The 116078-nt window shown below is 38.5% G+C and overlaps 2 protein-coding genes across 4 annotated transcripts; both read left to right on the forward strand.

The window, feature by feature from the left end:
- The first annotated feature begins 24980 nt into the window (after nt 1–24980).
- NDUFV2 (NADH:ubiquinone oxidoreductase core subunit V2) lies at nt 24981–39713 on the forward strand. Its single transcript, XM_072852737.1, has 8 exons — nt 24981–25084; nt 27140–27205; nt 33212–33274; nt 33360–33476; nt 35114–35282; nt 37538–37647; nt 38553–38629; nt 39558–39713. The coding sequence occupies exons 1-8, from the start codon at nt 25043–25045 to the stop codon at nt 39649–39651; spliced, it is 738 nt and encodes a 245-aa protein (XP_072708838.1). The 5' UTR covers nt 24981–25042; the 3' UTR covers nt 39652–39713.
- Nucleotides 39714–44546: 4833 nt separating this feature from the next.
- ANKRD12 (ankyrin repeat domain 12) lies at nt 44547–113866 on the forward strand. Of its 3 annotated transcripts, XM_072852733.1 has the most exons (12): nt 44547–44747; nt 65133–65270; nt 73520–73667; nt 83531–83677; nt 85414–85614; nt 89837–89979; nt 91655–91802; nt 95469–100168; nt 107392–107490; nt 109127–109270; nt 112191–112286; nt 112605–113866. In XM_072852733.1, the coding sequence occupies exons 2-12, from the start codon at nt 65184–65186 to the stop codon at nt 112788–112790; spliced, it is 6099 nt and encodes a 2032-aa protein (XP_072708834.1). In that variant the 5' UTR covers nt 44547–44747; nt 65133–65183; the 3' UTR covers nt 112791–113866. The 3 variants fall into 3 exon arrangements, with proteins under 3 accessions (XP_072708834.1, XP_072708836.1, XP_072708837.1); XM_072852735.1 differs by lacking the exon at nt 83531–83677; XM_072852736.1 differs by lacking the exons at nt 44547–44747; nt 73520–73667 and having other exon boundaries at nt 65137–65270.
- Nucleotides 113867–116078: the final 2212 nt, after the last annotated feature.

The following is a 116078-nucleotide window of genomic DNA, read 5'->3' on the forward strand; positions in this document are numbered from 1 at the left end:
TTACCGTCATAGCAGAAGAAATAGGTGGCTAATACAACATCTCCTGTCTGAGATTATCATACTTGACCAAGGGATTAGCTGGGCATCTACCCTGTGGGTTAATAACTCAAGGGGAAGGAACTATTATAGCTCCTAGCCTTGCTTTAGGATGGCACTTCACCTCTTGCCTTGCACGTCAGTCTTAATTGTCCAGGCAGAAGGAATAATCAGTTCTTATGTTCCCTGCAAGCTGGCAGCCTGAATTGTAATCTGCAGCCCAAGGGCAAAGATCTCATCCGAGTCACCTTTATTCAAGATGAAAATCTAAGAAATTTTGCTTTAAAATCTTCTAGGTGAATTAAGCTAATACCTAACAGGACAGTATGCTTGTTCAACCACTTTTGCTAATTTCTCAGCACTAACAACTACATCAAATACATGTTCCACACATAAAACCCCTTGAGGAGAAAAGCAGTGAAGTGGGGGGGAAGGATTAGGATCCTGTTTTTATCCCCAAACAAGGACAACACCTGCCTTCTTCCTCCTCTGCCAGGTCTCTCATTCCCAATCCTGTCTCATATTGTGGTTATTCAGGCTGCAGGACCATAAACTCTGCACTGCAGCAGCATGTCACAGCTACATTTGCTAGCCACTCAGGGGCCAGTTCTGTCCTTGCTTCAAACTGTGCAGAAGGCAGGCTTCTCTCTTTCTGGCTTGCAGGTGATAAACAGGTATGGCCACTTCTTCTCCAGGGAACTCAGGATATTTCTGCTTGTGTCTGCATGTGCTCTCACTCTGCAGGAAGAATAAAACATCTATGGAGTGATGAGTTCTTGAATGCATTTTAAAAAAAACACTGATGACTTTTTGAAAAAAAAAAACAAACCAGATTTAATTAATAGTTGTTATAATCAACAGTGTTACGTAGGGGCTTCAAAATGTCGATGACAGCCTAAGTAGTGACTAAAACCAACAGATTTATGTTCTACATTAGCTACTCTTCAATAAGTTCTACATTTACTCTGATTTACAAAGCAAAATAAGATTACTCTCCCTCCCTTTCCCCAAGTGTCAGTTATTAAGCTCAATATTTCAGAGGTTATTAAAGCAGGTAGGTTAGCAGCCTTTACAAAGTATTCCTCATTTATTGATACCACTCACAGTTATATGAGCAGAACAAAAATTAAAAGGGCTACCGATCCTCCTCTCCAGGCCATCAGCCTCTCGCCGTGCATTTCCTACATCTTCTAAGCTAAGCAACTGTAGAATGTGACAGTCAGATGAAAATTGTCCCAGTGGTTATAATTCTTACCTGACCAGCCTGCAGTTCCTTACCATAAACTCCCGCTACGACCTTCCACAAATGCCAGGCCAGAACCTTGGGGTATTCATTGGATGCTAGCACTTTAGGAGGTTGTGGCTGCACCCATAAGCATGGTGCCTGGCTCTGGGAGCAGGCTCCACAGTCTGAATGCGGGGGTTTCCCTCTTTCTCCTTCCCCTGGACATGTGTACATCCCAACCATAAGTCTAATTCCCTAGACCAGGGCTGAGGAAAATGAAGGAGCACCGGTTCTGAGATGTGACTTGGAAGAAGGAAGGCAGTGGGCTGGACAAAACCTCCACAAGCCAGGAGTTGCAAATGAGATTGAAAATAATGAATAAGATTCAGAATGCGGAATCACTTGTAGTGAGGTGAAATAAGATGGGGAAGGAGTGGAAGGAACAAATAAGGTCAAGAACAGATGTTTGAGATGGGAAAGAGTAAAACCACGATTCTGCTGCAAGAGAGGAAAGCCAGACTGAACCAAAAAGTAGGGAGAAGAGTAAGAAAGCCTGAGTTCAGGTGGAAAGCAGAGCTATCTGCTTTTCACTTACATATAAGAAAAATACCCTGTGAAAAGGATCATTCTGGAGTCCTAATGTATATACTGCACATGATAGATTAATCCTACTCTAAGCATTGTTCTCTTTTGCTTTCATTTGCTGAAGCTAATTTGGTCTTTAAGTCTTTAACAAATCTGTGACTTCCCTCAGTTTTACCCCAAAACAAGGAAAGTGCTTGCTGTTTTTAAACTGAATTCTTTCCCTTCAGAGGAAGCCAAATACCTGCTGCTGACTCAAATGCCAGATGGTGCATTTGGATTTATTTAGACATGACCCACTTCACAGGAGGGAGTGTTGCCCATATAAGATGATACCTGTACCCCGTGGGTTTGCATGAGGGACCGAACTTCAGCAGGCTGATAAGGCTGAATGCAAAGCGATGCTGAGCCCAGCACTGTATACTGCAGGTGATTCATCGCATTAGCAGCTCAGCTGGATGCATCAGGCATCTAAATGCCTTCAAACGGGCAGCTTTTTTCCACATTAGGAACTAATAGTTCTTGCAAATGAATAAACTGCAAAAGTATCTTTCTGGACTGGATTAGGGAAGAAAAGAGTGCAGAGCCAGAGTGGAAGAAAGAAGCCTGTATTTCTTTTCATCCACATTTCTAGTTTCAGCCTTTCAGAGTGATATTTTGCACTCCATTTTGCTCTCCAGCAGTATAAAAACATCTGCTATGAGTCTCTAAAAGGCGACTGTTGCTAATCTGCCTAAAAAAGACACTGTAGAGACTGACTTTAAAATTTCCTGGCGTCATTTCTTAGCCGAAGGAGTGGTGAATGAGCCAGTCTTCTCCTGAAAGAAGATTAGGATGGTATGTAGTGTTTCATGCAGACAACAAAACAAAAATAAGAATCCATCCGTCTCATACGTAGTTGTGTGGAAAGATGTCTTTGCAGCATTGAGCTGAGCAAGAGGCATGTATTGCAATAAAACACAAATAATGACTCATAATGTTCATAAGGGCATTCACATTTCTCAAGCAATGCCATTCTCTGGAGTCTGCTCACTTATAGGTGTTCACTAGGGTGACGGTGTCTTACTGCAGTTGTTTTTCACCTACAACACTTAAAAGATCTCCTTGGGAAACAATTACTGGATTAATATGTCACATTTAGATCAAAATTACTGACTACCAGGACATAAATGTTAGAGGTAAAATCCTCAACTTACAATGTCTTCAAAGTCATTAATTACCTGCTTCATTTTGCAGCCACCTGATTTAGGATGTCGTGAGCTGGAGGGTCTCCAATGAGTGTTTCTAAATCCTCTTTGAAGACCCTTATACTTTGGACTCAATGGCATTGAGTTTAATGATTTAATCATGCACCCTATGGAAAGAGAACTTGCTTTTGTTTGCTCTTAAACCTGATACCAAATAATTTCACTGAGTATTCTGTAGCTTTTATACTGTGAGTAATAATGAACTGCCACTCCTTAATCACCTTCTCTGTACCACTCACGGTATTATAAAATTTATCACATCCCCCCTTTCCTTCCTACTGTTTGTTTTCCAAGTTGAAGGGCTCTAGATTCCTTACTCTTTTTCTGTGAAAGTTGTTCTATTTTGCAGATCAATGTTGCCATTCTTCTCAGCATCCTTCCCGCTCAAGTACAACCCTTTCGAGACGAATGGCAAGAATGTCATTAAATGTGAAATATATTTGTGAAAACAGAACATTAACTCCTACCATTTGTTTTCTATTTTTCAACACAATGTTAATCCCTGAGAGATCTTCTCTTTTAGATCATGATAGCTTTACATGCTTTTGGTAAGAAATGTTTCTGAAAGATTTTTGAAAATCCATATGTATGAACAACTGTAATTATCTGCTCATTGACACCTTCAAAAGACTGTAATAAACTTGCAAACAAAAAGAAACCTGAGCTGATTTTTCCCCTATATCTCACGTTTACACTTCACCCACTGACTGATTTTATTCTCAAAGTTTCTTCAAATTTGCTTGGTACAAAAGTCAGATTTACTGCCCTCAGAACAAACTCTGTAGCTCTTTGTAAGACTGATGCAGCATCTGCTTTTATTTTTAATGTCAAAAAGGCCTTCAGTATTCTGTCTGCAACTGTCTCAACCTTTGTATTCGTTTAAATAAGTGTCTAGATTTAAGGATATAAATAATGAATTAACCAGTGAGAGACTATGTACTTCATGACTGGAAAAAAGTTTCAAATAGACACTTTCCAAGCAATAATTTTCAGTCACCCATCGGTTCTTCTCCCACTTTCACTTACTTCCCTTTCTCTTAGTTCTCACACCTTGTACTTGATAGAAAAATACTATCTCCAGAGCAATAACTCAATAAAGTCTGCATATGGAGATTTCTTTTCACTTTAGCTTGAGTAATTCCAGCCTTGGAGGGAGGGTTGTAAGCTGTCCTTTCCACCAGAACCCGAAGGTAAATGCCATTTTTCTCTTATGGAAATTGACAGGAATAAAGTGCGGTGCAGTCTTAATATGAACATACTGAGGTGCCCATGTCTTCATCACTGCATTTACAAAGACCTGCCAAGTCCTGGCAACAAAATTCATTATAAAAAGAAAAAAACCAAACATATGCTAAAATCTGATTCTAAAAGTAAAGGATCTGGTGACTTATTGATTGAGGAATTAAGAGATGCTTCCAGGCTACTCCTAAGTATGTACAAATTATTTATTGCTACCCCGTAGTCCTTATTCAGAGAAAAACATACACAGGAGTCTCTAAGCTTGAGAGATCTCCTCACAGAATTTTCTATACATTATTTTGAAAGTCTCTTCACCCACATTGTGCAATGCTTTGCCTCCAGCCCAAGCTCTCAAGTATTTCAGACAATATCTTGAGAAATCGGTCAAAAGTGAGAGGTTTTCAGGCGGAATCCCTCTGATTTTGTACTTGGGTGGGTACAGGAAAGCCTAGAGCTCGCAGTGGTAACATTCAGTCCACGAAGCAAAACAAGTCAACCCGCTGCAAATGGTTTTCTGAAGTTGCAGGGAGTTCAGCATGGCAAGACAGTGATAGAGCTCCGGCCATTTCCTTGTCAAGTGGAAGAACAGCGCAGCAGCACCCAGCTGCAGTCTTTGAACAGAGCAGCCTTGTGTTATGGCACTAAACGGGAAACTGAGAAACCAGGGAACAATTTTACCGCTTGCAGGCCTCCGTGACCATGTAAAAATCTCTTTTAATCTCCATCTGTGAGTTCCCTGATGCAGGAAACGGGTTAATAGTGTGGCAATCTGAAAAGAGAAGGGCTCTTTTTCTCAGCTAAGCCAACATGTGTCACAGGTATCAATGCCACACTTGGCAGAAATATTTCAAATGTTGGCAAGCAAGATCCACAGGTTTAAAGAGCTTTTAATTAACATTGTCCTGCCTCACAGGGACAGTGAGAGGATGAATACACTGAAGATGTAAGGTGCTCCTCTAGTAATAGGACTCACATGAGTATAAATAAAACCCAGTTCCATTTTTATAGAATATTCTACCATCTGACTGATTGAAATGAACATATCATATAGTCCCTGAGATCATCACCTGCAGACCTATGTAACAGTAGAAACTGCTTTTCAGGAAAAATATTAATTGCATCCTATTATTAGCCATGAAAACATCCTTCAGTGTTATGACTCATGGTTCTTGTCATCAAGCTAAATGCTGTGCAATGTATTTCCTAAAAGCAATACCCTTAACTTTATTCAATGCAGTGGTTGTGTTAGCATGGTTAAATGCTGGCTCTCCAAGGTTTTATTATGAAATAAAATGGGCACATTTGAAAGGACTTGAATGGTATCACATGTATTTGGACTTCTGCAGTGGAGGGCTGATGCTGCCATAGCAACAAAGTCTCTGGATTGTTTGAATTTGAAACCACCGCAGTTAAACTCCCTGTTGTCACAGAGAACAGCTGTATCACTAGCCTGCGGTCACCATAATTTTTGCAACTACAGTTGTCTGCAGTATGGTCCATATTTATGTTATTAGGGGCTGTATTTCCCTAGGCTTTTACATTCAGACTGATGCTTCTGTAGTCCTTCCTCCCACCTGACCGAGAATTTTGTCAACACCAGATTTTCAGAAGATAGAGCTGCATGTACATGTCTGTATTTATACACCTGGATACCAAAGCTGTGACTGAAGTTGGATATTTCAATAGTAATATTGTCTTGGTGTTGCTATTATTTGATTGTAAAGTATAATCACTGGACTTATAAATAAACGTATACACATTTTTGCATCTTATTTTATATATTTGTATGTATATATTGCAGCCCCAATCACAAACTAGGGGCAGTAAAATAAGCCTTTTGCCAGACACATGCTTCTGATACTTCTATTCTTTTCTTCTTGGGCTTAGCAGAGGTCTGGTTTAGGAGATTGCCTCTCTGCTTAGAAACTGTAATGTTTGAAAGCTTATAGATGAGATATTTTACATTTCTGCCTTTCCCAGCATTAAATTAGTTTTTGCAATATCACGCTTCAGATGCTCAGGCTTTATCACACTTCTTAAAGCACTAATTATCTTTTTCAAACACTGATCTTTTTCATATGCTCAACCTTTATAACAATTGCATTTACCAATTTTGTGAACAAATACTATTACAACAATATGAAGAATAGATATCAATTTTGAATCCTTTTAATGTACTGGGTTTACATCTTTTCATTTCTCAACTGGGAGTACTTTCCTAAGTAATACCATATTTTCTCTATTTATCTACAGGCATTGCTACTCTAAACTTGTCTCTTCCTGCTCTCAGGCTGTTTATGCCACTCTGGTGGAGTAAAAGCTCTCTTTAAACGTAGATTATATTTTCATCTATTTTGAGGTCTTTTTATGTACAGTAATTGGGGTTAGGTATCTTCAAGTTGAAAGAGAATCAGGTGCTCTAGAGTATTTTCCAGCCCCTCTGTAATTTGCAATTTTTCACAATCAGAAATGGTGTATTACAAAAGAGCTGTTACCTATTAAAATATTTCTGGTGGGAATTCATTAGTGAAAATTTACGTTCCATTAGTGAAATTTCCATTAGTGAAATTAGTTATGTAGCCAACATAACTATCTACTAAGTGTGGGACCAACATTCCTGTCCTGCCTGCCTCGTAACTGGCTCACAAGTCATAGCAGAACTTCCGACCACCGCTACCCCAGGGAAATAAAATGGTAGTATTTTTGGATATAGAGTCTCTGCTACAAAGCAGAAACTTGCCTGTGAGGGGAAATTATCCATACAGCTATAGGAATATAGTTACACTGCTACTACTGAGATGGTGTGACAACTTCTGTAGGCAGTTTCTCCCAGGATTTGGAATGTCTCTTTTTAGTTTAATTTATGTCTCTCCAAAAGCACTTTAAGCCAAAATGAAAACAGGCTTAAAATCACATAGAGGTTCACAAGGGGACTAAAATTAACACACTCTTAATGATATAACTAAACCAATAGAGATTATAAACTTCCCCAGAGAAACACATCCTTAAATAAGTTCTTCAGTTCTGCATTAGAGGTTCTTTCTCCCCCATTAATAAAAGAAGTGTGTAAAACACAAACTCACTCTCACATAAGCTGTTATATCTCATGGTACCCCACAGAATGGGATGGCTAGACAGTGGGTGTTGCATCTATATGCGTTATCACAACAATCCTGAATACAGGCGTTTCAGAGCAACAGGTACCCCCTAGCTCTCCTTACTGGGGATTTGTATTTCAGTTCTGACACTGAGACCCTGTTGGTGTTCGGGGAGCACTGGGCATCCAGGCTGCTGCGTTTTCCCTGTCTAGCACCAAAGGTTCTTTGACCTCAGTGCAATAGTGTGGAAAATAGATTGTGAAGCTCAACCCTCACTCAGGTTTTTAAAAATAAACACCTTTTTATCTTGTGGCCAGAGGCTAGCACAGGCTGTTCTATTGCTCTCAATAAATTTCCATCGCCTCTAAAGATTAACCAGCTTGGGAGCTTTTAATATATCATCATCATTACATTTGCCTTTGGTAAATTTACCTAAAATGTCTTTCCAGAGGACTAAATTGCAGCATAGCAAGGGAGATGAGAAATTGCTACTCACAAGCTACTGCCTTGCAAAGGTTAGCTTATAAAAATGTGTGCTGACTTAGGCAGTATTATTCATTGCCGTTTTGGGGGATGAAGATTTGGTTATATTAAGATTTCTTACACATCCAGGAGTGTCCTCACACATACATAAATAAGAGAAACTGCTGAGCTCTGAAAATAAATCACTTAGTTTTGCTTGGAGATTTTTAGGGAACTCTAAGGACTGTGAAGAGAGAAAAATTGCTTAAAATACTTCCATTTGTCTTAAGAAAAGTCAGTTTTCAGTGGGCAGTGGGATACACAGACAGTACTTCATCAGAGGCACCTTCCAAGGATAGTCAGGACACAGCACTGAAGAAATGAGTCCAGTGCCAGTTCTTGGTTGACAAACTCAAGGTATTTTGGAAAAATCAGGTACCCAACATCTATGTAGAGAGCTTGGCCTGTCGATGACTGTTCTTCCTTGGACTAAGTGTGATAAAGGATTGTGGTAGCAGGGAACCAGTTTCATGAGCCTGGCAAGTAAAAGCAGTGCTGGAGCTCAGTACTCAGCCTCCAACGTTATGCATCCATTTGCTCACCTACAGAATAGAAGGAGGAAAAGCAAGCTGAGGAAACCTAATGTTGAGGTCTTCACTCAGCCAGGTTTTACAGTTTTCTGACAACACTTTAGTTTTCAAAACATAAAAACCATGTAGAAAAGAACATTTATACATTATCAAATGGTCTGAAGTCTTATGGATGCATTCAGATGTTATAGGAGTCATTAACATGTCACAATGGTAAAGAAAATGTCTAAGTTCTTCTGGTGATATGGGACTTAAAAATGATGGCAATATGTTCCTATTATTTAGTTTGCTTCAAAATTTTATTATGTGGAGCTGCACATCCCTAGAATTTTACATGCAAATTAGTGCCTCTTAATTCTTCCTCCCATATGAACCAAAGCATTAACTGGGCCACATTTTCAATAAGTGGAGCTCCATATGCGTACATCTGTGCTTACATGTGCAAATCCCAAAGCTGCGCTTGCAGCTGAATGTTTTGATATCTGTTATTTGCATGAAAAATGTTGTCACTAAGGGTAAAAACATAAGTATGTTTTGTATCAAATTATAGGCCTCAGTTTCCTGGAAAGATTTGAGCATATCAATTAATATAAATATGAATAATATATCGCCTGATAAGTTATCTCCTTTTGGGTTCATTCAAGTGGGAGAAATCGGCTCCATAGTTGGGAAACTACTTATCATTTGGATGGTAAGACACCCAAACATTATATGCTGGTCCAAAACATTGCAGTGTCATTGCGCTCCCTGAATCACGAAAGGCATGTTGGATTGTTTCAGGCAGCTTTTGTTGCAGGGACCCTCCAGCTAAAGTGGAATTGTCCCATAAAATCTCAGATAGCCACTTTCTTGGCAAAGCTGTGTAAAGAAGTGCACGCTGTTCTCAAAGAACTGCTGTAAATTATCTTCCTGGTCACAAGGGGGCAATAGGAAAAGAATATGCTTTGGAAATAGGCATACATTTGAAGCACAGCACTTCTTTAAGCGGACAAGTTTGTAGACCAGCTTACACTTTGCTCAAAGTTCTTCCTGAGCATAAAATGTCTTGCCAGAGCTTTGCAGGGTCAGAGCAATTTGCACACATTTTTCTTTAAACTTATGAAGTCTGGTCATAGTAGTCAGTGATATTCTGAGCTCTTTCCTAGGGCACTCATTTCCCAGAGCTTCCTTTATAGTCAGTTCCTTTACACAATATTTCAGCTGTTCTGGATTGTAGAAAAAGTTATTTAATCCATTGGCTATAGGATAAGAAAAAGGACATTAATTTCCCTGGCTAAATTTAATCTGTGGGAATGGCCCTTAATTTTTACAGTAGTTTTTTCTAACAGTTTTCATTAAAGGAACCATTCAAAATAACGCAAATTTTTCTGACAAAGAAGGGAGCCACAGGATCAGGTGAACAGTATCTGGTGCCTGCTCCATTTTATCTTGCATAGTGTCATCAGAGGATAATTTTATAAACAAAGATTTTCCAGGATGTATTTCAGATTTGTGAAAGACAACGTTATCTCCCTAGTCACCATCCTTCTTCTGTGTCATATGTCCTGTAGCTTGGAAATACTGTACATTGTCTACTGCAGGCATGTGTTTTGCATATCATGACATGGTCTAAAATTTATAGAAGTGAATTTGTGCATTGGGACAATTCCCACTTTTACCAATCTTTCCTAAGTGCAGAGGAATCGCCATTCTTAACCAGCTGAAAGGAGGCCCTCTCAGAGCACCTCTCTGAGTAGGAGAGAGCAGTGCCATCTATTGATTGGGTGGTAAAATAAGGTCTCATTTCGGACATTGAAAATGCTTTGGGAGTTTGGGAGTTTAAGTGCCTTCTTCAGAACGACAGCATTGTTCACAAGTTTTTGTTTTGGTAAGTGTCATGCTTCAGTGATACATTCTTGAGAAGGAAAAGACCTAACCCCCGCAGCTCAAAAGTGTGATTCTTTTAGCTATTAAGCATTGCAATCTAGAACATGGCACAGTTTAGAAAAAAAGGCTGTACAGTGCTTTCTTCCTAACATTTGACTTAGGTTCTTTCTAGTATTTAACTTAGTAGCTATCTATTGAAAATGGACATGTATATAATAAATGGCATACTACGCAACAGAATTACCTACTCCACCACGCTTTATTTATTAAGAATATACAAACAGTATCTCATATATGTCTGGAGACTTTATGCTAACATGCTTAAAGTGGAAATACTTTACTACCAATAGTTTAAAATGGGTGTATGCAAGGCCATGATGAACCCAAAAGTAGAAATCACTGAAGAAAATCATAGATGAATGCAAACAGAATTTTTGCATAGTACCAGCTACCAGACACTCTACTCAATATATTTCAGATTAAAATAAGTAGTCCTCAGTTGTTTAAGTAGGACATTTACAGATTTATAGAAAGTGGATTTTCTTCTTATAGTATATATATAGCACATACAAGACAGAATACCATGCAACATACCATGACATTCATTTAGGATGATGGGCATAATTCACACACTTACTGTGAGTAAAGTAGTCTTCTCAAATTCACGCTGATGGACCCTTTGAGTAGTACTTCATGCTGCCATTTATTTCCTAAAATTTTGCACGCATGCTTATATAACAAACCTGATTGCCAACCTCATGAAAAATGCACCTGTCCAAATATCACTGAAGTCGGCTCTGCCAACCCAATATGTTTTGATTCTATAGGTATTTCTATAGGGCTGGTTCTTTCTCTACACCTCTGAAGTGTAAAGGCTCGCATTTACTTAGAACACAGCAGGAGCTGGAGAAGTTCTTACCCCACCGCTAAATAAAACCGGTGCTCGTTCCGCACCTTCAGGACACAGCGCAATAGCTCCGGTTAAACTAATGCTGAAGATGGGTTTCCTCTAAAGCACCAGCTCAGGTCTTGCCTGGTCTGTTCAAACGTGGCATCTTGTCCAGACCGCCACAGACCTGAGCAATGGACACAAAAGCCCACTGGGTGGCACTAAATAACAAGCCTGTGGAGCGGTACCTCCGTCTACCCGACACCGGCAATGCGACCAGCCGCGTTCATCTGAAAGGTTACAGGATGCTCCTAGCATACCTCTGCGTAGTCCTCGGAATATTCTGAATTTTAGCTGTATGTTTTCTATCAGGTTGGCCCTTAAAATTCACAAGCGCACCACTGTACTTCTTTTGTTGCAATGCAAAAGAATCACGGGATGGAGACAGAAGCTGTGGCAAAACAAGGTATTGCCTCTAACAGACATTAGCAGTTTGCTCAGAGTGACTATCCATCTCCTAGATTAAAGCCTGCCCTTCACTTCATCCTTTTGTTTCATGGTAACGAGTCAGACTAAACTGATCAGCCAAACCTTCACAAAGAAGCTCTAACATAGCTGTTGATTAAACTTTGTTTTAAATACAGTGTTCACCATAAAGGAACAAGGAAAGGCAAGGCTTGTAAGAAGAGTAAAATCCATTAGCAGATAACACTGCAGTCTCACAAATGCCAACCTTTCAAGCAGATGCACATTCTTCAAGACTTATATCTAGTCTTTTAATGAACACTAACCTTAAAGCTTTAAAACGTTTCCCTGTTGTGCTGTTTGAAGTGAACTGAACATCTGAAAAAAAACCTCACTGGGACTTACTGTTTATGATTTTGCCTCCTAAAACATGGTAGCAGCATAGGCCTCTGTTTTGCACTTGTATGTTAAAAACTGTAATATATGAAAAGGGGAATGGCTGCAGGTCACACTGGAGATCCATCCAGTCCAGCAGTGGCCAATAGTAGAGCACAGGGCACATTGTAACAGGGCAAACAAATACTGATGGCAAATTCTTCCAGTTCCTAACAGCCTGAAGCTCAGGCACTTGCCAGCCCAGAGGTGATATTTGTGCTTAATAGCCTTTGGTGTTGGTTTTGGTTTGGGGGTTTTTTTAACTGTTTTGTCTTATTTACATTTTCTCAACACCTGCACAGTTTGGCATTGATCACTCTGCATAGTAGTAAGTTCCACATTTAAGTATGCATTGCTTGAAAAGGTATCTCTTTTTGTTTGTTTTGAACCAAAAGAGTATTGCTGGGTGTTTGTTTTGAACCAAAAGAGTATTGCTGGATGCAAGTATGATGCTGCAGTATTACACACAAGGAGAGAAGTTTTACACTTTTAAATCAAATAGGAGGGCTGCCTAACCAGACTTACATATGCTATTTGCACCATGTATGATAAATGGAGCTGAAATTATATTTTATATCTTCCCTGAAGTCAGGTGATTACAGGAGCTATAAGGCTTAGCTATAAAGGCTAAGACCTTTAGAACCAAACTAGCATAATATTTATCCAGGCATAAAAATCCTGTGAGGATAAAGCTCGTTATCTCAGACCTTTCCAGATTGAGGGAGAAGTGTTATATTCACAATGACATATGGGAAGTACAGTGATATAAAGCACTGAGGTGAGATTCTGTGCTGTGCTCGAATCATCTTACAAGATCTTTAGATGTTAAGATAGTTTGACACCTACCCAGTTCTGAGGGTGTCTGTGACTGAGGAGCTCTGCCTGTAACTTAGGCTGTTTAAATCTCTCTGGGGCACTCAAAGGGTCATAACACTGCTTTGTATCACCCCCTTCTGCTAAAACCTTTTCTATGACACAAAAGACATGTTGTGTATTTAAAGACAGCAAAAGGTTCAGTCTCTTTAAACTGACTGTAGATTAAATCCATCAAGAAGGTCTGTGGTTCCTCCTTTCAACGGTTTAGATCTTAGTGTATTGCTTCCTCTAGAAGTCAAACCAGTGTAATTATGGGGAAATCTGCTCTCTTAAAAGGATGGGAAAAAGAACTTTTCCTTGGAAAACAGTCTAAAAATTGGTGCTTGAAAGATTTTTTTACAGAAAATACAATAAAAATCTCAAGATAAGGAGCTGGAAGTTTCTTACATTTATTCATAAGTGGCATTTTTCACAAGTGAAAAATGGGCCTTGGCATTTTCCAGTCCTAAGGTCAGCCAGAAAGTTAGGTGCAGACCTAGAGCTTAAAAGCATTTCCTAATTTTGAATAAATCTGTAAACAAAACTAACTGGACCAAATTCCTTCCAGCTAAACCTAAGTGAAGCCTGTTGAATTATGTCAACAGGAAAAAATTTGACCTATCTTGTTTGTAAAATGTTGCGCAAATGTAACAAATAAATTGAGTAAACGGTTCCAGAAAGAGTGCAGCATCATCATTAAAAATATGTTCTAGGAGACATAAGGGTAGATAGTGAGCTGAAGACTTGCATCATGGAAAAAAAGCTAAATAAGGATTCAAATCTGCTCTAACACATTTATCCTTGCTGCTCCTACTTCTTTCTCTAGTTTATTTAGGACAGAAGCAAAATCTACTTACCAATCAGACAGGGCCAAATTCACCTCTGGTGTAATTTAGCTGGATTTTAGACCAAGACTGAATCAGTATTTTGATTGCCAGAGGATGACAGACAGTGGGCATGGGTAAAGTGCAGGATACAATTCTATCTATGTACATTGAATATCCAAAACCAATGAGAATACTTAGTGTCCAATGCATGGATTAAAAGCACTGCAGTATCTACCTGCACAGGAGATGTCGTCCATTGGATTCACAGATATCCTGTTCCTCTCCTCATCTTCTGTGCAGTATTATTCCTCCCGGCAGGAGTTTCTTTTCAGGCCCTGCAAAGCCTGGTAAACTGGTGTGGGTAGCAGAAACTGCTTTTTGCCAACTGTTATGGCTGGGACCTGGGGACCAGCATAATGGGAGAGTTCTGAGAGAATGAGCCAGTCAATGGTTCAAGCAGGCATCTATTTATGCTCAGCTTTTAGGTAATCCATCTGTTACCAACCAAAAATCAAGCATTAATTAAACACACAGACCTAAACATGAAGCCTTACGTCTACAATACTGTGAGACTGATGCTGCCTTGTGGTTTCTGATGGCTACATCAATTGACAATTCTTAGCCTCCAAGGCTGCGTTGCCTGAGTTTGAGAGCTCTCTGGCAGCGGAAGCCACAACCAAAGGGGCCATATTCTTCCTTCCCCAAGGTCCACTGTGTATTACTTGTGTTTACATACAGCTTTCACGTGGATTAAGACCAGTCTGGCCCAAAGGTTTACTGCCCCTTTCCCTAGGTCAGAACCAGTCTGTTCTGGATTGTCAGACAGATTTTACACTCTTCTGCGTGCAGGTCCAGTCCAGCCTTTTCAGGTGGGTGTTACCCGTTTGCAGACTGCATGCTGGCCATCTGATTCCTTCAAGTTTTTGCAGACTGGGTACAGTTATCTTAGCTCTACTATTTTTGTGCAACTATGCCAAGCAAACAGATATTACACAATATTTCACTTCCTACCCTAAATCAAACAGTCTTGTGGTATGTCTGGGTGCAAGGCAAACAGGATGCCTCATGCTTCTGCTTTAACTTAAGCAAGCTTGTAGTATATCTGGGTACAATGCAAACAAAATATATTTCACAAATAGGTCTTCTCACTGCACGCCTATCCCTGCTGACTCTTGCTTCCTGCCATTCTGGATGCAAACTAGCTGATCCCACAACTGAGTGCAGCATGATTTTCCTTCTTTTGTCAAATCACCTTTTACTCAGCATGGAGTTAGAGTCACTGACTCACCTGAGAACAGTCTCCACTCCTCCTCTACCTGAGCCACTAAAAGCTGCCTTCTCACCATCAGGTGGAAGCAAAAGATAAATGTGTATTTAAATGTTTTGGGTTTTTTTTAAAAAAAGGGAATGGGTCATTCACATACTTAAATGTAAGATTATAATTGTACACTTCTCTGACTTACAACTTGGTAGCAGTAATGATTACTTGCTTAATGAGGGCTGGATATAAATACTAGATAGAATTTAAAATCTCTTGTTCTTCAACTGTGAACCACAGCAGATGGTTTCAGTCTATGCAGATTAAGAGCAAAGTAACACATTTTGTGTTTCCAGAATAAATAGGAATAACTTAACACCAATTACAGTTAGATCATGCAAAATAGGAAAGACAGCATTCTAAGCACTGAACATCTACTGATTTGAGCAGATTTTGAGATTATAAATATTACATTTGGCAGTTTAGAATCGTCCACACCACAAATGGATGAGAAACTGTGAAAGAGAAGAATGAATCTGCAATAGGACTGGGATTTGGTTTCCCTTTCCTTTACACCACTCTTCCACTCAAGCCTTTACAGTAATTTCAATAGAGCTCTTCTTCTGCAAGGACCCATGTTAGAACTAATTTTGTCACTGGAACAGTTCCGCTGAGTAAAGCCCCTCTTACATCCTATCCTTGTCCCCAGGAGGTTAAATCAAAGCATTAAACAGGAGAGCACAGAAGTACTTAGGGGACAGATGGGGAAGCACAAGGCCATGACACAACAGTATTCATCAGCGTGAGTGGTATCAGTTCCAGCACTCTTAACTGTTGTCATGGGTTTTTTAGATATCAGAGCAAAGAAGAACTTTAACAAGGAATTGAAAGGTTATTTTAGATATTCATACATATAGGAAGTTTCTCCCCAGTGGGCAGCACAGGGAAAGCGTGAAACAAGTGAGCAATGCGGACTGGCATCATAGTGTAATAGGAGATTTTCCATAGAACCACCACCTTGATGGCACCAGACCTGCACATGGGCCTGCCCAGGAGCTCCCACGTGTTTGGTTTTGGTGCATAGCTCACCATCCTGCAGCCCAGATGGCTGAATTCATGCCAAACATGAGGTGGCAATTCCAAGCCAAGCAATCTCTTGTCACTCTGTATGAGGACAACATACAGGATGGAGAGAGCATTCTTCTGTACGACAGCACCTGCAGTGGAGACAAGCATTTCTGTTGATGAGTTAGTGCCAAAGTATGTCCTTGTTTACCTTTGGGGAGTGAAAGTTAATAGCGTAGTGCAGACTGGACCATAGATTTTGTCAAGCAAGGTCTACACTGCAAGACAATACCCGGTGTGTTCGTTGGTCCCATAGTTCCTGTTGTCACCCAGCTTCTGACACAGAAATAGCTGTTGTACAGTTGAATCAAAATAATTATGGAGATTGAATAGACGAAATAAAAATTATTACTAATGCAGCTTTATGAGGGGGGGGGAGGCCTTGAAAGTGAAAACAAGCCTTTGGAGAATAAAGGAAAGTGAGAACTTTCCCTTATTTTGTGGCCAAATTTGGGGAAACAGTATTTGCAGCAATATTCTGAATGGCTGTGAATGGGGAAAGATTGCAATCACTAGGACATTTACTCAGGAGAGCGAAAAGAATGTGGCAGTTACTGAAATAAATAATAGATTTAGGTGTCAGCAAAGTACAAGGGCAGAAGCTGCATTAAAGTGGGTTTTTTGATGAAACCCCAGATAGCAATTGTAAACTGTTTGTTAAGTACGCTGAGAGATGAAAAGAGAAAGCATGATGAGGCAATAAGCAGGAAAGGCAGATGAGTTCAAGGGCACTATTTTGATTAAGATGGGAGAGGTTAAATCATGCATGGATCTGTGAAGAGGATAAACCAAAGAAGAGTGAGGAGAAGCCTGAAGATGATTAAAGATAGTGTGATGAGTGGGCATCAGAAACTAAAAAAGAGGATGAGATTAAGTCCTTAGGAACATGGTCAGAAGAGAAAAACAACTGAGAAATTTGAAACCTCAGCATCTACCATGGCAGAAATAGCAAGTTGCAGATGGGTAAGAGCATATATGTTTTTGGGTCTGGTACACAGGTCCTCTGTCTCCTGTTCCAGTGTGGCAATCGTGAATCATTGTGTCAGCTTTGGTGGTGTGAAAGACGGCCCAGACTCTGGCACGGTCACACTGCTGGCACCCAGGCTTGGTGCTAGGTCCTGGAAAGGTGTGAGTGTGCAGGGGACACACCCATGGGAGGCTCTCGTGTTGTAAGCAGGACCTGTGCACCAGAATGGTCCTGTCAACTTGGCAGCAATTTGTTTCACCACGGGTTTCAAAGTGTGGAACAGCTGGATCCTAATAACCCACAAAGGTATCAAATCGGCTTGTCTGTTCCCAACAGACTTAATTACTCTCAAAGCTTTGGATATAAGACAAATGTAATTCCTGTGCTTGTAATTATTATCCATAGAGCTGTGGAGGAAGCTCTGACTAGGTCTGCATGTTCTGATTTACATTAGGTAAAACAGGCTCCTTCCCTGGGGACCCACTTTGATGCAAGGGAAAGGCTGATATCACCTGGTGTTAGCGAGAGCTATGCCAACAGACGTATTAAGTCCTGGAAGGACCATCTCAGGTGAACAGATCAAAGATTAACAGACAAATAAAAATAGCTTCTCGTCATGCAGGATGGTATTTAAGTAAGGGGCAGGGGGGGAAGTTACTGAAATACAGTATAACTGTTAGATTAAACAGGATAATAGACAAGGATGGTGGAAACTTATTTGTGCCCTAGGATACCTGACAGGGTGAGAAGCATTTGTTTTCAGACAAGATACTAACACATTAGAAAGTCAGCACCCTAGAAGTCTTACTAGGCAAAGTAAAAATATCCCTTTAAACTGCATAATAATAACAACTGCATTATAATAATTTGACCAGAAGTCAAATTCTTTCGTGTAGAATTTTATTACCTCTAGGGAAGAAATGAAGATGTTGTCTCCTTTCATGCACACATTCATTGTGTTGTGGGTTTTTTTGTTGGGGTTTTTTTTTTTTTGGTAACCACAACCCCAAGAGGTTCAATGCATTTTAATTTCTTTTTAAGTAGGTCACTGGTTTTTCTCTTCTGCACTGCCCTCCTTCTAAAACAACTTGTAGTCTAAACCCTTATTTATTCTCTTTAGACTAGAACAAAAAAAGCTCTGAAGAAATTTCAAATCTACTTTAGCAATTCTACTGTATTCCACTTTAACCTCACCCACTCAATACCTACTGGGCTGTTCTCAAGTTCTTGCCTTTCCATCTGCTAGTCCTTCACAGATAAGGATTTGGGGAGGAAGGCATCCCAGAAAGATGAAAGCTGCATACTGCAGAAAAAAGGAAACTTGTTCTTAAAGACTATGACAAGGCAACGCAAATTGTTACTAAAGCTGTCACCATTTTGGTCATGCATGATCTTTGTAAAAAGCCAGTAAGATACTGACTGTCAGGAGGCAAAAAGAAAACAGCCTAAAACTCCATCCAATTATGTCCTTCCTGCATTTATCACCCTTGAAATTTATGGTTGCCTCTCTTACAACCCCCCAGAAGACCTGCAGAACTTGGTAATACAATAACCCACAACATGTCAAAAAAATAATTTACCCAGCATGAGGTGGGGAGAGACTGTGGTGAGGGAGTGACAACAATTACAGTACATTCAGGTAGTAACTGTGTAGAGGGGGGTTCATTCCTGATTGCTTGCCTGAAAGGTAGAGAGAGTGCATTGGTAAATTTTTTGCTTGGGATGCTAGAGTTGGTTGCATTTGCTCAGCACCCTGAAGCCCAGCTTTATGAATCAAGGGCCATGCCACAGGGACTGCTGTGTTACTTGGAGCTTGTGAAAGCAAGTAGAACAACATTCAGACTCCCGTCTCTGCCAGCATAAGATGTGAGGTTCACAGGCACTGTGGGAGGAAGACATAAATAATAAATGAGCTAAATAATGAAGACTAGCTGTACCTAATTATAGTTCTAGCTGCCCTTTTGAATAAAGAAAGTTCAAAGCTGCTGCAAAAAGACGCTGATCCTTTTCTTGAACGGTGTTTGAACTTCACAGATGATTAACATGGGAAAGTCAGGAGATGCCAATGGAAGTCACACCAGCCTTTCATAGCCTTGTTGAAGAGAGAAGCAGTGTCTCTTACAGCATCAAAACATTTATTTACACATCAAAACATTCTTAAGCTTAAATTAATATTTAGCCTGAATACAGAAGCAATGTAAGAAGTAAAATTAAATAGTGTAGACTATTTGGAAGCTGTTCTTCTTATAGCTTTTGGTACCTGACTTGGGAGACTAACTTAGGAAAGTAGCTCTTCGGGCTCTGTACATAGTCAGGAGAGAGTCAGTTAACCACAGAAGGAGTGCAAGTTCCTATCCTAGGCATTTAAGTGTCTAATGCTAAGTGTGTGAATGCATTTACCTCCTCATCCCACTCTATTAATGGTTTAATTGAAAAGAATTTGTTCCTAGTGCCCTTCCCATGCTGCAAACCAGGGATTATGAATGCCTGATCACTTGGAACTGAATTTGTCTCAGACCAGGGGAAAAGCATGGTCCGTGGAATAGGAGGCCAGGTTATAGGTCAGTGGACTTGTGTTCTTTTCCAGCTCTCGGTGATTTCTTGTGACTGACAGGTGGTCAGTACACATTTGCCTCACATTTTCCTACCTATAAAATAAATATAATATTGCCTGATCACATTCTAAAAGAGGTCTTCATCTTTGGATAACAAAGCCTTAGTTATATACCAACTACGATTATTTCATTCCCAGCACAAATATCTATCCGTATGGGCACATTTAAGTTATTATTACATATTCCTAAATAATGTGAGTAGTAGAAATAAAGGACAGTTTAAATTAATATTCTTTCTAAACTTTAAGTACATTTCCACTTTCATACATAATCTGAAATGCACTTCCACATAAAGGGGAAATTTAAACTGCTACAGCATATTGAAACAACTGCATTTGTAGAAAGTACAAATCTAATCAAGGGACTTAGAAAATTGTACAATGCCTTTGTGCAAATAGTAAACACCATTAGGATGTTTTTCATCATGCCTTATTCTGTCAGTGGAAGAATGTTTCATATTACTGTATAGGCTTGCTCATTAGACCTCAGTAACACTAAAGCAACATCTAGGAACATAAGCAACGTGTGGGCATGTTGAATAAAGTGCAGTGTGTCGTAAAAGAAGTACATTGTAAAGAAAAAACATATCATGTGTTGCTAATCTGTAATGCCATCTGTATACAGAACAGACTACATCATGAAGGAATGCCAACAAGTCATCTTTGAATTTAAGCACAGATTACTTCTATATTTAAATATATATCAGCCTTCATGATATAAAACAAAATAACTGGCTAAACCATGTATCAATATTTTACTGAGTTCATGTCTCCACAGCTAATGCAAAACTTCCTCCTATTCATTCAGTGGCTGTTGTACAAAGGATGCTCAGGTTACAAGCATTTTATCTGCATTAGGTACACAATACTGCTTGAGCCTATTTTCATTGTTATTCTTCATCATTTACTGGTACTGCTACCACTTGCTTCACGCAACTGTAGAACAGAGATGCAAATTTATCGTCTCTAGTACTCAAGCCATTGGAGGCAAAGTGATCATCAACAAAAGAACTGAAATATATTTGTTGTATACAGTGGGCTGTGAGAGGTCATATTTCACAAACCAGTAGGCCTGGTTCTTGGATGAGGAAACCCAGTTCAGTTCTCTCTCCTTCGGCAGAGCTATACCACTTTCCACCAGCACAGAAGATATGGCCAGTTAGCTGTGGCAGCGTCACACTCCTTCTTTAGAAGTATCTTTTCAGATGCTATAACAGCTACTACACCTTCCAGGTTTCTCTGGTATAGTAAAGATTGTTATCATCCCAGCCAGCCTCCCCCTACAGCAGTATTCCCTGGTGTTCGCTTCCAGTTTGGTTCTTAATTGTTATTCAGCGCTGTAGCTAAGTAATCGTGGGTTGGTTTTTTTCCCATGTTCCATGTGCCTTCTCATTTTCTGTCCAGTCTCTATCCTTCTGCAGTTATTTCTCTGAAGAAAAACGTTCTGCAGAAGTGGTTCCACGTACAACCTCAACACTACCCATACAGTCGTCTTTTGTTGGAAGAGTTCCTTCTATGATGCTAGTGAATATCCATTCTAATATTTACAGTTCTCAGGTGAGTGTGTTTTACGAGCAGGCAGTTCATTGCCTGCTTTGTCTCTACTTTGCTTACAGAAATGGGTCTCAGATCATACTTTACACTAATTCTGCTCTGTAGTAAATACAATTTTTTATTAATTAAATCTAATGTATCACAAGGATAGCAACACTTTTTCATCTGAAACACTCCTGGGTATATAAGCCATTTTTTTGTACAGTGTTGCAATGTGAAGATTGCAACTGAGAATGTTTTGTTTTCCAATGTTTTTAGGTCTTAATTATTTAATATGATCTCTTCTGTTTGTCCCCTATGTTTTCACACTTCCTAAAACAGATGACTGTACTGGTGTAAATATGAACATACTAATGTATAATGCTGAGGTTTCAGAAAGATCTTAATAGCCTTTTCTTTTTTTTTTTTTTCTTTTTTACATAGTTGACAGCAGAACTGACTGAAGGTGTTTCAACGTGATAAGAAGCCTGTGATACCATTTGATAGTATTTATGTTCTCTCCAGATGACCTGTTTTCAGAAGAATCTCTTCAAGTGGCTTGCCAACATTCACAGTCCCTACACCTCAAATTACTTACTATTTATATTACTTAATGTTAGAGCATGTATCATAAAATAATTAAAATTTAATGTTTTCAAGTATGATTGGTTAATATTACTTGTACTGCTATGGCTGGAAGTACTACTTTTGAATGTCAGAAAATATAGAGCGAATGCCTGTACATGAATAATGGATTGACGATTAATGAAAGCCAATTTGTTTATTTTTGTATTTCAAGATGGAGGGTAATGTAACAGTCATTAAATATCCCTAGTATATTTCCATTTAAAACAAAAGCCTGAAAGCAATTATTTGGCATAATGCATACTAACCAAGAAATCCAATGACACAGTAAATAATTATTTGATTGCAAGAATAATTCTCTAGCCTACATTTGCGGAAAACAATAGTATTCTCCATCTCTCCCTTACTAGCCCGTGCAATTAGAGCTTCTGAGCTGCTGGGGACAACAGGGTGCGAGGTTACAGAAAGAGGTGGTCTGGCCATTCCTCACCCATCCTTGCACACCTGCCCTATTGGAGACACGAGTACATCATCTGCTGCATTTCCAGACCCTTATCAAAAGAGTAAGCACAGGGAGCCTTGTTCTCCTGAACACAGTTTCCCTTGTTGATGGGTCACACTGGAAAAGGAATTATCTGAAACCATTGTGGTCCTTAAAAGACCCTCTCAGAATCCCTGGCGGTTTGAGCAGTTGTACGCACGTGCTTTGTGGCACTGCACCAGGCTCTGTGTGGGCAGGACTTTGGCACTTGAGTTCAGTGCGTGCAGAAGGCGGAACACACAAAGCCAATGGGCAAGTCTGCAGATCGCTGCAGATACTGGACTCCCATTCAAGGCCACATCACGTCCAATTTATTTTTTTAGTATCATCATCTGATAAATAGACTGTGTTTAAATCACCAATGCTTCCAAATGCTTTTTTTACCCTTGTCTAGTAACATGTTTATTAAGTCCAACTGAAAAATGCATATTGGGCTAACTTATATAACTAATAAATTACCTTGATTATATATTTTATAGCATACAAATGAATGTTTATGAATTTATCTGCATAGTCCCTGAGTCTAATCATACATGGCCTTTGCTATTCTTAGACTGTATGCCTAGGGCAGATTCTCAACAGGATATAAAAATTTGGCTTAGCAACGGAATCTGTAATTTGTGCTTGAACATCACTGCACCATTATACTTGCTCTGCTTTAGGCAGTCTTTTAAGTGTTTGAAGAATTAATCTCAGGGTAGTATACGAGTACAGAAATGAGGTTTATAAGTGACCAAATAATTAGTGAAAACAGATCAATCAAAATACCAAATACTGGTAGAAGCACTTACATTACAAAATGCTGATAGTAGCTCTCAGCATTGAGGAAATGAAGAATAAGGAGCAGGAAACCAACCAATGACTACAGTAAACCCAAATGTAAAAGGCAGTAATCTAACCAGAGAGCTAGCAGCACATCCTACCTGATTTGTGCAAATTAACAGTATTCTGTTAAAAGGACATTAATTACAGCAACAGTTGCCAAATAAATATGTGCAAATATATACATATACGTGTATATCTGTGAGTATGTATATATGCAATTAGCTGAAAGAGTAATAAAGTAAATATCTGAAATTGTTCTAATATGTGCATTGCTTAGCATTTTGGACTTTTGTCTAGAGCTATCTGTTGAGATGTACCGGGGCTCTTGTCTCACCATACACACAGGTTTCTTTACAGGAGCCCTCCAGGTCCAACTACCCAGGCAGAGCTGCTATGGTTCTGTCTAACCTGGCCTTTTGTCCCGACAAGTGCCCTGATGGATCATTTTATCAGTACAAATCCATAATGCAGTCACAAAATCTTTTAAATAAAATTCAGTTTGCTCTAGTGTAGTTAATCTTGCCTTTTGAATGTTTATATGAAGTGAAAAAGCACATGAAAAATCAGGTGACATTTTGGATGAAGGAAGACACTGTAAGGAAGGCTGAATTTTTGTTTCATCCTGTATTTACTAAAAGTACTTGATACTCATAGTGTCAACTAGCAGATCACCACAATTTTTGCAAAAGTAAAATATATGTGGATAGATTTTCACTGTGCACAGCATGAATTTAGTAAGGCTGCATCACTGAAAGCCAGGGTAGAGAGGGTGGGGAGCGTAGGGGAGATTCATCCTCAGAGAGAAGGAGGATATGGTAAGAGATGTTGGAACATCAGCTGATGCTTTGCAAATCTTCAACGCTGAGTACTCATCGGTATAAAATACTTCCTTCTTCGTTGTTATTTGAAAAATGTGAATGTATTTTACAGTGGAAAAGATACATTTGCATTCCTCATTGGAAGCCCTGAACGATCGGTGTCTACACAAGGATGGACCTGTGACCTATGTTTCTAACAACCTGTTGCATCCAAAGAAGAGCCTGCTACCTGGATTTTCCTCGGTTCCAATATTTGTACTGTATTGACTGAACCATACTGTAAAATGAGAATGTTTATCAAAGGCCATGACGATAATAAAATGTTTAGTCTTGTTTTTTCTGATCAAGGGAGGTCAAAACATAGATGCAAGCAGCTCAAACATTAATTACCCTGATCAACAAAACTGGGTAGAAAGGAGGAAATGGGAGGACCAAAAAACCCACCAATTTCTGCAACTCTCCCCTATTTATTACAGACACTTGCTTCCAAAGGGATTTGTTTTTACACACGGATGTATTTCACAAAAGGTTAAAATTCACGGAAAATTCTCATGCAGATCTTGTGGTTTGCTTCCATTACTTGAGACAAACCTTCCACGTCTGACAGGACAGGAATTCAACAGCTGCAGGAAGGGACAGCCTGGATGACTTCTTCCAGAACAGGCAGTCATGATACCTGCTGGCGGAGGACAGTGAGCGGCAACCCGCTCATTTTGGATGAGTGCCCATGACAAGAGAAAGCACACACCGCCACCCGCTAATGGCCAACCGCCAACGGCCGCCGCGCGCGAGCCCAGCCAGCGCGCTCCCGCCGAGGCGTCCGGCTCGCGGGCGCGTGCGCGCAGCCGGGCGTCGCGGGCGCATGCGCGGGGCGGGTCTCCTTGCTGCTGCGCGGAGGGCGAGCGTAGGCCTCAAGGAGAGGGACGGGGTGCGGGGGTCGCCGCTTCTGCCGCCGGCGCCATGTTCCTGTGCGCTCCCCTGCGGGCAGCGGCCGCACGCTCGGTAAGGGGGAGGCTGCTGCAGCGACACGTCTGTCCCCGCCGGCCGGGGCAGGGCGCCCGCTCGGCTGGAGGAGGCCGCGGGAGAGGAGGGAGGCCGCGGCGGGGAGGGGGGTGGGAGGTCGGTCGGTGCTGCCCTCGCAGTGGGCGGGCGGCCGGGGCCCGCGGCCGGCCACGGCCTCGGGGCAGAAAGGCCCGGCGCAGCCGGTGGAAGGGCGTCGCGGCCGGGTGTCTCCCTCGCCCTCGGGGCCCCGGGGCTAGCCGGAGTTACCTGACCGGCTCTAGAGTTGCACTGCCTGCATCGAGTGAAAAAGGCTCCAGCAGTAATTGCTTGGTGCTTGTTGTAGGTTATTGGGAAACTTCCCAAGTGGAAATAAAATTTCCGACTTGCTTGTGTACGTAAGACTAACCATTGGAAGGAAGCCCCTTAATTTGTTTTTTCAGTCCTGAGTCAACGCGTCACACCAATTGAAATCCTTTAGGCCAGTGCAAAGAACGGGGGCTCATCCTGTTTCTTATTCAGGTCTGGAATTTACAGGTGTGGTTCTTGAAAACAGAACAATATATTTGGGTAGAATAAAGGGTTTTCATCTGAAGTGCTTCCTTTTGAAGGAACACTGCATATGTGTTATAGTTACTTAGCATTTAGAATTATTTATACCAGTGCATCACATCCTCATTTATATGCTCTTTTCAGTATTGTCTGCAGAATTTCAGTTGTATTTGCATGCTTTACTTAGACGTTAAGTCTTTTGCCTGAATTTTATACGCTGTCTGGCTCACTGAGGGCACTGAAATTGGCATGCCAGTGCAGTTCATTTGGTGTGCTTCACGTCACTTGGTAAAGACAATAGACTGAGAGTCCCCTGGAAAAAGGTGGCACTTGCAAACGATCTGCAGTCCACAGTTTTACATGTATCCCAGAGTTCATTTTGGCCTCTGACACAGAATGGCAGATGAATTGCTTTCCTGACCGCTGCTTTCAGATGAGCCAGAAGTGGAGAGCAAAGAGGGAATGGATGCATACAACATAATACCCCTAACTGCACAGTAAATCCAGTGCTTCCTGGAAGGGCTGATCATATGACAGGGAAAGACTGCAGCCATTGTGTGAAACTACACCGCAGGTGAAACTACGTGATCTGCTGCTGAAAAGATTGAGCTGATCAGGTTGCTCTTACAGAAGACAGGCACTGTAGTTCCCTGGTACTTAGGCTTGGATTTGAGATCTGACCCTGTGACTGTATTTTTGCTAGTTTGATGCTGATCCACTTGAAGTCCCACTAATTTTATACAGTAACAGAAATTAAGTAGTTAAGGAGGGATTTTTTTTTTTAATATGCTATACTTCTACTTTAAGAAATCTCAAAATTGACCTAGGATTCCATATAAAAATTAATATAAAATTAGTATAAAATTAAATTTGTAATAGAATGATTACTTATGACAAGATGATGTTATCAAATGATCTTAGTAATACTGGCCAGAATCTAGAAATCTTGATCTGTTTTGGCATGATGGATCTGGACAGAGAGTATAGAGAACAGCTGAACAGAACTTGCATATGGGTCTTTGTTCTGTTGATATTTCAGGTTTGTTGTTTACATTTGTCCTCTTATGCCTGATCTTACTGTTCAGTTAGATAAAAGCTGAAGAAGATGTAAATGCATACTAGGGAAGAACCTCTGCAGTAATGGTAGTTTCTGCAAACTTGAAATTTAAAGCACATATAAAGTAACAAATTGGAAAATTCTTCATGAAATGTTTGATGAGAATTTGTATTCAAGGCACCTAAATTAAGCCGTGGCAGAATATTGTCTGTTTGAAGTTAAATCCTTTAACTGCTCCATTGTGTGACATGGTCAAGGTGAGTTAAGAGGTTTGTTCTCCTAATACTACAGGAGACCCCTTAATAGTTTCTTCTTAATTTAAATTATTAGTGATGACAGTAGAATTAATGGCTTACAATTAGAATAGAAATCAAGCTGGTTCTGAAAGCAACTACTAGCAGTATGTAAATTATTAACTATTAATACTATCTACTTTATTTTGTTTGTAGATAAGACAAATCCGATACTTACATAGAACAGCACAGTGCAATTCCAGTGGAGGAGCCTTATTTGTGGTAAGTAATTTTCTACCTTACTGTCGGGGATGTGTAAGAAGAGTTTGGCATATGCTTTTTTAATCTGCCTGAAAGCTTCTGATGGGCAGCACTTTGCTATAGAAGCCTGCTGGCATTTACAAAGAAGCATTTTTTCAGTAGAACTTTTTATTAGAGTTGTGATGGACTATCAAAAGGTTTTATTTTAGTTTTTGGCCTTCTGTTTCTTTCCTTGTACAGTGAAAACTCTTATTAATAGTAATAGTGATATTAGCAGTATTTGTGTGTGATTGCAGATGAGACTTTGCTTAAACTCTATGTCATTATCAGTTCTTGTTTTCTTTTTTTATTGGGGTTAATTGAGTTTGTAATTGAAGCTCATGAAACTTTTTGCAGGCGCAATTTCTTGATTTGTAAAATTTGCCACAGAATTACCCTTAGGTCCAGGTCTAGCCCTGTTTACTAGGAGTTGAAAACTGCGGTTCTTGTTCATAGTATATGTGATATAGCATGTTGCATAATGATTCATAATTGAGGCCATTAGGCATTATCGTAATACGTATAAATAGTAATAGTGATTGCAAAAAAGAAAAAGCCCTCAAATTTAAATGTGTAAAGCAGATGTGTTGGCTGTCTACCTCTGAAGAGAACCTGAAGCACCTCCGAGAGGTGTATTCTGTCCCATTCTGCTCCATTCAGAGCTTTATCTAGTCTGCAGTTTAACAGCTGAATAATTTGGCATTTTTCCAACATTTGGTAGAAATCAGCACTTTACTAGAGAATTGACTACTTTGTTAAAAGCAGGTGCTCGGTGTTTTTGGACAGATTGTTGTTGTTTCCGCCTTTCTGCAGCTGTCTCTACAGCTTTTCTCATAAGATGAAGTTCATGGGATTACAGTACGTGCTTCGTATACTTTTCCGGAAACCTGAGCAGGCATTGATGATTTATGGAGTGAGAGCTGTATTCAAGGAACAGAGGAAACAGTGTAGGCTGACAACTTAGGAAACTTCAAGTGTAGTTTGAGGTTGGTGAAGACAGGCAAAAGGTGTCTTTGGCATCCTAATAGATGTTGGTGCCTGGCATATGAAGCTAGATAGCTTTGTAAATTCTCCAGGCATTTTTCAAGATTTATGTAACTGTTTAAGTTATTTGCTGAGGGAGGAACCTGAAAATAGAGAAAGGGAAGTAGAAAAGTAAAGTTGTGTGTTTTAGTTAGCTACTTGTGATTTGCAGCTCTTTATTTAATAGCATCGTTGACTTATTTTATTTTTATTCCGCAATGGAATTTTTGCTAGAAGAGCATAGGAAATTTTTCTGTGGGGGTTTCTTTTATGTGTGTGTTTGGGTTTTGTTTTTTTATTTTTAATAGGGTAATATTTGTTCTCCTATGAAGTAAAAGGCTATGGGAAGAAGACAGTTGGGTGTCATCGTGTGTCTGTGTAATTGTTTGCCCTAACTACAACTAAAAGCCTTCAGAGCAAATTTCAGATGTTATTTAACACAGCAAATTTCAAGGGAAACTCATCCTGCTGATTTGAGCTGATTACATTATTTTAATCAACACTAGGTGTTTGTATACAATCAGAAAATGGGACTTTTTTTTCCCCCCAGATCTCTCTAGAGGAAAAACCCCAACATTAAAAGAAGTCTTAGTTTTCTGGAGTATTACAAGCAGATGAAGTGTCAAAGGTTGTTAAAAACTGCTTGTGGAAGAATAGTGGGCTTACCTGGGAGTAACTCTAACCTGTTGCGGTGGTCCTCTTTGTATGTCAGTTTACACACAAGTGTCTTGATTTTGTTTTGCAAAGCATATTTGTGCTTCTTGTTGCACTTCCCATATATGAAATCTATATGTAAGGAAGGGAAATGCATACAGCATATTTGTTTTGTAACAGCAGGGCACAAGCTAGCAGGGGACCTGGTTGTCATAAAATCTAGTAGTAAAAGGCAGTGCTGATTTGCATGCCTATGCATCCCTTTGCAAACTTTTCATGCAAGTTTTTTCCTTACATGTTATCTGAAACATACAGAAATAAGAGAACTTCTACTGAAACTCCTTTCTATTCTGAAACAGCCAAGAAGAGACTTTCTCTCAACCATTAAACTCAGTTTGGTGCTATCACAGGCAGCTAGATCACACTTCCAGAAAGAGTTACCGAGTTTAAAACTAGGTAAATTGTTTGCCTGTAGTAACATGAGAGCTGCTCCAAATCTGTAATTTCTGATGGCTAGGGAAGGCCTGATTTCAAAAATACTTTTATTTACAGTAGTTAACTTCCTTTCTTTAAACATACCTTCTCTATCTTTGACTTTTACCTGTCTTTGGCTTCCTTAACAGCTAAAACTTAACTCTTCTGCTTTGTGGTTTTCAACACATGGGCTGAGTTTCCTTAACACATCAACTGCTCTGATGTGGGCTTTGTCATTGGGCTGCACAGGGGTTCAGTACAGAAGGTTAGATAATTGCTATATTATAGTTTCAGTTACTTGTGAAGATGTTCAGTGAAATACTTGGGTCTGAGAGCGCTTCCACAATTCTGAAATTGAGAGGTTTATATCTTGAGTTCTGCTGGAATAGTCAATGGAGGGTACTTCCCCTTGGAGGAGAAGTAATAAATTTCTTTTCAGTGCTGAAAATAATTCTTTTCATGATTTGATATGGACTCTTAACAGGTTGTTGCTCTAGACATCTTTTCCCCTGCAGACCACACAGTTCTCTCATTTCAGTTTACAGTGTTTTGGACTGGTGTTTATCACAGGGCATAGGTCAAGTTTCAGGCCAACTTGTTTGCAGTGTACATGAAAGCTAAATTATTTTAGTTATTATAATTCTTCAGCACTCTTTAATAATTCTCTGTGTCAAGAAAGATGATTAGATCACTGAAAAGGAATAATAAAATGGCCCGGGTTGGTGTTGCAAAAAGAATGCAAGATGAACATTCAGCAGCCTTAGTACCTTCCATGGGAGAGGACCATCATCTGTGGGGACAGTGTGGCTTGGGTAGGCCTTCACAGTGCAGTTGGTCATACTTTAAGTAGGTTAGGCTGAATGCTGCAATACAACTGTGATACAGTCAAGCTATGCATGGAATTAAAACAGTGTGTAAGACTTCAGGAAGTTGGGGTGTACAAGAAAGGAATCGGAAAAAATGTGTGGGTAGAGTAATTTTCAACAAATTGCTGTAGTTGATACGGACATAATTGTACTTAGTTTGTGTATGGAGGAAGCCTTAATATATTGGTTTCTTTTTATGAGCATCTCTTACACGAGGAAAGGCTGAGAGAGCTGGGACTGTTAGAGAAGAGAAGCTGGGGGGGAGGGGATCTTATCAATGTCTATAAATATCTGAAGGGAGGGTGTAAAGAGGACGGAGCCAGGCTCTTTTTAGTGGTGCCCAGTGACCAGACCAGAGGGAATGGCCTCAGAGAGCATCAGGAAATACTTTTTTTACTGTGAGGGTGGCCAAGCACTGACATGGGTTGCCGAGAGAGGTTGTGGAGTCTTTCACCTTGGAGATATTCAGCAGAAGCCATCTGGACATGGTCCTGGGCCACCAGCTGTGGGTGGCCCTGCTTGAGCAGGGGAGTTTGGCCCAGATGACCTCCAGAGGTCCCTTCCAATCTCAACCACTCTGTGATTTAACACAGTATTCCTTCCAATACTGTGTCCTTAATTCCAATCTTGTTCTGCAGAATCTGTATCCTAAAAAAAGGCAGAAATGCACCGGTATCATTTAGGAGCAAATCAGCTCATGTAAGTCTCAGATAAACTGTCGTTGTCAGACAAATGGAATACTAGGGAACATGTGATTGACAAATTCTGAACAGCTCAGTAGGCCTAGAACTCTGTAAGCTCTTGATGAAAATTATCAAACTCTCCACAGCACAGAATTAGATTAAGCCCATTTAGGAAAATGGAAAACAAAAAAAGGTGACATGATCTTATTTAGTGTTCACCTGTGCTGTAGCCTTTAATGTATCTTGGAGCCTCGCTGCACAGAACTGATAGTGTGGCAAACTGTAGCTTCAGATATAAAGTCTTTATTATTCCTCTTCACATGTGGGGTATTTAAGGGTATCAGTTTAGAGATGATACACTGAAAAGAACAGCTACTCTAGACAAAGGGAGATTTTAATAAATCAAATATACTTATTTGCAAAAGAAATTAAGATCAAGTACAATTGTAACTGTATCACATAGCTATAGAAGGCAAACCAGCAGCCTGAAATAACAGGCATGCAGATTTGAGAAGGAAAAGTTAAGTTCTGGAAATACTTATCACGAATCATGGATTTGATCTGTGCAGCTAAGACATAGAACAGGTCTGTAAGGGGAAAAAAAATTAAAAGTTGCACAGTATTTCCAACCAGTTTTTCCTCCATTAGCCTCTTTTTGAGAACTTTCATTAAATTTGGTAGAAAACCCTGACCAATACTACATATGAGGAGTCAAATCCTTTATCTGGAAGGGTCAGTCTAAAACAGTGGCAATTGTGTTCCTAAAAACTGTTTTATGTTATCTTGTAGACCACACAATAAGGAATAAATTCATACTTAATAAAGTATTAGTGTGTTCAAAGGGAATCGGTTATCTTGCTGTAATTCCTGTTACTAGGGGAAAGTCATCCTTGGTGGAGAAGTAGATGTTGACTGTACTTTTATATTTGACTTGGAACTGTCGTAGGGGTACATGTTCTCAAATTGATGGTGGCAGTAGTACTGTCTGCTCCAGGATATGGACAGGATAAGCAGAGGGAATCTCTTGCTAGACCAGCAGATGTAATTGAAGTTAAGTATTTGGCCTTTCGATATTTCCATATTAAAAATTCTAAATACAGGAATAGCTATGGACCATACACATTTTAAGTTCTGCACTGATAACAATCTTTCAGTATGCAAATATCTTGCAGTGTTAAGATTTTTCATTAAATCCTTCGCTGCTTAATAATGCAGTGTGGAAACTGCAAAATCACCCTAGGTTACTTGAGAAAGTGATCAAAGTGAAAGTCAGTGGAGTGGGTTTCTTTCTCCTAAATATACTTTTAAAGCTTTTATTATTAGCTGGTTGTGGATTACTTTTAACATCAGACCTCAAGTATAGCTTGTGTTCTTCCCCAAACTTTTCATTTAATTTGAAACTTTCTCAATTTGAAAACTGTATAAAGTTTGGAATGAAACTTAGCTATGAGTATTTCAGGGATACCATAAATGAGCTGCTTAGAGATAACTGAAAATTTTGTGCAGGAAAGTTTTTCTGGTGGATAAGGATTTTTGTCAGAACTAAAATTTTATTATAGGGAAATGCACTTTCTTCAAGACTTCCAAATTTCTATTTTGTGAAAATAGAAGAACTAATTTCAATTTGATGTTTCCCTAGAAGACCACCTTAAAAATAATATGATAGACTACCTTATTTTGGAAATATTAATTCAAAATTCTGCTTCTTCCACTCTGATTCAGAATTGAATCTAAAATTAAAATGTTGAAATCCATTACAAAACAAAATGATATGTTAAAATGGGTTAATAATGTGTGTTTGAATGTGTAAACAGTTATATAGCAAGCTTGTTGATGAATTTTAAAGTTTTTATAGTTAATGTCTCATGGGAAGAGAAAAAATGGGCTGTTGTTTTAGTCCCTTGTTTATTAAGGTATTAACCAGAGGACTCTTAATCTATGTGCGATGAGTTTGAACATAATTGCCAAACTGTATTAACAGTGTTAAAAAATGTGTATGTTGATAACAACACCATACTCCTCAAGAAATATTTTTTTGAATAGGAAATAACAGGAATAAGTCATTTTTAAGACTAATGAGATAATTACTAATATTTTTTATAACTTTCCCGGAGATATTTAATCACTTATGATTCAGTACTATGAAATTTTTACCTGGCATATATCAGTTTTATTCAAGCAGCTCAACTGTAACTGTCTAACGAGAAGATATTTTACAACAGTAAATCTGTCCTGAATAATTTTGTGACAACCCTATTTTTACATGTTTTCTTTTTCTTTTCCTGAAGCACAGAGATAGTCCTGAAAATAATCCAGATACTCCATTTGAGTTCACACCTGAAAACCAAAAGGTATGCAGACAAAAAAATTTAAATACGTAGACTTTGTCTTTAGATCAGTACTGATATTTTTTTTTCCGTCTTTCCCTTTAAAAAGCGAATAGAAGCAATCATAAACAACTACCCAGGGGGACACAAGTCTGCAGCTGTCATGGCAGTACTAGATTTGGCCCAAAGACAGCATGGATGGTTGCCCATATCGGCTATGAACAAGGTATTTAGTACTTAATTATCTTTCAAGCATAATTTTACTGTTTTCTTTAAATATCTCACTAGAATATTAGCATTTATTTATCAAAGCGTACATGTGGCACAGAATTGTGAGAACTCCCTATGAGACTACATTTTAAAAAATAAAAGGGAAAACTAACCCAGGAAACTCTGGGCTCTGTTGTTTACACAGTGTTAGCCCATTGCTAGAAACTACAGACAGAACAAAACAAAAATTACATGAGCCTTAGTTAGGCTCTTTTCCCAGAATCACCCTGGAAGTAGGAACAGAAACTTGAAAAAATTTGTTCGTTGATGAATTTGGGGAAAGAAGAAAGATAACGATGGTCAGGTTTTTCTCTTCTCAGATTAGTGGCACTACACACACTGCCAGGATTGTACTTAATCTCTAGGCTTGTAAAGACTTCTGCAAAGCAGTGTTAGTGTAGTATGTGTCATGAGTTTATAATGCCTCACAGCAAGTGCCAGGAAGACTTACCAAATTATTTATTACAATTGTTTCAAAATGAGCAAGCAAGCAACTACACTGCTCCAAAGTGACAGGTTGCATAACAGTAATCAAATACAAAAAATTAAAAAATTCTGCTTTATATTCATATGAATAAATCTATCATATTTTGTGTTACAATCTGGCATATGATCAGTTTTAAAGTGAAAAGTTTTAAATTCAATCAAGATAGGCTAAGTGAGGATTGTGAGCATTACAGAAACTACTGAAGGCGTTAAATGCACATTTAGAGAAGGGCACCCTACCGTCTGCTACTGTTTCTACAGTGTAGCATAAAGCCTCAAATCACCATTAATACTGAATGACAAAAGTATTTTTGTTTATTTACTTTAAGTTTCAGATTGATACTCTGTTTAAACTGATCTTAAGATTTTTAAGTGAAAAAGTATTTTCTGTGGTTTGTTATTTGCCTGCTATAGAGACTGGAACATAAAACAGTTACACTTTTGGACACAGAGCCAGTCCTCAACCTGAGCAGTTTGCCAGGGTTCCAGGTCAGTGAGGTCAGGGATACTTACACCAGAACTGGCTCCATGGAGATCATGCTTCACTCCCTATTTTATTAGCTGTGATGCCAATCTGCAGATGTAGCAGTGGCGTTTCTAAGGCCAGCCCTGGTGTGTCACAGAACCCAAGACAGACCTGCTGTATCTGAATTAGGTGAGCGTAGTACCAGCCTGTAAGTATTCCCTTACCAAAAGGCTTACGTGGGTTATTGTGGGCAGATGTGTACAAGTTCGTTCATTCATACAGCAAAAGAGCAGAAGTGCAGTATGAGCTGGAGCTGACAATGAAAGCTGGAACCCAGCTGACTCCTTGCATCTAGCTTCTGTATGATGCTAGATGCTGGAGGGAACTGACTTGAGCTCCTCACTGTGCTAATCCATGGCTTAGTGGAGTCTGTGCTCGAGCTGGGTGACTCCAATCAGAGTAACTCAGGTGTCTTTTTTCTTGGCACTTGAATACAGCTGTGCTTTGATACCCATCCCCTCCCTCTTATTTATCTGTTACTGCAGACAGAGGACAGGTGACTTTATTGAAATGGTTTGTTAAATGCCTTTACTGATGCCCTGCGAGAATTCAATATAGTGTCTGTTTTCCCCTTGTTACAGGTTGCTGAAGTTTTAGAAATGCCTCCCATGAGAGTGTATGAAGTAGCAACCTTCTATACAATGTATAATCGCAAACCTGTTGGGAAATACCATATTCAGGTGTGCACGACCACGCCTTGCATGCTGCGAGACTCTGATAGTATTTTAGAAGCCATTAAGAAGAAACTTGGTATGATGCAAATTTTAATATACTTTTTGTAACTTTTTTTACCTTTGTTTAAGGATACTGAAGTAAAATTTTTCATATGGGGGGGACGGAGCAATAGTATTGAAAATATAGAGTGAAATCATTGGAGAACAGGCACTAAATACTTAGGACTTCAGATTTGGCATTTATTCTTTATTTTTAAAGATTTCAGTACAGTAGAGCAGAAAAGGCCCTTGTCTGGAGTGCCATTTAGTGGTCTTAAAGTGGTTTTAAAGGCAATTTGCCAGAAAATGCATTATTCTAATATGACCCTTGGACTGAGAAAGTAAGCCCTATCCTATATACAGGAGAGGACTCTGGATGCTATGGCACTTTTTTATATGCAAAATAAGATTTTTAAGGTATATGCTATATGAAAGTTGTTTGTGAGGGGTTTTTTACTTAAGATGATAGAATGACAGAATGGTTTGGGTTGGAAGGAACCTTAAAGATCATCTAGACCAACCCTCCTGCCATGGGCAGGGATACCTTCCACTAGACCAGGTTGCTCAAAGCCCCATCCAACCTGGCCTTAAACACTTCCAGAGAGGGGGCATCCACAGCTTCTCTGGGCAACCTGTTCCAGTGCCTCACCACCCTCACAGTAAAAAATTTCTTCCCAATATCTAATCTAAATCTACCCCCTTTCAGTTTAAAATCATTACCCCTTGTCCTATCACTACACTCCCTGATAGAGTCCCTCCCCATCTTTCCTGTAGGCCTCCTTTAAGTACTGATAGGCTGCTATAAGGTCTCCCCAAAGCCTTCTCTTCTCTAGGCTGAACAACGCCAACTCTCTCAGCCCATCCTCATAGGGGATGTGCTACAGCCCCCGATCATCTTCGTGGCCCTCCTCTGGACCTGCTCGAGCAGGTCCATGTCTTTATGTTGGGGACCCCAGAGCTGGACGCAGTACTCCAGGTAGGGTCTCACCAGAGCGGAGCAGAGGGGGAGAATCGCCTCCCTCGACCTGCTGGCCATGCTTCTTTTGATGCAGCCCAGGATGCAAGTGGCTTTCTGGGCTGCGAGTGCACATTGCCGGCTCATATTCAGTTTTTCATCCACCAGTACCCCCAAGTCCTTCTCAGCAGGGCTGCTCTCCACCCACTCATCACCCAGCCTGTACCCATGTTTGGAATTGCCCCGACCCAGGTGCAAGACCTTGCACTTGGCCTTGTTGAACTTCATGAGGTTCTCAGAGGCCCACCTTTCTAGCCTGTCAAGGTCCCTCTGGATAGCAAACATGATGTTAACATAACTTACGAATTCTCCACAGAAAAAGTCAATTGAGAGTGCTGCATCGTATGAGATATAAGGAGAACCCATGGGTTTTGTGTGTGGGTTGAGGTTTATTTTTCCTCCTTGTTGGGTGGTTATGGGGAGAAGAGGGGATAAGATCAGCAACTAACAACTCTTCCCCTTCTATGAAGTCGCAAGCTGTACTAACATTTCCTAAGAACCACTGTGATAAGAGCTGCAGAACAGCTGTTTATTATGTTGTATTTCATATATTCTATTGTCTGGAAAAGGCATATTTAGATGAAATTTGTCTTGGGTTTGTTACTTCAAAGATCACTTAATTTTAACTGAAACTCTTAGCTTGAGAAATCAAAGCATTAAGGATGATTCTGTAGCTCTTACTGAGACACAGGCCTTACTTAAGACTTTTTATTAGTTTTTTCCCCCCTTCTAATAACTATGAAGGAAAACTGCTTTTCAGCATTCTTCCTTCCATGGAGTATTTTGTCAAGATCAGACTCTGAGATGTTATTTTGGCTAACCTGCTCTCTGGGGAAGGTCTGTATCTGTATCACTAGAACATTAATGTGTCATGGAAGCTAAGTATATGTACAGAGTTGTTCAGGAAATAAGCCTTTGTGTGTAAACTTGGAAGCTGTTTATGAATTTGTAGCTAACAATGTTAATGCTTGGATCTTGGTTAATTTGGGAATTCAGTATTCAACACTATATTAATGCATTTCCTATCAGCAAGTGAAAGCTATGTTTTCCCTATTTTTCCATTCTGTTGTATTGATTACTAAAAATGTTCCTGAGTAGAGCCATTCTGTTTCTTAGAACTGTCATTTCATGGTTATTTTTCAATAAATCATACCTGTAAATGAGGTCTTTTTAAGGCCAAAATAGAAGTAATGAGAAGACTATGGAGTACTTGGACTCATGCTTCATCAATCTTGTTCAGTAACCATTGCTGAACCTAATATTCTTTATTGGTTTAGGTATAAAAGTTGGGGAAACAACACCAGATAAACTCTTCACGCTGATAGAAGTGGAATGTTTAGGTGCTTGCGTAAATGCACCGATGGTACAAATAAATGACAATTACTATGTAAGTATTACATTTCCTTTTAAAAGATTAAACTTCTTTACTGGGTTACCTGTTTTTTCACTTGGTTTAGATTCTGAAGTTTTGGTTCGTTACTTCAAATTCCTATTGGCAGGGACAACTTACAACCTAGAGCATCTTTTAGTTTCTTGGCCTCTTCCTAGAACACTTCATCTGTATCACAGCATATCTGTGTATTGTTCCTTTCAGTTACTGTCTTGATCTATACAAGTGGGATGGTGCATTTTTGTGATAGAGGTCTGCCCATAAATCTGGAATTTTTAAACAGGTATTTGATAAGCTTTTAAAAGCACTTTAAAGCAGTCTTTTGGAAAGTATGGACTGGTTTAACACTATTTTTGAACTTCTAGACTTCTGAATTATGGCTCACTTGGATGCCATCAGACAAAAGGAATTAATGCATTGACTGAATCTAGCTTTTTTAAAAAAAATGTATTTAAAAAAAATTTTATCACAGTCTGATTAATTTTTTAAGAACTGTTCTCTTGAACTGTACCCACAATTTTTTTGTCACAGCTGACACCATTTTGCAGTATGTGCAATGGCATGTGTATAGTGGGTAGGCAGAGATCCAGCTCACTAATATACCAAGGAAGCTGAAAACACAAACCCATGTTATAGATGATCCACATCAACATTGTTAGTTTTAACATAATTTCTGCAACTATACGTAAAATAAAAATTTTAACATTAAAATGACAGTAGGCTTTCTAATTTTCCTAATTCTTTGAACCAGTATGTGTGTTAATGGACAGGATCAAAATTACCTATGCTAGAATCACACTTGAGAGCCACTATCTGATGAATTTTGAATGCTGCAACTAGCATAATTGCTGACTTTTTCTGTTTTGTCAGTGATCTGATCTTTTTCTTTTTTTTTTTTACAGGAAGATTTGACACCCAAGGATATTGAAGACATAATTGATGAGCTAAAGGCTGGCAAAGTTCCCAAACCTGGCCCAAGGTATGCTATATTTCCATAATAATGGCCAACTACTTGAAGGCTGATCCTTTAGAGAAACTAAATTCCTGTTCCAGTGATTTGAGTTCACAACCTACAGCTAAAAAGCACGAATTAATTTACTGAACAGAATGGCATGCATTCAGTGCCTTTCTATATATTCAAAGCAAAAAAGAACTGGAAAGAACTCAGAAGAGAATTTTTCATGTTCTTGATAACTGACTAGGGAAGCATAAAATGTGAAAATGTCAATTCTGATTTGGCTTAGTACCTAATAGGGGAATGATATCACCTGTTGGATTTTTTAGTCTAGATCATGTAAATCAGCAAATGCCTGTTGGTTGGTTGTGTGACGTTTTTTTGTTTGGTTTGGTTGTTTTTTATTTCTGACAAAAAACCAGAAAGATCGCAAGTTTGTGAAAGGGTTGTTTCTGAACTTTTCTTATCTATTATTTCCCTTTGTTCTTTGTTAGACCAACTACACATATGTTTGTATGAATGGAGGAATTAATTTGATGTGGGTGTGTTACTTATTCCTATTGTTTCTATAATGATTTTTTTGAATACAAGAACAATAATCTTAAAACAGTTTCCAAACACAGGGAAGCATCTTTAACAAAAATATGATACAACTGGATACTGCCTTTGGTGCTACTGGGATCAACATCCCTTTTGTCTAGCCAATCTATAAATAAATAAAAAAAACTAGTGGTCCTGTCTTGCATTTCAGTTATGAAACTATTTGTCACTACTTGAATTTGGAATCCTTTTAAGAGTAGCATCACACATTTCTGAAGGATGAATAGGAAGAACGAAAGAAAAAGTGCCTTCAGCCACAAGTCAGATTTGTAACTGTCTTCTATCCAGTGATTAAACAGTATCTGAGGTTATAACAATACCAGCAATGAATAAAAGTGCTTTCATTTTTCAGGAGTGGACGTTTTTCTTGTGAGCCAGCTGGTGGCCTTACTTCTCTGACTGAACCACCCAAAGGACCAGGTTTTGGAGTTCGAGCTGACCTCTAAGGATTTTTGTAATATAAGATGAACTGTCTGAAAATAATAAAGTAACTTTAATCTCAGTAAAATTATGTTATGTTCTAGTACTTTTTTAAAAAAACAAAGAAAGCAACAGCAATTAGAATATCTAACTTACCATGGTTTTAACTACTGCAAAGCATAATCATAATTCTAGATCATAAGAAAAGTGGATCTGTAGACTGTGAAGTGACTCACTGAAAGAGTCCACTTACGATCATTGAGAGATGAAAGTTGCATCTTTTGATCTGTCATTGAAAATTCTTTCAACTTTTTCTAAGGGTCTTTGAAGAAGCAACAAAACTGACTAAATTACAAGCCTGGCAAATGCACAAGGAAACAAAGTGAAAGGAGATTATCTGATAAGACTTCATCCATGTTACTTTTAATTGCAATTTAAAAAACAAACAAAAAAAAACAAACAGGAAAGGTGATCCAAGCTGTGTTGTGTAAAAAATCAGGTAGGTTCAGTAAGAAGTGGTTCTTCTTGAGTCTAATTCTTCTTACTACCATTCAGTGACCAGGAAAAATGTGAAAAATATCTTTGTGTTACAAAAAAAAACCCAAATACCAGTAGTACTCTACTAAAAGAATGAACAGCAACAGGAAACCACTTCCTGCACAAATCTATTCAGTACAGCCAAGGTACACAGTTGGGGGAAGACAGAATATACCAGAAGAGTTTAATATATGGCTAAGTATAATATATTAAATTAGTTATTTGATTCACAGATCTTTCTTTGACCTTACTGCTGTGTATCAGCTACTTTTAAGAACTAATCTGTGTGAAGTTGAGGTATTTCTCCTGATATAAAAAAAGTTGAAGATAATTTAAAAAAAATGACTGTATAATGACACTTAATACATATGCTTGTAATATCTGGCAAATGCTTTATATATATATACACACATACATACATTTCAATGTAAATGAGGATGTGTGAACGTGTCAGTCACCTGAGCCCATATTGTGTCTGCTTCTTCTAAAATCTGCCATGGAACTTACATTCTTACTACAATTAATGTGATAGATGGAGCTTAATTGTATTATTTATATTTTATTCTATATCTAGTTTGTGTTGATATTCTGATTAACAGTAGTTGCCTAAACTATTCTCCCTCTTCTGATTCAAATTGTGTATCTACAGATTTCCCTGCATCGTGATTACCTCATACAGTCTGTTCATGCCCCACCTTTACTTCAGTAGGCTCTGTGAAGTTCCTTGATGTATTGTTAAACAAGTGGTGGTACTGCTGGTAGTTCTGAGAGCAAAACATATATGTATATCATTTGTATGTAAAACTTGCTATCCCTTCTACATTACTAAATTTATAAAATGAAATCATTGAATTGCATACAAATGGAAAAGTAAATTTGATAAATAAATACAAGTCATGAGTGAAGCAGTCAGACAATAAGCATGAAAAAAATCTTGTGTGTAAGCAGTATAGAACACTGTGCATAGGAGAAAATAGTACAGGGATTGAAGTATTGTCTGTAATTTGAAGTTGCTGAATGCTCTTCTGAAAGGTCACTCCAGTGGTTGTAATAGCCACATGCCTTGTAGCAGGCCAGGCATCTGGTGCTATGTGGCACTTCTCTAGAGACATAAAATGAGGTAGACAGCATATTACATTTTGATGCAAAGACAGACTCATTTTAATATACCAGTCTGTAACTAAGTTGTTTGCTTGACTGTAACAACAAAGCTGTATTCTCCCAGTGGAATGGAAGAAAAAAAGAAGTAAAAGCCCTTTAACCAGGGAGGAAAAAAAAGACTACCTGGAGAAGATTTTAAGAAAAATAGGTACAGTCTTGGGAAAGGAAGTGAGATTTAGAACACAGAAGCAGAAGACACGCAAAGAACCCACTGGACTGAGAGAGTGGGTGGTGGTGGTTCTTTCCTTTGGTAAAGATGGAAGAAAGTCTGGAGTAATAGGAAACTCCACGAGGTACCCAATGATGCATTTGATGTTGGGTAATGGAAAGGATTTTTACACTGCTAGAAAAATGTTATCTGGAACCATGTTCTGTCATGAAATAGGAAGAAGCAATGAAATTCAGTTCCATCTGTGCAGTATGTTAGCTGGGCTCACTGGCTGACCTGCCTGTTACCTACCCAAGGCTAGTGCGTGTGCTTTCACCAGCGTGACATTTTGCAAGTGCTTAGGATAAAGTTCTTATTGTTAGATTTTTGTACTGTAGTCTGAGCTCTTCATTCAATTACTAGATTGAATTCAGCAGTGACACAGTTCAACCAGATGCTGTGCACGTTTGTCTTGATTAAGAGCAGTAGTTCATGCAGCTGATAACACAAGATGTTTCACTAGGGAGGGCAGATCAAGGGAAGTACTATGCATGCCAACACAGTGCAGCTACAAAGGCATTCTGCAGCTGTGCTATGTAAAAGGGAGGGGCTTCTGGAGACAAGGGGAAGAAACTAATGTAGGGGTAGCAATTAGCTGACTGATGCTTTTTGTTAGTCCAAACAGTAGTTGTTATAAAATGCTGAAGGAACCATATTTTTTAAGTTACTGATAGATATTATTATCAAATCTTAACATCTGCTGCAGAGGCATTGCTCATGAGACTCCTTCCAGTTATCTCAGCTGCTGGTTGTGAACACCTACCAACACACACTGAAATCCTGGAACTGCATGCTACTGGTGCTGATATACAAGGATCGGAATGCTGTATCACACTGCCGTGCTACACCTGTAGCCTGTGGTTTTTTTAGGAAGTGAATCATCAGTATCATTCCTATATAGTGCTGTGAGAAGAAATAATATTCTGCCTTGGGAAATAGTTCTTACTCCACTTACACTGGCCAGTCAGTAGCCTGCCTACTCTTCAATCTGCTTGCCACCTCACATGATGGCCTCTGTCATCAACCTGACATGAAAGAATATAAGGTGAATGCAACTCTCTTTGTTACATGGTCACGGGTGCTGCCATACCTGCTCCTGGTCAGCTGACAGTACTCAAGGTATGCTAACAGAATCAAATGAAAATGAAGGCAGTTGCTTTTCAACACAGGTGATCTGTACCAGCGTTTGTACAGTAAGATTTTGAAAACAAGTGAGAGAAGCTTGCCTGAACAATAAGACATTCTGCATGATGGGAATATTTGAGATTTGTGATGCCATCCTCTACCCATACTGGAACATGATGGGAAGAGATCAGAATATAGGGGAAGTCCACACAATTAGATGGCCTTAATCAAGGTAATCTTTTAATTCTGAAAAATTCATGTTTCTGACTTGTGTAGTAAATATTAAGGAATTTAATATTAATCTGTTACACAATAACGGATTAAATATTAATCAATTAATATTGTTACACAGTAACAGATGAAAATAATCCAGTACAGGCTTGAGCATGGCAATTAAGACTACATCAAATGGAAGGGCTTTGTTTAGCTGCCTTCTCAAAATACTACACCTAAGAGCCCACCTATCTTTAGCATGTTCCAGAAGCAATCTGGAGAGTATTCAAGAACCCACGAGTACAGAACCACACAGATTCTTTAAGTCTTAACCACATAACACTATTTTAATAAGCAACTGCAAAACCTTTCACAAGTGCAGATGAACAACCCGATTTTAAGGTTGCAGCTAGGACTAACGTCAGTCTACTTCTGTAACCCCTTTTGATGCATTTATATCACGTCTGGCTTATTGGCGCAAGCAAGACACCCTAAAAAAAATGGTTTTGTTTTGAAAACTGGAAACAGGCGCAAGCGTCAGACGGCAGGCTGTGCCCGCCTGCGGGGCCGGGGGCCGCACGCCCCCCACAGAAGGCCCGGCAGCTCTTTGCCTGCACCCGCCGGGATATGAAGCGCCGGGAGGGAGCGGCAGGCGGGTGCGGATGGGGACTCTGCCTGCGGGCAAAGCGAGGCGCGGGAGGAAGCACTGACCAGGCCACCAGGCGCGGAGGGCTCCTCCTCCCACAGCCTCCCTACGCGGGTGCCCCGAAGGCGTACGGTCCCCCCGGGCTGTCCGGCACCGCGCCTCACGCACCTGCTCCCAGGGGCTTCTCCCAGAAGCTGCGGGCCTTTTAACTGCAGCCCGCCCGTACGCAGCGCTCCTCGCAGCCCCTCAGCGAGCGCGCGGGCCAGGCGATAAGGCGGCCCCTCCTCGGCCGCCCGTGCCCGCACCCCGCCGCACCCGCCTCATTTGGATGCGCCGCCGCCACCGGGCTGCGCCCACCGCGCACGCGCACTGCGCCGGCTGTTAAAACTCACTGCGCCATCGCCGCCGGAAAACCCCTCCCCGGGGAGGGAGCGGCCGCCACGGGCGCGGCGGCAGGAGGGGGCGTCGCGCCGGCGGCTCTAGGCCGGCTCCCCTCCCGCGGGGACTGGAACGCTTGCGTCCCCTCACCCCGTCCCTGCCCCGCGACCAGGTGCGCCGCAGCCGGCCCGCCGCCATTTCCAGAAAGTTCCAGTGGCCGCGGCCAAGAAGAGCGCGGCTGCCCCGGCGCCTGCGCACTGCTCGCGTCCTCCCGTCGCCACCCTCTTCCCTCACGCCCCCCGCCCCTGTCACCCTGCGAGCCCGTTATTCCCCGCCGCCTGCGTGCGCGGGGGGACTAGGCGCTCCGCCCGCACAGCAGCGAGGAGCCCGGCGGGGGCGGGTCCGCGCCCGTCCCCCTCGGGACGGGGAACGGAGCGGTGCAGGGACGCTGCCCCCCCGCCTTTCCCTCCCCAACCGCCGCCCGAGCGGTGTAACGTTCGCGGCAGCGCCTGCCCGCCCGCGTCCCGTGCCCCGTGTGAGGGCCACGTGGGCGGGGCGCGGCCAATGGGAGCTCCGCGGAGCTCTACTCCAGCAGCGACGTTGGGGAGGGGGGGGAGCGGCAGCGGCAGCGCAGGCTGAGAGGGAGGGCGAGAGCGGGCGGGGGAGGGGTGTTTTCAAACCCGACGGCCACAGCGGCCGGAGCCGGGCCTGAGCCTGAGCACCTGGGCACCGCCGGTGGCGGCGGGCGGCACCCGCTCCCCTGCCGGATCCTCGCGGCCGCGCCGCCACGGAGAGAGGAGGGGGGAAGCGGCGGGAGGAGGAGGACGCGTCCCGCCGCCGGCTCCCGGGAGAAGGTAAGGACCGGAGCGCACCTCCTCACCCCTTCCCGGTGCGCGGCGGGGACCCCCCGATCCCACTCGCTGCCGCGGTGCCCGCGCCCGCGGGGTGCCGCCCCCCCGTCTCTGAACGGCGGGCAGCGGGGCGTCCGGCGAGCCCTCACCCGGTGCCCTCCTCGGGGAGTGTAACTGGCTGTCCTGCTCTCCCGGGCAGCGGGCACCGCGCCTCCCCGGGGCGGCGGGCCTGTCCCCGCGCTGCCCTGCGCGGGGGCGCGGCGGCGGCGGGCAGCGGCTCTCCGCTGTCAGCCTGTCAGCGCCGCGGCGGGAGCCATGGCCGCCGCTGTCACCGTCTGGCGGCCGCGCCTCTCGCCCGCCGAGCCCAGCCCCTGCCCCGCCGTCCGGCGGGGGGCCCGCTTGCGGCCGTGGGGTGGCGGCGGCGGGTGCAGGGGGCCGGGGCGGCGGTGCCCGCGGGAGGCAGGGCCGGGGTTGTGGGGAGGGCGGCGGCAGTGGGGGCTGCACGGGCGGCCGGGGCGCGGGTGCCGAGCGCGGTATGGCGGTGTACACACACACACATACACACACACACACACACGCCCCGCCGCCCCGCCTCCGTTTCGGGAATTTCGGCAGCTCCCTGCAGCCTCCGGAGTTGCTCCGCTGATTTCGGCCGTGCCGTGCCGCCCCGCCGGGGGAGCCTGCCCTCCTCAAATCGAGACCTGGGGCGAGTGGGTGAGGCGTTTCTGGCGTCTTCCGTTAAATGCTATGGGGTGCCCGGTTGTTTTGCAGAATAATACGTTCAGCTGGCTGGTCTGCCAGTACAAGGCAGCCGCCGCTGAGGTGGAGCACAGTAACTCGCACAGCACAGGTGACACTAGGCAACAAAGGAAGGACGAGAAATGAGAGAATGCCAGGCTCAGTTGCAGTTTTTCGTGCTAGTTCTAGCCTGACTCTCTCTCATTGCTAATATTCAGTCTTTTTTTTTAAGGACTGGGTATCTGATAAGAAATGAAAGGATTTTTATTATTTATTTACTTAAACTCCCAAATAAAATGAGGAGTTTAATAGCAGTATTATCATCTAGAGGTCTTGTGGAAATTGCCTGGACTCTGCCACTGTATTCTATGCCTTTCTCCGTGGGCCGTGGGATGCAGGGGAAAATCTGAATTTTATACCTCTGAATTACAAGATAGTTTATGGGATAAAACAGCGCTTTAATGAAGATGAGTGAGTAAGTTGTGATGCTTGTAGGAGCAAAAAGCTATCAGACAGATGTGGAACAGTCCAAATGTATTTATGTTCCAGGAAAGAAACGTTTAATCTTGGAACGCTAGGAAAGGGTGAGATCATCATGTCTATAAGAAATCATGAACTTTTATTAAAATAATTCAGTGTTATTGACATGTCATGATTTGGAGGTGGGGGCCAGTTCTACTGTCTAGTTTTGAAGCAGTAAGGGTTTGGGTGTTTTTTAGTATGCAAGTTGATGGCAGCTTGGTTATCCTCATATCTTATGTTACTCTAGGTCCTCACATCTAGGTTACTCTGGGGACATGGTGAGCTACACATAGGTGCTGTGCAGCTGCAAAGAGCTGAGCATCCTGTGCTTTCTTTCCTTCTTCCACTGTAATCTTCTGCTGTAGTTCAGTGGATAAGAGTCCCCAGAGCAACAGATCTTCAGAATGATGTGGGACATCAGGGCATTTCACCTGTTCTTATTATTTGAGGCTTGTGCAGATGTTGGATGCAACATGCTTTTCTTCATTCTTCAGATGGAAACTCAGGCTCTCAGGTAACCTAGCGACTTGATGAGCTGGGGACCTTAATCTCACCCTGCGTGAATTCAGTAGGTTTCTGTGCAAGCTTGAGAAACTGTCTGTTCAAATAAAATTGCAGGGTTTGAGGTATAGCAGAATACTTCATTGGGAAGGTAATGGTAAACTCATTGACTATTTGTGTCTCCCCTCCCCATACTTCTACTTTCCTGTACATGTCTTGTAGGCTAAAATGTCAAGGAGTGCCAATGTTGTTTTCGGCACCCAGAGGACTATGGTAGCATTCTTGTGGTGATGTCCGTTTTTTTGTGTACGGTATGTGAGTCCCTTTTCTGGTTTCCTGGCTTTTCTCTGGTAATCGCTGGGTGCAGACAGTTGATCAGAGAGCCTTTGGTTCTTTTGCAAAGGTGACAGCTCAGTCTTTCAGATATAAGGATTTCTGCCTTTCCATTGCCATCTCTTTGTGTGTTCTTCTCCCACCCAGAGGATTATTCAAAATTATTTGTGAACTCTGAATACTACAGACAGCAAGCTTAGGACAGGTGTTGTGTAAGAAAGCAAGTTCTGTGCAACAAGCTTAAGTTCATTTACAGTTTCTTCCAGCAGGCTTGCACAATAGGTAAATGCTTTGAGGAAAAGGTCTTTTAATAAGCAGGCTGAATGAGTGCTTGTATGAAGCTTCAATGTTTGTTTGGCATTAGTTACAGGGGGTACTACTATGTTACCACTTACTTTAGGATTAAAAGCACAAACTGAAAATTTAATACCTGCGTTTATTAAATTAGAGGTCATCAGTCAGTCTCAAGCAGCAGCTTCTTTTCACCATTAGATGTCTATTTAAATTTCTACAAAACCCATAAACTGTTGCAGCTTTAACTTGACTAGATGGAAAAGTCCTGGATATCCTTTTAGCAGAAATATGGACACCTTGAAATGGCTGAGCTAGAACTTATTCCTCAATATTGGGCATACAGATATATGAAAACAAATCCTATTTGTTGAACTGATTTACCACGTTTAGACGATCTTAGGCTGATGAAATTTTCTGGAAGACTAGTGCAGTTGGTCCTCTTTAAAACTGGAAAAAACTATTGATCACAAACTGTGTAATGATTAACCTGCTACCACACTGTTAGTATGGACACTCAGAACAACTTACTTTTGACAAATTTGATCTTATTTTATGAAGAGGTGGGCTGGGCGTGAATGTTTGCTGTTTCTTCTCTTCCATGTTTGATTGCAGATGGAGTAGTATAAATGTTGATTGGTCACTTAGTCTCCAGATCAGACTATATTTTTTTTAACTACATCATTAGACTCTACTTAGACTCTAGCGACAGATGGTATGAAATAAATATTAGCACAAACTCTATCTTGCATTTTGTGTTATGACACTGAATAGTTTTATTAACAGAATAACAGAAGTCAGAGCCCTGCTAACATCTTATTTTTTTTCTTACCAGTTCATTATTATTCCAGAACCTAGAGAAGTCTTAGAAAGTTCCTCCATAAGCTTATGGAGCCATACTTTGTATCTTACCTATGCAGCTGAGGACCTTTATTGCCACCTTGCAATAAAACCTAAACCTAACTTCTCATTTAAAGAGAGACTTGAAGCTCTTGAGAGTATGACTTTGCCTTGGCTTATTTTGGGTTATCTCCCTGGACCTGACGAAGCATCTGCTTTTATCTTTAGCAAGCAACAAATGAATAAACTCTCCTCAGTTTCATGGCTGCTACTCAGAGTGCTCTAGGTAGTGATAATGTTACAAGAGGATTGGTTTCACACTGGTTTATGCTAAGAAAAGCCATTAGTAATGTTAGAGACACAATTACAATCTATATTAGAGGTAAAAAGTAAAAATGCAAGCTGATGAGGCAGACTTGAGATATTTTCTTCCCTGCCCCTGTCATGTGCCTTCTACTTGTTCTATGTTTTGCATTCATGAAGCTGGAAAACATCAGAGGTAGAAAGCACTTTTTTCCCCTCTCTGAGCTTCAGAATGTATTACATGCAACAGAAACCCAATAACGCTTTGCATTTCCAGGAGCATTGTTGTGGTAGAAATCTTAGAAAGTTCCATTGCTTCGTGGCAGCAGAAATGAGCTTACTTGCATGAAGACATTTCCTATAGTTTCCCTTCTCTTTCAAAGCCTTTTGTGTTAGTCCTACTTAATAGGTGTCTGGCTTTTCAGACCTTTCAAGCTCTGATAGACAGATAGATAGCTTCCTTAGCTGGTTCATGGAAATATCTTCCTCTTGTGTATGTTTACTTCAAGATTATGTGCAACAAAGAATGCTAACTGAGAGAAATCAGCTTTCTGTGGTGCTCTACACTGTTTGGCAACCTACTAATCTGACTTCTTACTACTAGTTTACTGGTAAAGGGAAAATGGAAAGATCATTTAGTGATACTCTCTAGAGTGAGCAATGCTAATCCATTCGTCTTCTGACTTCAAGAAGGGACAGGTGTCTTGACAACCATATTACCTTTTTTAAATAAATAAAAAATACTGTCTTTTGTCTTGAAAGTAACTGGTTCTTTGCTTTCCAGCCCCTTCAGTTCTCCAGGTGATGTAGTAAAACATTAATGAAGGTTAATTGCAGTACTCACTGTAGTTTTACAGCTCTAAATAGTTATACTTGTATGCAAACAGTATTCTAGTTATTCTCTGTTTCCACTCCATCTGTTACCTCACTATCTCTTTTCCTCAAAAGAAAAATTATTTCCATAAAGGAACTGGCATATGATTTTTGTTCTGTTACTTTTGTGATATGTAGTGATGGCCAAGAGGTGGCAACAAAGACTGTTGAATATTTTGCATGTCTTCACAATTTAGCCAGGACAAAAAACTCAGTTATCCAGCTGGGGACCTGTAGGTAAGCCTAGTGAGAAGCTCGCTTTTTTTCCTGCATCTCCTGTTTTAGGTCTTACTCATGAACAGTAGCACTCAAGCACACTGTTTTACCCATGGTGAATCTTGCTGAAGTTGAAGGACTGTGAGTAGGTGTTGACAGTTCATCTGCTTTTAGCCTGTGAAGGGCCTTTGCGTGTTTTTAGGTTATGTTCCTTCTGGCAGTGCTGTAGAGAAGTTGTGGGTTTTCTTATTTTTAGGCTGGCAAATTATCATTAGCATATGAAGATTTAAATAGAAATTACTGAGTTTCTAGTAATAATGTATAGAGTAGATTTGAAATCTCTTGTCTTGGAGATCTTTAGAAAGTTTCCAGAGGGGATGTAGGTGCCTGAGAAGGAATTTAAACTTAATTGCCAATAGGGTTGCTTATCTTAAGTTTGGCAAAATGCTGATAGAAAAGCTTTTAAGTTTTTCTTTGGTAGGCACTGTGCTAATGGAATAGTCTTAGTTGACAAAGATCTACTTAGTTACATCTTTAAGGGATAACCAGGAGATCAAACATGAAGCTTACAACTCCACTTCTCCGTTTAGCTTAATGGGAGTATCATATTATGCTAAACATCTGTGCAGGTGCTTCCTTTGAACCCATAGCTCATCCTAAAAAAGACTCAAGAGGAAGCACCTGTGAACATACAAGTTTTTTAGACAAGTTTTGTAGATTAAATCTAGATTAAATGTAGATTAATCTACAAATTCTGTAGATTAAAAGGGAGGACTAATGGATTTTGCAATAAGTGTCTTTGACCCCTGAGAGACAGAGTTCTTGGGCAAGCATGACTCTTTCTTGATCCTATAAAGAGGAAACCTATTCTGGGAAAGAAAAGAATCTCCTTTATTTTGAGAGGCTATCCAGAATAAAGGGAGATCCCTTCAGGCACTCTGGAAGCTTATGTATGTCTGATTCTCAGAGTAAAGAGGTGAGGTTGTTTTTCCATGTAAATGTTTATTTCGGCAGCTAGGTATGTCCCTCAGTAGGAATGTGATGTTTGTAGTCTACGCAGCTGTCTTAATGATATGATTTAACTTGAGTATGACATCAGTACTCACAAGCTGCCCAGGTTCTTCTAGCCACCTGTGTAAGTCTTTGTTGGAATAAATGCTGTCCTGACTACATAGCATAAGTTGCTGGAGAATATAGAAGACTTAAACCTTTTCATATGCTGAACGTGTCACCAGGAGAGAACTGGCAGTAGGCATGCTGCTGCTGAGGTAAAGAACATCTGCATTTTTAATTCATGGAACAGAATCATAGACTAGTTGAGATTAGAAGGCACCTCTGGAGGTCATCTAGTCCACCCCCCTGCTCAGAGCAGGGTCAGCTAGAGCAGGTTGCTTATAGGCATGACCAGTTGAACCTGGAATTCACCCCAGTAGTGTGAGTAAAATGTTACGAAGTTCTAATTTTAGGTAGTCTGTTGGGATTCCATGCTGAACCTGTTGCTGAAGGCTTGATAAATTGTAAAACTGTCAAACTTTTTTTTTTCTTTCAAATGTGGAATAGAAATGTTTTTCAACTGTTGTAGGTAATGTGTTTTTCCTGACTAATTTCATTTTTAATAGTCAAAGGATGCATTCTTCTTGTACTGCCTGTGTGTGGTAGTCTTGTAAAGCTGTGGTGCATTCTACTAAGTTCTGCTATACAGATCTTAATGAAGTTTTTTGGTTTGTTTTTTAATTTTAATTTAAATGACTAATTAACTGCTTACATAAATAAAACTTCTTTGCACTTTATCTTATTAAAAATGCAGTTTCTGATTATTTTTTTTTAAGACAGAGAAGACAAATACATTAATGTGCCTTCTATGTTGTTTGTACTGGAATTTAGTTGAAGAAAGTCTCTTCCAGTGCCTGCAACTCAGAGTAAGCTTGTGAGTGAGAAACTGAAAGTGAAACGACCTTATTTTCTACTGCCGAAGGAGAAATATGAAAAGTAGCTAAAGCATAAATATTAATAAGAGCAATTCAGAAATTATAATTTGAATATTGATAACATCTGAAAAGAAACGTATGATATTTTTGATCTTGCAGAATTTCTTTCAAGGAGAAAAACCAGTTATTTATTCAACCAGTTGTCTTTGTACTCTCGTCATTCTGTTTGTTTCTTTCCAGTGCTTCCTTGCAGAACAGCCAGCCATATGTAAAACCAATAATGCTAGTATCTTCCATGAAAAGACAAAGGGTTAATCTGAGAGTAGAGAAATGTACTTGAGAATAAGACAATACTGACAAACATCCTTCAGATTCATCTTGAATTCTGGCACTGGTTGCAGTTCCTTACTGGCCCACATGGAGGAATGCTTTAGAAGCAGTAATGTGGTTCAGAAGGAATGATGCCCCTTATCACTATGGGAGCGATTCCTGCCCAACTGAAATGGGAGTCAATGTCTGACTTCTGGAAGACAGGTTATCACCATTTTGGGGAGAGAGAATGCTTTTTTTGTTTGTTTCTGTTTGTTGTTAATGCCAGGAGTTAACCCTGTTCTTAAATGTACGTTTCTTACATCTTGTCCCTCACAATTTGGGGCAGGGGATGTGTACCTATATGCATAAAAAGAAGCTTCAACACAAATCTCTTAGAATCAGGGAGGATTTTCTGCTTTTAAATAATTCCTAACCATTCTCTGATAAAAATGTCATCTGGTTTATGTTATGCAAGTTCCATAAACTTTCAACTTTGGTATTTTAAGCTGTTTCATTTAAAATTAGTTTTGTCATAAAATATTAATTTAAATGCTTTGAATGCAGCACTTTTCTTGGGTATTAAGAGGAAATTGTATGAGAAAATAGAGAAATAATGGTGGTAGAGTGATCTGCCTTTTTTTTTTTTTTAAACAGCAAGATAGTACTGGCTTATTGATGAAGATTCTGCCATTCTTGAACAGTCTGGTATGCCACTATGATATCAAATGTCCTACTGTTTTATGCTTTTGTAGAAAAACTGGAGTTTTTCCAATCCTGTTGTGAAAATTATTAATTACTTAAGACTGTGGTTTTGCAAGTTCCTTTGTAACATATGTATCCAGTCCACATGCTTCATTATTAAGCAAGCCCACAGCCCTTCAAATGCTTCTCTGAAATAATAGATAATTCTGTAATCTTAAGTTGGTAGGACTTCTGCTCTGAAGTTTATCCTGAATATAAATATCTGTACAATTGAGGTGTAAATCAGAGAGTACCTATTGTAAAGACAGTCCCCTGGCCCTGTGTATTTCTTTTACTAAACAACTAACATTTAGGGTTTCAGACTTGAGAAGCTATTTCTGTTCAAAAATAAAAGTGAAGAAATCATAGTATTTGATCTTACTTTTTTTTTCTTCAGATGCCTTCTTATAGAGTGCTTACCTGTTTCTGCTGTCTGTTTATATCAAATCTTCTATTGGGATCCCTGTTGCAAAGCACCGTCTTCCCCACTTGCCTGTTTTCAGGGTTGTAGCACCTGGTCACTTTAGGCCATGTTTGTCAACATTGTTTTTCACTATAAATGACATTATGTAAACAAATTAATTCCCGTAGCATCTTTTTTGAAGTCAGGAAGGAGTTCGGTGTCCTAGAGACGTTCAAGAGTCAACTGGGAAAGAATTCATCCCCTCCCTACTTCTTTTGTTTCATACCTTTTCTCAGCATCTTACAGGGTCTTTGGAGGCAGCCTCTTGGTGTCGTCTTTTGGATGGGGCTTGACACAGATGGGTTTACCCAGGTTTTGCGTCCATGAATCTAACTGATTCTTTAAGAGTGTCCTGTCCTTTGAAAATTATACCTTTTTGGATACTTGGACTTTAATACTTAGTATACTACTGTGAGGTGTTAAAGTAGAAGTAGAGCCTAGCGCACTCATTTTCTTTAGTTCTTCCATGTTCAGTTATCTATGTGGAAGAACATTAAAGGTCATTTATAGATAGCTGGGATCCTTTTGTTTCTTTTCCTCTGTCATGTTCTGTTAATAATTTTTAGCTCTTACATGCCAACCAAGGCTAGATCGTTTGGCATAGCACCTGCAAGGATATTTTGACAAAATGTTAGCTTTTGTGGTTTTTCAGTGCCTTGGCAAGACATAAACAGGAATTAATTCCATATAAGTTTAGAAGTCTGATATCAACAAGCTGCTTTTATTTTTCCGTAATCTTGATGTGCAGAGTGACATTTGCAGTGGGAGGATCTCAGAATCTATTTGAGACTGGAAACTTTAGAGAAAGTAAAGGAAGGAAATGGGAGCGTGTTGCAAAAGAAGTGAAACAAGTTGTTCTTGTCTGTATTTGCACACCTTCTTGCTATATACTACAATGTCACTAACCTTTATGTTCTGCTGTGTCAGAAATGCTGTCTGCCCTGTATTAGAGTAGCACTGCTCATTTGCCATTCTGCAGATAGAAGAATGGGATCACGAGTTGATGGTTTTGGGTTGGGATTCCACTTTAAATAATGAACGGGATGGATCTCTGGGGATAAATTGCAGTTGTGTGGTCCAGGATGCTGCTCCAAGAGGAGTTCTATTGCAGAAGTTGAAATAAGTTCTCTAACTTAGGAGGAGGTTGCGGGAAGAGAAAAGAGGGTCCTGTGTTGAAGGAAGTTGAGTACTGACCGTGAAAATTACCCATTTTTTCAGTCTGTTTTGGAATTCGTGTAAGATACAGGCTTTTTATGAGCATTTGCCAAGTGTTTTCCTCACTTGTGGATAACTGCTTTGAGACCATTTTACCTTTTTCCTTCTGCAGTGGTAGGGAAGAAGAGTTGCTTGCAGAAGTTGAAACTGAAGTCACTAGTAACTATGGTCTCACCAAGTATAAAGTACTGTCTAACATGAAATAATCTGAAAAATAAAGTCCATAATGTAGCATGGGTATGGCAGATTGGTCAAACTCTTGACCTTGTTATTTCTGTGAACTTAAGTTGCCATCTGTAAAATGCAGGAAATAATGAATTCTCATTTTCCAGCAATATTGTGAAAATAAATTAGTGTCTGTGAAAGGAGGGGGAGCCTAACCCTTCTTATTCCCAGTTTTGATTTACAGATAGTTAGTTCTGTGGTGTTGTCCAGGATAGGTCCTCCTTTTTATTTAGGATGTTTTTTTTAAATTAAAAAAAGTGTTGTAGACATTTCCTTCTCTCTAAGAAGGTGGAAATCAAGGCAAGCGGAATCGTGGTATGAGTGACAAATGGATTCTCTTTCTCTGGAAGCAAGTGAAGCCACTTGCTACTGGTGTTTCTGGTCAGTTTTTCCTCAGAGCTTCATCAGGTTGTCAAAAATTTTCACGCAGCAACAGAAGGAAGTTTCTTCAATTGCTATGAGAATTTGCCTTTGCCAGTACGAAGAGCAATCACAGAAAGTTGAAGTCCACTTTTTTGTCTTGAGTGCTACTTAAACATTTCAGCAGGAGCATTAAGGGCTAAACTAGCTTAAAAGGAATGTTCAGCAAATGAATATATTGCTTGATCATGTCCAAGGAAGTATAAATTAAATTAGAGTTGTAAGATACCCTAAAAATACCATTTTTTTCTTTTTTTTTTTTTACTTTCTGAAGCAAATCAGTGCCAGTGTGTTGGTTTCCTTCTGACAAGTAGATTTTTTATTTTTAGTTAAAAGTGTGTGAGGCAAGATATGTCCAACGCTACTCCAATAGGAGTTTCAGTCCTTACTTGGTTGAGATTTATTATAAGTGTAGTTGCAAGAAAACATTACAGAAAGAAGTGCAGGTGTATTTCTAATGAGCTGTGACATGAAAGAGGAGCAATCTCTTGCTCAGATACAGCTGTTATTGAAGCATGATCTATCTGTAATTTGTAAACCAGTAGTATCGTTAAAATTCAAGTCAATCCATGCAACAAATCGCAAAGGCATTTTGGAGTGTGGTATTTTCAATTGGTGAATAAGATTTTGTAAATTAAATTTTGGGCCAAAGTTTTTTCTTATTCCACAGTGTGCTGTTTGTAAAACTCCACTGCATGATTTATAGGTGCCTACAGTTAGTCAAGAATAGGAAGGTTTGTATTTTCCATGGCTTCTTTTACCATTTTTTTTTCCTGCTCAAGTAACAAACTCAACCTGGTTTATGTAAGATACAAGAACAGCTAAAAATGTCTGACTGGATAGATAACTGAGGGACTTAGATGACCTCCAGATGTCCCTTAACTTAACTATTCTTTAATTCTATTAGCAATGAAGTTCTTGTGTTCTTTGGTAAGCATGTGTATAGTCAAAAAAAAAAAAAAAAAAGCCCTACTAAAGCTCAATCAGAAAACTCCAGATTCAGTCATGTTCTTTAATAGAGCATATTTGTTAGGTTGACAAGTCTAGGTGCTACTATTAGCATGGAAAATAAAGTGAAGAGTATTGTGAAATCTGTGGAACTTGACACTTGAAACCAAGCACAGGTAAACTCAGGCTCTTAAAACACAGATTTGAAGGCGTTCTGGGTAGGAGCCCGAGGTCTTATGTAGGCAAGTGCAACAAAACCCCTGCAAAGAGTCTTGCTTGTTTTCTACATAGGAAAGAGTTGTATGTCCTCTCACTTTTTTGCTCTTCCTAGTAGAAATTCCTAGACTATGAGATACATTCTTTATTTTGGTAGGAAGTAGTGGTGAGTTCCAGCTGAAGCATTGGAAAAATCTTTCTTGCTGCCTGTGTCGGCTGTTTTTTAGGGACTTCGTCCTAGCCCTGGGTAGTGTAGTCTAGCATGTGATGAGTAGGTACTTCAGAGTATATTAAAAGCTGTTTGGGAGGTTATGAGTAGTCACTGCCCATTTCTATGTCACTATTCAAGGACAACTTTTTAAAATGGGGTTCAAATATTTTATTTTTCTTATTACAGAAAGATTTGTGCAATCCTTATATGTTTGGATCTCAAGTATCGAAACATTTCAAGTTAAAACGTAGAAATACTCTGTGATAGGACAGTGAGTCTAGTAGTCCATTCCATATATTAGCTAGGATCTGAGGATAAAATACACATATCCAGGTTATCCCATGGTATATATTTGACAGGTGTGTTTATGTTAGGCTGTTGTTTTGTTTTCTTTGATTTTTAGTGTATCCTCTAAAATCTGGTAGGGAGAATTGCTGCAAGGGAGGGGTAAGGCACTTTTTCTGAGGTTGCACAATAGGTATAGCAAAGAAAGGAGTAGAACTGATCTCAGCATTGCGTGTTCTAGCCATAAAGTCATCTCAAGTATTGTGCAAATCTTAAAGGAAAATTGTAATAAAAAAGAATTCCTCACTTCTGGACCAAAAGTGTTTTGTCATATTTTATCATCAAATGCTGTAAAATCTGCCAAATTTGTGACTCATGTCCATGCTGGGTACTGCATTTGCACTTAATACCACAACAGACTGTTGCCTTAGGCACCGTTAGTTTGAGACTGTGTTGGAGCTTAGTTCTTTCATCGTAACTTTGACACTGGGATCTGCGTGGACTGAACTGTTGCAATCATGTGTGAAAAGAGCTTGTGAATATTTTCCAAATAAAAATGTTCTTGTCACCTTTCATTTGTCAAAGCCACTGCATGTATCATTCAGGCACTGTTCTCTCCAACATACTAAATTGGTGTGCTACCTAAAGCCAGTAGTATTTAGTAATTTGTTTGCTGGTTACTGCTGGAGAACTGAATTGCAAATACAATGAGACACCATGGAGTGTAGGGCAAAAAGTGCCTGGTTAATTGTTCTGTCCATTGTATTTGATGGTATTTTAGTGCCCACCACATACAGGAAGTGGTGATGGTAAAAATTTAGTCTTAAATAGTATAACATACACAAATAGCCTCTTATTTCATCTTTTCTTATGCAAAATGTGTTTTCCTTTAAGCTTGTGAAGGATAATATGCTTGTAGCCTGCAGCAGGAGGCAGGCTTGCCAGTAGGGATGTACTGCAGTGTATGTTTAGTCCATTATAGCTGCATATGTCTAATGTATTACCAGCTTTTGGAAAAAATGTTTTACTATGTAGGTCTCATAGCTACTCAATTTTGACTTTAGCACCCTGGGAGTTAAGTTGTTCAGTAGTCCTACTTAGCAGTGACATGCATTCTGGACTCCAGCAGCACCCTCGGTTGCGAAATGATTGGGAGGAAGCCTTTTTTTGGGATCCATGTAACACTGTTTTCATAGGACTCTGCACAAGAAACCTAAAACTATTTTTGCTCAAATGGAGCCTTTAGTAGCCCTTTCATTGCAGCAGTTTATTTGTTTTGATGGTTGGACTAGATGATCTTAGAGGTCTTTTCCAACCTTAATGATTCTATGATTTTTACAATGAAGACAATAGTTATAGAATAGCTGTGTTTATATAGTCCTCTGCAATGAAGACCTTGCTACAAAGACTAATTTTTGTGGCTACAATCACTCTGAAATTTCGAAATTTCAAAATTTCAGAACAATATTTTGTGTAATGTTCTCATGAGATTTCTAAGTGTATGCCCTGGGCAATGTCCCATCCTTTACCATCATTTTGACATTCTCATGAGATATCAGCAGCGTTTAAGACTTCGTTTCTACAAGTATGTCTGTCCAAGGAGGTAATGGAAAACTGACCACAGTAGTAAGCCTGTCATTCTCCATTAAAACTAAAAGGAGATGGAATGCTTGTGCTTTTTTACAGGGCCACAGGAATGGCAAGACTAAAGAATTTTGGTTTGTATTCCATATTCTGGGGAAAAAATTCTTGTGTGTTGATCATGGAGTCTCCTGCACTTTCCTCCCAAGCACAATCCCTTCTTACCTGTCCTCTCAAATTTCTGTCTCTGCTGCTTCCTCATCACAGTCACATTCTCTCATTTAGCTAATCTGAAGCTTTACTCCTCACAGGCATACTTCTGTGTGGGAAATATCAGGTAAAAATATAGATGTTCTTTTCATACATGTGATGTTTAAATTCCCAAGCCAGAAAAGCCCAGCTCTGTACTACTGGACTTTACTACCATCCTACTGCATATTGTAACTGAATGGTCTCTTTCCGTACAGTCCCAAATTCCTGGTCTTGTGCCTCTTAGCATGTCCCCAGCCTCTAACCAAAATGTCCCAAATAATCTCTCATTCTGTCTCAAGCCCTTTTTTTTTTTACTGGATGCTGCAGGTGAGAAGGTAGATGCTGATCTGATAACACATGCGTTGCAGTCTGACCGGAAGCTGTTTCATTGTATAGCAGTAGGTTATGGTTGAGTAACTATCTGTATAGAAGCACTGAGTTCTGTAAGAAGAAAAAAAAAAAAAAAAATTGACAATGCTGCTACATCTCCCATCACAACGTTTCATGTAGCACTAGTAATGCTGGAGTTTGTTAACTTCTCTTTTGGAAAGAAATTGCTTCTTTAAGTTGTTTGCTGAAGGATGCTTTTATTGTGAAATAAAATACTGAAGTCATTTGCACTTTCCTGATAAGAAGAAAAAAGAACCCAAAGAGTGTTAAACTTAGTTAAATGAACATCTTTTTGCTAATATCTTTTTGCTTAAACTCTGCTCCTTAAGGTATTTTAAAAGCCCAATTTTCTGTGCATTTTGGTCCTTTGTACTATACCCATTCCCTTTCTCCCAGTGCATTAATCTCAGTTGCCTTTGACACTCCCACCAGAATACAGATAACATTTGGCATGGCTGGGTGGGAGCTACCTACATATGTCTTAATTAGCCAGTATGTATATATGGGTTGGCCAGCTGGCTTTCTCTGAACAGAATATGTAATGTTGGCTTTTGCCTGCCTTTCCCTCAGTTCAGCTGTTCTTAGACATCTCTGTCTTATACTCATCCACCAACTTTTTTTTTCCTTTCCATAATAGACTATTAATAACTTTGAGATCTAGGTGATACCAGTCATTTCTAAATAAACTTGGAAGAGACAAAGTCTTGGGGGTGGGAGGGAGGAGATTGCTAAGAGCAAATCAGTGTCCTAGTTTGAATCAGGAATACACTTTTAGAGTGACTATCCTTATCTCTCCTCGCTGTAGTTTAGTTTGCTCTATGCAGTGGCTTCAGAGCTTGATTCCTCCTGTTTTAAGCTGAGAGATGTGTTCAGGAATGTGCTCCAACCTTTAATGTGTTTAGTACATGGGACTGCACTAGAACTAGTCCAGAGCAAAACTGCTAAATGTGACTAGTGTAAATTCTGAATTTTTGTTACCAGCTGTTCCACTCTACAGCTCTGCTCTTCATAGTTCTGTACTTCTTGCTAATGTAGATGTAGCCTTAGCTGTCACTTTTGTAAGTTTAATTTTAGCAAAACATTCTGAGGCACTCCTGTCAAATACTTATAGCAGAAATTTTGTACAGTCAAATCACTGTTTCCCAGTCTGGAATAAAGCCCTATTGGAAGAGAGGGATATTTTTCTTTGTTTTGTTTTGTTTTTTTTTTTTTCCTCTGCAGATGAAATAAGATATGGGAAATATAGAAGAACAGAAGTAGTTGAGAAGATTGCCTTATGCTAGATCCCCTGCTTCTTAAATGCAAATGCATTCTAGAGCTCAAGGATAAATGCAATATCTTGGAAATTAACCCATCTATTACTAATATTCTCATAGAATTTCAGTCTTGTGCCCCATTGATTTGTTGTAATAGCAGTCCTAATAACCTTCAAGATCAACTAATATAATAACCTTCAAGATCAACTGTACAACAGGGCTACTAAAGAAAACCTTCCCTAAGCATTGTGTAACTTTTTGCTGTATGTGTTATGGGGAAGACATGTAGGAATAAGAAGGTAAGCATGCATTGTAAACCGGAAAGGAAATAAGTAGTTCTGTGAGCACCAGAACTAGGGATGCTTAATTTCTTATAGATTTATGTCTTATGGTTGATTGACTCTGGTAATGTGCAGGTCCTAAGTGAAACTTCCCCTGTGACCAGGGGAAAAGAAGGAAAGTGGTTTATAAAGGCCATCTTATCTGGAGTTTTCTTACATGCAATATGGCATGAAGCTTATATTGAAACTTTCCCTCGGGGAAGACAGTGACAGATTATTGTTGGTGTGGTTGATATCCACCAGCCACCTTTTTCCATGAAATTTGTGAGTGCTTAATATATTTGAAAACTGTTCTCTGCTGTCAAATTTAAAGAAAGTCCATCTGCAGGCTTGAAAGTCATTGATGAATCATACATATGCATGTAACAGACACCTGGGCCTCAGTTTCTCAGGAGGCTGGGCTGAAAGCAAAAACTCATATAAAGGGATTGAATGACAGTGGCAGAAGCGCTGTTGGAGTACTGCATGAATTCTCTGTTTTTTACATAGGTGAAGGCATGCCCTTTCATTAGTGCTAGATGTAAGCTTATACAAATTAATACAGTAACTTGTTGGTATTAGAGATTTATTATATGCCTAATTTTCTGTAGCTAGTTATAGCTGAAATTCTGCTGGTTTTTGAGTTTTTGGGCTGTTTTTTTGTGAAATAATCCTAGCTTTTTATATCACTGCCTGTAGATCTGTCAAAATGCTTACCTTTGTTACTTGAAGGAGAAAACAGAATATTTACTTCCTTTAGGTGAAAAATGAGAGAAAAGTTTAACAGTATTTCAAATAATAGGACATTGATAACTGATAATGAATGTGCAGGAAAGACATCCAAACATAAAATCAGAATATCTGATTTTGTTACATGCAGAGAAGTTTCTTTAGTAGGAAGCAGATTCTATGTTTTATTGAAAAGCATGAAATAGATCAGTTTGTTAGAGAGAAAGCACAGCTGTGCCTGTTTGTCAGATGAAAAGTGATGGTGCTGCTTGTTGTGACAGAGGAGAATAATTTGAATGCAAAGAGTTTAACTTTTAATTTAGTGTTCTGGTGATTTGAAATATGCCATCAAGACTGCCTGATAAACTAGTAATTGCATTAAGAAACAGCCCTGAAGGAAACTCAAAGCAGACAGATCTAGGTTTCCCTGGAAGAACCTGCTAATGTTCTACATTTTCACTTTGAATGCAAATGTTTGTTGACTGTATTCAGAACAAGAGTTGAAATGGCACTGAACTGCAGGTAAATGGAAATAAAGTTAAAATGTCAGTAAAATCACTTCTTCAGGTTAGAATTTTATTGTAATATATACTATGTGGTCATGGGTTGAATAGTTTGCTTACATTTCTGGACCATAGTGATATCTTATGAAATAAAAAAATCTATGAATTATGAAAAGTGTTTTTTTTTCTTAAGTATTTGAAGCTGATTTTCTCAAGTATTTATGTCTGTTTGAAAAGTATTTCACACAGGGATTGTGAAATATCAACCTGGCACATAAAACATGTAATGGAAATACTGCCATGTGGCAGTGTGATAGTTGGCATGGTTCTGCTTTAATAATCCAGTACGTGATATTCAGTTTTAGTGAACTTCCAAAGCAGTTTTCTCTTCAAAACATGATTGGCTTGGAGTTAAGAATTGAATGAATTCACATTTAATTAATTTTCATCATGTGGTGAAGAAAATGGAAACATCCTATGCTTTCTGTTTTAATTTACTTATATTTGTGTATTATTTGTGCTAACTTTATTATTTAAAAATACCTTTAGTTTAAATTTCTTTTGAAAATGTTTTCATCATCCTCTTGCCCCTATACAATACCTGTAGCTTGAATTTTTTTGTCTACCGTTTTTAAAAATAAACTGTTTCTGTTCAGTAAGACTTGAAAGGACATGCAGGGAGTCTGGGCCTTTTGTGAAGGAGGAACTCTTGTTCAGTTAATGTGGTTTAGCCCCTACTGGTGAGACAAATAAGAGGAATGGAGCCAAGCCTAAGCTAATAAATTTTACTAAGGTCATGAAGTTGGGCTTCTTACTGCCAGTACCAGAAGGGTATAGGGAATGGTATAGCAAACCAGGAAAGGAAGAGAAGCAAAGCAGGAATGGCGATAGTTTCAGGGAGTCGAGTAGCAGAAAAAAAGGAAGGAAAAAACTCCAGCAGCATATGCAATAGAAATATTTTTATTAAAATAATAAAGATAACTTTCACATGTTGATCTGTTTTAAAGTAGTTGTAATTGTGATGATATACAACGGGAGTTGTTGCAAATGAAACTTAAAGAGAGGATTTGAGAGGCTGAGCAAAAGCAGATTTATGACTTGTGTTTTCTTTTTAAACCCATGAAAAAAGAGGTATTTGCTGCTTTGGTAATACTCTATTTATGGTGTAATCAGCACAGTAGTTGTTGTCTGTGAAGATACTAACTGCTTGCTTCTTTTAGGATTAAGAAATGTTTTTGTAAACTACAGGAAACTCATTCTAGAATACTCTCCATTGCACCAATAACCTTTTTACTTCCTGCACCTGTTATGAAAAGCAAATAGAAAGAAAAGGCAAATAACTGTGTGCTTTGATGTCCATTAAAAATGAACAATTACTCTCCGTATCTGTAGGGCTGCATGAATCCTATTGACACTACATAAATGAAGGGAATACAGTAATGTTTCTTTTGTCTTGGGTAAGAGTAGAACAGAAGGAATTTCACAATATTGCATCTCGTATCATAGTGGAGACAAGATTCAGGTTATTGTATGTGAGACAGTTTCTAATTAAGCTCTTCCTTGTGGTTAATGTTAAAAAAATTAAAAAATAAAAAAATTGAGGTGTGGGGGAAAGGGAGGAAAAGAGCAGACCTTAGTGCAGCATTTCCTAATTTTTCCAAGTTTAGGATTAAGCATTTTGAACTTTCCTTCCCCTCTTGTTCTTCCCCTCCTGTTCTGGAAGAATAAGAAAGTAAGATGTTACTTTGTTGTATACAATGGTATTAATCTTAGCCAAGTCTTCTGTAAGGGAATTTCCCATAGTTTAGGTCTTGTGGGGGATGGGTGGGGGGTGTGTGTAGAAATTTGTTTGAATATGAAAGTTTTGTGTGTCAGGTCTAGTGTGCAAAAGAGTTTTCTCAGTCATCTGCCAGAGAGAAAATACCAGTCTCTGTCAGTTACCTGTGTCAAACCAAAATAGTGGCCCTGGTCCTATAACAGCAACAAATTCACTAAGCGGTGATCCCAAAATCTAACTGTAAAGCAACAATAGAAGTGTCACACCTGAAACAACATCTAGCTGAGACATAAAATTACAACAAGACTCAATAAGACTGTGATCACATCAATTCAAAAAGACCCATAAAACGTCACCAGCTTTAAAGTGATGTCAAATGCAATTTTTCTTTTCACGTGACCTCTCCTCGCAGGCACTCTTACAAGAAGAGTTGGCTCTGCATTCTGTGGAAGAGGCAAGTCAAGCAGACAAGTGAGTTCAGCAAATTACTTTTTTGGCATTTTTTGTTATGACACTGTTCCTGCTGTAAGCCATGTTTTTGTGTTAGATTTCTTGGTTTTCACCCTCAGCTGGAATTGGCTTCTGAGTCTTGGCTAAGCCACAAATCTCTTAATGTATTTTTGGGATTTATGAGCAGTGGTATGTAGTGGCCTGACACCACATTTGTTAACAAGCCTGAGCAGAGTGAATGAGCACCTCCAGTGCACCTTTGGAGACGTGAAGATGATGGCTCATGAGCTTCTCCAAGTCAAATGAGAGTTCTTGGTACAAGTTTTTTAGTTAGCTTTCTAGTATTATCTGCCGTGTGTTCTTCTATGCTTTTTTACTTATGCACTGTAGCGAGCTGAGTTTGCCTTGCTGATTCCTGTCTCATTTTAGCTCCTGTCTTGGCAGTTGCCTGAACCATAGAATATGGAGAGAGGCATTAGTTCTCTGTTCCTTGTTTATTATTCAGAATTGATACTGTTTGCAGTCTTCTGTTGCTGAACTTGCTTACCATAGTACTTAATGGTTTGTGTAGTAAAAATTCTGGTGTGCTGGCAAGATATTTTGGTCTGTTTGTTTATCTTAACTTTTTTTCCTTGTAGTAAGAACTTTGTAGTTCTTAATAAGATGCTGAATAAATACTACTAAAAAGCACTAGACTGTATTGCTGGCAGTGTTGAAAGTGTAGAGCAGTCTTCTGCTATGCTCCTGACATGAGTTTTTAGGACAACTTGACTTTCCCTGGTAGGTATTGCGGTTGGACTCTATGATCTTAAAGGTCTTTTCCAACCTAAATGATTCTGTGTATTGAAAATACTTCGCTTCTCTTGAAGTAGAAAAGTGGAATCAAAACTAACATGGAAAAAGCAAAATTCTATTACATGAATCTGTAATGACACTTACTTGGTGTACCCTGGAGATGAAACACCCCAGAGCTAGTAGAGCTTTATATACATATATACATAGGAATGGCTTATGTAATTAATTTCCTGGACAGTGGCAATTAAGGTTTCTAGTTCCAGGTCTAAGCTTTAGAAGATTTGTCCTCTAAAGACAAATTTGACCTTCTTTCCATAATATTTTGGGTAGACAATATTTTCGTTTCCCAGGCTAGAAAGCTTAATTTCTCTTCACACTGTTGCTAGAAATGATCTTGTGCATCCTCCCAGTCTTATTACCTATAAAATTAAGTGAGATATTGAACTAATGAACCATCGAATACCCAAAAGTGTTAAGTCTGCCAAAGAGGTAAGTTAGAGGGATGAGGCAGTTCAGCAACTGACTTGGTGGTTTTCTGATGACACTGTCCCCAGTAGTAGCTGCATTAGACCTTTTGGGCTTTCACACCAAGGTCTGAGCTGCAGATAAGTGGGATGCTTGAAGTCAGGTGTCATTGTTAGTCATCTTTTTTGGGGTACTGTTCAGTTCTGCTACCATCTGCAGTAACAACATTTATCCTGAAATGACACTGTAGTGTGCATATTTATATAATGCTGGTTGTTTGTTTTTTCAGACACATGATGAACCCACTGATACAAGATACGGCTAGCTAAACAGCTATAAAATGCCCAAATTTGGGTCTACAAAAACAGTTCAAGTTGAAAATTCTGACAGTGATAGCACCATGGTGGAAAAACCAACTGCAAGAAAGGTAACAAATTTATATTCATGTCCATTTAATTTCAGTGAAATGAAGAGCATGTGTTCTATCATTATTTTTGTTACTGTAACGGGAAGAAATAAATATGAATCTCTATTGTGATATCTTGAGTGCAGGAAAAAAAGTAAGCTTTTATATGGCTTTAACCGTGAATTAAACCAGGGAACAGAATTTATGCCTTTTATTGTAACTTGCAACTTAATTCAAAAGGGAGCTGGACACATTTGGTTTGTTTGATGTAAGTTAGTGCATAGTTTCCATATCTTACATCGTATGAAGTCTTTATACACTCACAAGAAAAATGATTCATATTTTATTTAATTTTACAGTGTCTTACTCTCTGTAACAAACATATGAAACATTTCTGAAGGCCTGTGACAGAGCGCAGACCAATGAACAAATATAAGTTTCTTATATTCCTTTGTAACACAGGGACTTGTTCCCTCTGTTAGGAGGACTTGAAAGCCAAATGCTGCAGAAGGGTTAAGAGTAACTCCTGTACAAAGGAGTTACAAAACTTTGTACAGGGAGTTACAAAACTTTTTACAAAAAGTGTTGGAGAATTAAGGAATATGCAAGCTCCAGCAATACTGAAGGGTGGTTTGTTGTTTATAAATGTGAAGTATCCTATCATTTTCAAACTTCTGGAGCCAAGTTGCAAATAACCCAGTTCTCTGTTTTGTCTGCCTAGTACACTTGTACAGTAGACAAGTTTATCTGTAGTACTAATGAATAACGAAAGATAGCATAATATTCTCCATTGTGAACGATGAGTTGTATATTGCCCTAAGGAGAGAGAATCCATTTATCTCCCAAATGATGTTTAAAACTGTTTTCTCTGGAAAAGGAGATCATGTGTGTGTGTGGTCATACTTACTGTTACTATTTTGTTGAAGTCTGTATTCTCTGTAAGACCGGTTAATGAATGGATATAACACACGGAGAGAGGAAAAAATAGGAAAAGATGAGAAGATACAGCATCTGCTTCAAACTGTTTGTCTTCTGGAAACATTCATAGAAAACATTAGAGTTTTAGTCTCTTCCCAGTTTGTTTTATGGGTCCCAGTAAAGTGAGGCAAAGGTAGTTGTTTCTGCTAGCTGTGTTGAACTGCTTCGATACGAAGAGGAAGATAGCAGGGTAAAACGGGGAAAGAAAATTGGCTTACTAGTAAAGGGATGAAAAAATGCTGGGTTTTTTGTCGTTGTTTTGTTCTCATCCTTGTTTGGGATATGGTCAAGTTAATTGAAGTGTCATTCAACACTGGGATTAAGGGGGGGAAACTCTGGGGCCTACAAGCAGCAAGAACAGGAAGGCTATTACAATGAAATTTAGTGGTATTCAGTACTGCCTTTTTATTCACTTGTAAATAAGCTACAGTTTGTAAGGTTTTTAAGTAATTTATTTGACTAAAAAAATATTTTCTGGCTTTATAAACTCTTGTTATCTTGACACTTCAGTATTTCTGAAAAAAGCTTTTGACAAAGGAAAATCTTGAAGACAACAGCTGCTCATGCTAGGAAAACTGACTTAACATTTTTTTCAAGCTTTATTTTTGTTTTTAATTTAAAAAAAATCTATAACACAGAGGTTAAAATGAATTTTCATCTTTTGTTCACTTTCATCAAAGCAAAAATAGTGGGTTTTCTGGAATGTGTCAGTTTTTAAGTTTTCCTTTTCCCTGTTTCTCTGCTAAAGGTATGGCTTGAAATGCTTGGAATGCATTTGTTTGTAGGTTTGTATGTATAGAAATAGATTATAATATTTTTATAGTGCAGATTACTTTCTTCCTTTGTAGGCTTTGAATTTTACATACAAATTGCTCTGCAATCTGAGTTAAAAAAAAAAATCAATCAAAATCAAGAGTTTACTTCTGAGGCCCCTTGTCCTCCTCACTCTCCACCTCTGACTCCCCCTCACCTCCTCTCCCTGTTGCTTGCTGCCATAGTAGAAAACTGGTGCTAGTTTCCAGAGTGGCTGTTGAATCTGCAGCCACTGCCAAAGGAACTGCCTTAGCAGTGATCCGTGTGCCCAGTTTAGTATTTGCTGGTTGTCCTGACACCTTCCTCTCCAGTAATCTCCTGCCTCTGATCTACTAATAACAGTAGCAGTTACGTCTGCTGAGTCATTTGAACCCCCTTACCCTGCAACCTCTGCAAGTTAGGTAATCTGCTGAAACAGATATGTGTAGTGCTCTTTCACCAGAAGAGGATATGAATCCATATGAAAACATGAGTAACTTTTTCCAGGGAACAGAACAGTGAACATGGTATCATTTATTTAACCACCAGGAAACACAGCAAATTTTAATTTGATTTAGAACGGAGTAAATTAACATTCTATTTTTAATGGTCGCATAAAACCCTTTCATTGTCATATTGGTTTGGGTGAAGGTTTCTCCTTAGCTGGCTGCTCTAACAAGGAAATGCTTGTTGTTGAGGCTGATCACCAGTACAGAAATTAGAAGTGTGGATAAATGTGCTAGGTTCAGATTCTACCTTGCCTGGTATTTGAGATTAAGATGCCAGTGAAGGCAGGATTACTTAGAAGAGTAAAGTCTGGGGGAAGATGGAAGTTTGACCAAGGACATATGTATGGAAACGCAATGGTGGACTAATTAGATTGATACCAAACAGTAAACTGATAAACTGCTTGCACTGTTACGTTCAGTCTTGCTCGCCTCGCTAGCCACCTTGGCACAATATACGTGAGATTAGAATAATGTAGGATTTGGTTTGGGGATCGTATGGTATAAATTGATATATGTAATATTGAAAATGTGAGATCCTAAATAAAATTATAGAATTATTTACATGTTGCAGTTAATATTCCTGTATTCAGGTTTTTAGCATAATAAATACAGTTAGGTTGCTTTTGTCATATTTTGAGAAAATTGAATACATGGTTAAGCTGTTAAATAGTCACTTAGAACAATTTGTGTGACTGTTTTTAACACATGGACAAGTAATTGTCAGCAGTGTTTAGCTGGCCCTTGAATAATCTGCAATCTTTTCACCACATTAGAAAATATAAACAAAATATTGCCAAAATGTAATAATTTTAATTCAGCCTAGAAAATTATTTAAAATTCAACAGACAATATGGTAAGAGTAAAATTTGAGTTTGAACAACATAAAATCATAAACTCAAATCTGTATTGCACACACAGGCGTAAAACTCGGAAGTGAAGATTGACCAGGCCAAATCAACAGTGACAATTTTAAATTAAATATCTTCAGGAAGTAGTGGAAATGTCTGTAAAGCAAATAAGGATTTTTCTCAATATGTAAATATTTGCAACCATGAATTTAAAACCAATAGTCTGTGAAACATTAGTACTTATGAAAAAGTTATGGGTTTGTTAACCTAACGTAATTGATGTAAGGAAGTACTGATGCTGCAGGTGAATGGGATACTGAAGTAAAACTTTTGCTTTAGTGGCATTGTGATATGGAAGTGTCTTGATTAATCTGGAAAATACCTCTTGTCCACACACTTTTCTCAGTATTGTGCAACCAGTGAATGACCATTCACTCTGCTGTCAGAGATGCCTGTGTCTTTTATTAGCATGAAAAGACCCTGAGGTCATCAACATTCAGATAATTGCAGTGGTCCTTAGTACAAAAAATGCATTCTAATTGTATTCTTCACGTAGCTTTGGCTCTTTACTTTTCCTGTAGAATGGTACAGTCAAACAACTTCTGCACTTTGCTATGTAAGCTTGCTCTTACTTGCTTCTGTGTCCGCTTTGTTATTGAAACAGAAATGTCTTTGAACTACTCGTGGAGCTTAATCTCTATGACTGTACATGAACAGAAGAGAGGTAGTTTAATTATTGGTGTTCCCTTATATGTTCATAGATGCATTGTAGGCAGAGGATGCCTAATGTGAAATAATGTTCACACAAAACAGTGTATTTACAAACGAACAGTAATGTTAAAGGATACCAATCCCTAAAAAATTCCTCATTCTTCTCAAAATAAAAACTGTAATGGCCTAAATATATGGTGTAAGACTATTCCAATTGTTAATATATTAAGATAAAAGAAAAAACACTTGCAGGATTTGTTTTTCCTAGTTGATATAATGTTTAGCTCTTAGTGGTTGTGCACTCTTAGCTGTTGACTGAGGAACATACTAAAGTTACTGTTGTTATGAGACTTAATCTTTCATATTTGTTCAGTGGAAGTTAATGTTTGTTATGCTGTGCTAGCAACCAGTAACTAGGTATGTGAATCAGCTATGTGTTCAGGTCTTCTGAGAGCTTAGAAAAATCATTAGGAATGACATCCTGTTAATAAGCTGAGTTTATATCATATATGCCTTAGGATACATGTATTTTTATTTCAGTTGCTCGTCTTGGGAGCATAAAATAAATAAAAAATTGTAAGAGTGTGTGCAGCGGATAGACCATTTAGTGTTTGCATGAGATATTTTATAAAGATAAGAACATAATGAAATTTTAATTTATCTGAATTTGTACTTTAGAACTTAAATGGCCAAAACTCAGGAAGCAAATGATAGATATGTAGTCCAAAGGAGGAACACATTTGGAGTTTGTAAGAATTAACTTTCTTCTTAGACGAGTCCAACAACAGTGCCATTTTAATACCATGCAGAACACGCTTCAGTATGTAATTATCTCTGATAGGCAGAAAAAGAGCACTTATTCTCCCGGGGCTTAGTACATCTGCTAGATTATATGGCACTCTTGTCTCCTTTTGTGTATTGTCATTGATTGTAGTGGTACCAGACAATAGAGCTGGAATGGGATATCAAGAGATTGTCCAGGCTGCTGTTTGTTAGCCTTCTGAGACGGTTTCTGTTGAACAGATTAAAAATGTGTTCCTCATCATAGCTCACTAGTATGGTTTTGTTGACAGAGAAAATTCTTCCTTGTTCCTACATCCTCCAGTGAGGCATGCATTAAATGTTGAGACATGCAGATCCAGTTCATCCATTTGCCCCAGAGTAGAATAAGCTGTACTCGGTTCTTGACAGATGTTTGCCTGACCTTTTCTTTAAAGCCTTGACTGATGGGAATTCCAGTCTCCTTGGGCAGTCTATTCTGATACTTAATTATGCTGACTGGCATAGAGTTAGATACTTAGTAGAAGGATAAATAACCTTTGCTTGTCTCCTGTTGCAATCTAAAGCCATTAAATGTTTTCTAACTGTAGTGGACATGGAGACTATGTAATGCCTTTCTCTTTGCAGCAATAGTTTATGTATCTGAACATTATCATGTCTTTGGTGTTTTATTTGATTAGCTGTTTTCACTTTAAATTAATGAACCTCTTTAGAAAGTCCACAGCTATTCTAAGTTACAGGTTGCTTTATAAAAGACAACAACTTTGTTCTGCGTTGATTCCATAGATCACATTAAACTAATACGTAGACCTATTCATGCTGAATTTTGAACCTTGCTTTGGACCCTGAAAAAGAGATGTCCATGCTGTTGCAGTGACCAGGAGTAGTTGGAACAGTGAATGCTCACTCTTTAAGTTGAAATGCCTGTTATAACCTGCAGGGTTTGCTACCTCCTCTTGCCTTCCTTTACTTGAAGTTGAATTCAGGAGGCTGTTAAGAGTTTTGTGGCTTTTCATGTGGGGTCTTGTGATTGTACAGTTAACTATTTTTATCAATTTGTAGAACCTTGGTTTTATCCTGGCTTTTCCCGTTTTCTTTTGTATTTAGACTGTTTTTCAAATTCGCTAGTCATTTCATTTTCCCTTTGCCAGTGCTCTTTGCTTCTCCCTCTCTCCTGGTTGTGATGGTGTCTGCATATCTACTTGCATCTCTATTTCAGCATTGTCACTGAGAATACTAAATAGCATTGACTTTATACAGACTTCTCAAACACCCTGTTCATTGCATCTTTTGGGTTGGAAAGTCCACCACTGGTGGTGGCTAAATGTTTATTTCCACAATAGCTAAGGAACAAAATATTCTCATTTTTCAGTTCTGTGTTTTATGTGTATAGCCTGTTCTTTCATTTTCAATGCATCTTTATTTATCTGAAAGTATGCATTTTGAACTGTCTCTCCTCCTAATTAGATCATCACAAAATTAATATTCAGTGATTATCAAAAAAGTAGTGTATCAGTCATAACATTTAACATAATGCATATATACGATTTAAGAATAAGAATAAATGTAAAGCTATCAAACTATTTAAGCAGCTTGTGTCTCTTTGTGAGCACCTACCAATGTATTTTACTGATTAGCACTAAAAAAGTGATTCTTTTTAAGAATGATTCTTTTTAAGGATTACCAACCCCAAAAAGTTTGTCCTTTTTTTTCTACAGAACAAGTTGAAACCAATGTTTCCTGCTTAGGAATTTTAAATTATTTTTAATTGATCCTTTCTATTGCGTAGTATAGATAAGATAATATTCTAGAGAAAGCAATACAATTTTAATACTACTTTATCATATTGTGGGAAATTTATATATGTACATATGAGAAATAACTTGATTGTTTGGAACGAGGGATGAGAGAGCTCTTGGTGAGATTGGGCTGAAGTGGGGAAACTCTTACATGTAGTGGAAGAGATTAGAATGGGCTTAATGTTCGGATCTGCTCTTGTCAACTTATAGATGCATTTGCAAATGATCACTTGTGTTAGATTGATTAGCTTCTTTCAAAAGTAATAGCACAGAGACTTTATCTCCCAGGGGCTTAGGGGAATCTTAAGGGGTTTTAGATTTCTAAATTTTCTTGTTCTAGCATGTAAGAAAAAGGCTGGGGGGGGTGTTTGTTGTTTCCTTTGGGGTTTTGCAGGAGGGCTGGTTTTGGTTTTGGTGTGGGGGTTTTATTCTGTGTTTTGGTTTGTTTGGGGGTTTGGGTTTTTTGTTTGTTTGTTTGTTTTCCCCCCAGGTTTCCAAACACAGAGCGAAGACAGGTTTTCTCTTCTCTGGGGGCATCAGCCTTTTACTTCAGGAATTCTGCTGACATAGGCTGATCCCTTCTTTGTGATTTCCCTGGGACAGATATTTGTTGTCTGTAGAGTTTGTTTGCAGGTTCTTTTTGTAATCACTTCTACCTACCCCTTTGGAAACAGTTTAAATTCAGAGTGTCAGATGATATAATCAAACTGCTCTTGTTACCTGTGTTTGTTTTTAAATAAAGGAAGGGTGCTCTTGAGAATAGTACCTTTACTTGGAGTTATTTTCTAGTTTTCCTCTAGTAAGAATAAATCCTTTAACTTCTTGCTTCAAAAGTACCAAGGAGCAGCCTTTTGTTTTTCTGATTGGCAAGTAAGTGTATATGCCTCTTCTACCTTTAGAAAATGAATCTGTTAGTGGTTTCATCCGATCATCTGTTAAGAATGATATAAAGCTGTGGAGTTGTGATAGCTGACGTAGATGGATAATGTATTTCTGCAACATGTAATGAACAGAAGACGTTAGGTCTTTACATTGCATGTTGATTGGTAGGCCAAAATATTCGGGTTTGTAGAGGGTTCTCTCAAGCAGTCTTCTCAGTAGCCTGCTATCTTTTACATACTGTAACCTCCTGTATTATCAAAGTAATCAAACATAAGTTAATATTGTGCTTATCTGGGTTTTTCTCTGTTTATCTTGAAATACATTTTACAAGCGAAAAATCCCAGATTTATGCAACTAAAAATTCCAAATAGCTTGTACCTATTTTTTCTAAATTTGATACCAGTTTAAAAAGTTTCTTCATAGATTTTCTGAGTTCTTAGTAAATTTTGCATTAGAAAATGAAACACTACACTATTATTCTTGTTGAAATAGAAAGGGAGTTCTGTATGAATGGATTACGGGGTGGGGGTGGAGGCAGGGGATGGTTGTTAGAGGGTTTTTTGTTGTTACTGTGTTACTAGTCACAGTCTGAATTGCAGTGGGGGCTTTTAATGTGATTGTTATGTTATGGTCAGGGAAGGAAATTGGGATGGTCATTCAGACTTAGCAAATTCTTGTCCAGTTTGTGGTGTTCCTTTGCTTATTAATCAAGGCTCTACTAGTGAACAGCAGTTCTACAGTGATGTATCTGGAAGTAGAAATAACACAGAAGATACTCATTTTAAAAAGGAAGAAATGCCATTGATTATTTTTAGTAAGGTTACTTTAAAAGTTTTTGAATAAACTACATAATACACATACATACATACATGCACATACATTCTCACATAGCAGTCTTTTCAGTCTGTATACGTTGTAAGACTATTCTGCTTTATGCAAAAATTACTTAGTATACTTTTTATTTATATTAGAGCAAGGACAAGATTGCATCCTACAGCAAAACTCCAAAAGTGGATAGGAGTGATGTGGGGAAGGAGATGAAAGAAAAGTCTTCCATGAAACGTAAACTTCCTTTTACTATTAGTCCATCCAGAAATGAAGATCGCAATTCAGACACAGGTAGAACCTTTTTATTTCCTTAACTAATTATTTGTTGGTAAAATACGTCCTAATTTAATTAATTGTATATTATGTTTTTTATATTGATTATTTTTTTCCCTATAAAAAAGGATACTAAGTATAAAAGTTGCTTGCTTGCTTCTGATTGTTGCATCTCAGTCTGATAGGCTTTCATCCTATTATTAGCAAGAGCTAGCATGCCAGCATAGTTATCTACGTTTTCCAGTTGTTTCCTAACTTCATTCTTTTGCTTCTATTTTAGTAATAAATGTCTTTTCATTGTCATCTCTAGAGGTCCATTTGCTTAAACACACAAACTGATTAAAAGACATGTAAATGCCTCAATCTGAGACACAGCTGTCAGCCTTTCGTAGTCTTTTTTGGGGAGGGAGAGTGGGAAAGATTGGTAGATGTACTGTCCTCCATATAAGAGAGAAGGTTGCTAAGGATATGGAACTACCTAAACTCACCACGGAGAGTGAACTTTTCTTTCAGTCTAAGCTCCTGTGATCTATTCAGGATACTTTTTCTGCACAAGCTGGTAGTTCTTCCTAACTTAAGCATATTCTATTAGAACTGATTTCAAGACTTCAAAATACTATTCTTCACATGGCTCTTTTCAAATCAAGATGGAGGGGCCTGGATGTATTCCAAGAGTACAGTTATCTCTGAGTTTAGGTAATTAGTTATCTATATCATAGTTCAGTAATAGTTCTGTTGGTAGCAAGACAATATCCATGCCCTCTGGAGGGCCACCAGAAGGCACGTTCCCCAAATTTGTCAGAGGCTCAGTACTACAGTTTCTTATACAGTGCTCATTGTATATTTGAATATTTTCATAAATGGGTAATTCCCTTAATATGCTTAGGTTTAAATGCAAGATATAAGTATATACCTCAGTACATGTTTAATTTTTGTCCAGGATTGATTTAATGCAGAAGATTTGGCTCCTGGATATTACAGACATATTTTTGTTATTGTAAAGGGAATATAGTATGAAATCCAAATTTGAAACAGTCACATTACAAAACAATACTCTTGGCTTTAGATCTCTGTTTTCAATGGTTTCATAGAATTATAGAGTCTTACACTATTCATGATACCACTTGATTCTGAAAAGACCATGTATAAATTAGAAGTATGCTCCCAGCATCTGCTTTATTAAATTTATTGCTTGGTATTAGACCCTAACTGTTTTTCATAATGGAAATAAATATATTTAGAAGTAATGTTTAACACTTGTCTAATGTTTTCTGTGTTGGAAATCTTTTGTCATCTCTCCCCACCCCCATCAACTTTAAATAATTCATTGTCGCAGCATCTTGTAAGGTAATGTAATTTTTTTGTGTTTCTCTTGCTATAGCGTCTATTGTCACAGTGGCCACAAACAAGATGGATTACTCTAGGCACTTAGACATGCACAAAAAGACAATGCGCACACTACAAAATCTTTTTGTTACAAGTTGTAGCAGGGAGATGAAATAAAAAGTTCAAGTAGGGGCAAGAAATACTTAATATAACAATAGAAGGCAAATAGCTTTTAACTACTGTGTAGCAAACATAGCTTGTTGTCCATTTCATTACTGCTGAGGTAAGTAGGTAAGAGCAACTACCCCATTTCACAGATAAGGAACTTTGTATATAAGCTTTCCACAAACTTTACAGGCAGGAACATTACTAGGATGAAAAAACAGTTCTTATAATGCTGATTCTGTACCTAACCAATTAGATTAGACCAGTGGGAATTAACCACTTTGGTGCCAAGTTTGGCACTGACATGGATTAGGACTGACATCAGTGATCATGAAATGCAGTGCTGCTTCTGACACAAACTTGGCATTAGACATTGAAAAGGTTTGCCATCACTGGACTAAACTGTTACCTCTGACAGAAGTGTCTCCATGCTAACTATGTACAGAGAATGGCAAGTGTTATTTGAGAAGGAAGAAAGTAAGTTTTTGGAGATGAGAGTGTAACCAGAGACAGAGGGAAAAGAAGAGGTGATGAAAAGCTTCTTATCAGCTAGTAGTGCTAGTGTTTAAAATAAATAAATAAACAATCCCAGTTTTCTTCTGATACTTTGTGAAAATCTGGAGTGGTATTCTAGGGAAATGGTCAAAGGTTGTGTATACGATTCATAATTAGAAAGATTCTGAAAAAATATGTGGTACTACTCTATTCTTCCTGCTGTCCGTTACAGTTCCAGGATGTATTTTATCCTTTTCCTATAGTTTTATTTTTAATAGTCTTCCAATATGTTTGGTTTTTTTTTCCGGAGTTCAGAATAGCAAAAATGTTACTGCTTTGCTAAATAGTTTCTCTGTAACAGAATATAAGACCATTGAGTTTGATTTTTCAAATGCTTTTAAAGATTTAGGGTCTTCTAAAAATGTGTCTGGGTGAACAAAAATCAAGAAATGCCATAAGAAGTAGGTCTAGGATTAAAAATTTAATTTAATTAATGGTTTAATTTAATAAATTGCTTATCTCCAAGATACATGCTAGGGTTGCAGGCTGATTGTAGAAACCTCATGATAATTTGGTTTCATCCTGTTTAGGCAGGTAGATCAGTCAAAGAATGGGAATACCTAGTTGTTAGAGCTTTACATCATTAGAGCTGTCTTGGTTCTATCTCCAGAGTATTCATCCATGAACTAAGATTTTGTCTCTTTTGCTTTATTTTTGTAAAAATTGCCCCCTGCAACTCCACCTCTTGCTCCTTTTCGTGGTGGTTTTTTTTTGCTTCAGGTATTGTCTAGAAACTATAAGTGATAACGAACACAGACAGCCAAACTGAATGTTAATTTGGAAATAATTTTTGAAATTTGATTCCTACAAAACTGTACATAAAGTAAATTTTACGCCCAGTCAGTTTTGGCAAGACTGAAATCAAACAGCATTTGTAGTGTTCCATAAGAGTCTAGAACAATTCTAGTCCTCCTGTTTACCTAAATTTAGATTTAAATCAGTGTTTTTGCCTAAGAAACTGCTGCAATAAATTAGAATAGAATAGAATCATTTAGATTGGAAAAGAGCCTTAAGATCGTTGAGTCCAACCATTATCCTAACACCGCCAAGTCCACCACTAAACCATGTCCCTAAGTGCCACACCTACACGTCTTTTTAAATACCTCCAGGGACTGTGACTCAACCACTTCCCTGGGCAACCTGTTCCAATGCTTGATAACCCAACTATTTAATTAGTATTAAGTATTTTCAGATTTAGCCTTTGGGTTACTTTCTTAATAATTTCATACCGGTTAGGACCGAGTCCAGTTGCTTAAATGTAGTCATGCAATGCCGGTTGAGATGCCTGCAGTAGCTGAGAAGTCTGCACAGGGCTGAGAGATAACGTGAGTCACAGGAGACCTGTGGCCTTCTGAAGAGACCAGTGGGATAACGACAGCACCTGAAATTGCACTGCAGGCCTGTCTTTAAGCAACAGTGTCCTGTTCTCAGTTTCTTTTGTTGTGCAGGGTTGTGTCTGTTATAGTGTCCTGGTTTGGATGGCTAGCCTACTGAGGGCTCTGTTATCACATTCCCATTCTTTGATCAGAGCAACCACAAAAAGCTAATACAATATATACATACTGCAGTCAAATTTACTTATGCTGCAAATTTTGCAGTATAGCTTTAACCCGTATTTAAGTTAATCTTATGAAGGATTCTACAGACAAGCTTTGATTAAGACTGGTAGAATTGGTGGTGGAAGGAGAAGCATTTTTCATACCTTTTTTTAATAAGTGCTCTGATTTGAAGTGTCCCAATCCAAAAACATAATTTGGTTGAAAACCCATCACTTATTTAGACTACTTAAATAGCATTATTTAAATTTTGTTGATTTATTTAAATTAATCTGGTTATTTTTAAATAACCTCTGATGTGGTTATCAGAATAAGAACAATAGGCAAGTGCTGCTTTTAGAAAGGACAAGTTTGTTGGCTTTCTCTACCTTATTAGTCTGAAGAGAGAAATTTGAATTTTTCATAATAATTAAACATAACTGCAGATTGGAAAAATCTTGTCATTGTGAAGATAAACATAGCCTTTTTTTTTGTAGTCTTGTTACACAGTTGATTATTCAGGAAGAACAACAAGAGTTACAATTACACTGAATGTGCTAATTTGTTGATCTTTCCTTGGAAATTATGTTCTCTAGATTTTCTGTTTATAGTAGCATCTTGGTTTTGTTTTCTGACCCCTTCAATTTCTGTCTTTAAAGTAGTCCAAACATGGCACAGTCATATTTCTTTTAGCATTTAATTGACATCCAGCAAAGCAAAACAACTGACCTCTTTATGTTCCATGTGTACATCATAGTAACACAATTTCTATACTTGTGCTTCCCATAGTTACAGAGGTTAGTGGGGCTGTTAAAGGGACCGTTTACACACTGTGTTACTGCTTGCTGGATTTGGACTTATTGTTCAACTATTACAAGTTTCTTTAACTGTTGTTTGGGCTAGAGGCAGGAAAGTGGAGGTGGTTTTGTCTGTGTGTGTATGTGTGTGTTGTTCTGGTTAAATAAATATGCCATAAACTTGATTAATTAGGTATCACAATAGTACCTTGATATCTCTACAGTGTACAGTATACTGTGAAGTCTGTTCATCACATTCTAATCTTTCTCTTTCACTGAGGATAGGAAGCAGCAGTCAATCACGATGTGTTTCTCTTTAAAATAACTTCAGTCAGATTACCACAATCACAGATTTCAGTAACTCTGTCTCTCTTAACTTTGTCATCTGCAGAATTGATCGTCTTGACCTGTCTTCTACAGTTGTTGGTAATAAGCATATTAGTCTTCTGTTGTATATCACTCAACCTTATAACTTCCTTAGAAGCATTTCTTTGAAGCAGTTAATATTTTAGCTTCTCATGGTCCTATTTCTTCATCCTGTTATTCCTTACAATTTGCAATATGATAGTTTTGCATTAAACCAGATTGTCATGAGCCCTGAAGTTTGAATTTGGTCTTTTTGCTTTGTTTCCTTTATCCACTAAGGTGGTTATTTTACCAAATGGAATATTCTGTTAGTTTGGCATGATTTGTTTTGAGAAATCCACGTTACATTATTTAATAATTTACTTTCCTAAAACATTTAGAAATTACTTGACTGAGAATTTGTAATTTATCCAAATTTAAAAAAATAAATAAATAAAACCACAACAATTATTGGTTGCCTTGGGACATAATCTGTCATGTGTAAGTTCTCCTAAAATAATTGCCGGTGATTCTGATGTTTCTCATGCCAGTATGTTTAAGTACTGTGAGTGAATTGCATGAAGCTCTTCTACAAATAGGTGCTCAAATGCACCTAAATCACTGTTTTACATAACTTAGCTATTTCTAAATCACTTTTTTTAAAGTGTTAGGTGAAAAGCTTACATTGCAAAAGGAAAATCTTAAAAGGAATGTTGTTCAGATAGCTTTGGCTGCATGTTATGAAGGTTATTTAATAAAGATAATTGAACATGAAGCTACTTGAAGAGTTTTGATTTTTATTTTTTTAATAACAAGTAAGAAATTCCCTGATGTTCTGTTTCTAACTGCTGAAGAACACCAAAAAGTGACCAGAAAGTGAATGTAAAAGAAGATATTCGTATTCCATAGACTTTGAAAACAAAATGCTCAAAATCTAAAAAAAAAAAACCAAACACCAAAACCACCCCCCCCCAAAAAAAAAAAAAACAAACCCCACCTAATTGGCTTTAACAGTCGATTTTATACATGAACTTTTACCTAAACTTAATTTCTTAAACTGATACTATTCTTCTATTAGGGAAGTTATTACTGTTCAAATTGTATAAACATTAAGTACACAGCTGTGAAAAGTTTTCTGTTACCAGAAGATAAAGAATAGCTAAAAAGTCAAAGTTCCTGAACGTTAAATTGGTCTTCTCCTGCTAAATAAAGTATAATGTACTGCATGAGGATATTTTTGGAGCAGTGAAAACAAATCTTATAATATTTTCTGCAATAAGCATAATGCGGTTCCCAATAATTTATAAGAATTTTTCTGTGGATTTGTGTAGCTTCTTTATCCACAGTTGCATTGCTGTTTCCCTTGGATTTTTTTTTAAAAAGGTAGTTTTTTACTATCTAATTTTTGTGTGTGTGTGTATAAAAACTTCTCTTTTATATGCCCTGCTTCCTGCTACCCCTTTTGTCTTATGTTGTTTTGTCTTATACATTCAGAACCAGTGCATACACATGAGATCTTGGGGGGGAAAAGCAATAGCCTCTTACAGGACATACTCCAGTAAATGGATTATCAGGTGCACCTGCTGTAGCCCTGAGACTTTTTTTTTAGGTTTGTTGTAATTTTGTGTATTGAACTGTTTAGATTTACTGAAAACACATATGAAGTCTCACATAAATTTTAATAAAATTGTCTTTTTTTTTTTGAGTGGTAAGGGCATAATTACAGTATAACTTGGTGAGAGCAGTTGCATTCTTATTTGGTGCTTTTAATTGGTAAGCTCTAGAAATGCTTTGCAAACACTGTGTTAATAAAAAGTAATAGAAGAATAACTTGCCCCACCACTGAAATGTATTGGAATATGTAGGGGAGGATCTTTCTGTTGTTTGACAACACTAAACATGAGACAGGAGTAATTTGCACTCATTTACTTAATGAGCTTTTCTAACAAAATTATTAAACAAAACCAACAACAACAAAAAAACCCCCAAAACCCAACAGATAAAAATAGCTGGCAAAGTACACTGTATAGTAGAAAAAGTAAAAGCTAGATCATCAAAAGATTTATTTCACTTATTTTGGTATATTATTTTCTCAAGCTGAGCATAGCTATAAAATTGTAAGGAATAATTCAGAATGAAAATGAATGTGTTTTTCAAGAAAAGAATCATGAGCAGTAAATAGTATAAGTTAAGAAACAGCAGATCATGCCAGTCAAACTGAAATGTGGTGTTTTGATGGAAGTACTAAATTAGTCAGTGAAGGGTATGCTGTACATTATCCTTGGAGAGAGAACAGCATATTTGCAGTGAAAAGTTGAAAGTACAATTCCATTGTAGGTTTTCTTTAAATTTTCCTATGCAGACGTTCCACCAATAGGGTAGTGTTGATTTGGATAGTGAATTAATTTTTAGATATTCAGGAGTATGAGATGCATGCAGTTTAGAAAAATCTCATTAATTACTTCCGTAAAAGGGATCTTGGGTCCTTTTTAAACATGATGGATAAATTTGTAGGGGTTTTTTTACTACGTACCTAGGTCTGTAGCTTTCCATTCTTAAAATAGTCTTGCTCATCATTGTTTAGTCTGTAAAATCATGTATTTCTTATTTGGTCACTACGGAATTCAAGATGTGCACTGTTTATGTGCCTTCCTCTGCCTCAAGAGCATTGCATTACTAGGGCCTGTGTATGTAATCAAGCCTAGAAGATGAGATTTAGAGAAGGCTAGGAAGGCAGAAAATGAGTTGAGAGGAAATGAATGACATAAGGAGGGCCACAGAGAGGGCCGAAGGCAGAAGTGGAGAAAATCAAAAGATGAAAAAAGGGTCAGTTTGGGGCTTAATGAAACAGAGAATGGTACATGGTTAGGAACCTCAAATGGACTTAAGCTTCTAAACTGTAATTTTTATGAATTTTTGGCTCTCTGCAGTAGGTTAGCAAAGTTTGCCTCAGTGGAGTCTTCTGTTTTAAGACTTTATGCTTTTGCAGATGACGGTTTTGGTTTGGTTTTTGTTTTAATTAAATTTTTATACAGGTGTTTAAGGTTGAGATTTAGGAAAGGAAACTGGGAGACCAGTATAATCATAGGGACAGTAATAAAAATAAAATCCTCCCCCAACCTTGACTGTAGCTTAATTGCATTTCCACATTTTTTTTTAGTATGGCCCAAAATACTAAGATTAACTAAAACTGGATGAACAGTGCCTCATCAGATGGTAATCAGCCACAGTAAGAATAAGATGAAATAACTTATTACACAGAGAGCTAAAAAGATCAGTGTGGCAACCAGGCATATTTAACTAATAGTAATGATCCCTAACCAAGCCTCAACCAATTCCCAGACAAATTCTAGCATACTAGTATGGCCAAACCAGTCCAACATCTTTTTCTCCTGCCCCCCTTTCATTTATTACATATTCCCCATTGCAATTTTTAGATCTCAGCTTTGTTTCATGTGCTTGCTTTCTTTGTGGGAGTTAGCACATCAGCCAGCCACAGAGGAGAAAGCGGGCAATAGTCATCCTTACTGAATTCTGTCCCAGTCTTTGTGGTCAGTAGTCCAGCCTGGAGGGTGAGTTGGGTTTACTCATGACTGTAGGGTTCAGAGTCCTGTCTGGCTGCTTAAAGGTCTTTTGGGAAGGTGGTCGGTAGGGAAGCTTCCAAAAGGAGAAGAGGGTGTGATAGAGTGAGCAGGTTCTCTGGAAAAACTGATACTGAACCTGGGCTTTTAAGGAGAGCACTAAGGGAATTACTTGCTCAGAGTTTGGAGATGTCATTTTGGTTGAATCTGTTAGAGTACTCTTCAGACCATTCCTTCTTGACACTGGCGGTTAGAAATTTTTTTTAACTCTTTCAAAAATTTTAATTCCAAGTCACTAAATATGGCTTAAGGAACCCTAGTCATATCTTTTACATCCAGTGCATTTATATTCAAGTAGTAATCTTAGGGGCTCTGAAGAAAAAGGTAGACATTATAGATCTAACATGTAAGTAATATAAGCTGCTTACAAAATATAAAATGTTGAATTTGATAAGAACTTGTTAAGAAAGATAATTACAGAAAATGAATGATCTTCATTACATATAAATGCAAACTAATTTGTCTCTAGAAAATACAATTAAACAATAATGACCAGGGAGATCTGTAGAAAATAATTGTACCAAAAGAAGTTTGATGCATTGAGAGTTTGTACTTGTTTGGTGTTAAGATTGTTAAATACTGTTCCAGTTAAAAGTGATTTAGTTGAAGTCAATCACAAATCAGTTGTTTTCTATCATATTTTAATTTAAATGCCTATGTTTGGTTTAGGAGACCTTTATACAGAAAAATGAAGGAAGAACTTTTGAAAAGGATGGAAGACAGACCAAAGTTTCCAGATTACACAAATAAAATCTAGTTTTGAAATTTGTTAAGTATTAAAAAGTTCTCTGATTTCAGAGCATATTTAACCAATCTGAAGATCTGTGAGAGTTTGTAGGTATTGAATAGCTTTAGAAATTATTTGTTTATTCAGACGTGTAATTTTACCTTCTGGTTTAAAACTTGGACATGAAATATTAAACAACTACCGTAAATATTCATAAAAGGAAAGAAGTTATGTATATAAAATAGCTGTATGTTTTTGAAGGATATGAATCTTGGAGAAGAAATTGCTCTAAAGCAAAGTAACGGAATTATTTTGAGAGAAACAATCTTTTATCCAATTATCTAACAAATACCAGTATTAAAAAGTCTTTTCCTAATTTTTAACATGGTGTCTTGAAAGAAGTAGAATAGAGCACAGTCTTGGATCTGTATTCAAGGCTGAAAGTTGACTAGCTGATTTTACAGAATTTTTTAAGCGCTTGACTTGATTCTCTGAAAATTAAAGGTGTGACATATACAGTCTTCCTGCTGTGAAACAGGTTTTTCTTCTTTTAGAATTTTTAGTAACCCTCCTTACATCTTTAAATGCTTTAACTCAGTAGCTTATTATCCTGATATGATTAGAACAGGTAACCAAAACTAATGCAAATGCAGCAAATTAGAGATGCAATTTCTGTTTTTCATCACCTGCCACCAATCACCAGTTCATATACCTTAAAAAGATGTTTTTATTTCTAGAAAAATATTCTGATAGAACAGCAGTTTGAGTTTTTAAATGTTAATATTTCCAGAGAAGGAAGGTCCGGAGAAAAAGAAAATGAAGAAGGATTCTGGAAATAAGAAATCAACACCAGTTAGCATTCTTTTTGGTTATCCTCTGTCAGAGCGCAAACAGATGGCACTTCTCATGCAGATGACAGCAAGAGACAACAGTCCAGGTGATCTTACAAGTTAACAGTTTTCTTCCTCCTGCCTGTTTAATTCTGTCCCAATCAGAATATTCTGAACCCTGCTGGTTTTCAACAATCCTTGTTTTTTATTAAATTTTTTTTAATTATGCATAACCCTGGTAAAACTCTATTGTGCATTGACGAGTAATTTGATGAAAAATTCTTGACCTTCTATATTTATGTGCAAAGCTTTGCATTATGACAGCTGTAACACCTGAAATTCTCTTTTCTTCCTTTGATTATTTTTGCCTCTCAAACAGTGTTCCGCATGCATTAATTAAAACCTTAAATAGTATCTGTTTTTTATGAAGTTTAACTACAGTCTTACTGCCTCCATTTGGAGCAGGATTTTAATTTAGAAGAAAACTGGATCATCTTCTTAGGATTTAATGGGAGAGGGGAGACACCTTGTTTTTAATTCAGAACTTCAAACTTTCCTTGATCCAGTTGTATTTTAAAAAATCTTTATGTATGTATATGTCTACCCGTTTAATGTTTTTACAAATTTGGCATTGAAAAGTGAATGGCTGCATTTCCTTAAGAATTTGGTGCCAGTTACCTAATCTTTTACTATCCTGCTATGTTTAAAATAAAATCTATGTAGAGAAAGGCAAGACAATTTCATGGCAGGAGGAGGTATCTTTAAAAAGGTCCTCAGATTTTGGAATACTTTATGGGGAAAAAAAGGATATTCTTTAGTCTCTCATGCTGGGGAAGTCTACCCTATATATGAAAATCTTTGAGTCCAGGCCCATGGATATGTTCTCAGTTGCCTGAGAGATTAAACTCAAGGAATCATGAAGATAGAAACTGTCGGACTGATATTCTCTAGCTCCCAGTCGCAAATTATAAAGGTTGCAGAAGAATTTGGACTGCCAGTCTCTCTCTCTCTTTTTTTTTTTTTCCTTTCCCCCATCACACCACTAGAAACATTGCCTGAAGTATTGCATACTTGTATTTAAACTGTTATTGAAATAGAACCAAACTGCTTTAGTTAGGGATTTCACTTTTAATTAATAGGCAGTCTTCAATAGAATAATGTTTGAAGGGAAATATTTCAGCTAGAATTCTATTATTTCAGTATATATTTATATTCATAAAGCACCTTTTTTTGTCAGAAGCATATATTCTATCAAATATATTAATAACTTTAATTACAGAAGATAATATTTTAACTCCCTGTAACCAAAGACTACCAGAAAAATACAATACAGGCTGACTTACTGCAGTTTCTCCTTCTGTGTAATTCTGGCTTTGTGGCTTTCCTTATTTTTGAGAAACTTTAGTAATAGTAGTTTACTGTCCAGTGCACCCAAAAACATTTGTGGTGGCACAACTGCGAAAGTGCAGGGAGTACAGTGCACAACCAGAAATTCCTTAAACTGGCATCCCACTACATAAAAATACAGCGGAAGTGTGCTGGAGGAAGGGGAAGCAGGGTAGTTACTGATCTGCATGGTGATGCTTTGTCTTGTTTCAGCAGAATTTGTACCAGAGTATGTGAACCTTTTATTTTGGATAGACTTCATCTGTCCTCAAAACCTACTTTAAAAATAGTGAGACTTTGCAAAACACCCTTTTGTACATTGCAAATGGGCATTGTATTGATACAACGTGAAGTGTCAAATACATCCTTTATTTAAATATGATTATTCACTGATAATTGTAGTCTTTGAATACAACTGTTAAATAACTTCGTGACCATTTCAAAACTTATTTTGTAGATTCCACCTTAAATCATCCCTTACAAACAACACCAACACAAAAGAAAACTCCAAGCTCCTCTTCAAGACAAAAAGACAAAGTTAACAAGAGAAATGAGCGAGGGGAAACTCCTCTACATATGGCAGCAATTCGAGGGGATGTTAAACAGGTTAAGGAGCTAATCAGTTTAGGTGCAAATGTGAATGTAAAAGATTTTGCAGGTAAGTTGATACATGTTCTCTTAACTGTACGAATTAAATATTACTGCTGAAGTTGTTGTTAGAGGTGTAATTTCAGTTCATGCTATATGCAAATGCAAAATATAACAAAATTGATCGGAAATTTTCAAATCATGTTTTTATTTCTGATGGCAGTGGTAGTACTGGGACACTGTAGTACATAGTATATTATTAGAATGGTATAATAATGCCTGGACGTTTCAGTTGTGGCCAGGGCCTTTGTACACTAGGCGTATGTAAAAATACGTGTGCACGCTTGCTGAACTTTGTAGAATTATACTAGGCAGTAAAGTCAGTAACTGATAATGGGATTGTAGCTGTGTGAGGAGATGCAAAGTTTAGTAACAGTGAAGGTGGTAGCACTGTAACGTACATTGTCTTCTTACTGTGACAGCTAGTATGCACCAAAGCAGATGGGTGTGGTATAGCTTGCACTTGTCATCTAGTTCTGCTAGATTAATACTAGTTTGGGTATGTCAGCATTTGCTGTGATTTCAGCACTGATTGCTAAACTTCAAGGTAAGTTGTAACTTGTACCATATTTTTAGTATCCTTTATGTGGTATCTTTCTTTGCTTTTCTTAGTATCTGTTTAGTAACCTTTCTATAAGGAAATGTCTGTGCTGCCTGTCTGTTTGCAAGACCTCCTAAATAATGTTTTTGGAACCTGCTGGCAAACTTTTGCCTATTTTGCTTTTGATACTGTCATGGTAGTTAAGTTTTTACATGTTTTGAGTAAGAAATCTCCAGCAGAGTTAATATGAGATCCCCAAAGTAATGCTTCCACAGAAGACAGAACCTGTAGTTTTGAGTTCAGTAGTTGCCAGCTGTTGATTGGCCAGGCACCAAATTAAATGCATTTACATACTGAGATAAGCCAAAGTACCTGCTGGTTTTTCCTCAACCAGTGTAAAAGGGCATAAGACTTAGGAGCTGGAGTATTGGGTAGACATTTAGGGCATAGAAGGGGGTTGGGGTAATGAGGAGGGATGGAACAGAGTGAAAGAAAGGAAGGCTAAATCAGAGGATAAAGGGCTGGTGCAGAGGTGGTTGTGGGATTGGGGTCTAAGAGATACCTATAAAAGATAGGATTCAGACATTGCTCTCTTAAATGCAAGGACAACTCTAAAAAATAATACAAGTATCAAGTGCACATTATCTAAACAGTATAACAAACCGCTCCTCGTACTCTACCTCTCAACATTAGCCATTAAACACTGACTTTTTTGCATCCACAGTAGAAGTGGATCATGGGAAAGTGAGGAAATAAATATAAGAAAGAGCCGTGTTGCTTTTGGTTATGTTCAAAAAGACTGTGCTCCCAATGCAAAGGGTAATGCTGAAGAAAAGGTGACAAAATTTGTGGGGAGCTGCTGGCATCCCAAGGAAATAAAGAGCATATTGAGAATACTTGTTGCTATAATTAACTGGCAGCACTAGTAGTTTCGACTTTTTAGAGTCATTGCATAATAGAAGCAAAAACATAATGAAGGTCTGAATGAGAGTTTTGACTAGACCTACAGTGAAGCCTGCGAAAAATGCTCAGTTTATGGGTCTGAATGGTTATAAAGAGAATTACACTCCCAATGGGAGTGGTGAGATGAGCTGAGGTAGCAGGCCCGAGTGAGAGAAATTAAGAACTATATGGTATAACTAGTTGTCAGCTCAAACTTGACATCAAGAGAAGATATTAATGAGATGGACTAAAATCTTGACTTTAGGTAAGAAACAGATCAGTGATTTCTTGGTGTACAGAGGGTAGCTGAATTTGTGTTAGAAAATGAGGCTGCCAGGACTCATTTGTAGAGGAAGAAGAGAAAGGAAGCAGAAGCAGAACCCAGTGGGATCTTCAGAGAAGTTGAGAGGGGAGATGAGAAGAACTTGTTGAAAGAGCAATTTCAGAAAAGGCGGGGGAAGTTCAGGGGAAGACAGACCCATAGAAATCACAGGGAGAACAGAAACACTTCAAGAAGAGATGTAGTGGTGGGTTAACCTTGGCCAGCTGCCAGACACCCACCCAGCTGCTCTCTCACTCCCCCTTCTCAATAGGACAGGGGGTGAAAATAAGATTGGAAAAAAGCCCTCATGGGTTGAGTTAGACTGTTTAATAAGAAAAGCAAAAGCTGCACATGCAAGCAAAGGAAAAAGAGGAATTCATTCACTGCTTCCCATTGGCAGGCAAATGTCCAGCCAGTTCCTGGGAGGCAGGTGTAACAGTTACTTGGGAAGACAAATGCCATAACTATGAACATCCCCCCTCCCTTCTCCTTTCCCTGAACTTTTATTGCTGACCGTGATGTTGTATGGTATGGAATATCCCTTTGGCCAGTTTGGGTCAGCTGTCCTGGCTGTGTCCCTTCCCAACCTCTTGTGCAGAGAAAGCCTTGACACTGTACAAGCACTGTTCAGCCGTAGCCAAAACATGTGTGTGAACACTATTTTAACCCCAAATGCAATGCACAGCACTATATGGGCTGCTATGAAGGAAGTTAACTTTATAACTTCATCCCAGCCTGACCTGGTACAGATATTTAACTAATTTTAAAGGCCAATGAAAGAATGAGGAGAATGATTGAGAGTTGGTTGTGAGAATTGATTGGGAGCAAGTTGTTAGAGACTTTATTCAGAACTCTGGAGGAGGTGTTTGGGATCAAGTGAGATACTTTTCCATTGGTAATCCAAAGTGAGAAGCAGAGGTGGCTGAGCTTCAAAATCCTGTGCAGAGGAAAAAGTCAAGAAGAGGGGGAGGATTTGAGCAGTGAGTCATGGGTGGAGCAACGTAAGAATTTAGGATGCAGTGAAGTTTAGAGAATTAGAGTTTTTTAGTTAAGAATCTGGCAGAACTAAAGGAGGAGAAAATGAATTAATAATGGAGGAAGTAACCCTGCTCATGGGATATCTGCCAGAATGATGCTGCTGTGTGAGAACAAGAGTAAAGGAAACAGATGTTGAGAGCAAGCCAGGACTAGAGTTGGCAGGCTGGACATTGTGGTAGGATAGAAAGGCAAAGCATTGAAACATGGAGAAGAATGAATTGCAGAGAGAATTAATAAGAGGGAAGAAGAGGGAATCAGAGGGCTGAGAGCAGAAGAGTGTCATCATTGTGGGTGAGTGAGGAAAAAGGCAAATGACAAGAAAATGGCAGGAAGGAGGTGGTAGCCAGGCAGTGCTGGAAGTGAGTGACCAAGGTGATGACTGGAGGGGAAATTTAGTATACGAAGATCAGGAAGTAGTGTTTTGCCACAGACTAAGGTAGAAGCTTTTTTTTTTTTAGATTTTTAATTTAAATGAGTGGCAGGTGAGAAGTTGAGTGAGAGATGAAGATGAGAAATTGCCTTACTGAGGGATAAGTCAGGGGTTTCTTCTTGTACCTCCTCCTCATGGATGTAGTGATTAGATGCAGAGTTCAAGTGAATAAACTCTTCCAGACTTGCACTGGTTATGTTGGAAACAAAAGTTGAATGCCTTCCCAGAACTGGGTTTTAAGAAGGCATCAACAGCAGGCTGGAAGTTCAGGGCAGCTATGAAGTGGAAGGCATCAAGTTGGGGAGAGGAAATTGAGGTAAGGAATATGGTATGTATGGGTTGATGGTCATCTTCATTTGAGACTCTGCTACAAAAAATGAGCACTGAACTTCAGATTATCAATTTGGAAATCAAAATTGCTAAAAATGACTAATATTCTAGGAAATATCAGGAGTGAGTTCTCTGTCAATATTTATTAATAGCTTGCTATCTAGACTAATAGCTGCTGAATATTATTAGTGATTCCTGGTACCTGTTCAGTGACTCTAAAGGAGCAGTGGTTATGATAATTCGCCATACTTATTCTTTCCAATAGTGTGGTTTTCAAACTGTTTCTGTATAGAATAATGTTATTTATATATACCTAACACTATGTTCAAATGCTCACTAGTCAAAGAATTTCTAACATGTTTAGCCTGGGGATTTTGTGCCAGATTTTTTCTTTTACTATTTGACTAGTGATTTCTGTGTTCAATTTAATCACAGTAAAATTTGGAATTTGTTGGCATGAGGTTTAAAGTTGATAAAACATGTGGTGTTCATCCGATGGATGGCATTACCTGACAACTACTGTGCGTGAGGGTATTTTGAAATATTTCAAGGCAATAGAGATCTATTGCACAGGAGAAAAAAACAAATCTTTGACCTTTTAAACTTACATTTACCACTCTTCACTGTAGGTTGGACACCACTGCATGAAGCTTGTAATGTTGGTTACTACGATGTTGCTAAAGTCCTTATAGCAGCAGGAGCTGATGTGAACACACAGGGCTTGGATGATGATACACCACTTCATGATTCTGCTAGTAGTGGGCATAGAAATGTGAGTTTGCTGGGAGAGTGGGAGGGGAATAAATAAGTGGTTTGAAATGCTCAGTCTTTAGAACAAATCTTAACTGTCCTGATTACTCTCATACGGTTTTATAATTCTGCTTCTGCTGTTTTGGGGGCATCTTAAAGTTGTTTTGGTTTTCTTTGTTTCGTCTTGCTTTTCATTCTACTTCTGTTGCCAGGTATTTTCTACCAATATCTGTTTTCTTTAAATATTTAAAGTTTCACTTTTACTTTTTTAATAAATAAACATTTTAATGACTTTTTGTTTTAAGAGAGACTTCTACTGTATAGAATTCTCAAAAGAAAAATGTCTCCGAACAGTACACTGTGGGTTTGGGGAAATATTTTTTATTTCTATGCATATAGGAAAGTAAAATATGCTTTTTATATATATGAAGTATTTTTTAATATATATATATATATATATAAATATTTAAAGTTATATATCCTACATTTATTTTTATATATTTGTTCATGGACTTTGAAATAGACCATTGATGTGTATATACTTTTTTTTTAAATTACCAATAATGACTTAGCAGAGAAGATAAATGGAGCACTGTAGGTATTTCACAGTAATTTCTGAATTTTTTCTTGTTTTCTGCAAACTAGATGCAGAAATTACTCCGCTCTCCTTTTATGTCTCTTCTGTTTCATTACTATGTGTGTGATCTGCTGTATAAAGCAAAAAGTAGAAAATATCCTTAAATCAAGTATACCTTCCAAACAAGGTGTTCAGTTTGAAAGGATATTCTGGAAAGGTTAGAGAAGAGAATTATGATAATCTGACTGTGAAATTTTTATTAACTGTTTAGTAACTGTTTCTTATGAGTGTCTAAACAAAAGTGGGTCTTTAGATCGAACTTGCATAAATTTGTAGTAGAGATTTGGAGAACAAGACCTCTTGCTTCTCTGGTCTCAGTATACATATCTGTGACCATTTCACTGACATTATGTATTAGAAGAATTCTGAAGTTTCATGTTACCATATCACTGTCTGCTGAATTTCCCCACTCTTAGCATGTAGGACCAAAAAAAAGTAACTGATACTGGATACTGTGCTGAAAATGCAGTGGCCTTGGTATCATTGTAACTTTAACAATTTTTTAGCCCTTGATGCTAAAGAAATTGATGATTTTGCTGTATTGTATTCAGTTGGGGATGGGGCTAGTTTGTTCCTCCAATAAGATACTTGGATCTTTGTCAGGGCTTTTCTGGAATGCTGTGGAAACCAATAGTACTGCTACTTGAAAAACTTTTACTGTTCCTTAGAGTGAAGTGCTATAAAATTTGGAGCAAGGAGGTGAATTGAGTGCAGAGGAGTAGAATGCTTGGTAGGTGAGGAACCACATGAATTGTGTGAGGAAATGCTAGAACAGCAAGAACAAAAGGCCACTGTTGCTTTTCTTTATGATGATGCTATGTCTGTGTAACAGAGAACAACTTTCTTTAGTCTTCTCTACTACCTCTTTTAACAAGCAGATTATGAATACTTGGACTTTGCATTCTAGTTGCTGAAGTCTTGCTTTACAGTCTCAGTTTCATAGGTAGGAGTTTAGGATTGCATATCGTATTATCCACGTTTCGTGTGCAACGGAAGATTTTTATGCTGTTCAAGTAACATGTTGCAGAAAACCTAAAAGTTCATTTATTTAATGCTGCAGATTGTGAAGCTGTTGCTTCGACATGGTGGAAATCCATTTCAAGCCAATAAGCATGGGGAGAGACCTGTTGATGTTGCTGAAACTGAAGAGTTGGAAATGCTATTGAAAAGGGAAGTGCCCATCTCTGATGATGAGGACAGTTGCTCAGGTAAAAGTAGCCATTTAATTGCATACTTCAAGTGCATCAATTCACCTGAAGTTAGGTGAATTGCAGGTAGCAATTGCTATTGCTAAGGTTGTTTTCCACTTCTAGTTTTAGAGGTAGTTTTCAAATCTTTCAATTGAATTATCTGAAATGTTTATTCTGACTTTTTTTTCCTTCTCTCCCTCTCTCTTTAATAAGCCCTTCCCACTCTCCAAATCAACCCTGCCTCAGAATGGTGGTTTTACCAGAGAAAGATATAGAGAAAAATACCATATTTATTATAATACAAAGTGGTTTCTGAGAGGTCTTATTGGGGGAAAATATTCCCAAAGTCACTTATTTCACATACTTAGTAGATGAATCGGGAGCTAGTGTGACATGGGCATAACTTAGTTACTTTTATTCAGTAAAGAAAAGTCCCTGCCAGTGAGGGAATCGCTGGTTTTTAAAGGTGACCAGATAGAAGCTTGCTTAGGTGGAGGCAGTAATTCTTGGCCACTACTGTATTTCTGCAGATTAAGGAGCAGGTATCACCTCCTGGGGCACAGAAAGAGCTATTGTCTCCTTGGAAGCAAAAGATTCTTGACCATGAGTAACTTGCTTGAGTGCCAGGCAGGAACTTTTCATTCTGCGTTCACAGAATCTTCAGGAATTCAGATTCTCTTGAGTAAAAGAAATGAGGTGTATTGAAAACTGGCTGAATGGCCAGGCCCGGAGGGTGGTGATGAGTAGCACAAAGTTTAGTTGGAGGCCAGTAACTAGCAGTGTACCTCATGGGTCAATACTGGGTCCAGTCCTGTTTAACATCTTCATTAATGATTGGGGTAGAGCATACTGTCAGGAAATTTACTGATGACACAAAAATGGGAGGAGTGGCTGATGTGCCAGAGGGTCGTGCTGATGTCCAGAGGGACCTCAACACGTTGGAGAAATGGGCTGACAGGAACTTCGTGTAGTTCAACAAGGGGAAGTGTGAAGTCCTGCACCTGGGGAGAAACAACCTCCATGAGCCAGTACAGGCTGGAGGCTGCCCAGCTGGAGAGCAGCTTTGCAGAACAGGCCCTGGGGTCCTGGTGAACACCAGGTTGAAGATGAGCCAGCAATGTGCCCTTGCAGCAAAGAAGGCCAGTGATATCCTGGGCTGCAGTAGGAGGAGTGTTGCCAGCAGGTGGAGGGAGGTGATCCTTGCCCTCTGCTCAGCACTGGTGAGGCCACATCTGCAGTGCTGGGTCCAGTTCTGGGCTCCCCATTATAAGACAGAAAGGACATATTGGAGAGCGTCCAATGGAGAGCCAGGAAGATGAAGGGACTGGAGCATCTCTCCTATGAGGAAAGGCTGAGAGAGCTGGGATTGCTCAGCCTGGAGAAGAGAAGGCTCAGTGAGATCTTACCAATGTGTACAAATACCTGAAGGGAGGGTGGAAAGAGGACAGAGCCAGGCTCTTTTCAGTGCTGCCCACTGACAGGACCAGAAGCAATGGGCACAACCTGAAACACAGGAGATTCCCTCTGAACATCAGGAAATTTTTTTGCTGTGAGGGTGACCAAGCACTGGCAACAGGTTGCCCAGGGAGGTTGTGGAGTCTCCATCCTTGGAGATATTCAGAAGCTGCTGGGACACGGTCCTGGGCAACTGGCTCTGGGTGTCCCTGCTTGAGCAGGGGGGTTGGATGAGATGACCTCCAGAGGTTCCTTCCAACCTCAACCATTCTGTGATTCTGTGAAAATGATATGAAGGAGAGCATCGTGTCACGTGATTGTTAAATTCAGCTTCTTTTTCACTGACAATAATAATAAAAAACCCCACACAAAAGAAACCCCAAACAAAACAAAACAAAAAATCCTAAACAAATGAACAAGAAAAAAAAAACAACCCCAAACCCCTAGGAGTGTTTTCTATTCAAGGTTTCACTATACTTCAAGCAAAAAAAAGTCATATTGTAGAGCATGTAGAGCTAATAAATATTCTGACGTAGTGTTAACGTGTTTTGCATTGAAAAATAGCCTGAAATACAGTGTATAGTCATTCTGTTTTAAGGCATTGCTCCACAGAATCTACTTAAGCTTAGCCAAATCATTAATCTTAAGAAAAATATTTTTACACATGCATAATAGAAACTTGTTACTATTTAGCAATTGATTCCTCAGCAGTTGTACGTCTGTGCAGGGTATTGCTCAGTTTCATGGGCTGGTTTCCAAGAGGAGCATAACGTCCTCTGCAGGTTCTCAAGGAGTCAGGCTTAAAGAATAGGTGATCCATCTCCTGTACTTCCATTGTTTTACCTTTGGTCATTAAGGAGTAAGCTGTCTGTGTTTGGAATGGGGAAAGACTATTAAAAGCAAAGCAAATAGGGACACGGAAGAGAGAAGCAGCAACTACCTTGCAGGAAAAGGGTGAAGGGAAGGCACAGACAAGCTACAAGGAGTGGTTAGAGTTAAGGCAGGAAGATGATGGCATGTACATATGGGTGGGGGGGTGGAATATATAAAAAGCTGATCACACAGAACTAGTAGTATGTTCTGGATGCTACAGATAATGTAGAAGATAACAGGGACTTCCGGGATTTATTTTATTAATACTGTGTTTTTGAATACAAAGTAGGTGAGAAGCCTGCTGGCAAGGTATGTCTTAACCATTGTGTACCAGCAGTTGGTCCACAGAAGATCCTACTGGAAATGAGGGGGAATCTTGCAGCAGAACATACTTTTTTTTCTCATTCAAGCTTTTAATGCATTGAAACTGCTTCATCACTTTCCTTACACTTATTTCAAATTCTTCTGTTACTTTGTATTCAGTATGTCAAATCTCTAGTCCATGGTACCGAATATAACAATAGTCAGTTATTTTTAAAAAGCAAACTGATAGATTCAGCTGAAGAGGCTTGACTTAGAACCTTATTTGGAGGGAACAATACATCCAGAAATACTTTTTAAAGATTTTTGAGTTCTAGATTTTCGTATGATCAGGTGGTGATAACACCCCGTATGTTTCCTAAAATATAATTTTAGGAACAGTTGAGAGGTTTCCATTTTGTACTTGCAAGTCCAAGACATCCAGTACAACATACTTGTTCCATGCTATGCACTCGTATAGCAGAGACCAGTTGCACTGAATTATAGCATAGTCTACTTTAGGCTGTCCATATCAGGTGCATAAAGATTCATGAGGGAATTTCTTTACATGAGGAGTTCTTTGTCTTTTAAGAATAAAAGATCATCTGCTGTTGAAACATGACTAAATAGTTCATGTGGAGGAACATAGTTTAGTTGTTAGAGAGCAAAAGAGCTGATGAATTCCTACAGGAATGAGTCATCATAGCAAGATGTCCTTGAGAAAGAGCTGGGTTATGCAGGAATTATGCACAATAGATGAGGTTTACAAAAGTTAAAGTGCATTGCTTTTATTAGATTGGTATATAAATGCTAATTAATATTTTTACATACCTGAGTGACAGCTGTAAAGTGTGGGGAGTACTTTGGCTTCATGACCTCTTGTTTTCTCTTAAAAAGCTTAATTCTAGTGAGAAGGTTTATTGTGTGTTTTGAGTGGTTTTTTTCTTTTTTCATTTGTATAGCAGTATGACTGCTGAACTGAACTATTTTGTCCTGAACTGAAATGGGAAGAATGTCCCATCAGTATTCACCTAATTTTTGGTTTTCTTACTCTAGATTCTGAAGAAGCTCCATCTGTAAATCCTTCCAGTGTAGAGGGGAATGTTGATTCAGAAGCAGAAAAGGACTCTGTAGCCAATGACAGCAAACAAATGGTCCCTAGTAAGGCACCACTTCCATCTGCTCTTGATGAGTATGAGTTTAAAGATGATGATGAAGATGAAATGAAAAAAATGATCGATGACAGACATATTCTTAGAAAAGACCTAAGGAAAGAGGATGAGACTGAAGTTGAAAAGAACAGCTTATTTGTGAAACAAGAAAAAGTTGTCTTTTCAAAATCATTTAAAAGCAAAAAGCAGAAACCATCTAGAGTTCTGTATTCAAGTTCTGAAAGTTCAGATGAAGAAATACTTCAGGACAAGAAGATAGTCTCTCCTTGCTCTATTTCAGAGACACCAAATTCTGATGTAAGATTGAAGAAAGAATATATAGTTACAAATGAACACAAGCAAAAAGGCAAAGTTAAAAGGAAAGTAAAAAATCAGAGCAAAAATAAAGAGAATCAAGAACTAAAGCAAGAAAAAGAAAATGCTAGAGTAACAAATATAGCTACTTCTGGATTAGATTCTTTAGATAAAACTAAAGAGGAAGAAACCTTTAAGAAGTCTTTCACCCCAAAAGAAGATGCTCCTTTACATCTATTTCATATCACTGCTGGCAAATCTCCGAAGCATCCCTGTGGATTAAGTGAAAAGCAGTCAACACCATTAAAGCAAGAAAACACCAAAACTTGCTTGTCACCAGGAGGTTCTGAAATAACTTTACAATCCGAATTAGTTCGGTATGATCACAACACTGATTCTGAATATCTAGTAGAAAGTTCTAGTGGCAAATCTTGCAAGCATAAAGAAAAAAGCAAGCATCATCAGAAAGATTTTAACTTAGAATTTGGTGAAAAATCTAGTCCTAAAATTAAAGAGGAAGATAATAGCTCAACATTTGAGAATTCAGAGTATACTCTGAGAAAGATTGACAAGGAAGGTAAAACACTTAAAAAGCATAAATTAAGGCACAAAGAAAGAGAAAAGGACAAGCACAAAAAGGAACAGGATGGGGAAAAGGAAAAACATAAACATAAAGATAATGTTAAAGAGGTTCAAAGAAGTATTGAGTTTGACAGAGAATTTTGGAAAGAGAACTTTTTCAAAAGTGATGAAAATGAAGATATATTGTTAAATATAGAACATGAATCTCTTTCTTCAGATAGAAAATCAAAGCTAGAAAAAGCTGTGGCAAAAGAAGATAAGTTAGTTAAGGAGAGACAGTTCCAGAAAGAGAGAAATGCTAAAGAGGAGAGAGAGAAAGAGAAGAACAGAAAGGAAAACGAGAAGTTTCTCAAGGATGAAAAACTAAAAGATACAAAAGAAGAAAAAGAAACTATGCTTGCAGATAAAGAAATGGAATTGTTCTGCTTTGGTGTTAAAGATGAGGCAGCCAGCATGCATTTAATAGAAAAAGAAACAGATACTGAAAAGCAGGAAAAGAATTTAAAGGAAAATAAAGAAAAGACTGAAAAGCGAACCTCAGCCAAAGAAAAAGATGTTGAAAAGATAGAAAGAAAAAATGGAGAAAAAGAGAAAAAGGTAAAACATGAATACAAGACAGAGAAAGAAAAAGCAGAAGTAAATGAAAATATAGAGAAAGTAAAAGAGAAGCCAAATTTCCAGCAAGCAGAAAGATGCCATAAGGACAATGACAAAATAAAAAGCATGAGTACTCTTAAAAAACTTGATGACAAAGAAAGAAATAAAGAAAAAATTGATAAGAAACATGATAAAGAAAAGGCTGATAAAGACAGACATTGGGCTGAAAGCAAAGAAAAACACTGTACTGAAAGAAAAGTCAAACAGTCTGAAAAAGAATCTGAATATTCTAAATCAGAAAAAAATAGAACTAAAGACAAAGAAAAGGAACTCGAAAAAAAAGACAAATCCAAAGACAAGGAGATGTCAACAGTAGCAAACTCAAAACACATGCAAGAGGAAAGGAGATGCAGTATTATGGAAAGTACTAAAACAGTGCATGACAAACTGTCATCTTTGAAGGAAAAACCAAAAGATGATTTGTTGAAAACTCCAGATGGTAGAGAGAAAGATAAAAAAGATAAAGATATAGACCGGTACAAAGAGAGAGACAAGCATAAAGATAAACTGCATCAAAGTAGTTTACTTAAACTAAAACTTGAACAGGAGAAACTTAAGCCTAAACTAGCTCCTGCAGCAAAGGATGCTCGACCTAAAGAAAAAAGATTAGTCAACGATGATTTAATGCAAACTAGTTTTGAAAGAATGCTTAGCCTTAAAGATCTGGAAATAGAGCAGTGGCATAGAAAACATAAAGAAAAAATAAAACAGAAAGAGAAGGAACGTTTAAGAAACCGCACTTGTTTAGAACTTAACAAGATGAAAGAAAAACCAAAACACTCATTAGCTGAAGTAAAAAGCAAAGAACTGATTCGTTCAAAAAGCTCAGAGTTGCCAGATGTTTGCATGAAGGAAAAACAGCAGAAAGACGCTACAAGTAGTAGATCGCAATCAGTAGATACAAGAAGTGTCAATGTTATAAAGCCTTCCTTGGTTTTAGATAATTTAAACAGATCCCCCAAATCAGAAAGTGAAAAGACAGGTCTGAGCTCCAGATCAGTGTCCATGGTTTCAGTTGCAAGCTCTGAGGATTCTTGCCATACCACAGTAACTACTCCAAGGCCTGTAATCGAATATGACTCAGACTTTATGCTAGAAGGTTCTGATTCCCAAATGTCTTTTTCACAATCACCATTTTTGGCAAGTGCCAAATCACCAGCCCTTCTTGAAAAAGAGACCGATGGTCTTGCCGAGTTGCCAGATCGCATTAAGCCACCTTTTGCAAACAGGCTTCCACCAGCGTACATTAGATCAGCATCTGTTGAAGATGTTAAACTGGTTTTAAATGAGTGTAGACCTGTTGTAGAGGTTCGAAGATGCAGCATGCCTGCTGCTGTTTCTGAACACAGCAAACAGCCTCAAATATCAGAAGAAAATAATCAGAATGCTCTGCCATCAGTTCAGACTTACACTAGCACTTCTCCTAAACCAGAACTACCATGTAGCATGCTTGAAAGAGATTTTCAAAGTAGTGTGTCTGGTTTGCAGTCAAACTTTACATCATCTTTGAATGGAGCTGCTAGCAACAAGCAGGCAACAACAGGTACAAGTACCATTAAAAATATTGCTCAGATGAGCCCTTCAGAAGACTATAATATGCATTTAGAGCCGTGTAGTCAAAGTGGTGTGACTCAGCAAACCAAACCGTGGGATGTGCCTTTTGACAGACTTAATTCATTAAACAATGAGTTTAACAGCTCAGGTTATGGTGTATCAGAGCAAGATACGAACAGTGTTATAGCAATGCATAATTCTGAAAACAGGACGTTAAAAGAGCAACAAGTATCTGAATTTTTGCCTCAGCATGCTGAAATCAAGGGAAATTCCAGTTCTCAAGAATCTGCATCAGTTTTGCCTTCACAGTCGCCTTGTTCTTTACCTATCCAGCCACTCCCGGATGTGTCTAAACATGTTTCTTTACCAGGCATTAGCAGTCAAGATTCATCATTTGTACAACAACAAAATCTTGTTCAAACTACAACTTCTGCTTTGGATACAGGTGCTACTAGTACCAGAGAGATGGAAAATGCTTTCTTCCCTTCAAACATTAAGAAGGCTGATGCACCCATTGCTGTATATTCTGAGAGCTCTGTGAAGGATATTTCACAGAGCTATGAAAGGGTGAATGATTTACCTACAGTACCATTAGAAAAAGATATTCCTGAAAGTGATAGCAGTTCACAATTAAACGTAAATTTGTACACATTCAATAAACTTGTTTGTAAGAATGCTCAGAGTGAAGTGGATAGTAACACAGCAGATGCTTCAGACATTAGAAATGAAAAAGGCCAACGAGAAAAGCTGGTTTCAGTGCATGTTGATAGTAAAGCTGATGCTGATCCCTGTGAACTAAGTTCAGGAATGTCAAAGGGAATTACGAACGAATCGGCTAATAAAAAACCCTGCACTGCAGACAGAGAAAATGTGTTGACAGATGATCCACCACAGTACTCCTCTTTATCTAATTTGGAAAATAGTTCACAACAGATTACACAGGAAGAGGTGCATAAATACAGCCAAATAGTTAAACTAGAAGAAGAAATTGCTGAGGATCAGAAGGTGGAACAGCAAGAAGTACCTCAAAGAATCACAAGGAACAGAGCAAATATGCTTGCTAACCAGGGTAAGCAGAATCCTGTTGGCTGCATGCAGACATCAGAAAAAGAGTCTGAATCGTCAGCATCTATGAAAGCAAGGATTAGATTAACTGAAGAGGATGATGCTCAGATACATCATCCACGTAAAAGAAAGGTGTCACGTGTGCCTCAGCCTGTGCAGGTGAACCCTTCTTTACTGCAAGCTAAGGAGAAAACCCAGCAGTCGCTGGCAGCTATTGTTGATTCTTTGAAACTTGAAGAGATTCAGCCATACAGTTCTGAGAGAGCAAACCCGTATTTTGAGTACTTACACATAAGAAAAAAAATAGAAGAGAAGCGTAAATTACTGTGCAGTGTTATTCCTCAGGCACCTCAGTATTATGATGAATATGTGACCTTCAATGGCTCATACCTACTGGATGGCAATCCCTTGAGCAAGATATGCATCCCAACTGTAAGTGTCATGGTCTTTAAATATACAGTACAATGAAAGGCATGTTTTGGTTTTGTAACTTTCATATTCTTCCTAACTTGCTTTGAATACTTGTGCTGAGAATAGTAAGTTGACATATGTCAAATTAATATTGACTAGTAATGTCATATTTAAAAGCCCCATTCAGTGGAAATATAAACAGTGGTTTCACAGTCATTACAAGACAAACCATCACGTATGACACCTGTAAAAGGCACACAGACAAATATTATATTTCAAAGTATTTACTACCGTAAAGCCTACCTTTTCAAAAGTGAAGTCAGTTGTTGAGAGCTTCTCCGAATTTCTGCTGGCAATAATTTGGTTAAAACTAATTATTCAAAGCTGTTTCATTTGGAGGGAGGGTGGATGTGCAGTGCTTCAAAATATTAAGTCCATCACCAAATGTTTCAAGTAGGAGGGTGCCTGCTAGCTATCTCAGTTTCTCCTTAATACTCTCAAGAGCAACATGTAATCTTCTGTGTTCTGGCTTTTGTAATCCATCAATTTAAAGTGTTCTGGATTTTATTTAATAATGTGAAGTTATTTTCCTTTTCACTGAAGAACATCCATAGTTCAGGGACACTTGTTTAGTTCTAAGCTCTCTGTAGTTCTGACATGGGCATATTCCTGATGACAGCTGTGAAGGAGGTCTATGCAATGCAGAACATAATTGGCCCAAGTGCAGTTAATATTACTATTTGCTGTGGAGGTGCCCCTCCAGGTGTCTCACAATAACATGGTTGCCGCTGGTCTCTCTTTTGATGTCAGCATAATCATGGTAGCACCTGAATTGTACTTCCTTTCTTTGCTCCTCAGCACATCTGATTTTGTGCTTATTGTGTTCTATGTGAGTGGAGGGGGGGGGAGACCTAAAATGTTCTGCATTCAGGGCTTTCTGCTAGCTGCCTTGAAGTACTGTTACTCCTGGGAGTAGAAGGAGGTTTTATAGTTTTCCACCTGTTATCTGATCCACGTAAATTGCTCTGGTTCTGAGGTGAAACATATTACCTTAAACCTGTTTGAATGGTTTAAGTTAATACATGTAATAGCTGGAATAGGCTGAGACCACATATTTGATTTCCTAAAGCAGTTGTTTGGCTGACAGAGTAGCTTGATAATGTCAGAATTCAGTAGTATTTGATTGTATGCCCATTACTTAAGATGTGTCAAGTTAAGGAAGAGTCTGAGTTTAGGAGGAATGGGCAGAATATCTTAATCCTTGAATGGCAAAAATGCCTACTAAACTGACTTGTTTGTGTGTATGAAATCTCATATGCACAAGCCAAGCATCCAGTCTTCAGCCTCTGTATTTCTGAATGGACTACTACGTCAACTCATTTAAGATAACTTGCCCCTACTTGAGAAGATGCCTTAGGTCTTTCCCATAGAGTTTGAAGATTCTTTTGATTAAGCGATGAACACAAATTTAATATATAAAAGTAAATTGTAAAAGTTGCGTTTAGTTCATTCCAGAGGTAGTCATAATCCCCATATAAGCTGTTTCCTCTCATTTTTCCACTATGCCCCGTATGTCTGCCCAAGAGAATTAATATGTGTATCCTCTAATGTTAAGCGAGTTCTCTCTTGTTTGATGGTGACCACAGTTCTTTGAAATTAGTTAATTATAGTCTGAGGAAAGATGTAGGTAAGATGACCCTTTTATTTGGTCTGTAAGTGAACTAGGATGTATAGTAAGCTTTGCTACAATGTACCAGGCTGTCAGCTTCCCCAGTCTAGAAAACTTTCTCAGTAGCTGTTGCAGCTTCTATAATATATCTTTATCACCAGAAGTAAAGAGATTTTTTGGTTTTTTTATAGCAGCTGCTAGTCAAGTACATACTGTTTCTAAGCTACAACTTACTGATTTGGCATCACACTTCAGTGCTTAATTTGGGATAAGCGGAAAGTGGAGAAGCACAGCATATATTTTTCCCTAGCCCATCTTCTACCTGAGCAATAGAATTCATTTCTCTGTTGCAAATGGTAATGTGTGTAGGCACTATAAGAAAGGGAGGGTTATTGACTTGGTATTAAAGCATTGCCTCATACTTCCTTCCTGACTCTCTTGCTGTGATAATAGGGACTCTGCAGTTCATAAGAATAAATACAGGTAGTTGAGCAGTGCAAATTCTTGGGTAACTTATGTTCAGTAAATATCAGAGATGAATGCTTACTCCCCATTCTCATGGCTTTTAATTACTTGTTGAAAAAAAAAAACCACCTCTAAAAAATGTGAATATGTGCTTGAAGGATTAGTTATTGATTTTTATCTCATGTAGATTTCTGAGTTGCTTCCCTACACGTATGTCTTCTGGTGATACTGATGTTTTAAACTGTTACTTGTTTTGTATATGCTTTCATGGTACTGTTAATCTTCTACAGTTGTGGAAAGAAGAGGTGAAGCTTTTTATTCCATGTTGGTAGGAGCAAAAGGGAAGGAAAAAAATGCTGAGAAGCTAAAACAAATGATTAGGAAATTGGTGTTTATTTCCATTAGGCGTAAAAGTGTAAGAAAGTGTAATGAGTTGTAATCTTAAGAGGGAGATATTTTAAACATTTTAGTTTTGTTTGTCTGAAAAAATCATCTACAGTACAGCTAAATGCTTTGTTTAATTATTGTCATTTGTGTAAATATAAATTTTGATAAAATTTCTCATGTTTCTTTCCAGAAAAAAGATAACAATTCAGATGTAACTTCTTCGCAGAGCTTGCTTGTGTATACAATCTAATAATTTTAGTTTGTCACCATTGAAAGTCACATTCATAATAGTTCCCATTACAAAGACCATCAAAAGGAGTAGTGCTAAACCAGAGATCGTTTCATGCTCAGAAATTAAAGTTTATGTAGTGCACACATTGTCCAACAATGTGAAAATAAGGCTTATGCCTACTCTCTCTACAACTGTAGAATATTAATAACATGTACATGTTGTTATGCATATAATGTGTAATTTAATATGCAACTGTAAAATGACCTCTCTGTTGGGATTGTTTTTTTAAGTTTTTCCTTAGGTGGTTCTTTAATGATTCTCTGTTAACCTGATTTTTGCCTCAATAATTTACATAGGCTACATGAAAGTAGATACTCTTTCTTAAATTATTCCTGTATTTTAGATATCACTGTGTGAAGGGCTACGTGAAGACAACATATTTAGCTCTGACACTCTGGGACTCGGAATGGTTTGTGTTCTCTGCATTGGAATTTTAATGATGCACTATAGTTTATCTGATGAACTTCAGACATCCTGTAGGTGGGAACCAGGAGATGGTGTGCTTAAGTTTGATTTCCACAGCCTTGTTTATATACTGTAATTTATGACCCGTATCACCTAAGGCTGTAAGGATAGTCACGTATGAATTGTGGCTTCCCTCTCACCAATGCAGATACAAAACATGAGATAGGAGACATCAGGTCAGTTCAAAACAGAAGGAAACAAATCTTGAATCTTCTAACAGAGTAAATTTAAACTGTACTTAGCTATGTTGCCTTTCAGATTGCTACATCAGTATGTTCTGCGGGGTTCAGTCATCTTTATCTGTACTGCCTCTTGAGAAGAGATAGCAAGATGATTCATTCCCAGCTTGCGATGGCTATCTAGACATGTTTCTAGTAACAGGGATTCTGTCCAATCTCTCTGGCATTGCTGTAGAAACTTCAGTGGCAAAAGCTTATTTTAGTGGTGCTACCAGAAACTTGCTTCCTAAATGCATGAAATATTATAGCAATGGAGCAGGCCAGTCGATTTGGGTGGTATGGGCAAGGGGAGATAAATAGGGATGTGTGAAAATAATTGCAGAAATTCTGTGTATGTGTGAATCTGAGTTACTTTAAGTGTTGCTCTTTTTTGTAATGGGCACAAATGAGGATTGAAGGTTTATAGAGTGAAAAGTTGGTGTTCTTGTTGTAGTTGTTACGAAGGATGCAAGGCATGGAATAAACTTTATTAATTTATTTTCGTGTGTTGGAGGTGGTGAGTGTATGTCTTGAACCTTAGCTATTACCGAACAAACCTGTTCCGATGGCTGCCTTCTAGTGAAGCAGAGCAAGGAGGTGAAAGGCTGAGTTCTGTCTAGCTTTTCTGGGTAGTTTCTCAGACTGGAATTAAAGAACGCTCGAGAAGGAAGGGCTTCTTAGTTTCCCTCTTTTCTGTACGGAGTCTGGGCCCTTAAGAAACTAGTTTGATAATGTATTTTGTTTACAGAAGAAACTGAGGTCACCTTTTCCTTGTGGCATTCGGTTTCATGCTCTGTTCTTGCAAGTCCAACATGACATGTTTGTATTTTCCCTATACGCTTTTTATGGTCTCTTTACTAACCATCGCTTTGACTAGAAGATCCAAGAGGCTCCTCTGGCTGTTCTTGCCTTGAAAGCTTTAACTTCAGTTTCCTTTGAGACCAGAAAGTTTATTTCCTTTGTCCAAATCCAGTGCTGGTTCACAAGTTGGGATTTGCAGCAGGTGGTGTGAGATGACTCTAATCCTGTTTGCAGACTTTAAGGATGTGAGGCTCTTTCCTCCCGTGTTTCTAAGAAGAGAGGAAAAAAATCCATAACTTCAGAAATTAACGTAAACAATTTCAGTCCTGTACTTAGCTTTATGTTTCGGAAGACAGTATAGGGCTGACTGGACTGAAATGTTTATAAATTTACCCAGAGGCAGTAGTGACCTCTGGGATCATAAAAACCCGTTCCGCACAGGCAGCCTTGGGTGCTGCTAGCGCTTCGTGCTCGCGCAGCATGGCTCTGGGGGCATTCGGGGGCCCCGCCTTGGTTGGAAGGCCACAGTTATTGCCGTTGAGAGACCCTCATCCTCGGGGGGGGGGATGTCGCGCTGTGTGTGGCTGTGGCAGTGGCTGTGTGTCGCCCCCGGCCCGGCAGCGCCCCCGGCCCGGCGGCCCTACCTGCTGCCGGCGGGGGGCGCGCCCGCCGTCCGCCCGCCCGCTCGCAGCCCTAGGGCGCCCTCTGTCGCTTGGGAGGCCTCTGTCCCGCCGGGCTCAGCGGCGGTGGCGCGGGCGGCGCGGCGCGGCGGCTGCCGCGGGGGTGGAACGGCCGTGCTCGTTGTAGACGTTGGTTAGAAAATGCCTGCGTGGCCGATCGGCAAAAGCGGTAACCTGATAAAAGAGTACTGGGGTCTGAAAAAGACTTTGAAGAAAAGCTGCCGTGTAACAGCAGCTTCGCAGAGGCAGAGTTCTCTTCTAGGTGCAAATAAAAGCCCACACAAGTTCGCCGCTGAGATAATGAAGTCCTTGCCGGTTATTTCCTATGGCGTTGATTCTTATTTCTGTTGCAAAATTAAACGGTTTATAAATTTTAAAGGAATAACTTTTTATAAAAACATTTGAAATTGCTCAGGTGATGTGGATGCTCACCGGCTCTGAAATTTATTTCTGGATAACTTAGCTGCATAAACTCAAAGAATATTTATAGACAGATGTTTACCTTGCCTCTTATGGTGTGTGCTTCTCTATTAACAAAAGCACTGAGATTTTTGAGAGATCTTTTTGGGTTTAGTAAAATTAATTAAATAAAAGCTTGGTGTTACTACAAGCATCTTGTCTTATTTTATGGAAAGACTTTGACAGCACTGTTGTACTGTGCCCTGAATGCAAAGTTTCCAGGCGAAACGAGACTGCAGTATATCTCAGCCTGAACTTAAACACGCTGAAATCCATTATGATTGAGACAGATTATTCCAGTAGGTGTTTGTGGTTTGGGTTTTGTGTTGCATGTGTTTGTTTTTAATACTGATGACTTATACAAAATGACATATGCCATAAACGTTACTCACTGGTTTGGGAGCCAAACCGTTTTCATTGAGAGAAGTGAAGTGTATCTTGCTTAGTAGTTTGAAACTTGAAGGAGCTGAATATAATTTTATACAAAATAATAACTTAAGGAATGAACCACAGTTAGTTATTCAATACATTCTTTAATTCCAAAGACACTGGCTAACTTCCAGTTGAGGAAAAAATTGTCCTGAAATAATTTTCCAAGATAACAATAATTGAATAACTTTTGGTAGATAAATCACTTTGTTACTGGAGTGTATAGGTGTGCAACTAATACTAGTAACGCAATGTGTCCATATTTTCATAATGGATTTATTATTTCTTGACAATTGCAGGATCCATATTATTGAATAGAATTATTTATGTCTATGTGTTTGTGTTAGGTATAAGGTAGAGTATAATACCTGTAGGTATGTATTTCAGCTGTTGTTTCTGAGTATCAGTGGTAGTAAGCAATATTTCATTTAGTTTTGATGAGTCTTTCCAAAGCAATATCAATGCTCTTAAATCTAGCAGTTGTTAAAAACTGTGCTGAACTGTCAGACAGAACTTGCATAGAGAAAAGTAAACTTTGGGTGGAGCCTTAAAAATCTCAAGATGTTTATTAGTTACTTCTCAAGAAACATCTGATTTCTGCAGTGGCCATTGAGGGCTCCAGGTGTCTTTTCAGTGTTTGTCATACAGCTCAGTCAGGACAGTAATACTGGTTGTTTACTATAAATGACTAAAAATGCAAAATGTTTAGAGTACAGCCAATCAATAACAGTGTTGATAGCTCATCTTTTTTTTTTTTTTTTTTGGCATAAGCTTTTAAAAAAACTTAATTGAATAACTGGCAGGAGGAATCACTTTTCCAAGCCACTGCCTGGGGCTCTAGTGTACTTTTTGTGCTTGCCTGTGTTCTGCATGATTGTAAGATTAGGAATATGGTTGGTGCCATATAAAATGGCAGTGACATTGTATAGGTATATAAGTGACTTATTTTTTTAGCAATATTTTTCTTTTTCTTACTTTGCTCTTGTATTTGGCTAGGCAGTTTTTAACTTCTCAAAATGAACAGTCGTGCTTTAAAAAGTCTTTAAAATTGAAAGCAAGTTGTATTTTTACTGTTTTCTAATGTATAGCCCTTTTAAAGAACAGCTATGGCATGCTGACAATGACTGGTTAAAAGCACTAAACAGTTTTGAAATGCCATTTCAGTCGGGTTTATTAACTTTACGGTAAAGAATCCTTAAAACCTTTTATTGCTAATGGATTGAAATCACATAATCAACGGAATGTACAAAACTCTCGTATTTTCCCTAAAAAATACCGTGCTTATGTTGTTTTTTAAATAAAGGCTCAAATCATACAGGCAATGTTAAACATATGTTAAATACATATTCACTATACTATTTATAAAACTTTTTCCACAGATTACACCACCTCCCTCACTGTCAGACCCACTTAAGGAACTATTTAAACAACAGGAGGTTGTAAGGATGAAACTACGTTTACAGCACAGTATTGAAAGGGTAAGACTAAAGTAATTTATTTTTTTTATTTCCCAACTTTAAGCTTTAGGGTTTTTTCTTTTTCAATGGATAGACTATATTTTGCTCAATTTAACAATGCTTTAGAAGTAATCCGCCTTCTATCCAAATTTATGAATTGGAGAAACTTGTAAATACAAAAAAAATGGCTTGGACAACTGTTAGCAGACTACTTAAGTCAGTAAGACAGCAGCTTTTTCCTGTTAATTGCTCTAAGATGTGGCCCGCATTTTTCGCAGGGGCAGTAGGGAGTGGGAAGAAAGCTGCAGGCTCTAGTTTTGAAAGCTAATAATGGTTGTAGACTTCAGAACCAAATTGACTGAGTTAAAAGAATTGAAGCAAGAGTAAATTCTGTATTGGTAGAAGACACATGTGGCTCTAAGACTAAAACGCTATTTGCAATATTCCGCTTGCAAAAACTGCCTGAAATTATGTTAGAACTACATCTGTAGGCTTCCCTGAATTTGAACACAGAAATTGACAAAATATTCCTGGTTTAAGAGTATTCTTTATTTTTAGGTTGTCCAAACCTTTTTCCTTGGCAGCCTAGATTTAGATGTCTTGTCAGTATTGTGAGCCAGATTGCTTGTGGACACAGGCAGGACCCCTTTCTCATGCAGAATGTATCTTCAGTGTGTTTCCACAGTTATAGAAGCAGCTGGCTCATTAAAACCCAATGTGGTAGGTTTTTTTATTAAATTGATTTCAATGTGGCTTAACAAACCAGCTGAGGGAGAAGCGTTACTTGAATTCAGTATTTCAGTGTAAAGCTAGGTATAAAATAACAAGCACAAAGAATGTAAAAATGGTTCAAGTTCTGACTGAAAATAAATTAGTTGTAACCAAAGGAAAGATGCTGCTTTTTCTGTTTTCCAAACTTTTTATAATTCACCTTCTTTTCTTTTGATAAAAATTAAAGCCATTATGTTGCAGAGCAGTAAACACACACAGACATTCTTTTATGTCTTATAAAATTCTGCATATTTTAGTTATTTTGCTCAAATAGACTGTTCTTCAAATCAAATCCACTTTATACAACTTTAAGTTAAGTTTGGCCAAGTGAGCTATATTTTCTTTCCTCAGTTCAGGAAAGAATCTTTGTCCAGCTGTGGATTTGTGGAGTTTCTGCATGTTGTTTAAAAAAAAAAATTTTTTTTAAATTAAAAATTATTTAAATTGTCCTCCAAATTATATTTCTGCTTCAGTTTGCTTGGCCATTGTGCCTGGCATGACAAGCACGTGGCAAAAATCTTAATACAGTCGAGACTCCAAACCTATATCCCAACCCTATGCTCCTTGTACCTTTCATCTTTCACCTTCATTAACCAGAACTTGCCTCAGTAGCACTAAGTGGAAGATCTGGGCATGACATTCATCCAGCAGTGGTGGTGGGGGAGAAGGTGTTTTCAGTTCTGACATTCAGGGAACACTCTTTGCATCATTAAATTGAAATCTTGGATTCGATTAGATGAACAACCGCTCCTCGCTGCACCAGCCCATTTCTCACAGTGTTCAAAAGTGTAAGCCCTACAAAGAAATGTTTAAAAAAAGGACATTGTTATGAATCAAACTGAAATGCTTAATTTACCAACTGTATATTTATATGTTATTCAATTAGGAAAAGCTTATTGTTTCTAACGAACAAGAAGTTCTACGTGTTCATTATCGAGCAGCAAGAACGCTAGCTAATCAAACACTACCATTCAGTGCCTGCACTGTTCTGCTGGATGCTGAGGTTTATAATGTGCCTCTGGATGCTCAGGTAAAGAGAAGTATTTCAGAATTTCAGACAAAAAGGTCTTTCTAGCTTGACTCGAAAGGGGTGTTTGGAGAGAATTCTGAAATTTCCCATACTGAAATTGTCATTCATTTGTCTGGTATTAAGATTTTGCACATTATAGATTGTTACTTTGATTAGGCCTCGTTTGGGTGTACAATAACAAGAAGATATGGGTATATGTGCACTGTTTTTCTGGTTTGTATCATGTGTGGTTTTCTTTCACCTCCAGAAATTATGGGAAGGATAAAATGAGAACATTGCTGGTTTTTATTAAAACAAATTTCAATCAGAACATATTTTGAAATAGCTACAAATGTAGCTACAACAACAACAAAATAACATCATTTTTGTCACTTGTCCAGAGAATCAGAATGCAGTAGTGTGTGAAGTGATGAGATTGGTTCATGAAATTTGGAAATGTTTTGTGGAGATATTCACATAATACTTTTCTCCTCTCTATAAGGCAGTCATTAGAACCGTTCCATAAAAAACAGATGACCAACAGTGAAATGTTGAATGCTACCAGATGAAATTATTTTTTTCAAAATCACCTCAAGCTCTGTGTTACGTACATGCGCCATGTTATTTACGTGTTCAATGTTGGAATTTAGTTCCTGATTAAAACCTGAAATGAGCAATATACTTTATAATCTGCATACCTTTTATGGACTACCACTCAGGTTTGCTGCAGCCATATCTCTAACAGAATATCATTTCATGGTATTGGTATTTTGTGAACAGATCTGCTAACAAAAATGGAAACAGCATTCAGAACCTGTTTCAGTGACTGAGGAGCACATAATACAAGGAAGAAATTTGATGTTACGGATGTAATAAAAGTGATGCATTGGATGTTAGGCATTTTAAAATGAAACACCTACATTTCCGATATATGTGGAATTCTACTTTAGTCCTGGAGCCCCTTATAGAATTATTACAGCTTCCAGTGTTTCCTCAGTCTGTTATTACATTTTTTTCACTATCTTTAAAGAACTAGAGCTATGCACAACGAGGTGATTCAGCAGGAGATAGCAGCTTTATGGAGACTGTATTGTTCTCCCATTTTAAGCTTTATGCCAACAAATTTATAAATCATCATTTCCTTAGTAAATCTAACTGATAGGGCAAAAATGAGATTTTCCTCTTCTGTTAACAGTTCAAATATCACCATTGTTAGTTCTGAAGTTCAGAACATCCTTTGCTTTTTTTTCTGCCCCAATGTAGAGGCCCTGAGCTTTTTAGAAATTTGAGATACATCCGAGTTATGCATATAACTGCATTTTTATAGTTAACATTTTAAATTTATTTTAAATAAGCTGATTCTGTATTTGAATTCTGTGAAAAGGAGAATTTTGTTGGGGGAATTATTGGGGGATAAGTTGTTGTGGTTCCCCCCCCCGGTATTGCAGGTTTTTGACCATCTATGTAATAACAGTAGTAGTAAAATGCCTCTTCTTCCCCTTCACTACCTCAACAGCTTTGTGTTTGTCTGTGGTAATTTTCCTTAGAAAATTATAATACTGCACATAATGTTCAACAACGTATTATATTTTTTATTATAATTGAAATCAATGTTTTAAACTACCAACTTGATGCTTTGATTTAAATTTGCTTCATGGGGAGAATGTAGATGCATAAGAAACCATTCTCTTGTAATGCACTCTGCCACTTCCCTGTTACCCTCTTGGGTACCCTCTTAATTTTGTTCTACATTGAAGAAATATTTCTGATGAAATTTTTCTTGTATTTGAGCAAATAGCTGGAAAAGATTTGTAAGCAAAGATTCAGTTTATTTTGCATGAAAATGACCACCTCAGAACTGTTTTTATGTGATTTCTGAGTCCTTGGAGGCTTGGCTTTACGGCCACACATGTTGGGCAGAGCTTGAGAACCGTACTCTGCAGTCATATGGGCCAAACCAAAGATGGGGGAGGAAAAAGGCCCAGTTTCTGGTGAACAGACTGTTAGCTGGTCACAGCTCACCTAAATGCCTACAGTTCAGCGTTATAAATCAGTGTTGTTGAGGGCTCTTTCTAGAACCAGCCTGTTCAGCTGTCCTTGATATCTGAAATCTCAGCTATTTTCTAGAGATTTCAGATTTTGCAGGTTTTTTCCTGTTCTTGCCCATTGCTACAGTGTACAAATTCCTATAGTGTCTCTTTTCCGCCCCCCCAAAAAAGTAACAGCAGCTTGTTCTATTTAGTGATTATTATTTAAATGTTAAATTGGCATAGTCTGGCTTTAGGACTGTCTGTAGAGTATCTAGTTTCTCATGATGGGCAGATGTGACATTCCAGATTCTTATTAAATAGGGTTTTTTGGGTTTTTTGTTGTTTTTTTAAATTATTTCATTGAGCAGGACATCAAGACATGTGTGCTTACTTTTTTTTAATCTCCTTTTGGGGATTTTGATGGTAAAAATAAGGTTTTTTTATTATTGCTTTTGAATACTTTTGTGTAGCCAGTTAAGTCAGGCTGCTTAAGTTTTCCTTTTTTAATTTTTTTTTTTTTGCTTTTCCCAAGGGAATATTCATTTAAATTTTTACTGAATTTTAAAGAGAACAAAGATACAGCAATTTTGTGGAAGGATCTGCCTTGTACTGATTAAGACTTTAAGGCATAAATCTTTAAGCCTCCTACTCTATATTTCAAAAATAGAGTATAGTAAATAGCTTGAGGGAATCTGAAAATACCCATTTTTAGTGAGCAGCTGGCTCACAGTGAAAGTGGTGCTCAACATATATACATTGCTCATATATACGTTGATATTTTGACTCAGAGTTTATTTTTCCATCTGAAGCATTGTTTATGAAGGTCCCACAAAGTAGGTTTTATGTTTTAAAGTATGTTTAAGACTGAATCATCAAATAACTTACAGCTTGAATGAAATTTTTTTTTGCAGGCTGATGACAGCAAAACATCAGTGAGGGATCGATTTAATGCAAGACAGTTTATGTCGTGGTTACAGGACGTTGATGATAAGTTTGACAAATTAAAGGTACATTTCACCTTTCCACTTAAATAACCAAACCTCTAATGTCACTACGAAGAGGAGATGAATAAATAGTAGATTTGTATGCAATATCATAGGCTATTGTAGAGGTTTTAAGGGCAACATAAAGGAGGGTCTAGCAGTATAAAAAACTAAGCTTTGTTGCTATATAGCTTAGTGGAATAATCTGCAAATTTCTAAATACATAGTGGGGAAATTATTTACTACCACCAGAGAGGCTCCTAGTTATTTTTTTCTATTTTCAAACTCGTTGCAATATTTTTTTCAAATACTGAAATGACTTCTTTCTCAATTTTACAATAGACGTGCCTTTTGATGAGGCAGCAGCATGAAGCAGCGGCTTTAAATGCGGTACAGAGACTGGAGTGGCAGCTTAAACTACAAGAACTTGATCCTGCTACATACAAATCTATCAGCATTTATGAAATTCAGGAGTTTTATGTTCCTCTTGTTGATGTTAATGATGACTTTGAATTGACGCCAATATGACGACTAGCATCTTTTGGCTCACCCTTTCCCTTGGACAACTAGAAATTGAAGTGCAGTGATACACAAAGGTATTTTTCTTTTAAGACAGAGCACTTAATTCTGTGGAATACTACCTTTCTCAATAATTCACGTGTTCCTTCAGAGAAGTGTGGCACGGGCTCTTGTTCAAATGCAGAAGATGGATGCTAATTTTAAAACCGGTTTCCTAGTAAATGCTATTATCTGTATTTTAAAATTTCCTATAGCTTTAGAGCTTATTGCTGAAAAAGATGACGAAACATGGTGAGTTAACAGCGCTGGAAGCTGTTAATAACTAAACCAGCCACCAAAAACCAAATTATACTTAAAATCTGCTATAAAGCTTGGTATTATGAAACTTCGGTAACAGTTGAACTCCCACAGAAAAATGATGAAAAAGCCTGTGGAAGAAAATGTAAGACTTGGAGGAAAATAGTCTATTAATCTTATTATATTTTGTAAATTACTGTACAGTTTTCTTTTTGGAAAAAGATGTAATATTGTCTTCATTTTTAAATAATTTATTTTATACATATTGTGCAAATGTAAATAGTCTTGTAATTAATGTTCAAACCTGTATAAAATAGATATTTTAACTGTAAAACTGTTTTTGTCTAATGTTTTATTGGACCAAAGTTGTAGTTTTTATTAAGTGTAGTGTGTTCCTGGTTGGCAGTTCTTTTTTGTATGGCATGTGTTTGATTTAGCTGCTTGTTTCATCACCATAACTGTAAAAGAATTGAAACTGAACTGTATTGCATGCTTCACGGAACTCTTAACTCCTTTACTTCAATAACTGATACCTAAACAATTGTAATATTTACAAAATCATATTTCATTTTAGTCTGCTGTTGTAATGCCATACCTATGACTTACTATACTGAAAATATTTTTGTGTAAAACAAAAAAAAAACCTTTTGCTCTTATATGGTGGTCTCGTAATAGAGCCTATTTTTTCCAACAAAATGCCTTTGAATGAAAATTCTTAAATTGTATATTGTCTATTTTAATATTAATCTATGGAAGGATATGTAAATAGTTGTAAATATAATGTTTAATAAATTTTATTGGTCATGTTATTTGTTGGCATTTCTTAATATTGTAACACTTGCTATATCAAATCTTAGCATTCCTGAAATACGTAAGGAGGCTCGATGAAACTTAAAAAAAAAAAAAAAAAAAAAAAAATTCCTGTGTTGTGAAATTTAACTTTTTTTATTCTTAGTACTGTTAATGAGCAGTTAATTATTTATTAGTAGGAGGTTACAGATATTCATGAAAAAGACTTGTTACCCTCTAGTCCATAAATTATTCAAGAACGCTTGGGATCTGATGTCTGTGAAATTACTTCTGAAAGAAATGGGGCTTTGGCAAGAGACCTGGTTCCCCGGAAAAGAGATTTAAAGTACTTGGTTTGAACTGATTTTTAATTACTAGGTGAATGACTACAGAGTACTTCTTCCTTCTGCTTGTATGAACGCAAGTTCATTTCTTGAAGGTACCCTTCTTGCAATGGAGAGCAAACGCGCATTGAACAAGAGACTGTATGGACAGTAGGCTGCTTCCCATGTGCACATCACTGCTAGTTCCAATCAAGACTAAAGTAATAGTAACTCAAGCATAGTAAAACCAATTAATATGTACTTCCTGCCCTGTAACTCTTTTTTCCGCTTTTAATTTGTTAGGTACCTGTGGAAGGAGAAGTTGTTCCTGCTTTTATATAGGAGTATCTTCCTAACATCACTCAGAATTGAACATCTGCTGAGGAAATGCAAATGTGATATTTTTCTGAAAGTAAAATATTATTCTGCAAGTAGCTGTAAAATTTTAAAATAATACAGAAATCTGTATTACCTGCTGAAAAAGACAAGGAAAAAATGGATAAAGCTGCAGGGTATTAACAACTAGTAAGTGGGTATGAGTTTACTTCCATCAGATACTTAGAGTAATAAAAAGTAACATGTATCTGGAAGTGGGAGAACCTAATATAGAGTTTTCGAAGTATGGGAGATGAATAATTAAGAGTGTTTCATAAAGAACAGAAAAGATAAACTGGGTTGGAGGACAGTTGGCTGTGTTAGGCAAGAAGTGGGTGACAAAAATACTTGGGATGGAGGAGACAACTGGGCAGATTTACAGCTGGAGCTTGGTGCAGTCACACAGTGGTACCTCGGTGTGTGCTTAGAGAAAGCGAGGGTGTCAGAGTCTGCCGGAGCACCAGCTGTAACACAAACCAGGGAGCAGGGCAGCGTTGGGGTGCCATGGCAGTTCTGCGCCCCGCATGGCAGCACAACAGCCCCACGGGTCTCACAGGGCTGGGAGGAAGGGGGGTTCAAGTGTGTATACTGTAAAACAAAGTTCATCCTCCGGAAGTATCAGCAGAAACATCTTTGTGATAATTTGAAAATATTTTGGCAGTATCCTATCTTATAAGGAGATCTGAAGGCAGATGTTTCGTAGGGTTAGCCTGCGTTTTCTTTACAAAGGAGAGATGATATCCTATTATCGGGGTCTGTGAAACAGACTTTTGGGTTTTTTTCAATTGCAACTTAGTAAAAAATTTAGTTACTCAAAGAAAGGGGACTGTCCAAATGTTTCAGTCCCTTAGACGATGATCTCCTGCCTTCTCCGATTTGAATCCAGGGTTTGTTCCGGTCATGGGTTGTTTTTTTTTCCAAGTTTACTCTGTGGGATGATACCCCGTGTGTTGTTTAAGGACACCCTGCCGTGGATTGCCCTCAACAAAGTGCTGCGAGTTGGGAGGGGAGAAGGAGGGACGAGGCGAAATGGAGTAGTAACTCGTTGGGGAGAAGGCCGTATTCCCCTCGCGAGGGTCTAGCTGTCTGCTGGGAGCCCGAGGGCTGCTCTGGGTTTCTGGGTACCGAGCCAGGTTCCTCCTGCGTTTTTCTTCGAGGAACCAAACTTGCTACCTTGGTCCCTCGGAGCTTGGCACGCAGGAGGAGGAACCAGCCACGCAGCAGTGTTTTTGAGATCCTGGGCGAGGCTGCCCGAAAGCCCAGGGTCCCTTCCTCCTCAAAGGCTGCCCCTGCCCTCCCCCGGGCTGCCTGCGGCCGCGGGGCTTTCCGCGCCACCTGCTCGGCGGGGCGCAGCCGCCCGCCGCCGGCTCTTTTCTCAGGTCAGCTTCTGCTCATCTGTCGCAAGGCTCGAGTTCCCCTCCGGCGCTTCAGCAGGCTGCCTCCAGCGGCAAAGCCCGCTTGCTCCCACCGGCGGTTCCCCCCCGTGCCCTTCCTTCTTCCTCACGCCCTGCCC

Source organism: Ciconia boyciana, chromosome 2 (genome assembly GCF_034638445.1).
Source record: "Ciconia boyciana chromosome 2, ASM3463844v1, whole genome shotgun sequence".
Taxonomy (NCBI): Eukaryota; Metazoa; Chordata; class Aves; order Ciconiiformes; family Ciconiidae; genus Ciconia; species Ciconia boyciana.

What these genes read in the sequence shown, in the direction of transcription:
- NDUFV2 (XM_072852737.1), top strand. Translation starts at nt 25,043, where the DNA reads ATGTTCCTGTGCGCTCCCCTGCGGGCAGCGGCCGCACGCTCG. An exon ending in GTGGAGGAGCCTTATTTGTG is followed by an intron (nt 27,206 to 33,211) that starts GTAAGTAATTTT and finishes CTTTTCCTGAAG; the next exon opens with CACAGAGATAGTCCTGAAAA. An exon ending in TCACACCTGAAAACCAAAAG is followed by an intron (nt 33,275 to 33,359) that starts GTATGCAGACAA and finishes CCCTTTAAAAAG; the next exon opens with CGAATAGAAGCAATCATAAA.
- ANKRD12 (XM_072852733.1), top strand. Translation starts at nt 65,184, where the DNA reads ATGCCCAAATTTGGGTCTACAAAAACAGTTCAAGTTGAAAATTCTGAC. An exon ending in AGATCGCAATTCAGACACAG is followed by an intron (nt 73,668 to 83,530) that starts GTAGAACCTTTT and finishes TAATATTTCCAG; the next exon opens with AGAAGGAAGGTCCGGAGAAA. An exon ending in TACAGCACAGTATTGAAAGG is followed by an intron (nt 107,491 to 109,126) that starts GTAAGACTAAAG and finishes TTATTCAATTAG; the next exon opens with GAAAAGCTTATTGTTTCTAA.